Source organism: Cyprinodon tularosa, unplaced genomic scaffold, assembly GCF_016077235.1.
Source record: "Cyprinodon tularosa strain WSP-4 unplaced genomic scaffold, ASM1607723v1 ctg172, whole genome shotgun sequence".
Lineage (NCBI taxonomy): Eukaryota > Metazoa > Chordata > Actinopteri > Cyprinodontiformes > Cyprinodontidae > Cyprinodon > Cyprinodon tularosa.
In genome coordinates this window covers 162,528-293,741 of record NW_024038551.1, presented here as the reverse complement: position 1 = coordinate 293,741, position 131,214 = coordinate 162,528, and the positions used below count along the sequence as shown (strand labels likewise).

Below are 131,214 nucleotides of genomic sequence, written 5' to 3'. Positions count from 1 at the left end.
GAGGTCTGCCTCAGTGCTGCCATCTTCGGGTTGAACAGCAGGTTGAACTTTCCCTTTGGTTCAAAAGGTTTTTGCTAGTACGGGCTTTAACCGTCTTGGCCCCGCCTTCGGGTATAAATACAGCTCGCTCCTACATACGCCTTTGTAGTGAGTCTTTGTTGATGATAAGATGGCATCCAATGCCATGCTGTTCCTGGTTTTTGTTGATGCCCAACGTGAGAAAAAAACTGCACTGTTAATGAAGGGAGGAAAGAGACAAAAAGTCTGAAAATGGTGGACAGCTACTTCAATCTGTCCATAATGTCGGCTTCAAAGGAAATAAACCAATAAGTCCTAATCAGTCTGATTATATTTATGTTTAATAACCTGATGTGAGGAACATGTAAACCCACACACTACTTACCTTTGCTGAAATTAGAGGTTCTCCAGCTTCTTTGGTCCATCCTCCATTTTCCAGGTTCCTTAGTGTCCCTCATCAAGTAAGAGGTAGGCTGCCTTCACTTAATGTAATTTCATGTAATAACATCAATTATCATTATGAAAATAATAATTTAGATATAATTGTCAGTATTGTTTGTGTTAGAATTATCATAGGTTTTTCTGTATTTTCCATCAAAATAATCAAAACGTGCATCTGAATGAGAGTTTCTTTCTACTTCAGGCAGCCCTAATAGTTGCCAATCAAAATAGCTAAAAATGTATTTTTATACTTTCATTATGAGAACAATTTGCCAATCAGAAACAGCTTATAATCTATTGCATTCTGATATGAGACAACAAGCAATCAGAAATGCCAAATGATAATTCATTCTGATAAAGATTGGATCTGTGTCCCGCCACTGTTTTTCCTCTGTTAGTTTTTTTTTCTGTAATATGGGCTGCAATGAGGGTAGTGTTAGCCATTATGAACCTGAAACTACCAAACCCAAGTGACTGTGGTACTCGAATTGTAAGGACCAGTCTGAATCCCTGCACTGCCAGATGAAAGAATGAAGAAGTTGTTGTCAATCTGTCTCTTCCTCCTCACTGCTAAAGCTTTATCCTGTCCCTCTACATGAACCACAATTGACATTAGCTCTGTTAGCAACTACCATCGGTAATGATAAATATCATAGGTTTGACCGGCAGAAGCTAAAACTCAAATACAGTATTCAAAACATAACGAATGTGCTGAACACAAACACCATCCCATATGTTACTGGAGTCTCTGAAAAACTCAAGAGGATTTTCTCCAAACACAAAATCCCTGTACAATTTAAACCTAAAAAGCCCCTTAAACAGAGACTAGTGCATCCTAAGGACAAAACCCCCCAAACAAAATATGAGCGGATTGGGGTATACAGTGCAGTGCAGTAAGGAATGCTCTGATCTCTATATTGGAGAAACCAGACAACCTCTCCACAGACACATGGCCCGACACAGAAGACTCAGGTTTCAGCTTTCAAAAACCTTCAATGTAGCAACTGAGTTAATCCAAAGGTGTAACTTTGTGATGAAAGTTGGTGGCGACACTTGGGTGGTGGGTGATGGACCAACAGTTACTCAACCCGAACGCTTTCATAACGAATAACAGCTGATTCCGATGCTAAAATCGATATATCATGCATCCCTAGAAATACTATTTCAATTCCATCCATCCAGAAAAATATGGATATGCTGCATTTTAAATATAGTATAGCATATTTTTTTCTTGTAAACTTTCTGGTAAACTTGGAGATATATTTTATTGCATGTGGTATATCCCAGTTAATCTGCAGCTCTCCCTGCTTCTCTCTGCTCTGTTTAAAAAGATTTATGAACCTTTTAAGTAATTCAATGATGCCAGAAAGTAAATTTCAAGATATGTAGAAGCTCTGCAGTCCGATTCTCTCTGTACGATAAGAAAACATTTTAACCTGTAACTGGGAGTCATGATCCTCTGAGAAGCCAAGATATTTTTTAACTATTGCGTACATTTACATTCTGTTGCCATTTTAGGACCTTGTCTTTTCAGCCAGGCCAACAATTTCCTTTAACGTTTTGCAGACTAACAAAAGAAGTTAAATGACCCCCATTCCAAAGGGGTGGACCCCTTCGTCTGTTCCAATTTGCATGTTTTAAAAACAAAAACAAGGCTTTGTTGGGCTACTGTATTAAACTTAGAACTCAACACTATTCATAACATTTTGAATTGAAAAAGCTTCCTGGATAGGAAGAGAAATGTCTTCAAACTTGGAAACAAAGTCCAGGGGAATGTTTTTGATTTTCTTTTTTTGGAATGACTATGACCTGGATGACTGAGAAACTTCGCCAGCACAAAAGCACAAAGTTGTGTGTTTTTTTTACAAATAGGCCTTTTATCTTTTTAACTTTCTAATAAATTTCAACCTAAGATCACTTAGTCCGGGAACGGACATGTTTGCCAAAATATAGAAACACCTCACTCCTGTTATCGTCCGACAATGACGTCACGGTGCGGTAAGCCTAGCACCATTCTCCCCGCTTTACAAGCAAAATCAATGGGAACTACTAGATACATCTACAATCAACCACAATTATTCAAGATTTCCTGAGGACTTCACCATTGAAATTGGATTGGATAATTGGATTGCAAACTTGAAGAGAGAGGATTTGCCATTGAACTTCTGGTCAGGGAAAAAACATGTCAACAATCAATTACTCTCTGCTTCCCATAGTGCTCTGGTCGTCGCCATCATGGATAATAGTGCATTGTGACAAACACCAGATACAGAACTGGGACTTGCTAAACAGCTGATACCGCACCACAATTTGGTAGGTGGCAGTAGTGCTCTCAAACAACTGTGGATTTCTGCACATTGAAATGAAATTACTCTTAATTAAATACATTCATCAGTTAGGCAAAGTGTGTAATAATTTCATACTTAAAGTACTTTTTCCTTTAAAGATATGAAAAATCTGATCCTTTATGGATAAGATTACAGAAAGAATGGTCACAGAAATATGGACCTTAGAATAACGTATAAGAATAACATAATGTTGAAGAGTTAAAATATAAACAAAAAAATTCTGTCTTGTCTTTATCCAAATATGTTGCCGCCTTTTCTTTTTAGGGCTTTCAGCACAAAATAGCACAAATTGCCAATGCAGGGTGTTTCACTCTAGTGAACTTCATATTACTTTTTTACGGAGTGACATAAAAAGAGCGAAGATCCCGGTGAAAAAAGGGTCCCAGCATTCTTGAGCACCGTTTTCTTCTAGCTGGTCCAGCTTCACGAGTCATTTTCCACAATGGCGGTCATTCAAACAAAACAAGCCAGTAAGGTACCAAACACGAAATACTCATAGTGTATAGCAGATGTAGATTTGACCAATCAGATGCCTCCTGTCTGCGGTCACCTACAGTTTTGGAGAGGTGCACCAGAATGTCTGCAGAAGGGGCGGGGGACATCTGTGTGAACTGTAAAACACATGCAGACGACCTGGTTTCTGTGTATAAATCAGCCTTTAGTGCTGGCATCCAGTAGATCCAGTGACTCAAAGTAACATTTTAGCCCCAAACCAGAAAATCTAGACATATTTGTCCATTTACTGGTTTTGGCTGGGTTTGGAGAAATGTATATCTACTTCACAAGTTTCATATTAAAACTAGAAGAAAGCTTTTTGAAAAAAAAGAATAATTGTATCTAGAGTTATATCTTGTGTTCAGAATAGGGAACAGCAGTGCAACACTTAATGCGAAGGTATAAAGATCTCCAGACAAATTCACGCTGCTGGTTGGTAAAAGTGAAAAAAAGAATTGCCAAGTTTGCTTTAACTCAGATATTTCTAGACTGGCCCAAATGAGCTCATCAAGTTGCAGGAGTTCTTTGTACCATCCTCCTCCAGCTAAATATTTTGGGGTGCCAGTGGTGTACGATGCAGTAGTTCATCTTGCTGCCAGAGAGATGCTGGCTCAACTCCCAGTTCCTGTCTCTTTAGACAAGACACTTTAATTGCATTGCCTACTAATGGTAGTCAGAAGGCCCAGTGGCGCGCAATGTGTAGCCCACTTCTATCAGTGTGCCCCAAGGCAGCTGTGGCTGCAGTGTAACATCCCCACTGAGAACTGAATGTGGTGTGAAGCTCTTTGGAGTCAGTTGACTGAAAAGGCACTCACCATAGTTCAAATACCTTATGGTTCTTCAACTGTGCAACAAACTTTTTTTTTTTTTTTTTGGTACGAGGTCCAGAAGGTGATTAGGAAAGGTAGCTTTGGACAGATAGGCCCAACTGGAACCGGTTCCACAGCAGGGTTTAGGTTTATCCGTCTCCTCCTTGCAAATTTTTCTAAAGTCCACATAAAAGATCAAATCAGGAAAATGTATCTATGCTGGGTTTATAGGGAAAAACCTCTGTTTTAGTTATGATTTAGTTATACAACAAACAAATACATGATAAAACATACATTGAGTTATAATTCTGCAGCTCAGAGTCGAATAATATTCCAACATCTGACGCTGGTTGTCATCCTATATGTTGTTAAACTGCAGACAGGTAATGTTTATTCAGTCTGATTCATAACAGGGAAATCCTCGTGCTGCCAAAGCACAACAGAGATATCATCATGTTTATCTAATCCTCCCCAAAGCTCAAAATGTTTCTGGTCTGCCTGTTGACATTTGAAAACCAACAGAAAGTTTCCCTCTTTGGACTTTTGGAATCTCCCACATTTGCATGTTTTTATTTTTATTTCTTGATTTAGTTTTTTTGTCACATTTAAAAGTTTACATTTCTTTTTTTTTTTAACAATCCTAATTTATGATTGAATTGAATTCAAATCATCAGATAAAGGCACACTTAATCACAAGACACAAAGTTAGATGTGCTTTTCTTGTGCTGAGGTTTTTTTATATCTCAAACTGTGCTCTGTCAAGGATAAAGTGTGAAATATGCTTTTTTTTCCCCTCTCTTCTCCAATGTGAAGCACGTGACACTTGCATCTGTGTATCTCCCCTGAGAGCAGGTTAAAGCTGCGTTCTCCTCGGTCTAGTTGCGAGCGATCTTCCATTTCCCATGACAACCGATGGTAAATATTTTTTCCTTTGCTTCATTCTCCCACCCCTGCAGCCTCTCCGTTTCCACATTTTGCAGGGATGTCTGGTCTTGCAGCGTGTTGTGGAGCATGCCTCCTGTGCATAGCATCACGTAGTCCTATTAGCTGCTCCGGTGTGCAACCAATGAGTTTGGAGTCGTGATTTGATTCTCCCTTTGCAGAATCAAATAGTGCTGAAAGTAGGAGAAAGCTCAGCACTATAGTCTCACAAGTTGACTTAATCTGTGATCATACTTTCAGAATATCTTATACTTACCCCTTACAAATCCCTTTCCCTAACACCTAAACCCAAATAAACAGTAGTATACATGTAACCATAAACTCCTAAAGCTACCAAAGTAACTTTTTAGGCTAAATTTCAAAAAATAATTTTGTTGTAAGTCATGTGTTACACTGTCCGCAACCTGTCATTTACATGTTGCATCAAATATTGATGTGTTGAACTGTGATGTGGCTTCTAGACACTCACTAGGTCTTGGCGTGACCAGATGCAGCATGAAAGAGGCCAGACTCCAGGACGAGGCACCTGCCTCACTGTACATGACACCTTATCCCTCGATGACATTGTCTACATGTAGGCTTCTGGACCTCTCCTTGTTTGACCCATCAGGCTTGGCCATTGGTTCTGCACACATAAAACCTTCGAAATGCACATAGGGTGTAGTTTACCTGGGTGCTTATTAAATAAAATTGCTTGTATAAGTACTTATTCTCTCGGTGGATGCTTTATCCTGCCAACAAATCCCTACAGTCTAAAGCAAGTCAATTACTTGGTGAAATCTGCTGGATTTCCTTGGTTTGAGAATGTTTTTAACAATTTAATTAACAAACTCAACTTTACTGCATTGTTTGGTATCTAGGAGCTTATGTGATGGATGTACACGACTTGGAATCTGTCTGAATGGATTAAACAGATTCTCTAAAGCAATGGTTCCCAGACCTTTCTTGCTGGACTTCCCTTTGATTTGCATTGATTTATGCTTTCTCAGGTTTTGTCTAAAACTGTGTTAAAGAGTTCCACCCTTTAGGAATTATGATCCTGTTTAAACACTTCAATGCGGGTTTCTGTTGTTTTCTTTTGATGAAAGAGGATGTATAAATAACTGGATTTTATTAAGTTCTTTTCCAGACACTGACATTAGGAATGACATAACATGCAGGGTTTCACTGTGTAATTTGCTACAAAAATGATGCTATAAAAAGCTGAAACTTAAAACCTTGATTTATTTCAGAACCCAGAAAAAGATGGTATAAAAAATACAATCAGACAAAACCCAGTACCAGAGATGCTGTACAGACCCAACAGGATCTGAACTTCGCAGTTTTTCTGTCTCTTATCTTCTCTTGAAGGTCAGATTTAAAGTAAAGTAATTTCTAAATGTGATGACTGAGGAGCAGGAGAAGGTTGCTTGGTGCTAAATTAAATGGCAACGCTGTTTTCGATGCTTGAAGGACAAAGGTATGTATATGGTAGCTCCAGGTGCCTGTTGCGCTCTGTGATATCATCATTAATGGCCTTGAGTTCTGCCTGGACCTTCTCCACCAGCCTGTGGTGGGCGTCAACTCTGAAGATGGTCTCCCTATAGTGAGACAGAGGAATCTGTAGAGGGAGACACATTGCTAAAGTTTAAAACAGAGAACAGTTTCGTATTATGGTATTTAAATGCATTATTTGACATTTTTAAAAGATAAGAGTGTTTTAAAATATTCCCAGTCTGATTCCTGCAGAGCAAATGAAAATTGTTCTGAGGTGTGTATGTTCTTCTCCAATGGAGAGTGCAGTTGGGAGACTCACAAAGTCAACCCCGGGCTGTGACAACATGGTCAGCGCCATCAGGACTCGATGGGCGGAGTTAATATCCGGCAGAAAGGACAGGATATCCTGCTCTGTGATGGCGCCTTTAACCTGTGGAGGAGGACGCATCATGGAGGCTGGACAGTTGGGGATCCAGAGAGCAAAGTCCAGCTGCAGAGGCAGAGATCACAGAGCGTCTCTAAAGCTATAACATTTGTTTACAGTGGAAAAAAAAATAAAAGTTTAACTCTACAAAGATAAGAAAAACATTCTTTTATTTCCTTTTTTCTCAATCAAAATATTTTAAAGCCATTTTTTATGATTAGTCAGCAGAAAAGCTGTTTTGATATCCATTCAAGTTTATATCTGCTTATCTTGCTAGCTCAGAGATAATTAGCGTCACACACATCCCCAAAGCAAGCTAAAGCTTGGTTTATACTCGTGGCTTCAAACAGGGCGCGAGGGTGCGCGGCCAAAAGTGACACTGTTATGCCATTCCCACACCATGTGCGGGCCACTTGTGCAGCCTCTGGGTTAGGTCTGCGCAAAACTTTGCAGCCCTTATTGGGTCACCAAGCTGCACTAAAAGGGTCACTGTGCTGCCATTTGGTATGATTGATTTAATTTAGGATTCTGCCAAAAGTCCACATGCAATAAATTCTCCTAAGAGCAGCTTTACTTCATATAGACACTCATAAACTACTACTCACATTCATTTTTTACATGTTCTAAATTCAAATAGGGTACCACGGGACTCAATATATCGACCATATGAGTGCTTGTTCCTTCTCTGTGCGCGTAAGGTTTGATTTCCATAGGCATGAGGCCTCCTTTTCCTCCCTCAGCAACACTATGGACCTGTTTCTGCTGGTTTCAGGCAACTTTTGTTACTTTGAAGGCGTTACCCACCAGAGAAATCATCCTGCCTGTGATTGGCTACTTTTCAAGAACTCACGCCTCTTAAGGCTGTACTCTTCTTCTTACTAGCAAAGCAACTTCAGGCTCAACACTTCTCTTCAAGAGTTGAAAGTTCGAAAGTAAATTTATCATTAGATATAACTTGTTCTTGATGAATACTGGATTCCGATTGGCTGTAGGGTGTCCGTTAAAGAGTTATTGTCATGATCTTGGCACTGATGGCCGGATTATACGTTAATTTCTTCCACCTGCCTAGCTCCGCCCAGTTTTAATTTTCACTCATCAGATCCACCTGTTACAGTTCCTACTTAAACTGCTGTTCCCAGCCATCAGTGCCAGATTATTCGAGCCATGTGTGAGAGTTCTCTAGCGTACCCAGTATGTTTCGGATTAACTGATCCTGTCTAGTTTCCTCTCCTGGACTTCTGAGTGTTGCTTGCCTCTGTTCTGATCTGTTTTTTTTTTTTTTTTGTTCTGATCTGTTTTGCCTGACCTTACTTCAGATTGCTCTTTGGATTCTTCCTGCAAACGACCCTGTATCTGTCTCTTGACCCTATTTTGGATTTCTCTTCAGTACCTCTTCGGGTATCTGATCTTCTGGCTTGGACATCTGCTCCTGCATTGACACTGACTTTGGATTTTCCCTCCGGATACTTCTGCTCTTCTACGTCTGCTGGCTTCTGCTTGTCAGTGTGCTCTGCTTTTCTCCTAGAACTTCTTGGTGGCTCCCACCACATGCTGTGAAGAAATCATCTGGCTGGGTTCCTCTCCTTCCTCTGGGCTCTGAGTGAACTTAAAAACCAGGTTAGTGACTCACATGCTTGCTATTGTTCCCCGTCAGAGTTTCGTGGTCACCATGGGCGTAGGTTTGCATAGGGACCATAGGGACATGTCCCTACCAAAATTTTGAACCGACCTAATTGTCCCTACCAATAATTGGATGTGAGCAACATGTTTATAATTTACAGCAGTAGTTGTTGCAGCAGTGGCTTCTTTTCCCCTCGCAGCTCCTCTGCCTGGTCTCTCCTCTCCCTTTCATGTAGCAGCGCATGGAACTGTGCTGCGCTGTTTAACTCAACTCTCATTGGTTGTTCTGCCTTAAGTTCCGCCTTCTCTCTCTCTGATAGGCTGTTTTCTAGTCCGCGTGTGCTTGGAGCACAACATTGAAAATTTATTCACACTAGAATGCAGCGGTTACTACAATTAATATTAGGCTACAAAACTAGTCCCAATAAAAAAAAAATGAATATCATGTACACTAAAAAACAAAAACCTTATTTTCTCTTTTATAAAACGAAATATTCTGAGTCAGCCAGGAGTTCTGAAGACTGCTGGAAAAATGGGCAAATAAAGGCTGTAAGCCATCAACATTTCTGATTCTTAGCCACAGCCAACTAAAAAAGAAAATGTGAGGGTTTCCTTTTTACCGATATTTAGTTGATATTACTGTTTTCATTTTTTTGTTTTTAATTTTACAATTTTGATATAATAACTGATCTAAGTGGGTTGCTCTGTGGGGAAAGGCATATTTTACATTTATATTACTGTATGTTTTAAAGTCTCTATACTCCAGTTAATGATGAATCACTTACTAAATTTGTTGACGATTATTGAAATAATCAATTAATATGATTCATTTTTTCAGCCCCAGATGAAATACATGAAATGGGCTACACAGAGTAACTACAGCCCAGATGTTCCACTTTTATAGTGAAGTTAATATTTTAATGAATGTATTATTTTGCTTGATACAGAGAGAGAATAGTAGGTACAAATATTAGAGTGAGGTTTAACTCTGCACAATTCTATATCTTCAGAAGAAAATACTGTATTTACCTTCTCTCTTAGTCGTTCAAATCAAACCATTTTCAAAGTGGAAAACAGTCCTAATTCCACATTCATCAGAGCCGGTGATACTTCAAACATTGATAAACAGCATCTAATGATTGTAGTGCTTATAACATTTTTATTAATGTAGCAAAATTATGCTTTTCTCTTTTAACAATTAATTGCTCTTATCAGTACGGATGCTCACATCGAGCATAAAAAAGGGCACGCATATTGCATAGAACCAATGACACCCGACCAATATTGTCCCTACCAAAGTTCAAATCAAACCTACGCCCTTGGTGGTCACTAACCTTAATTTCTAACTCTAAAGAGATTCCAGTCCCAGTGATGGATTACTGAGCAGTAAATAAACATTTTTTATGTCACTTCTGTTCTGTCTGCCTGAATTCTGGGCCTTAAATTCTGAGTGTTTACAGTTATAGAACATCTAAAAAATGTTAGGAATCCAGTTTGTGTGGGTTGGGTTTTTGTGTTTTTCTCTCCCTCCACCACCAGGTGGTGCCCTGTTCTCGTTGGTCCTCCCACACACCTGCAGCTGGTTGGCTCATTACTGAGGACTATTTGAGCGATGGACTGTCACTACCTCGACGCCAGTGTTTGCCAGTTTTGGGTACTCTAGCCAAGCTGAGATTAGCTGAGTCTAACCCAACCAAGTCTAAACCTGTCCACCCTCCAACGAGCACCTTCCTCTGGATAAACCCACACTGACTGGATCCTGGGAAGAAAGTTTTCTCCACTAACGTGAGTCCCATTTTCTATGTTTCTCCAAGTCATCATTCAAAGTTCTTACGGACCCTGAACTAACCGCTGATACTTCCCTTCCCTCTTCCAGTTCCGGATCACCAGTATACTGAGTTTCCTGAATCCAACCCCCGTTCACCTCCTCAATGAACGTGTTAAACTTTTACCCTGGATCTCTGAGTGGTTTACTGCATGTGGGTCAAATATCTTAAGAAAATCATGACACAAAAAGTTCAGGTCAAATAGCCAGATAGTTTCTACAAGCTGAAATGTTAGGAAAGCGCTAGGTAATCAAACCACACGCGTGCAGAGAAGGAACAAGCACTTGTGTGTCGTCTATTGGGGCCCCATGGGACTCTATGTAGACATGTAACATGTCAAAATGCACGTTAGGAATAGTTGGTATGAGCGTTGGTTTCAAGTAAAGCTGCTCATAGGAGTTTTTATGGACTTTTGGCAGAATCATTACATCATATTAATTGATCAGCAGACAAACATTTGACAGAATAAAATGTAACTTAAGTTGTTGAAGTCCAGCTGAACCTCTATCTTGAGCAGATTCTAGGACATTTAATATACGGTAAAAACAACTTTTCATCTAACTTAGTTGAGCTGGTTTACGATGGTGCCTCCTACCCACCTGACCTCTGGTGATAGGCACAGGTCCATTCTGACTCACCTGGGAGAAGTTCACAGCAGCATGCAGTGCAGAACAGGAGTAGATGAACATGGTTAGAAACTTGGACACTTCTGCTTTGGTTTGAAACCACTGAGGGAAATCTGGAATATGACAGCCGCATATGTAAAACACATAGAAAAGAATCAGCATCTTATTATATTGCCCCGCTCCTGATGTTACCACTGCATTCTCTCATGAAATTATAGGATGTTGACTATGAACTGGACTCTTCAGAACTTCATAAGGAGCTAACCAGGCAATGTATTCCTTTAAAGCATGACTGTGAGCATCCAGGGGGTGTTAAAGGACCCACCTGAGTTCTGAGTGAAGCTGTGTGTCTTGATGTCCATTATCCAGTTCTGGAGCTCAGAGTCATTCAGGACGTCTGCGTCTCCTCTGTAGTACAAGTTGATCCATCCGAGCACAAACCTGACATCAGAACAAACACAAAAATCTTAGAGAAGCAGAGAGGTCAAAGTTCCTCACTCAGCCAAGGTGCGTTTGTATACCTGTGCAGTGTGTCCCAGATCCTCAGCGCATCCTGGGCGTAGAAGCTGTGAGGGAGTTGGTCCACGCCACGGTCAGACAGCTCATCGGGAACGCACATGGATCGATACCGAGTTGTGGCAGTTGCTCTTCTGAGGAGCTCTGGGATTGTCTTCAAACCAGAACCCACCGCCTGCAGGAACCAGAACCAAACTAAATGTGTTGGTTCTGATTGTTACAGTTGTACCCATGGTGAATAAATACCTCAACTAAAGAGCTCCAAAAATTAATAAAATAAAATTAACAAAACATACATTTAAAACTCTTTTAAAGGCTCTCTGAATCCTTCATGATCCTTGTTGCTTAGATAAGCGGGTTCTGACAACTCCAATGGGGAATATGTCAAAGAACGATGGTGACGCAAATGGTTGAAATTAGCCGCTCCGGTTAGCATTGCCCTCGACATTAGAGGTCAAACTATTGGATGCATTTCCAACCTAACCTGCTTTGTCTTCCGTTGGTGCAACTCTGTTATCTTCATGGCGCTGGTTCTGTTGCATGTTACCTCCTGCTTTGGTTGTGGTAGACCTACTTCTGTAGTGCTGGTCAGGCTATCTCTTTTTGAGCTGAATTATAATCTTTGTGATATCTCTGTTACTCTTACTGAACAGAAACCCTTAAACATTTATTCCACTTATGCACTTCTATTTTGGGCAATTGTCATGTTCATTTGGTTTTTACTTCTGGTGTTAAGGGATAGCTAGACTAACAATAGCTTAGCACTGCCATGGCTTCTCTCTCTCTCCCCTGACTTTTCTCTGACTCTCACTAAATCTCCCTCTCCTCTCTGCTGCTCTCTGTGCAAGATGTACAGTTATTCCTCTGCCTACTTTAGCAATAATGGCTTAGTGACGAAGTACGAAGAAAGCGCAGTACTCGTTACTTTCCTTGCTTAGCAACATATTAAATATTAAAGAATACTGACCAAGCTCTGGCTCCGGTCCATATTGTTCTCCAGTTTTTACTTCCCTGAATTCTGTCACACTGTCAACATCATTATTGCTCACCCAGCGTGATGCTGTCATCAGACAAACAGTGGTGGGATATTGTGCAGCCGGCCAGCAGCCGGCCAGCTTTTTAGTCAAATTGGAAAACAGCCAGAACCCAATTGTTAGCAGGTCAACCTAGTTTTCAAAAACCCGGGTTTTCAGTGGGAAAGTGCTACCCACTGCGACACTGAGCAGCCCTCACTGTCTACAATTATATTTAATTACAAGTATATACTTTTTCCTGTACTCTCAGCTAAAACACTGTTCAACAGAGAGGCTTGAGCTAAAATTTGACTCTGGAGGTGGTGAAGGGTTCTCAATGGGGCATTTACATGAGAAAAGGGATTAGTAAGTTGTGAAAGAGGGTTGGGTGGGACTAGAGCCTGATTAGAATTCTCATATCTGGGGGAAATGCAGTTTGAATTTAAATGGTTTGTCTCAAGAAGGTGAAGTAGCATCTCAGGCAGCTATAGAACCTGAACTGGATTTTGATTTATGTTTTCTAATACCTGTTTCTGAAAGGGAAATTCAAATGACCAATCTGCAATGACCGCTTTCTGTAAGTAAAGATCAAATGTATTATATGACAATTTAGACTTTACGGTAAGTCCACTTCTCAGAAAAGACACGATAAAAACTTAAATAAAGAGCCAGTTTTCCTTTTTTTTTTTTTCATTTACTTTCAGTGCAAAAAATTGGGAAAATTTCAGAATATGTTTTATCTGCTTCTTTTGGATCTAACTGTAAATTATTTGGTGTTTTTTTGTGTTTGGTTTTAATGAATAAACAAACTGCCTGTATGTAGACTGACTCTTATTACACACATCATATAGCACCATTGCAAGTCAAGGTTACCTGATCAAACACTCCATTGGCAGCCAGCAGCGATGCCCTGGCCTGTATATTTATTTGCAGAGATGTTCTAATGTGAGGCATCAGTAGCTGGAGGGAAATCAGAGAGAAAAACAAGAGTATTTGAGAAAAAAAAATCATAGTTTCCATAAAGTGCCATTAATGCCAGAACCCAAATTCAGATTATCATTATTATCTAACCCTATTTTTTACTGTTATTTGGTTCAGATATTCTTCAGAACCAGTATTGCTCCACTCAGCAGGAAGATCATTTTTTGGAGGAATCAATTCTTCAGGTATGTTTGCTTGTTTCTACCTGGTGCAGTGGATGATTCTCCGGAAGCTGCCGCAGGGTGGCCACACAGCACAGTTCCGCCATCATATGGGTCCGCATATAATGGGAGATCAGCTGGTGACACTGGAAGTCTGCGCTATGGACCCACATCTTCGCCAGCACCCAATCACAGCTGGAGTCAGAGGGCAGGAAGACTGGATTCAGAGGACCAGGTTTTTGCTGGAGCTGAAGGAGAAGAATATTATAGATGTCATGTCAGTATTAGTCACAATGGCAGGGTTTCCAACTTGTGCAAGATCTCACCTGGATGGCGATGGGCACCATCTGTCCCTTTGGGTTAAGGTGGAGGAGGCACAGTGGGGCAGAAAGGTATGTCTGCTTTCCATTGATCCTGTTACCTTCAAGCCCGTCCAAAACTTTATAGTCCAACAGATAAATGTTTCCTTTCTGTCACATCAGAAGCATAAAGTTAAAATAATATCCCACAAGAGCCACAAATCAGAGAACTGCAAAGTTACCTGAAGCTCCACCTCAAGGGAGGAGCCTGCAGGTAGGAATGGCCGGAGCATGTCAGAGTTGACGGCCAGGTTCGGAGGAATGAGGTGTGTGCGATGCAGAAGCAGAGGGTTACAGCCATTCAGACACTGATAGCCAAAATACCAGTCCTCCTTCCAGTGATTCTTCACGAACCCTGACAATAATAAGACTTCCATTAGGCCTGCAGGAGACCGCTGGGCTGGATCCCAGAGCTTCAGTTACAGAGATGGACAGAAGAAAAAGAAGAAAAATACAAAAACAGATACAAACACAACACCTAGCACTGATATAAAAGCTTTGATGACTCCAGAGAAATTAGAAATAATTACTCAGTTTAAATGTTCACTTGTCCATCTTCACTGACTGAGAAGAGCCCGACTGACCTCCTGATCTTAGTCCACGGAGTTTAACATGATATTGGTCCAACCTTAGCAGTTACAATTATTTTAGCTGGTCTGGATGAGTCTTCCACAAAATTAGGAGTTCAAGCTGTTCTGTAAAGTCAGACACTGATGGTGGATGTAGAGGCCTGTCTCACAGTGTCCCCTGTAATTCAATCCAAAAGTGTTGTAACAGGGGTCAGGGTCAAGTTCTCCAGCACCAAACAGGAAGGGATTATCCATCCCCAATCTGTAAAAAGTTGTGAGCTTGAAATATCCAACTGTTGTTGGTACTTTGCTAGGAACAAAGGACTGAACTACAGTACACCATGACCCCCCACCCCCCCCACCCCAAAAACACGATAATTTATGTAGTGCAGTCAGAGAAGGGCTGTTCTAGGACCAGGACTCTCCCATTTCATCAGACTAAGAAGGTAGATTCAGTCTAGAACTTTCCTCTTCAGTTCAGATTTCAATGGAAATGACTACATGGCTGACACTCCCATTTGGTTCAGACCTAGTTACTATCAAACTGACAGCCGGTGATGAATATTTGGTAGTGAGGACATTTCATGGTCAATGGTCAGATGGCCTCCAATCATAGTACCAGAGTGGGATTTACTGACCCGTTTTTCCATTAACGCCTCCAGCAATAGTCTGCATAACCTAGTGATGGAGTTTACTTGTCTGTTGTCATGGTAGAAGTTGGATCATCTGAATTATAGGGCTTGGATGAACAACCCAATGGTTTAGGCAACGTTAACAGCTTCAAAGAAACAAAAAGCTACAAAACCGCAAAGACACATCAAAACCCCTGAAGCAAACAGCCTAAGACACATTTGTCTACCAACAGACACAGTTGAACTGGAAACATGTCAAACAGTTTTAACAACGTTATGAGTTAGTTTGTTGGCTTAACTGACTAAACCAAGACAGTTATGGTTGTGGTTCTTACTAGCGACATTGTTCTGATGTCCACTGTGGGCAAAGACAGTCTCCAGCTCAGAGAAACTGGTCCAGGGCTCGGCTCGGCTTGCGAAGCCTTTCAGGTAGTGCATGTTGATGGTCGGACTGTGGACCAGGGTCAAGACATAGTAAGACAATTATCGACTGGTTTTGGACCGGCAAGAAGCACATTTTATGATGAGAAAAACTGCGTTTCACCTTTTGAATGAGTAGCTGAGGTTCGGCCCAAGTTCAGACACACTTTTGAGGTCAACACACTGAGGAGCACCTTCAACAAACTGGCCCCACCTGTCAATACCACGCCATATAGAGCAAGAAGATAGTTCAGCTGAGATAGTTTGGTTCTGGTCAAAACACAGTTCTAGACAAAGCCTGGTTATCATACAAGATAAGATAATATGTATTCTTCTCAACGTGTCTTCGATACCTTTTAGGTCTAGGCTTCATTTTGTCACATTTCCTACTTTTGGAGCCAGAACATTGTTCTGTTGTTGTCTTTATCTTATCTGAGTTCAGTTTTCATGTTTGAACAATATATGTCAAACCAAACAGAAAACAGAGGAAATGATCAGGATTACCTCAGTGTCTCCTTTACCTGATGAGCTCCCGATAATGCTGCAGCTGTCTGCGTCGGTGTTCCTTCAGCTGCTCTTCAGTTTCTTCTGCCAACAAACACACTGAAGGAATGCCAGCATAAAGTACCAGAAGTTCAAGAGTCAGTTCTTTTTGTTTCTGAGGTATGACTTGATTGTGTAAATATCGAATAGGGGGCACCATCAGGTCTATTATTATGAAAATAACCTCACATTTTCCGCTGCGCAGCTCCACGTCACCATCTGCTGTTCGCAGCCATTTGTCGCACAGGAACACCAGAGGTTCCTCAGACACTGGTTCCTTGATCTTGGTTCGCTGGCGGACCTCAACTCTATTGCAATGCCAGTCTATATTGGGGAATCCATTCTGAGCCTCTAGTCGGAGCCGAACCAGAACCACCTTATCAAGTTGACCACTGGACTGAACCAGGACCAAACACGTCTAAGAGGAAAACAAGAACAGTAGGATAAACCTTAAAAGTGCTGCTGCTTTTTAGACAGTCAGAGAGAAAGGGACTTTAGAGAAAATGATTTTGCCCATCAGTAAATGATCTCTTGATCACTGACGAAACTCACAGATCCAGGCAGCAGATGATGGTCGTTGTTCACTATAATGGGCGGAGTCTCGACTTGTGAACCAATCAGGCTGAGATATAGCCGGCTGTAGGTTCCGCAGGTGGGACCAGGTGATGTGTAAACAGTCACTTCAAACTCCTGACAGGAATCCATCCTGTCGAACATTATGGACACTGAGTTTCTAAAGACAGCGGATGATCAGGACATTCCCGACAACATTTCAGAGATCTTCTAAAAACTGTGGAACACACCCAGAGGCAATTTATTGAAGAGTTGCAAAGCAATCAGAAACATAAATGATTTATGAAGGTAAACCAGAGTATCATCAACAAACTATCTGATGTGTCAAAACTATTTTATGGTTTAACCCCTTAAGCCCAGAGGCTGTGAGGAGCAAATCCCACCTGAAATTAAATATGTGAATTAAAGCAAGTACACCTGCAATAAATTTGAAATACAACTGTTTGTATTTTTATGACATAAAGGCATTAAGGAATATTTTTCAGGTGGAACCACTATTTTAAATGTCACCATGTCTGATTTATAGGTGATTAAACAAAGAAAAAATGAAAAATATTTAGCCTCACCAAGTTTTTTTTTTTTTTGAAAACTGCAAAACACCATGAAATCCCATTTAAAACTCTAGACGAAACCTCAGACTTTATAGATCCACATCTTGACAATAACTCAAGCAATTTTGGGCTGAATAAGTTGAAGCATGTTTGTTCCGCAAAGGTTTGGTGGGCAGTGTGGAAGGCAGAAATGCGATTTTGACACAATGCCAAAAGTTCAAAAATGCATTTTTTCACTCATAAGATGGAATCTGGTCAGACAAATATGCTGATATGCAGTAAGCTTATGTAACCCCATTCTTGTTACATCACCTGAAATGGTCAGTCAATTACCTCCGACCCCTCCTTGGAAAGGTCTAAGCCTTTAGTTTCCAATGATGTGTGGCTAAAAATGAATACCTGCTGTTGCATTACTCCCGCAGTGTCACACATGTCAGTTGGAATGATCTCATGTTATTTGTTTACACAGCTATAAAACTAAAAGTACTTGTGAAAAAATAATTTTGAAACAGGTTTTAGAAACTCAAATGCCCCAATTAAAAGGCTGGATGAAACACAATATGACTGTGTTTTGGCCATTTCTATAAATAGATAAATATAAGCGGGTGTCAGTTGATCACTGTACCAGGCCTGCCGGGCTCAACGGGTTAAAGGGTGTGGTTAGAAAATGTATCTAGGCAATGTCTGTACATCAGCTGGTGGATTTGGGTAACAGGGCACCAACTGTTTTATCTAGTGCCCTAAAACAGGTTTGCTTTTCATGAAAAGTAGATTTTTGTTTGCAATATCAGCCTGTAGGTGCCTGAAAGCCTGTTTCTTTAATTTAATTATTCTATTTCTTATCAGTGGCAGATTCAATATATGATTGGCCTGTTCAACTAGTATCTGATTACTCAAGGACTGTTTTGTCTCTTTGTTTAAGCAAACTGTTCCGAATGATACCTTTAGCCGTAAAGGAGCCTTAATAGTTAGTAACATCTCTGGGTTCCTGTCTCCTCAACTTCTCCGTCTCAGCAAGGCTGTTGGTTCTTTGCACCTGGAGCTGTCTAATCTTATCCTATTAGCAAAGGTAGAGTTTATTTGATTGAGGAGTGTTGGGGCAGTTTGTAGCACAGTTACCTTCATTACCTAAGAAGGTCTTGGGTTTGAGTCCTGGCCTACGGTCTTTCTGCATGGATTTTGTATGTTTTCCCAATAATGCATGGATTATTTCCTTGTACCCTGGCCTGCTCCCATAGTCCAAAAATATGACTGTTAAATAATTGCTGTGTTGTTGTTGTTGTTGCTCCGTGTTGCCCTGCAACAGACTGGCGACCTGCATGTGGTTTACCCCGCCTTTGATCAGTAGACGGCTGGAGATGGGGACCTAGCCCCACTCCGACCCTGACAAAAAAGTGGAAGAAGATGGATGGATGGGGTCAGAGGTCAGCCACTTGCTGCAGAGTCAGCAGGAACTGACCTAGTTTATATAGCCTTCAAATTAGCTCAGTGTTGCACAGGTGGCATCCAGTCATGGCACCCTGCTGTAGTTCTCCTCCGCAGAGGGATACCTTCCACTTTGGCCATTTTTACCTCCAATTGATGAGCTGAATGTGATCTATTTCGGTTCTTATATTTAAACAGATGAAAATAAATCTTTCGGCTGTTTTGAAACTGATCCAGAGCTTTTATTTATTTGCCATCTGACCTTATAGGGTTCCTGCTGCCTCTGATAAGCCTTCTTTTGTTTACCTCACTGATATTTGAATTGGAAATGAGCAACAGTTAATGTGGGTGTTCAGCAGATGCATTCAGAGAAACAGAAAACACTGAACTCATTATAGTTTGTGGACACTTCCTCCTTGATATCATACCTAAATGTGAAGTTTCCAGCACCTTATGTGCAAATCACACACCAGGTTGACCCTCTGCTAGGGAGGATGATACAGTTTTCTGCTTAGATTCACTTCATATAACAACAACATCTCTGGAACAAATAGACCAAAACAATATAAGGTGGTCTTCCTCCTTAGCATCAGGTAATGATTACATCCCACTCAGTGCTTGCAGGGTGTTTGAATAAATGAATCCAAATTAAATAAGTTTAAATAAAAATACTTAAATAATAAATGTTGAATCTGAACATTAAACATTGTGGACATTCATGGTCTTCATTTTAAGAGTAGTATACATGAACATAGAAAAGACAACTAATTGAAAATGTTCTTGAATGCAATATAGAGTGACAACCAGGTGAACATACCTCAGAGCCCTAGCTTCGCCGTTCTTCACTCTGGTTTGCTGATGAGGTGTTTGGCACCTTCAACCACAAGCTGGTTTCTAGTGATTTCATACTCCGCCCACACCACCTACACATCATAGCAGAGAACAAAGGATCATAGCTCATGGTCATATCAGGCCATTTGATGGATATATTGGGGGTACCTTTATGTATACCACCTCCCCAAATGTTTGCAGAGTAAATTCACTCAAGGCAAGAAAATGTTCATAGATCTGAAGTAAGCCTTCAATACAAATTGATCAAATGGCAATAGGAAAACTTGTGAAAATGGCATGCAAGGAGCTTCACTGAACTGGTTCTAAAAGGGAACAGTATATACAGCTCTGGAAATTCTCACCATGAACACGGTACATCAGTTGGTGTGCCCCAAGGATCAATTTTGAACCCTAAAAAGTTTTCATTATATTGGAAAAACGTTTGTCATTGCTCAGCAAAATTTGAGACACTACAATAGTCTGCTTAGTTAAAAATCTACAGCTTCTGATGACTGAAAACTTAACAGAATTAAACTAGTTGACAATAATGGATTATCAATTAACAGTTCTTTAATTAAAATGATGATTTTTGGCAAATAACCTAAAGACTCTCAATTTAATGTTAAAATTAATACTATTAATATTGAGATAGTTAATGAGCATTTCTCGGGGTGAATTTAGGTCCTGATGTAAGCTGGAAATCAAGAGATAGCAAATGTTCAGGTCAGGGTTCTTTAACGTTTTCTAGGCCAAGGACCCCTAAACTGATGGTGAGACGGAGCTGGGACCCTCTAATTATATATTTTGTATGAAATTGTGTTATATCAAAGTGGTCCAATAGTTACTCTATTACAGATGGAGTAATGTAAAGAAAACAATTCGCCCTGGGATTATAAAAGTATTTCTGATTCCTGGTTGATGGGACAGGTGTTGTGAATGAAACGGTGCCCAGCTTGAAAGAGCTCCTGTGTGTCGCTGAATGTGTGCATTGATGACTGAAAGACATCTAATGTCTCTATTTATCTGTTTACTACTGTGTGTTGAATTCATGTTAATGTGGATTTAAAGACATTTCAATTAGTGGAAAAAATTGCAAGGGGGGGGTAGATATTATAAATAAGTAATCTGGACCATATGGCAACACGTTGTTCCGTAACTACCACGTGCAAATTCAGACCCATGGTTCCATAGTGTAGCGGTTATCACGTCTGCTTTACACGCAGAAGGTCCTGGGTTCGAGCCCCAGTGGAACCAACTTTCTTTCTTCTATCATTCACTGTTTTCTTTTTTTACCATCTAACAGAAGAATAGACATGAAAAAAAAACTACCCTAGAGTTGTCCTGTTGTTGTATTTCAAAAACAGAAAATGAAACAGCAAAACGAAATGGAGATGCCGGGGATTGAACCCGGGACCTCATACATGCGAAGCATGCGCTCTACCACTGAGCTACATCCCCACCATACTCCGTTAGGCGGGAAGTATGTATTTTTAAATGACACTCAGTAATTTTGATGTGATCATTCAACGTTGATAGTGTAGGACAACGTAACTTATACAATTAAGTAGATACCAAAAACCTGTGGGAAACGCTATGTAAAGCCACACGTGACGCGCGTGTTTCGTAAAAAAATCATGAAATAAACGCCGTTTCACAACACCGTAAAATACGTAAAAATCAAATTACTACTGAATTACACCGCAAAACTCCCCCCAAAACGATCGGGTTAAACCCTGATCTCTTTAGATTCTCCTCACACGTTAACTATGGAAAATATGTTAAAGGTCAAATCAGAAACAATTAATATCTGTCCTGGATTCCTTACATGTGTTGAACGAACATCTCTAAAACAGTGGTGTCCGAATTCAGTTATAAGGCCTGCTGTCTTCCATGTTGAAATTTAATTTAAAGAAAGAAAAAAAGCAACAGTAGAGTACACAGTTTAGCTGTGCCAAAAGTTGGTATTTTTATTTTGGGTCAAATTATGAACATGGATCATTTAGAAAGGTTTTCTGTAGACCAGCTAATGTGCGAGTGCCATCTGGTGGAGGAATAATGTATTACAAATGGGCATGCTTGCCAACTCTCCTGATTTTACTGTTATCTCACGCTGAGTCAGTAATTCCTCCCCGATTGTTCAGTAAAGGAATAAGTAAGATTGTGGAGGATATATACATGGACATAATGGACACAGTGTCGACCAAATGTACCAGGGGCCAGGAGGGGGCCAGCGTGTTTTCATGAGGGCACAGAAAAGCATGAAATAAAAAATAGGGCAAAGGATTCAAATAAGATAGCTGCATGAAGTGAAATTTCTATTCAATTAGGTTTAATTAAAATTATAGGTCTTATTAGGTCAACATACAATCATAATTTAAGATTTTTGCATATTTTCAATTAATTTAGGTTAAAATAACAGTTTTTATAAAATCTGAATTAGCACTCAAGAAAAACTGTTAAATTCAGCTGTAAACATTAGAGGCTTTTTTTATTTGTTTTGGAAAAAACAAAACATTTAGCAGATGAAAAGTGGGATCCTATCTCAATACCACTGAAGCTATCACCCTATTGTATTAGTAAAACAGAGTTTGTAAAGGAAAAAAATGAAATAGATCCAAAGGACCAATCAGTAAACATGTCTGTTCCAGCACTTATAATCATTATAATTTCTTTCAATATTAATGTCTTCAGTACAGGGGCCAAAAAAGGGGTCTACAGGGGCACTGGCCCCCATTGGCCCCTGTCTAGAACCGCCCATGCTGTCTCCCGACCTTTTTCCGCAGTGACAAAGGCTAAAGCCTTTATTAATATGTAATATCTTCTTTTTCTGAGCTCCGATGAACGCATCATGTTCATACACACTCTAACCTAGAAGCTGGACAGCTGAACGTGAGCATTAGGAAGTCTACCAAACCAGCAGCATCGAGCCAAAAACTTTGCTGTTTTTTTCCAAACTGTCTAAGTTGTGTAACGTTGTTTGCAAATTAGATGTATAAGTTAAATGATAACAAGGTCAAATATGCCAAAAATATCACTGCATTAAGCTAGTTAACTGCAAACTTGCTAGTTTGCTTATTTTTTTATATATAAACCCAAGTATCTTTAATTTCTTGACAGAGCATTTAATTTATTTTATCATTTAAAAAACATCTGAGTTGTATTTGCACCAGCAGTATTATTTGCGTATTAGACTGTAGTTTATTCATGATCAGATCCTAAAACAAAGTGGTGGAATTAAACATATTTGGGAAGATGATTAAAGGGACAGAATCGGTCCATGTTCACATAAAATAAATAAATTAAGGACATTAGAAAATGCATCAAATTAGTCGGTTGATTAGTGATTTGTTATAATGATTTTGCTGTGAGCTGTTAGAATCTTACTTCTAGCTGAGATAAAAAGTTGAGAGCCCTGGTCATAATGTTCTAAATGATTTTTAATGCCTTGTTGGCCATTTCAAGACCTATTTTCGCAGATCACAGGATAAGTCTGGTCATATTCAGAATTTAAACTTCTGAAATTATTTTAAATATGAAATGATTACATACTTTTCAATAAATTATAAGTTTTTCTGAATTCAGAGTAATTTTCATTTAAATGTGCTTTACTGAAAGCATCCATGTTTGTCAAAGAACACTAGTGCCACCCACAGGTTTGTGACGTCATGGTGCAGTATTGGTATTAAGTTATGACGAAAAATATTTATTTTAATCTTTTCTACAGAAAATAGAAATAATTTCTAATTTTATGAGAATTAGTGCGAATACACATATGTCCACTAGGTGGCAGTCTTGGTCTGTGTATTTTTACCTCTCACCGTACATGTAAACTCAAACAGCTTTGTTCCGTTTTAAATCGACCAGGTTCTTTTTACTTTTGAAAACCTTGAAGCCAGTTAAAGCATTGTCAAGCTTCATTTAAATCACAGGCAAAATTAGCAGTCAACTAACTTGGAAAATGTTGCCAACTTTTTACTTTTTGACCTTGTTAGGAATGTGTTCGGACCTTGTTCGGACCACGTTTGAAGTGGTTCGGACTTGTTCGGATCTTCGTGTGAAGCTTTTGTAATGTGGCTAGGCTCTTTTTACTTTTGAAAACATTGAAGCCAGTTAAAGCATTGTCAAGCCTCATTTAAATCATAGGGAAAATTAGCAGTCAACTAACTTGGAAAATGTTGCCAACTTTTTACTTTTTGACCTTGTTAGGAATGTGTTCGGACCTTGTTCGGACCACGTTTGAAGTGGTTCGGACTTGTTCGGATCTTCGTGTGAAGCTTTTGTAATGTGGCTAGGCTCTTTTTACTTTTGAAAACATTGAAGCCAGTTAAAGCATTGTCAAGCCTCATTTAAATCATAGGCAAAATTAGCAGTCAACTAACTTGGAAAATGTTGCCAACTTTTTACTTTTTGACCTTGTTAGGAATGTGTTCGGACCTTGTTCGGACCACGTTTGAAGTGGTTCGGACTTGTTCGGATCTTCGTGTGAAGCTTTTGTAATGTGGCTAGGCTCTTTTTACTTTTGAAAACCTTGAAGCCAGTTAAAGCATTGTCAAGCCTCATTTAAATCATAGGCAAAATTAGCAGTCAACGTACTTGAGAAATGGTGCCAACTTTTTACTTTTTGACCTTTTTTAGGAATGTGTTCGGACCTTGTTCGGACCAAGTTTGAAGTGGTTCGGACTTGTTCGGAACTTCGTTCGAAGCTTTTGTAGTGTTAGGACTTCAGAGGCCGTCCAATCGGGCGACGTTTGAAGCTGGTTCGGATTTTTTTGTAATATGTTAGGGCGTCAGAGGTCGTCTAGTTACTATCGGATAAAAATTTCAATTGAATGTACGTGTCGCGGCTGTGAGGTAGTGGAATTTAGTGTTAATTGTTGAACAATTCTATAGAGCTGCGATGGCCGAGTGGTTAAGGCGTTGGACTTGAAATCCAATGGGGTCTCCCCGCGCAGGTTCGAACCCTGCTCGCAGCGGTGTGATGAAATTTTTTTTTTGTGCTTGTTCCAAGTGTTGGATATAATCTTGTCAATTACTCACGATGGTGGTGAGAGGGTTACAACTATAAATGCAAGGAACATATGGAGTGAATGTTCTGCCAAAAAGTTGCATCACATCTTATAGTCTGGTGGTAACTAGTGTGAACTGATAGGAATGACTGGGATGTTATGGTGAGTGTTAGGAACTGTTAGGAATTCATAAATCTTTGTTGTAATTTTTTACCTTTTGTAACCTTTTGATGTGTCTACTTTCATGTTTTTATGGTTTATTAGGTTTGCAATCACATCCCTTAATTTTCTGCTGTGAAACCCATAAAGTTATATTCTGCTCTACCCCAGGAATTACTAAGAACTGTTAGTTTACATGAACCTTTCTTGAACTGAGAAAATAAATATATAAAATAAAATTTATACAAGATTTAAAACTGAAGAGTATCATTTACATTCAATGTCAATGTAATTTTTATTGTAAAATTTCTACAAAGGAAAATTATCAGAACATGAAAAAGTTAAATATACAGCAACTTTAAACTTTACATTTACATCCTATCTAAATGACAACAGTTTAATTAAAAACAATCAAATATATGTATCAATGTACACATGAATAGAAAATAGGTTTAGGATTGTGAAAATATATTTCTACGTATAAGATTTCACTATAACTTTATTAAAGGACACTTTATTTTTAAGCTGGCCCTGACAACTTTTTTTTTATTTTATTTTTTTTATTAATCTGTACGTACAGTGTCCTGTCTGGCAATGTGGCAATAAGAATAATTGTCTTGATGCCAAAAAAGAGCCCAACAGATTTTACTTTCAAAAGTGAAGTAGTGCGGCTATCACCATAGCGTTCCCCTTTATTTATGCATATAAATAACTTTATTATGATTATGCAGGGAGTATATCTAATTATATGGACACTGCAATGTAAGTAGAACAGGAAAAGAAAACAAGAAAAAGGAGAAAAGATGAAAGAAAGAGATAAAAGGGAGACAATGATAAAACGTCTTCTGTCTGCTTCATCGCCTGTAAAGACATGTAATAAGAACAGCACAACAACAGACATGGTACAAGATATACAATAAAGTAGTACCTTGATACTATCGATGAAGTATAAGCAGTATCATTTAATCTGACATGTATACTGTGGCAGCCGAAGATAAGAATATGGGCTTTCTGTATGGAAGTGAATCTCTTAAGTACCTGGAACCAAGCACCTGTAGATGTTTGTGAGAGTGCACTTGTGCATGTAAAGTTTATCCCAAGGTAAAATGCTAAATAGTGGTTGTGAAGAGCCAAAGACCCGCCCCCCCTGAGATAGGTCAGATAGCTATCTTATCTTTTTTTGAAAAAAACAAGAGGAAAAACAGTATTGGATGCTTCTCTCCTCTTTCTTCTTTCTTTCCACTCCTTTTTGAAACCCAGACTTATTTACACATTTTCTTGTTAATTTGTTTCTTTTGTTATCACTATGTCAAATTACATGCACATGGCATTTAAAGGTCCATCAATTACTGCGCTGTAACTTCCCTTGGGGTTGAACCAAGTTTGATATGATGTAAACACGTGGCCTTTATTCCCAAAAACCAAATGTTCTGGATCCTTTATGGAACAAGCCCATTTGCTCCTAAGTTCTGCCGGCAAACACCTCTATACCTTTGTTCTGTTTGTGTACGAGGTTTCACTGAATTGCTGAGTGGATTCTCTGTCCTGGGTCTCAGCTGCCATCCAATTCTGTCCTGCAGCAGAGACACTATTTATTACTTTCCCAGGAATAACACTGAGATCTTCAAGCAGAGGGTGTAAATGTGCTCGCCTAGAGCTCCAGGCCATCAGCAGCTGTTTAGATTGGTACCAGTCATTAAAGAGCTGATAAAAAAGATGGTCTAAGGAGGTATGGTGAAGATGTTTTACTCTGTTTCTAAATGAAATGGTAATTTTAAAGCAGGAAGCTGTCATAGCTCTCCCCTTTTGGGACTCTGAATTTTTACTTTTCAGCTATCGTTTATTCTGGTTTGTTGATCTTTGGTTTATTTTCCAATTATATTCAAGCAGTCTTTGGTTACTCTCTGCTGCCCCCTTGTGCTTGTTTCCTTTCCCCTTGGCTTCCTTCCAGTTGGTTCCACTCACACCCGCTCCTTATTCAAATCCGATTTTTTTCTGTTGCCGTTCACATTTCCAAATATATGCGACATGACTGTGATCTCCTTTGTGAACTGCATTCATAAAACCTAAGTGTCCCGCATGCGCAGTAGATGATGCAATGACGTCACAAGCAAGTGCGCTGTGTGTTTACAGAAGTAAACATGGATGGTAGTGCTGGAGAACATCTAGCGATCTTCCCCAACCATAAAAACTCTATCTTTCCAAGATGGTTAAACATAAATACTACTCTCCGCATTATCGTCCACCATTTTTGTTGTTTTTCTTGCCAATCCACTGTCAGGTATTAATGACATTCAGGTCGGATGAATGGGACCTGGCTGTTCAGACACAGGTCGCATTTGAAAAGATCAGATTCATATCGGATTCAGGACCACATAACCAAGCGGCCTGGGTCGCATTGGAAAAAATCGAATCTGTGTTGTTCAGACTGCCATGAAAAGATCAGATCCAGGTCGTGTATACGCAAAAAAAAAAAATCAGATTTGGGTCCCTTCAGGCTGCAGTTTGAACGTAGCCTAAGTCCTGGTTCCTTGTTTGCTGTTTCCTCATCTCTATGTCAATTGCTCACTAACAAATGAGTCTCATTGTGTGGGAAATTATTTAAAAGCACATTAAAGTTGTTATTTAAGCTCTATCCTTCATCTGGGTTTCCACGTTCTACAGCAACAATGCTTAAAAAAACTCAAATAAAAACAAACAGCCACACAGGAATGAAGTTCCAATACAGTGGAAAATCTGAAATGTGGCTTCAAGGGAAGCAGGAACCAAAGACTGAGAGATCAGACTATGGCTTATAGTCTGTGGGGGAGTCAGCAGCCAGACCATGGAAGTAGGTTGTATGGTTTGCTGTCAGTGAGATCTGCCGATGCGTGTGGTTACATTCATTTATCAAAGAATTGACTTGTTTCTTTACCCTTTATTTACTTTGGAAAGTGCTGTTAATTCCCCCTATAGACACATTGTTCTATCTTCTTAGCAGAAAGGAGAACATTGAGAACCAAATTGACAGCAGCTAACACTTGACTCTTTGCAGATCTTTTTTTCTACCCCAGAGTTGATAATTAGATGTAAATGTATTCATCTGCAGGTAGGTGAAACCCCAGAGGTCCACGTTAAGGAACGCTGCTTCTTCACACTCTAACAGTCAGTTGTCCTTTCAAGCTGATGGATGTTTTCCGTGGAAACTTGTTTTTGTTTCCATTTGCAGAAATGTTCCTTCTCAGACTGTCTCTATGACACATTAACCTTCTTTACTGAAACTTTTAACTGATTTGCTTCAGTGCAGCTTACATTTTAGCAGAACATTTAGAAATCCTCAGGTCACAAGTCCAAACCTAAAAGAAACTTCTCTACTGAAAAAAGAGAAGTTTCTTTTATATATATATATATATATATCTTTTATTTTTTAAATTGTATTTTTTATTTAGTTTCAGAAACTACCTTCCGGCAGTGGGCTCTACCAGTAAAGCTGAGAGCTGCGGTCCCTCAATAACTGGACCGCTAAAGTTCTTTTTTTATATATATATACGGTATATAAAGAGGGGAGGATGATAAGATTACCTGCATGTTTTTGTTTTTTCCTGAGACTTAAAGACATTTATCTTCTTTTCTGTCCTCTTGTACTCCTATCATGGGTAAATAATTCTTTTTTTATTGCTTGATTGATTGTTTTTGCACAAGACTGTCCCACTTGATATATATTTGATGTGTGACTCCAACCCTGATTATTTCCCTGTGCAATTAACAGATTTTATTTCATATTTTCCCTCAAATGTGTTTCACTTTGTCACTGCGCCTCCTTCCATGAAATTGGGGCCAAATCGCTGCATAGTCCGACTAAAATAGAACTGGGGTCTATCTCAGTTGGAGCTACGCAAGCTGCCTTGCAGAAAGTCCTGTCGGGTGTTTTTTAACCCCACAGATTCTTCAAGAGCACTAAAGACCACAACCTGGTCAATACGATTTTCTGTCTAAATCAAAGACGATTGTTCAGGGCTTTAAGTGGCTGCACAGCAGGGTAACTCTACTAGCTACTAGCTGACTTCTGATGCTCTTTTTAAGGATGACTTTAGTTCCTCAGTTTGTGAATCAGAGTTTCTTTTTATAAGAGAACCTATGTTAAAAAGAAGTGTAAGAAGATGGTCACAGGCAGCTAAAGAAGCCCTGTTTAGAGGGCACAGACTGGGATGGACACATGTAAAGGACATAAAATCAATGACTGACAATTATTATTGAGAAGTATAGAGAATAAACTTAAGGTCAATATATGAGAAAGCAGAGAAGCATACGGGAAGGGGTTGGAGAGCAAGCTCCAGCAGAACAATATCAGAGATGTTATAATTACAAAAAATAAAAACAAATGTGTGGTCCAAGATGAAGAAGATCAAAGGCTTCAATTAGAAGAAGGGTAAGATGGAAGTCCTGACATAGCCAATGAACTGAATACATTTTTCAACAGGTTCAGTTCAAGAAGAAGATCAGCATCCTTCTCTCCTGCCCACAGTCACATGGACATCCTACATTCTTTGACCGAAAGCTTCCCTCTCAAACCCCAATTTCTTCTTTTTCTACCTCTGCTATTGAGTCTCCTGCTTCTTTTAGTTTTTCTCAGCCAAATTAGAACATTGTGCTGCTCCCTTCATCTTTCATTTGTCTGTTGTATCTTTAGAAGTAAAATAAAGAGGCAACTGGAGAGACTTAATTGTAAGAAGGAAAGATGGTGTCAGCCCCGGAGTTCTGAAGGCCTGTGCAGAGCAGCTCTGTGGGATTCTACAGCACCTTGTTGTGCCATATGCTATGATCATCCTTTTTGGACAGCGGGAACCAGTGTCCATATTTTATCTTGACATGATGATGTGGAATCTCTGCAACAACCCCCGTTTCAGCCAAGGCCTCCACAGGCAAGTCACAGAGGTGTGACCAACAACCATCCCCCTCTGTGTGAGGACAGACAAAACCACAGAGCACACAGAATTCTTTCTCTTTTGCTTCCTCCTCTCTTAACCTTCTGCGATCCTTGCCTCCTCTCCCTTGCCCAGGAAGCTGGGGTCCGCTTTGGCTGGTTCTCCACCACAGTGGAGATGGAGGCCCTAGGGGAACCAGATCTCCAGAACCATCAAGGATAAGTCAGAACCTTTCAGAACCAAACTGCTGCAAACAGACCTTTTGCAACACATTTCTCTTGAATTTCAGAAGTAATAGAGCCAGACTGGAGAGAAGGACTGCCTGATGAACGACTGAGACAAAGAACACCTGGTCTCTACCCTGACTGCCGAGCACCTGAGTGAACTTGGCCCCCCCACCTTCTTCAAATCAGACAAAATTAGTATCAAACGTTTGTGCTCCGTTTTTGCTGGTTTGTGCAGCAAAAATTTTCATTTGTGCCGTTATAATTTTTTTAAAAGTTTAAAACTATATAATCATAGGTTAGCAACTTATATTTTTAGTTATATTTTTATGAAATTCAGAGTCAGAATTAACAAATGTTCACCGACCTTTGATGATTATGATTCTACAATTATTAATATCATTAAAATGATAGCAGTACAAAACATATATATATAATTTAAAATATGCTTTTAAAATTTTTAATACATTTATTTTAAATATTTTATATTTAAAAATGATTTTAAAATGTTATATTTATGTACGGCAAAGATTTTCATTTGTACTACTATGATTTTAATGATATCAATAATATTTTGTAGAGGTCATCAAAGGTCAGTTAACATTTGTTTTTGCTGCACAAACCAGCACAAACGTAGCATTAACGTTTGACATGTTCTAACACAGTTAGTAGGACTGTGTGTCATAAACAATATATAACAGCTGAAATAATATCTGATTAAATAAGATATTTTACCATCCTACCGGGGAGGGCAATATACATCTTAAAGTATCAGAAATATGAATTCCCAGCTGGCTGGGAATAGAAATGAACATAAAATCACAACAACCTCTTCAACCTTTGTCTGACTCAGGAGACAGTCCCAGTGATGTGGAAGACCTCCTTGTTCCAGTGACAAAGAAGACTCAGCCAACAGTCATTAGTGACTCACCTGTTGCCCTGACATCCCACATTAATAAGGTCCCAGATAGACTTCTGTTGGTTCACCTCAGCAAGCAAACAACCGGCTATCAGGAACCCCTGCAGTTTGCTTATCCCCGTGGAGTTGGATTTGATGATGCCATCATACACCTGCTTCAACAAACCCACTGTCATTCAGACAAGGCAGATGGCACTGTGAGGATCCTTTTCTTTGGTTTCTCCAGAACATTTAACATGATTCAGTCTGACAGTAACGTCAGTTGTCAGAGCCGGGAAGTCAGAGATCCAGTGATCTGCTGAAGGAGAATCCAAGACAGAGTCAGGTCATAGTTCCAGATACCGTACACAGTGGGGCTAACAGGCTAGATGAGGGCAGGCAGACTCAGTGCTTGGGAAATGGTTCCAGTCGGTACACAAGCAGGCAGAGATCAGGCAGGAGTCAGAAAACAGGTCAGGCGAACAGATCAGATGGGAACAGGCAGGCTCAGAGGTCGAGAGGCAGAACAGGTCAAGATCAGGTAGTCAGAACACAAGTAGGCTAGAATAATTCTTAACCACGGCTCGAATAATCTGGCCCTGACAACTGGTCTGAAGGCTGGTTAAATAATGCAGTCAATAATGAGACTAATACAGGTGGATAAGATGAGCGGCAATGACAACTGGGCAGAGCTAAGTAGGTGTGTGAAATTAGTAATAAGACAAGGCATCAGTGCTGAGATCATGACACACTCTATGGTACGGTGTGGAAACAATCATCTGATCTTGAATGTCAACAAAACAAGGACTATGACTGTATATTTCAGAAGAAAGAGGAACAAGTTGAATCCTGTTAAACATCTTTAGAGAAAAAGTGGATGTGGTGGAGGAGTAGAAATAGCTTGGCATTCACCTGGACAACAAACTAGACCGGAGAAACATCTTTGAAGCCGTATACAAGAAGGAACAGAACTGATTGGAGGAAGCTTAGGTCGTTCAATGTTCGCAGAAAGATGCTGTAGATCTTCCATCACTCTGTTGTGGAGAGTCAGGAGAGTATGTCACCAGACTGTTAAACAACAAAGTGTCTTCAGTCAGAGGCTTATCCAGACCTGCTAGAAGACAGACTACTACAGAACATGCTTCCTGCCTACGGCTTTCCACATCCACAACAAGTCATGCTCTCAAAAATGCAATGAGATACTTTTAACATTCATTAAGCCTTTGGGATGTATAACATATCTTTGAATAGTATTGATTAAATAAACTAACTTACCTTTCAAGTTAAACAGGACTTTCTGGGAAATCAGTGCAAGAAGTCCCAGTTACTGATCCAGCTGATGTTTCCTTTGAATACTTTGGAATAAAACTTGGGACGATGTCTCTACCTCCAAGTGACTTTTACGTATGTTTGATTATGGAGAGTCTATGCATACTTGGTCGATACCAGTTAACACATCATCATAAAGGAAATACGCTTCAGCGCCCATAGGTGCAGTGGATCCAGTTTGGATAAATCTGACCTTAATAATCAAGATGGTCCAAAGTATCCTCATGATTATTAGGTTTACAAAAATCTGTGTTTAAGCATCGGTCTGGGATGTCAAATTCCACTCCTCAAGGCTCGGTTTCCTTTAACCATCATATGTTCCCCTGATCAGAACTACTGAATCAAATGTCAAGTTCTGCTGAGCCCTCATGGACTGGAGTTTGACACATATGGTAGAACTTTAAATCCTTTCTTCGCCAAGTCCACAGTTTTCATCCAGAACCAGAAACCATCTGAACCAAACTGTATTACAAGGTCACAGCAACAAGTTTTCTGTCAAAACTTTTTTTTTATTTTCAAAAATAAGACATCTACTAAAAATTTAGAGTGATGCAGAATAGACATACCATTATACTGAAGAAAAGGGAATGTCAATAATTTTTTTATTAATTAATTTAGTGTCAGACGGTTATTGTTTTTTTTTCTGGACCTTAAATACTAATGCCGTAACATTAGAAAACCTTTAACTGTCAAATAGTACAGAATGGCAGCACCTCTTAGGGGAAGCAAGGAGTTGAACTTGTAGTATCACTTTTAGGCCTGGGAAATGATGCCTTCTTTAGCAGCTGCTTACCCAAAGAATTCCAGCACCTCCAGGACTGGAAAATAGATTCTACAATGGAAACTGTTTTAATAACACACATCTAGTTATGGTTTAATAATCCTAAACAATGGAAAATATATATATGCCTATAAATAAAGAAAAAATTAATAATTTTGATCCTTTGTGATCCCAAAGTGGAGGACTTCTGGTGTTTTCAGCTGCTAGGTGAAGGTTTACAACGGAAGAAAAAAAAAACAACTATTTACAAGGAAAATAGAAAATATGTTCACTTAACTGCAGAGATGTAAAGACGCCACCTGCAGTCAAAAAGAAACTCCACTGTTCATCGTAACTGATTGCACACAAGTGATGTTATGAGTTATTTTTGCTTTTACTAATTGCTATCTGTTTCTGGAAGCACCAGGGGTCTTCTCTGCATCACAACAGTAGAAGTTAATTGTTCAGCCTGCTGTGAGTGGCTCAGATGTTTTCTACTCCAAACATGGACATATTGCTTGTTTCGGTTCTGTGATGAGCTCAGAAAGACAAGAAGCAAGAAACTCGTTCTAAAAGTTGCCTGAAGCGGGTTATCGCCCTCACTGAGCCACTGATTTTCCTAATCTTTCCTTTTGTGTTCTTTGCATACCCTAAAGTCTCTGGAGGCTCCCTGCTGATCAGAACATTGCTAACCCTCCTAGCCCCACACATAGGGGGGCTGATAAACGCATCAGAAAGTATCTGTTCAGCAAGCAGAACCTCACATGTTCTGATTTGTGACGTTGTCTTAAGAGTTGAGGCTGCACTCAGAGTTATGTAACAAATCATCTAGTAGTCTGATGTGTTTTTTCCTTTCATCTCCATCCATTATGGATAAGTTTCAGCCTTGCTCTCCATCAGGGCTGATGCACTTCCCCCCTCCAGCTCTGTTTCTGTGTGTGCTGTCAACTGGAGTGTGAGATGGAGAGGAGGAAGAGAGGAAAACATTAACGGCAGGAGGAGATTCAGAGGAAGGAATCATAGGATCGTCTGGCCAGGATGAGAGTATTTATAGGAGGAGAGATGAGGAGGTAGAACAGCAGCGAGGAGAGCAGCAGAGACTGAGAGGGAGGAGGATCCTGACACAATAAGCCAAACAGGGAGACAAAGGAACGGGAGCAGGAGGAGGAGAGGGAACCATGCTGCGGAGGAAGAGGAGCGTTTCCTTTGGAGGCTTTGGATGGTGAGAGGGCTTGTTTCATTGTTCTATAGAGACCGCGATCTTCTACATTCACACTTTCAATGCTTTTCAGTCTGATTGCCTCATCTGCATCAAAGTGACATCACTGTGACATCACAGTTTCCTCAGCTCCTCAGGTCAATGGGTTTAAATCCATCCAGGAGTATTTTTGTTCTTCTTGAGACCGACTGTCTTAACTACAGGGATTGTTCTCTGCCAGCCTGGGACACATTTCTGCTCGGCTGCAGCCTGACAGGAAAACGTTAAACGGCTGCAGTTAATGAGCAACTTTCTGTGTTCTCAGGAATTTAAACTAGGTTGAGGGAGAGTCAGGGAGAGGCAGGGAGAGTCTCTGTGTGTTTATGTTTGTGTGTGTGCTGGGGGGGCGGTGTTTCTAAAACCTTTATTTATTAAGCACAGCAGACAATTCGAAATGTTTACATTAACAAAACATAATAGGAAAACACCTAGAAATGAATGTTATACATCCTACAGTAGGAGAGACAATATTAGGCAATATTTTGAAAAACTGAAGTGAAAAAATTATTAATGGAAACAATAGAAATGTGACCATACAGGTAAGACAAGCTAAGTGTATTTAGATAATAATTCATTTTTTTTAATGGAAGATATCTGCTACAATAAATAGCCAGGACCTGGTCAGGACTTTTTAGGACCTTACAATGACCATCCCATAATTATTAACGAAATGAATCAGAGCATGTTAAAGGTATAGAGGAAGATCTTTTATTTCTGGGTGGATCATCTAAATAAGTGAATATATGTTTACATAAGGCTGTCATACATGCTCATTTCCAGTTAACAACGCAGAATGTGTGGTGAAATACAGTTTCAATTAGTAATTTAAGCTCACCTTTTTAACCACGGTTCTTTAATAATGGCCAAGGGTCGTAAGAGAAAAAGTGTCTACCATATAGTTCCCGCTCTATATACCGATTGGGGAATTTAGGGGTTAGGGCAGACCTTTGGACACAGTAATATTGTATGAGCTATGAAAACAGCAACTTTTCTTCTTCTTCGGATTGGTGCTGTGGGACCGGTGTCGGGGGGGAGTCGTTCGGGGGCCGGGGTCGGGGTGGGGGTGCTGGCGCCGGTGCCGGGGGTTTTTGGGCATTGCCCGGCCCTACTGCGGGGTGGGTCTGGGGTGGCTCCTTGGGTCCGGGATCCCTGGGGCGCATTGCCCTTGGGCGGGGTCCCCGGTGGGGGTTCGGGGGTTCGGGTTCTGTGGGGAGTGCTGCTTGGGTTCTGGGCCGGTGTACGCCCGGCTATCTGTCCCTGCTGCCACGGCCTCTGGTGTGCCGGGGTGCCTCGGGGCCTGCTGGGCTGGGGGGGGCATGGACATTAACACCTATGGCAAGTGCTTACCCCCTCACGGGTTTGCACTCTGTAAGTGGGGGAAGGGGAGGGAGGGGGAGTAGGTATGATCTCGGCCTGGATGTCTTCTGTCGCTTGTGTGGTGAGTAGCTTGATTGTTATTGTAGGGGAGGGATTACATCTCCGGAGGGGGGGTGGGGGGTGGTGATAGAGGGAAGAAGATCTTTGAAGGGCTTTCGGTCTGGCTTCCTGTCTTGGTCCTGGTCCGTGCTGCCCCCTGGTGGGGCTTCGTCCGGGGTGGGGGCTCTGCGTGTTGCGCGTTGGCTGGCCGGCTGGGGTTGTCCCTCCCCTTATTCATTTATTTATTTATTATTATTTTTTTTTTTTTCTTCCTTTTATATTTTTTTTTTTTTTTTTTTTTATTATTATTTTTTTTTTTTTTTTTTTTAATTTATTTATTTAGTTTTTTTAATTTTATTTATTTATCTACTTATTTATTTTTTTTATTATTATTATTTTTCTGGATGGACAGGACGGGGGGAGGGTGGTGGTGTCGGCTCCGTGCCCGGCTGGCTGGTGGGTCCTGCTGCCGGTCCCGTGCCCCCGGGCTATGGTGGTGAAACTGGTGGGGCCCCCTTCTCTGGGGGGGCTCTCGGGGAACGGGGGTGCCTATTGGAGTCAGCGGGGGAGCTGGCTCCCTGGGAGTGCAGCAAGCACCCCAGTCCTTTGCTCCCCATCCCCGAAATCCTCCCTCTGCCTGCTCCATCACTCGGCCACACATGTAGGTTTTTGGGGAGGGGGTCGTTACTGGAGGGCCACACCTTCTGATGACGTCCCCCACCCCAATTTTATTTTGCATTTTAGACACTTCCATCTACATCATTTTCACAACACACATCTATGTAGGGCATTTTCGGGGGGTGGGGGTCAGGGCCACCGGGGGGGGGGTGCTTATTTTATGGGCCTCACCACGGTCGGCCTCCTCCATCCCCTCTCGCATCTAGACATTGAGGGTTGAGGGTTGTCGAAGGGGGGGGGTGTGCTGGCACCGTCTATCTCCTGGAGGGGGGGTGGAGTGTGCCGGACACCCCCTCTTGGTACTCCCAGTTTTAATTGCATCTGAGAGCAACACGCAACAACACCACATTCGAGCGGGCGCAGTGAGGATCGGGGTCTTCTCACACCCCTGTTCTCCGGCTGCCGCCTGGAGTCTGGGGCCTGGAGGAAGAGCGGGCCACCTGGTCCGTGGTTTTGGCTGGGGCTGGCTGCGGGGCCTAGGTGGCCTGCCGGTGGCGGGGCTGTCACCTCTGCTCTCCCCAAAGAAGGTTGGATGGAGGGGCATGAAGTGCCTGGTTGAAGGTTTTTTTTTTTTTTTTCTCTTTCTTTTCGGGGGGGGGGGCGGTTAGGGTTGGGTGGCCGGCGCGGGATGGGTGGGCCCCGGTCCCGGGGGGGGCTCTTGCTGGGGGTGGTCCGGTCCGTGTGCGGGGTGGGGGGCCGGGCTTGAAGCAGGAAAGAGATGGGTTGGTGTGGCGGTGTCGCCGCTCCCCTCCCCTCACATCCGGATTTTAGGTTCACTTATGGGGTCATCCGATAGTCCCGGGACCGACCACCGGTGTCACCGGGTTTTTGGTCCTGGTATTATAGGATGTGAGTGTTATGTGTGAATGTGTGTCCGCGTTGTTATTTTCTTTATTTATTATTATTATTATTTTATTCAATTTTTTTTTTTTTTTTTTTTTTTTTTTTTTTTTTTTCCCGTGGTACGAGTGGGGGCACTAGGGAGGGAAGGCATGATTGAGATGGTGTTTTTTTTTTTTTTTTTCCAGGTTGGGGTCTCAACCGCACCCTCTCCCAAATACATCTCAAGTCTCCGCTAAGTGCGGAGCCCATTCCCCCCGTCCTGCTTTCCCTCCGCTGGCTGGCGTCGGGGCTCACCGGTGCACTGGTGGAGCTGGGGGTGGATGCCCGGGGGACTGCTGGCTCATTCCTGGCGGCCTCTCCGCTGGCCCCGGCCGGCCGGGGCTTTGCTGGGGCTCCTGTCTGGGGATGGGGTGCCCTTGGGGCCTCGGATCCCTGGGGCCTGGGACTGGATCCGCTTCGGGGTGGGGCTGGGTGTTGTTCGGGGATTTTCGGGGTCGGTGCCGGTGCCTTCGCTACGATGCCGGTTCCTGGGCGGTGTTTCTTTCCTATGCCGGTTCTGTGGTATCGGTTCGGGGGGGGGGGGAGCTGCGCGGCATGGTGGGGTGCGGGTCTTGGGTCCTGTTTTGGGCTCTGGTTTTTCCGCTCGCACTTCTCTTGCCTATTTATTTTAATTGTAATTATTAATTAATTTATTTACATATTTATTTAGGTTTTTTTTTTTTTTTTTTTTTTTTTTTTTTTTTTTTCTCTTCCTCGGTGGGGGGGAGCGGTTGCGGGCGGGTCGGTGTCTGGTGTCCGCTGTCGCATTGTGGGGGCTCCTTTTTTTTTTTTTTTTTTTTTTTCTTTTTTTCTTTGGGGGGTTTGGCATGTCTGTTTTCTCGGGGGCGGGCGGGCCTGCTGGGTGGGGGGCCTGCTGGCGGCGCGCCGCTGGTGTGTGGGGGTCCGGGCGGCTCCGGCGGGGGTAGTGTTGGGGGGCCGGTCTGGGCGGGCTGGCTGCGCTGGCTGGGTATTCGGGTGGGTTTTCCCTCCTGGAGGCATGGCGGGGCTGCTCTGTTCCCGCTGATCGCGGCGGGTGGGGCTATGGGGCGGGTGGGGGCCTGGAGTGGCTATGGCCGGCGCGTGGTGGGGGGGCCGGGGCGGCGGAGCTGCTCGGGCCGCGTGTCAGGGCCTGGTGCGGGCTGCGGGGGGGGGGCGGCGGACGTGGCTGGGCTGCTTTGGCTTCGTCCGGTGGGGGGGGCGGCGCGGTTCGCTCCGCTCTGGCTTTGTGCTGCCCCTCGGGCTGCTGGAGGGGGTGGTTGCGCCGGCTGCGGTCTGCTCTTCTTGCGGTATTGCGCCGGGCGGCTTTTCTGCTCTCGGGCTGATTCTGTGCGCGGTGTGTTTCGTTGCGCGCTGTTGGCATCGGTCTTGGTGGGGTGGGGCTGCGCTTTTGGCTGGGGGGGCGTTTTGGGGGGGGTCCCGCGGCGCTCGTGGCCGGTTCGCGGCGGATGCGCATGGGCCCCGGCCGGGGGCGGGGCCGCCTGAGTGTTTTCCTGGGCGGTGCGGTCGCGGTGGGTGTTGCGGCCGGTCGCCGGGGCTTGGTGCGGGGGGGCGGGGCGTGTTTCGGTGCTCTGTGGGGCTGGGGCGTTTCGGTCGGCGCCGTGGGGGGGCTGGTGTTCGGTGCCCGGCCCTACTTCGGGGTGGCCGGCTGCCGGCGGGGCCCGCGGACTCGTCCCCGCGGCTCCCCGGGGCGCCGGCATGGCGGTGGCTGGGGGGCTTCTTCGTGGCTGTCTCTCCTCCTCCCTTGGTGGGGGTCTGATTTCCGGGGCTGGCCCCGCCTTGGTGCCTTCGCTTCTGGGGTCCCCTTGGGCGCCTGGGGCTTTGGGTCTCCCGGCGCTGGACTCAGTGCTCTGGGGGGTGTGCCTCTCCGGCTCTCCACAACCACTATTGAGCATTTTTTTCTATGGTTAAAACTTTACATGCACAAGTTCACCCTCACAAACAACTACAGGTGCTAGGCTTCAGGTACTTAGAGATTCACTTCCAAACAGAAACCCCACATTCATATCTTCAGGTAACAATAATATTACTTTAGCGATAGTTTCAAGGTGTTTGCTTTATTGTATATCTCGTACCATGTTTTTTGGTTGTGCTGTTCTTTTTTCTTTTTTTTTTTTTTTTCTCTCCATCTCATTACAGGTGTTGAAGCAGACTGAAAATGTTTTGTCATTGTCTCCTTCCTATCTCCTCTTTCTTTCATCTTTTGTCCTGTTTTTTTTTCTTTTTCTTTTTCCTTCTTCTTCCTCTGTTTTTCTGCTCTACTTACATTGCAGTGTCCATATGAACTGTAAAACTCCCTGCATAATTATAATAAAGCAATTTATATACATGAAACAAGTGGAGCGGTATGGCAATTGCGATACCGCTACACTTGTGAAAGTAAAATCTGTTGGGCTCCTTTTGGCATCAAGACAATTATTCTTATTGCCACCTTGCCAGACAGGACACTGTTAAAAAAAAAAAAAAAAACAGCAACTTTTAAACAGAGCGTGCACGAGGAGAAATTAGCTTGTGCACGCTCTCGCACGCGTTTAATAGGCTGTCCCTCTCCGGAGCGGGTACAGGGTTATGCATGTTTACTTTTTTTTTTACTTGGTTGTTTTAAAAAATTCATGAAAATCCTCCACTCTACCTTTAAGCTGTTTGTTTTAGTTTCTTGTATCCCACATGCTGAGGTGAGTGAAAACTCAATCTGTGGGGATACTGAAATGCAGTCTGAAATTAATTTAAAGACTTAGTCATTGCTGAGGTGTTGGAAATTATGCAGTATTGTGCTGCATGTACAGCATAGATGGCATGTCAGTGTTCTGGCTTCCATGAACCAGAACATTTGTTCAAATGTCACAAACATGGGGATGCTCTTAAATTTCACATTATGGGCTGCTCAGTGGTGCAGTTGGTAGCACTGCTGCTTTGCAGCAAGAAGGTTCCGGGTTCCATTCTTGGCCTGGCGTCTTTCTGCATGGAGATTGCACGTTTTCCCTGAGCATGCGTGGGTTCTTTACAAAAACATGACTGTTAGGCAGACATGGGCAATGTGGAGTCAACAAGTCATCTCCATGTCATGTATTGGTTCTACCCAGCCACTGCAGCAGGTGAGTCCAATCTTCACCGTGAATTAACCTGTGCAGATTGGACTCACCTGGTTAATTGGCTGGGTAGATTAAATACATGAAATGGAGATGACTTGTTGACTCCACATTGCCCATGTCTGCTGTTAGGTTTATTGGTTTCTCCTTAGGTGTGAGTGTGTGTGCGTGAATGGTTGTTTGCCTCTGTGTTGCCCTGCAATCGAGTGCTGACCTGTCCAAGGTGTACCCCACCCCTCACCCATAGACAGCTGGAGATAGGCACCAGCACCCCCATGACCTGCTTGGGATAAGCGTGAAAGTAAAATGGATGAAATTTTCACATGTACCGTACTTAATTTCTGGTGGTAAGGAGTAGTTTTGTTAATGGTGAACTCATTGTAGTAGATTAGCACTACAATGACGTCCTTCTCTGTCTTGCTTGATGCTTTCCCAACTCTCCTCTGCCTCCTTTGTCAATAATGGTACTTGTAATAAGTGTATATTTTTAACTTTGGAGGCGAGGGTGGTATTAGTCCTATATTTTCCCCGCTAGTCTCCAACCCATCCATGTTTCTAACATTTATTTCCCCGTTCAGCAACACATCAGCTGAGAAGCCGACCCTGGCAATTTTTATAGTGAGAAACATGGCCTTAGAGACACCAGGGGCCATAGCCAAATACTTGCTGGGGGCCAGAATGGACATCAAATCCTAACTGAAGCTGCTGGGTAAGGATAAGGTTAAGTTTAGTAAGATAGTTATTCATGCTGTCAGAAATGAATTATGTCACATTACGCCCATCGCAGGTTACTAAAATGAGAGTTGCTTCCCACTGGATGCTTGCCAAAACAATTTTGGACTCTGTAATTTTTCTCTGACTCCCTCCCTGATCTGACCAGTGATGACAAGTTTAGCCGCATGTCATCATTCAACTGCTCATTGTCTAGGTGGTGTCCTGAGAATCGGCTACATTGATAATTGGCCAACTTTTGCGAAAAGCTGGTCTGATTCGGAAAGCTGGCATCCATCCCACTTTGGTTCTTCCTTCAAAACCCCAACATGCCAGGGTGCAGACCAGGAAGCAGAGTCATAGTTAAACACACCTGTGTGCAACTTCTCTACCGCTACCCACCCATTACCCATCTACTCAGTACCTTACACACAGCCAAAATCAAATACATTAGGAAAAAATCCTACAGGATTAAATCTTAACAATCTTATTAAAATTAATGAGTGCAATTTATAAAAAAGTTGAAATAATTTAATATAGTTAATAAAATATAAGACTCTTCTCTTCGAAAAGGTTATTGAACAATGATTTGTGATAAGTTTTATTTATGTTGTCTTACAGAAACTTGGCTGAAGCAAGAGTATTATGTTAGCCTAAATGAGGCAACTCCCTCTACTTATGTAAATTTCCACATACCCTGAAGTTCTAGGCGAAGAGGAGTAGCCACAATCTTTCAGTTTGACTTACTGATTACTCCAAAGCCAGTTAATAATTACAACTATTTGAACATTTAACCCTAACTTTCCCTTAGCCAAATTGCAAAGTAACAAAACCTTTTCTTTTTGTAACTTTGTATAATAGCTTTATCTCATTTGTTCTTGTTTAGCTCTAAAATTATCCTGCAGAGGAATGTCAGCCGGGTTGCTGCCATCAACACCTTTTAGTATAGATGATAGACCTGGAACTGTTTTCATTGTTTAGTCCTTTTTGCTTTTCTCAACATAGCTATGCTCTAGGCTTTTACTGTGACTGACTGTGCTGTTTTTATTTCTTTTAGCATAAAAAAACAAGCTCAGAGCTCATCTGCTTAACTCTTTCTTTGAAAACCATTCTACCACGGAACGTATTTATAGATCAGTGCTTCTATGTTTGTGTGCTTCTCTTTCTTTCTGTTAAAATCGATTTTTTTCTTTACACTCTCACTGCATGCTTGGTGTGAGGGATTGCTTTAGAATCAAATAAACAATGCAAGTAAATGTCTACTGTCTCTATGTGAATCTGAGAGAGAATCCTGCAAAATCAATCGGCCTCATGCAAACATCTGTTCAAACAAATTAATTCCTAAATTGTTTGTACGATTGATGTAGGAGAAAATGTCCTAGTGCCAATTTTTCTCCTTTTTCTAATCTTCTCTTGGGTTTTCTTTGCATTTGGAAACAAATTTTCCGAATGTTCCAGACGGACGTAGGAGTCTTGTTCAATCAGTCAGCTGTTATCCAAACCTAGTTTTTCACTGAATCACCAGGTTTGTTGTTACTTAAAAATATTTTCCTTTTTATTAGGTTACATCATTATATATTATGCAGCTCTGCAATTACAAATTACATATTAATTGGCTGATTACAGAACTATGGGTCACTACACCTGCAGCCGGCATGTTGATTTTCAGGGGACTCTGGTTTAATTTGCTGTTATTTCATTAAAAGAAAAAATAGTCAGTGATTCTCTGTGAGATCAAGCTACTATTGAAATAACACCTGGAACAAAAAATGGTTAAAATATCAGCAAAGCTCTTCTAACAGTCAGACTTTCATTCATTTCCCTCCATGGCAGCTCCTTGGCTTTGTTATTACACTAAATGTGGATGTTTGGGTCTGAATTCATCAGAGTTTCACCATTAAAATTTTGATGTTTATGTCAGAGAGATGGAGAATGGATGAAGGGATGACAGACATGGTCTGGAGATGTGCAGCACAGGAGTGCGTGAATTAAAAGGACATTTAGCAGAATGTTGTCCTGTTGGTTGATGGTGAACTCATATTAAATTTACATCACATGTTCCGCCTCTTGCCTTTATCAGTAGTTTTTGGCTGTTTTCAGATCTAATGATTTTTCTTTTTATTTCTTATTTTATTTTCACTTCTGCAATGTTGCAGAAAGATGTTTTACAGCTCTTGTGATTTATTTCAACTGCTTGGATTTATTGGTGCTTTAATTCTGCTGTTCAGCTCGAAGTCAGCAGATTCTCAATCTCCAAACTGGAAAAGTATCTCTTTGCTAGAAGGGAGAAGATGAAAATAAAGTCATTTTATAAAAAAAAAAAGTATTCAGACATTTCATAATATAATTTGTTAATAGTTTTTATGTTTTCATTGCTTTGGTTTAGGAGAATTAGCTATCTAAACTAGATGTGACGATTTTCGCTTTACAGCAATGCATATTTAAAAATCAAAAGCATCCACTTAGATGGTCAATGTAGAATCTATGTCCCAATTTAAAATTTGAAATGTAATTAATCACGATAACCAATACATACTATAACAGAAGATAGAAACATGAATTACAGGCAATTTGTTTTTATTGAATTATTCTTCTTTAAACTTTGGTAACTGTTGGGTAAGTGGGCCATTTAATACATTTTCAGCGAGTATTATTGAGCGTCAATCTTGCTAAATGTGGTTCTTCTTCTATACAATGGCCTTATTAATAATAATCAAATTGAAAAAGTTTGCCTGAAAGATTAATGATTAAACTATACATTTATTATATGTGATAAATATTTCTATTTCTTTTTGGAAGTTTGGGATAGTGGAATAAATTAAAACAAGGTGACCTGGATTAGTTTAATTTAAGGGCTGAAGTATGGGTTTGAATATTTAATTATATCCAAGTTTATGTTTATTTAAATATTCTAAAAAAAAATCAGCATTAACATCTGATAAATCTTTTCAGAACCTATTCCATTACACACCACTCTCTAATAAAAATTCTATTTTGGTTGCAAATTGTTTCCTCAATATCAATTTCAATCAAGAAAAAGAACTACCTGTGTGTGATTTGTGGATGATTTACAGCGAAGTTTATGTTTATCAAAATCAAACAGGTGTGTATACTAATGAATCACTTTATTTTAGTAAATTATCCACATTAAACACAGGAAACATCAAAATAAAAATAAAAATTATAACAACAAAAAACAACTATAAAGAAACCCCCCAAATTTACCAAAAAAAAGAATAGGCTGAAGCAAAGCTTATTCTTACCTAGCCTGTTTTTATTAGTGTTGTACCGATACCGATACCAGTATTGGACGGCGCCCCGATACTGCCCTAAAATGGTGGTATCTGTATCGGCGAGTACCAACAAATTGGGCACCGATACCATTTTGAGAGCCATAAGTTTATTCAACTATTGTCACCCATTCCTGGTAGGCAATAAAAAGTTCTACTGGATTCACTTTGTATTAGATTTTTTCCTGATCTTTTTATGCAAGCCTTTAACATTTATTAAATCTTTTATTTTAAACAATATTTCAATATCTTTTGCAACTTTATTTCTGATATATTCTATGTGATGCTTCTCACTAAGTTTATTGTCTATAATAATCCCTAAAAATTTTGTCTCATGTACTCAATTTATGCATAGCTCTACATTATCATAGATCCAATTACCAGAGAAAACCATGAATTTAGTTTTAGTTTACTTTTTCTTATTTTTTTTAGCTTTTCCTCCATTTAATGACAACATATTGCCAAAACATATTTTTAATTCAGCCAACTCTTTTTCTACTATTTTTATCCATATTTTTTCCAGAACATGAGGTGATTTCTAAAAGTTACACAGTTCTTTAAAATTAGAAAGAAATGTAGCGATGTCACAAAATTTTATTTGCATTTTTTAAAACTGAAATATTTTCAAAAGTGAGTACTTCAAACTGTAACTTGAGTAGATGTTTGACCCAGTGCATTTTAAGTAAGATTTTACCATAATTATCAATACTTTCACTCAAGTTAAACTGTTAAGTACTTTATCAACCAGTGGTCTATTCATAAATTAAATCAAGCCTAAATCACTTTAATTTGTATTCTGTACAAGTTGAAGAACCATTCTAAAGCGTTTTCTGGTTACTCACCTGTAAGCTTAAAAAAAGTTTGGCAGGTTAAAAACAGGCTTGTGGCAACAAAAAGCCCTGAATTGGAATACTTAATAAAACAGTAAAGCATAACAATCATGTGTTTGGGTAAAGGTCATTTATAGTTTAAAAAAATTTAACTCAAAATTAGTTCATTTTCTACCTGCATTCATGTAACTTTTTATCTCCATTAAGAACCGGCTTGATCTTTTTGTTTAATTTAATCATGTCTGTCTCTTTACTACTTTTATTTATCAAAGTTATTCTTTTGGAGCCAATAAATTCTAAACCAAACAAATAAACTGCATACTAGATTATTTTATTAGTAGTAACACAAACTGATGAGGGAACAATAGGTTATCAGCAGGTGTTTGTTTAGGGCCCCATGGAGGCGGGGGCCCTGATATACAGACTGAGGTGCTCTCTCCAACATTAACAGCATGTTTGAGTTTCTTAATGCTCTTTTTCGTTTCCCCCGTTGCCCTGTAGCTGCGTGTCACCTCCTCCTGTTGCAATGTAGCTCACTCTGTTCTGCCGTTTCTTGTGTCACGTCAGGCTGACATGTTTTTTGTCGGGTTGTGGATGACTGGATAGGAGGAAGGGAAGGGATGAATTTAAAGCAGCTCTCACTGAATCTGTGTGAGATGAATACTCAACAGAGTCTGCAGATTCCTTTTCAGTGTGAGACATTTTTTTTAGCTCCACTGACCTTCTTTCTTCTCCCCTCCTTCTGTTTCGTCTTGGTCATTTCCTCATTTTATCATCTTCACTTTGCTCAGTCCTTCTCTAAATCCTCATTGCCTCCTTTCCTTCCTTCGTGTCCCTCCTATAATCTTCAGCTCCTCCAATTAACCTTGTTTTTCCAGTTTCCTTGTCATCCCTCCTTCATCCCAGAGTTTAGACTAAAAGAGTTGATGTCTTTAATAATGCAGGAGGAGCCAGAGGGCAGACAAGGGTACATCTTATATTAAACCCCCTGCCCCACCATTAGATGCTGCTGCCTCCTGCAGCAATGCTTCTCCTTTAAATTTGATCAGAAACGTGGACTCAGCTCAGATAAAGCTCTACATGTGGAGTGAAAAACGGAAAACTAAACTTCAGAAGATCATATTTCCTAAATGTCTGTTCTGATAAGTCTTGCAGACTAATGCCTCTGGATTAGAAAACCGGGAAGGAAAGGATAATAAAAGCTAATGTGAACATTTACAAGTGGGTCTTTTGAGACATTCAGCTGTGAGCAAATATAATTACAGCATCACCTGTTAACTCCCAATGTAGGTCAAGTAAAGTGATCCTGTTACACCGAGCTGCCTGAAGGACCAAGGAAGGAGGATGAAGGCTGGTCCTGATTTACTGCTGGATTGATAGTTTTGTCATGGAGCTGTTGGGTTTCTTTCCACCGCCTTCACCAGAGACAGATGGTTCTGTGGAGGAGGCCAGCAGCCGGAGTCAAATCGGTTTGAATCACTGGCTCTAGAGGTTCCTGAGGCCATTGATGCAACCAAGATGCCTGAAGAACCCGACCAAAGAGGAGGGACAGATGGCTATTGGTTGGTGATAGCATTTTGGAGTTTTCTCCAGGGGGGCTTTAAATTGAAAATAGACGTATACCAACAACCAATGAAACGTATACTGAGTTTTCACACCAGTATATTTATATGAGTACCAACAACAACAAAAAAATGGAAAAAAAAAAGAAAACTTAATCTAAAACAAAACATAATTTCATGTACATGTTTACTTTTTGTATATAAATGTTGCCCTTCTGAGGCTTTGTGAAGATAAATCTGTGTTTTGCATGGTCCAGTATTGTGTCACAAACCTAAAAAATAATGTTCCAGTTTAATAATGGAGAAGCTATTAGTCAGCTTTATACTTTTTGATATATAAAAACTATTTGTTTCAGAGAATGTGTTTAGTTAAAAGCAGCTATGCAAATTAACAAACATCTAGAAAAAATACACTATATTCTATTATTTTCCATGTAAATCCCAGATTGTTCATTCTTCTTTGGCTTTTCTAAAAAAAAAGTATAAAAGTGCTTTAAATCAGTCCTGTTTGTCTTTATCCATGCTGGTTCAGATCCTGATGTTTGAAAAAATGGGCAGGCAGTCAAGACAGCAGAATAAAGCCTTAGCCTCGCTGCATGCAGTTTACCAAGCCTGGTAGCTAAACCAGGAAAAAACAGAGTGTACCGTCTCCAAATGTCTTTTGGACCGCTGATTAATTTTGTTGTTCGGCTGATCAGGTCCAAAAATGTTCACCTCCAGCTTCTCTTTGTAAGTTTTCTTCCCTCCCACAACCTGGCCTGTCAATCACCCGCATAACAACTGTGAGGACAGTTTCTGTCACCTCAAGGTGCACCAGAGCTGCACCCTGAGTTCTCCTACACCTTTTAATTGCAGAGGAGCTACTGCCCATCTAGAACTTTTAACGAGAAACCAAGAGCAAACATTTTTGCTCCCTAGGATGGAAATATGTCACCAATCTGATGAAAAATGAATGAATGATGCTTTAGTCTTCATTAAAGATTAAATATTTATCTTGCAGATAGAAAAAATATATATAAATATATTTCGAAAAATTTTTATCTGTTTTTAATCAAGGTCATTGGGCTGGTGGGTCGGTACCCTAGCGCCCTCTATTGGCCAGCCGCCACTGTTATGTTTATGTTTGGGTATTTAGCAGATGCTTTTATCCGAAGCGACTTACAAAGTATACACAATGTTACAATGACGTAGGCATTAGCATCAAGGATCGTGCCTAAGGACCCACACTGGCAGCTCATCCCTCCCAGTGGGAATTCGCCTCCTGTGTGCAAGTCAGGTGACTCACCACCTGAGGTAGCCAGCCGCTAAACTTAGACTCAATCCAACAGAGACAAAGTATGTTTTAACCCACAACTAGAGCTAATGTCAGGTTTTCTGCTTGACATCACTATAACTGTAGAGCCAATACTGATTTGGATCAGATGCTGTAGACCTGTTAACCCTTTATAGGGCACTCAGTGAAATACATGCAACTTGCCCGAACATATTAAGATAAATAACAAAAGTGCTTCTATAAGACATTCTTGGGGAAAAAAAACTCAGTTTTTTTTTGTTTTGTTTGGTACAACATAACCTTAGAGGCATTAATGCTGATACAGTTACTTACATTTTTTAGTTTATAAACCTAAAAATAATTGTTAACTAGGCTTATTAACTTTTAAACTTAAATTTTTTTACTTTTATTTAGCTTTTTACCTTTTTTTTCTTAACTTGTTAACTTTTTTTTTCCAACTTAATTTACAGTAGGTAATAAATAATTGAAGGGCTCATCTAATTGGTCAAATGCCAAAATAAGATGTACCGCCACGTAGCAGTATCTTTGCTGAATGGCTATAGATGGATATAGATCTTGTGCTTCTAGACCTCACTGAGGAAGGGGGGGCGACTCCATTTGTAAGGGCTATGCAAGGGATCAAGGGTTAAACCTCAGGAGGGCACCAAACAGACGGCTTTAGACACAAAAGCAGGCCTCTTTTGGGGTTATAAAGCTGCCGAGAGGCACACAGGCAGACAGGTGGCGGCTGGTCCTCTGATTCCCATCAATAGGGCTTCTGGTGAAGTGTTTAACCTGACTATTAAGTGTTTAAACCAAGGGCACTGAGAAAGAGCGAGTCGAACGTCTGCACCCTATTTCATTATTCAAAAATCTGCTGTTTCTATCTCAATATTTAAATGTTGGAATTCTTGGTTAGAGTCGCTACTTTGCAGCCTTTGCAGCTGATCGCAGAAACTCCAGTCATACAGGTTCCAGGAGCTCAGAAGCACTCCAGTTGCACTGGCGCTGACTGCTTCTCTAATATACGCAACTGTTCAATTTTTACCGACTCCATGTCAGTCTGGGGCAGAGCAGATCGTTCATGAAGAAGGTCAGTTGATGAAAAGCAAAGTGCGGTTTACAAGCAAGAGGCTAAATTTGCAGTCTGTAGACTGAAAACTAATAAATATTTAAACTCTGATCCATGATAGATCTAGATAAATAGATCTAAAGAAAACACAGTGAACCAATTCTATGAATAGCTGGCTTTATTGTTCTATTTATGCTTAAAATAGCTCAGTCACCCATTTCTCGCTCAGTTCAACTCCAACAGGGAACCAGGCAGAAAGCACTGCACAGTTCTTTATTTCTACACTCAGTGAAATTGAGGGATGATTCAAATTCAAATTTATTTGCAAACAATGGGCGTTTCAGGGATGAGTCGTGCTTTAAGTTTACATTTAGGATTATACTGGTAATGTTTGGGGTTAGGATTGGTCATAAATGCACTAGTGTTGGCCTAGTGGTTAGAGCAGTACGCTCTGAGAAGGTTGCAAGAACCCCGTTCCACCCCCACAGCCTCCAATCTGGGTCCCTGAGCGAGACCTTTAACCCCACACTGCTCCATGGGTGCCGCACAATGGCAGCCTACTGGGAGCAGTAGGAGCAGTAGAGAATTAATTTCCCCTTTTTGTGGGGCAAATAAAGGGATTTATATTACATAAATGAATTATAATACAAAGGCCTTTTATGACTCCTTATATTACTTTTTATATCATTTGGTTCAGAACATGCAGCTGTAAATATTGAGGACTTCCTCCTATGTGTTAAATGATAGCTGACATACTGGTGGAACACTGAGGTTTTTTCCTGATCAAGCCGGTCACTGGAGGATCCACATCGCTCATTTCATTTCCTTGTGCTTTATGATGTCTTCCTCCTTCAGTTCAGAAGCACATGTGTGATGTATGGTAGCGGCAGCGCTTTAATAAACGTGTTTTTATTGCTATGAAGCGCTGAGATCACACCTTCCTCCATCACACCCTTCCAGGTTACTAAGGTTAATAAAGAGCGCAGCTGTAAATCCCCTACTGCTCCTCAGTGATGTTCTGTTCTCTTCTGCCTGTTATCAGAACCAGTGGAGAGCAGCATCCATTAACATCATGTTCTCTCTCTGTCTCTCTGCAGGATTGATAAGTCTACAGTCAGCTCCCTTAGAGCCCGGTGAGTACTTCCTGCAGTGGAGAGCAACTTATGGCAAAGCAGCAGAAATGCATTTTCTCAAAAAGAAGACATGACAATAAACATCTCCTGGTGCCTGGACAACAGTCATTAGCTCTGCACACATGTTACTTTTGGTTCCGTTCTCATATTACTGACGCTGGCATAGAAGACAGTCACATCCACTCACCTTTTTATCCGGCATTCCCCAAGGCTCTGTTTGAGGGTCCCTTTATGTTCTTGGTCCTTGGATTTTGTCATTTACTTTAAGATTGACCCTGGAAGACTCTGCAACTCTGGGTTGACAGTCTGGGTTTACTGCTACATATGTGTCCCAACAATCTCCCCCCATTCTGAGAAAAGGTTCATCATCCATCCATCATCCATCCATTATCTATACATCTATACATCCATCCATGCATCATCCATCCATCATCCATCCACTCATCCATCCACTCATCCATCCATCCATCCATGCATCATCCATCCATCATCCATCCACTCATCCATCCATCCATCCATCCATGCATCATCCATCCATCATCCATCCACTCATCCATCCATCCATCCATCCATGCATCATCCATCCATCATCCATCCACTCATCCATCCATCATCCATCCACTCATCCATCCATCCACTAATCCATCCACTCATCCATCCATCCATCCATGCATCATCCATCCATCATCCATCCACTCATCCATCCATCCATCAATCCAACCGTCATCCACCCACCCACCCATCCATCCTCTATACAACTATACATCGATCCATGCATCATCCATGGATTCCTAACACGTCCATCATCCATCGAGGCATCATTCATCAACCCATCAATCCATCATCCATATATGCATAAAGGTGTTTGTACACTTGAATGTGGTAATGTTATTTAATATATAATCAAATACATTTCTGACTGTTGTTTTTGAACCCAGCTGGCTGTGTGCTAGGACAACAGATATAATTGAGATTTAAGGTCAAATCTTGGTCAAACATTTAACTTTGCACACATATGTAATAAGATTTTTTTTTAAAAAGGCAAATGAAAATGTTTGAAAACCATTATCAGTAGGATTGAGAACCAGAGATTATCTTAAAAAAAATTTGGAATAAAGCAAATTGGAATAAAGCTATGTTCAGACAAACAAGGTAATGGGGAACAGACAAGAGGGAACCCATTTCACTTTAGCGGTCAAATGTAAAGATTGGCTCAGAAAACACATAAATCTTCATGTAAAATTTAAGTTTAAGCCCTTACTGAGTGTTACAGGTGTTACAGTTAGTGTCTGGATTGACTGGCATTGGTATTGGCATGCGATAGGGTAGCATGTGATCACCAAAAAGGAGGACCATAAGGCATCATATCAATAAATTACTAAGGTGTATATAAGAAAGTGTCATTTGGACCCCTTGGTCTGTTCCAATTAGCAAGTTTTCAAAACAAAACAAGGCTTTGTTGAGCTGCTGTATAAAACCTTGAAGTCAACGCTATTCCTGATATTTTGAATTGAAAAAGCTTTCAGGATGAGAAGCAAAGCGTCTTTACTTTTTTAACCAATGTCAAGCAGATATTTATCTGACACGGCCCCCCTCTTAGCCAATCATCTGTTAGACCAAGTAGTCGATGCATATTTTAACATTATATTGTTGGTTATTGGGCTGCATCAGCAAAAATGGGCTGGATGCGGCGCCGCACGCTGGACAATGCAATGAAAATCCAGACTGTCGGGCCTAGAGCCAAACATCTTGGCCACCCTAGCATGGGATCACTTATTAGCTCTAACACTTTTCCTGTCACTGCCAGACCTGGTAGGCCTACATATCTTGATCTCTGTAGTGAGAAAGTTGAGATGCGTCAAATGGTCAGCAAAAGCTTAGGATGTCAATGGATGATAGTCTAGCCAGGAGACGGACAGCGGTTGTATTTGTAAAAGCTGTCCAGGCCTCACCTTCAAAACTCAGAGGAATGTGCAGATAGCTTGTTCTGAGCCGACTGTGGGGGTTTGAAAGCATAATATCGGATCTCAGGGGGCCCAGAATGTCCTTTAACTCTTCTCCTCTGGTAGTGAGTGCCAGTTTACAATCTGTAAGCACTTTTTACCAATCCTACATCCTGGTCCAACCAATGTTCAATATTCCGTCCATTCAATTATTAATCTCATGGTTGTGCGGCTCAAAAAGGGTGATGTTGGCAGGTTATTCAGAACTGGGCCCAGTGTCTGTTTGAACCTGCTCATTTCCTGTCCTCTGGTTTCAGACAATGCAGAGCCTAAATGTGTGAACCCAGAGCCTCCCAGTTTCTCAGTAAGGTCGCTGTCTGATTTGTACGGAGCCCCTCTGATGACATGGTCAAAACAAATTTTTAATTGTGGCCACGAAGTAGTATTTTGTGCGCACGAAGTAGTATTTCGTGGCCACGCAATAAGTATAACGTGCGCACGAAATACTTATTAATAATATTAATATCATTCCTGGACAACTGGGTAAGCAAATCGAGCGTGCCTTCTCTAAGGTCTAAGGCGCGCTCGATTTGCTTACCCAGTCGGTCTCCGCCAGTCACGTGACATTTGTTGCTAAGACGCTTTTAGGTGGAAAAGGCGTAGTGTAAACAACCGCAGCATAGCTAAACGAAGGACTAAAGGCCCGTTTACATAGCAGCCTGTCCAAGATAAGTCATTACAGTTAACATAAGCCTGAAAACAGGGGCGGATTTATTGATATTATTAATAAGTATTTCGTGCGCACGTTAAACTTATTGCGTGGCCACGAAATAGTATTTCGTGCGCACGTTAAACTTATTGCGTGGCCGCGAAATACTACTTCGTGGCCACGCAATAAGTTTAACGTGCGCACAAAATGCTATTTCGTGGCCACAATTAAACATTTTTTTTGACCATGTCATCAGAGGGGCTCCGTAGATTTGACCTCATGGCTTAAGCCAATAGTTCTTTTTATCTGTTTTATTTTCAGCTTGTCGTCTGATTATTTTGCTGCTGCCTTTTTGACATTATTTTCTTTTTGTTGCACAATGAATTCTCAAAGTGATGCTGCAGTTATGAAAAATCTCTGATACATATAATAAAAACATCCTTATTAGAGGGGGAGAAGTCGTGAAGCAGAGCATTTCTGACCCCCTCTGGACTCTGAACTTGCAGTTATGCTTCATGTGGAGCTTTGATAGCAAAGAGGACATGTGACACGTCTGCTGGGAAGGTCACTGTCTGCTAACACCACATCCAGCTCGCCTCCCTGCAGCTGTTTCTCCTCTGAATCACATTTTATTAAATGTCAATCAGGCAGATTCTGAACCAGAACCAGGTGTGAGCTATTTTGGCCCAGTAATGGTTTGGATCTTTAAGATATTAAATCTCCAAATTATCAGTCTTGCCTTTTCCTTACCAGAACCAAAAAGAGCATAAAGAAGGGCTGCTTAGAGTCCAGATCTTCATTTTAATCTTTAATGAAACATAATTATCATAGATTTAATTAATAAAAAGCGGAATAACAGAGGATTCAGGGCCACAAGCTCCCACTAGTTTATTTGACATTTTTATGTGACCCTGAAGAAAAAAATGATTAATGGATTTAAAAATTCTTAAAGATTTTGTTTTGTTTTTTTAATGAGAAATACTCAATTAGAATGTTGGGTTAGAATTATTTAGAATTAGAGAAACAAAGCTGTGAAGGAAAAAAATAACCATGTGTAAATATTTGCAACGAAAAGGAAACAGTTACAGAGCAAACAAATTAATTAAGACATCTCTTGAATAACAACAACAAAAAATAAAAGGTTACAAAAATTCATAGATTTATATTTTAGAGGGAAAAAAAACAGTTCAGCAGATTTATCCAAACAGATTCATACTAAACAGTTTTTGTTATAAACAGAGAAAAAAGGAAATTCAAAATACTTGTTAACTTAAATATCTCTAATACCTAACGTTTTCTGAAAGTCCAGGTTTAAAAATAAAATCCCAGTTCTTATGGGTCCAAAATGTCCTCAGATTTAGATGATCTATTTGCTCCCAGTTGTTCTATAAAGTTCAGGGACTCGCTGTCTTAAAGTTGATCATTCCTACAAATGTTAGCTGAGTGCCTGGTTGTGCCTGGTTCTTCTGGAAGATGGACCTCCAGCTCAATCTCAGACTGTAAGTTTAGCTCCACCCGTCATGATGCTGCCACCACCATGCTAGAGCATGGGAATGCTGAATTAGGGTGATGTTTGGTCTCCTTTGCTCAGAAACTATAGTCAGGCAAATCGTTGCAATTGAATATAATTATAATTTAACTAAAAAAATCTTCAAATTTTGGAGTCACTCAGTTTGGTCATGTTTCATTTAACCGGAATAAGACATTCACGTTCTCACTCCTGAACTTAAAGTGGCAGCAACACACTCAAAGTGGATTTTTTCTTTCACACAGAAGACAGAGAGAGGCTGAATCTCAAACCGCTCCCCAGAGATGGCAAAAGTACTCACTTTCCATACTTGAGTAAAAGTACAGATACTTGTGTTAAAAAATACTCTGGTAAAAGTGGAAGTACTGATTAAACTTCTTTACTCAAGTAAAAGTAACAAAGTACAGGCTTGTAAATTTACCTAAAGTATAAAAGTAAAAGTAGAAACCACTTTTTTCATGCCGTTGCCTACATTTTAAATGGATGTCTTCCAATAGGACTAGATCTCCGTTGTGTTCATTTTCAATCATCTTGTCGTCCATGCTACTATGCTAACGCCACTGCCACCAAGCTGCAATGATTTGCCGCAAATGAATACCGCCGAATCTGTCGATTCATCTTGTAGCGGTGCGTCAAATGCAACGTAGATTCCCATCCAATTAGATTGAATTTGGTATTGATGACGTGAAAAATAATAACAGTAACTCCATTGAAATGATTCAAAACTAAAGTAATGAGCCAATTTTTTAAAATGTAAGGAGTAGAAAGTACAGATATTTGTGTAAAAATGTAAGGAGTAGAAGTAAAAAGTCGCCATAAAAATAAGTAGTAAAGTAAAAATATCAGAAAAATATACTTGAGTACAGTAACAAAGTATTTGTACTTCGTTACTTACCATCTCTGCCACTACCTAAACACTAAAACTTAACTACGTAGTGTCACTTCCAATGAAGTCTCACTCGCATGTGTGGAAGGAACCTTAAATAAAGGTGTGTGTGTGTGTGTGTGTGTGTGTGTGTGTGTGTGTGTGTGTGTGTGTGTGTGTGTGTGTGTGTGTGTGTGTGTGTGTGTGTGGTGGTGTGCGGGGTGGGTTAAACGAGAATAGGGCGGCCTCTCTCCCCAGGGAAAAAGAAGGCAGTTGTTGCTAAGGCAACACAGTGACTGTAGGTCTGTGGCTCAGGGTGACATAAAATCTCCCATTTGCCCCTTTCTTAAAACAAATGTATACGACAGTGTTATGAAGATGCAGCAAACCAGTGGAACTTTTAAATGCACGTGTTTCCCCTGTCATCAGGCCGCTGTTACACCTGCTACCGATTTGCACTGATGCAGACTCGCTATTTAAGGGCTGAACATTTGACTCGCCCTTTTCACTACGTGGTTTGCGATGGCCCTTAATGTACCTCGGTGAGAACATGCGAACTTAGGGTTAGTGCTCAGGGTTCGGTTTGGGTGTGGGCTTGAGTTACAACAAGTAGATCCACGCATTAGAGCAGAAGTAAAAACTTCTCCACACAACATTAACAGTAAAGTTCTCGAAAATAGACTCTGGACAAAGCAAAAACAGAAACATTGAAAGGAAACAGCTCCATGTTTGCTGTTAGTGCAGAAAAAAAATCTTAATATTGGTTGAAAAATATTGCAATTCAAATTTTTTGGGCTAAATCTTTCAGCCGTATTAGAACCGCAAATCAAATAACGCAGTTATCAGCAGAACTCTGCAGAACTTGATCGGTTTATTGATTTCTGCCTCTGGGCAAGGCACTAAACTTCATCTTACTTCCTGACCTGCATAGTTTATGAAGGTTCACATGTTTGAAAGAGCAGCTGGGGGAACGTGGCCTCAGCGTGCATTTGTGGTTTGAGTTTTCATTACGGCCAAAAAAGCTTCAAAAATTTCAAACATATATATGTTTGAACATAACATATGTATATCTATTTATATGTTAAACCATTGTCCTGCCGAAACCAAACAACTGTTTGGTCTGAAATATCTGATTACTCATCATTGCATCCCTTACAAGGTAAACAAGAATCAATAAATACATTTCATCAGTTGACTTTTCTATATAAACATCACCTGAAAAAATGAAAATTTTATTTTTTTCAATTTTGCACCAGTTTGCTCGGATTATTTTTCTCTTAACCGCCAAAGATTAATATCTGCTTATTTTTTGTAATAATAAAAGATTGTTTCAGTTATTTATTATAACATTTATCTTAGAGTTAAAGACTAAATTAAAAAAGTTAATCAGTTAATACCAGTTAAAAGATAATGAAGTCATCAAATTTAAAAGGGCAAATTAATTAAACATATAAAAGCATAAACTTCATTAAAGTAATTAATGAATTAATTGACTAAATCAAGTCAATGACAAGCTAATACATTTAAAAATAAACAAATAAATGAACAAGACTTAAATTGATAATAACTGTTAAAAGATAATTAATAAATTAATCAAATCAGGGTAGGAAGTAAGACAAGGACATTAATTAGTGAGCGGAGCATCCTCCTCCTGCTCCTCCTCCTCTCCTTCATCACTCTCGACAGCTTTCCATTTTTCTCCATCTGCCTTCCTCTAAGTGATTAAGGCTCCGTAATCCTGCTGTATGACATAACAGCAGAGAGGAGGAGGAGGAGGAGGAGGAGCAGTGCCTCTCTGTTAGAGCTCAGTAAGATGCTCAGTTACCGACGGCAACACTACGATGCCACACGACCAGTGGTGAGTCTGACATCTCCTCCTTTGTTGATATTGCTGTCATTGTGTTTATGATGTTTTCCCCAGAGGAGAGCATCAGGTTATAGATCCATTAGCAGAGAGGAAGACCTGCAGTGTGTTTATGTGTGGACATGTCCTCTGACCACCATGAGCCGACGGCGGAGAGTAAATCTGTGTGTTTGTCTGTGTGTGTGTGTGTGTGTGTGTCCAAAGGTAAACAGAGGCAGCAGTGTGAGGGAGAAGATCTCTGCAGAGCAACGTGTTCACAACTGAAAGGAAAGGAAAGAATAAATTTAGAAAATCCCAAATTAGATCAAAACCTTTGCTGAAATAAAAGAAAAGATTAATTTACACATGAAAGTGTAGAAATCTGTGTTTTTCTCTTTGCAGCTGATGATGATGGGGATGATGGAGGTCAGAGGTCGTTTCATGTTATGTTTCAGCTTTAGGGCTGTGGGACAAAAATTTAACTGAGGACATCAGTGTGCGTGTGTGTGGGGGGGAGGGGGGTGTTTAGAAGCAGCAGCGTCCTGTTTTCTTCCCGCTGTTGTTTACAACATTTTCCTTTTTTCTAGTAACAGGGATTCATTTGTTTTCTCTCACACCTAAAACAAAAACCAGCAATAAAGGAGTGAAGGTTGCAGACAAACCTGCAGGGAGGCAGAAATAGATCCACTCTCAGTTACTCACTTCTGCTCAGAAGGATAAAAACCTTCCTTACTGAAGGGATCCATTGCGCCCCCTGTGGCCACCGGGTGCATCACACCAGCCCTGTTAGTAGCTGTTCTAAAAACAACAGCTACAGGCTGACAGTGAGAGGCTGTGCTGCCATCTGCTCTGGCCGCTCCATGTCTGTGAAAATGGCTCCATCAACGCCTCCTGCTGCAACGTGCGTTCAGGTCCAGACGTCTGTTGTTGTTTTTATTAGATCATCTCTACTAGTGGGAATTAAACAACTTATAATGGCTGCTGTCTCACTGAGTAGTTTTGAGTGGTCAGTATCTTCCCTGCAGCAGCCTGGCTGACCTCAGATTGGAGAATCATGGAGAAAGTCTCATGGAGGATCTAATGGCTCCAGAAACCGGGCACTCTGAACCAAATCTGGGAGCGTTCAGGGAACGCTGCAACGTTCTCCAATCAGACGTCTGTGTGACATGATGCAGGGTGGAAAAACATCCTGCCATGGTTCCCCGTTGGCTCCCAGCTCTGGTTCTAAGCGGTCTCTGCCCTCCATGTTCCCGCCTGATTCGAGGATTGCATCATCTGATCAGAGGCTTGTTATTCACACATCCATGTGCAGCAGCAGGTGAAGGATCCTGAGGGCTCTGACAGAAAGCAGGTGTTTTCCTTTTAATGTCTGCATGTTCTCGGAGATGCTGTAAACTGTCAGAGTCATTAGGCATCGCCGCAGGTACCTCACAGCCAGACGTCCCTGTAGATCCTTCTTTTTTCATCACTTTTTTTTGTTTCTGATGCTACTGCGTGGAGATGAGACGGCTGCTGCTGCTCCACAGACAGAAACAACAGGAGGTCTTAGATTTAAACATCCCAAACCTTCCAGTACCTCCAATACCATCCGGTTTGCAGTCTTAGGGTCTTTGTTCTGTTTCTCTGTCCTCACTGTTTGTTCTTCCTGAACAGATTAAGGTTTTCCAGCATTGATTCAATTTGACTTTTTACTTGAACAGATACAGTAAGCTTGTTAACGGTGAAAACTTGAATTCTTCCATTTCCATTATTAATTCCCTTCATCAGTTTAAAGGAAAAGTCCGGTCATATTCAGAATTCAAACTTCTGAAAGTACTTTAAATATAAAATTATTCCATACTGTTCAATAAATGATCAGTGTTTTTAATTAATAGTAATTGTCATTTGAATGTGCTTTACTGGAGGCATCCATGTTTGTCCAAGAACACTACTGCCACCTACTGGATTGTGACGTCACAGTGCGGTATCGGCTGTTGATCAAGTCCCAGTGCTGTATCTGGTGTTTGTCACAACGTGCTATTATCCAAGTCATCTTGAAAACATTCTTCTTCCAAATGTTGGCTACATATTACGTGTTTTTTCTCTGACCAGAAGTTTGATGGCAAATCCTCCCTCTGTGGAGGATCAGGAATGGGAAAGGTGAAATAACAAATAGTTTTTCACTTTTACCCGATGTATTCCAACATCCAGCTGCCATACACATGGGCATTGTCTGTTTAACTATAGCTCTGTTGAATTTCAATGGTGAAGTCCTTTGGAAATCTTCAATAATAGTTGTTGATTGCAGATGTGTCTATTAGTTCCCATTGATTTTGCTTGTAGAGCGGGGAGAATGGCGCTAGGCTTACCGCACTGTGACGTCACTACCAGAAGATGTCAGGAGTGAGGTGTTACTATATTTGAGCAAAAATGGCCGCTCCCAGAATTAGTGATTGCAATGAGAATTATAAGTTTACGTTTTTTTACGGATTATTGCTAAATTCATTAAATCACCGCGAATGTATAAGTTTAGGTATAAATAATGATCCATTGGTTATTCCTTGCTGACCGGACTTTACCTTCAAAACTTGCTGATTTCAATGAGGTCGTTGGACTTGATTATCTAAAGCCGGGCTTACACTGTGCGATTCATTTTGGACTTTTCGTTATTTCAAGAATTTTGCAATTGGTCCGACTTTCAGCCTGATCATGAGTCGTGTAGTGTACAGGGGGTAACGAGGGCAATCAGCCTCTCACGACCACCTCCCTCAGGAACCGTGAGGTCTGGAGAAAATCAAACATCTTTGATTTTCAGTCGGCCGTCGTGGGCAGTTTGCTTTGTGGGCAAACAAAGACTCTTCTTCTTCTTCCTCTCAGATGAAAACACAGAACCATGGTGGGGGTGCAAGTGATATCGAGTTCTTTCTGTAAAATTGACAGACCGTAGTAGCCATGTTTGCTCAGCCGTGTCTTTGTCCAAATATGTCGTCTCCTTCACTTTTGAGGCCTTTCAGCACAAAATTGCACAAATAGCCAAGGCAGCGCGTTTCACTCTAGTGAGCTTCTTATTCCTCTTCTACTCGTTTGGCTTCCGGATAGACGAGTCTGAGTAGCATCATCTCACTGAGGAGCTAAGAGTACATCTGAGTTTAGACGTACAGTGTGAGCAGGTGGATCGCATCAGAGTGTTGGGTCACACAGTGTGAGAACAAACACAGAGAGCTGTGAACTCACAAGGTACGATGAAACCCTGCTGTTTCATTGTACAGTGAGTTTCATCGTGTGAGCTGTAGCTGCGTGCAAAGATTCACATTCGCACTGTGCATGCCGGGCTTTAGAGTCAAACATAGGATGCAGGGATCAGACCCTTCCCTCCTCTCTGTTCACCTCTGACCTGATGAGCTGGAGCCTGGAAGGAGGCGCGCTCCTCTCTCTGGAGGAAATCCAGCATTGGATATAAAGTTTATTAAACATCTTTGATCTTTTTAGTCCTAATCTGATCTTTTTAGTCCTTCCAACTGTGGGAAGATTCAATCATTTATATATAGATTTTACATGATTTACCTGCATCTCAGCAACAGGATCAGTTTTCCTCATGTGATGGATCATAAATCTCTGCAGGCAGCTGCAAGGAAAAACCTAAAAGCTTCAAAAGCACCGATTCAGGCAGAACGTCTACTGATCCTGATCAGACTGCAGACTCCTAGAGGAGCAGAGGAGATGCAGGTTTCTGTCTGATCCTCTGGAGCAGACTGAGAGCATCAGGAGCTTGTTAGGGATGACAGACTCTGCAGGCGGGTCGGTCTGACAGAACAGCCAGCAGGAGTTTCTGATTGATGGAGATGAGATCTGCTGCGACGTGGAGACGTCAGAGAGGAGGGACAGCCAGCTGGAGCTGCAATGGAAGCTGCAGCCCCTGAGGGGCCGAACAAAACTGGAGCAGGTTTGATACCCAGAAGGACAAGAAGGCTTCTCAGATTCCTTCTGCTTGGTGAAGCGGAGACCTCCACCGACTTGTTGTGACTCTCTTTAATGCCTCACTTAAGGACCATGTGTGCATCGTGTTCTCATTGGATGTGAACGCACCTTTAGTTTGGGCTGAACCTGTGTGAGATGTTCTCTCTCTGTAGAATGACGATCTTCAGAGGTCTGGAAGATGACTCTGTGACCTTTCTCTTGTTGATGGGCTCTGAGGTCATAGCTGACATGTTGTTTTGACAGACCTGTATCAGTGGCAGCTGGTGGATAAATAAATAAATTCATAATAAAGGTATACCAAAAACAAATCAAATGTATACTAAGTTATCACACCAGTATATTTATATGAATGGCAACAACAACAAAAAAACATTACAAAAAGATTTTATAAAAACAAAACATAATTTCATGTACAGGTTTGCTTTTTATACATAAATCTTGTAAATATAGTGTCACAGACCAAAAGAATTATGTGCCACTTTAAATATGGAGAAGCTATTAGTCAGCTTTATACTTTTTTAATAATTAAAAACTATTTATTTTCTGAGAATGTGTTTATTTAAGAGTCTTATTTTTGGTTGCAAATTAACAAACATCTAGAAAAAGTAAATTATATAATATATTCCATGTGAATCCCAGATTGTTCATTCTTCTTTTTCTAAAAAGTCTTTAAATCAGTCCTACCTGTCGGAGAGGTGTTTTAACAAGTTTGTCTGTCCAGACTGTGTCCACGTCACTCTGGTCTAGGGATGGACGATATTGGGATTTTGGCTGATATCCGATATGTCGATATTTTAAAACTCATGTAGCCGATAACCGATATCGATACTGATGTTAAAGCTGGACAAAAATAAGTAGTCATTGAAAATAGCAGTTTTGTTATCCATTTCTGACACTTTGAAAAATAATATACTCAAATATATTTTCATATGCTGATATCAAATTGATTTTTAAAAACGCGGTATCGATCTATTTTACTTTCAAAATCTCGTGAAATTTCATCGTTCTGTTACAAACTCTCGTGATATTTTGCAAATTCTTGTGAGATTTTGTTAGTAAAATAGATCGATACCGCGTCAATATATCAACATATAAAAATATGGCAAAATTTCGTGAATTTTCAGGGGATTTCGTAGCATAACGATGACATATAGCAATATTTCATTAGTAAAAGAGATTGATATGATGTTTTTAAATGGCAATATATCAGCATATGAAGATATTGTGATATTTTAATGTATCAATATTTTTTCCCTCGTCTTTAGAAGTTTTTAAGTCTGTAAAAAAGACGTTTTTGAGGAAGAAGAAGTAGTATTTTTATTTTTTTAGACTTTAGAAACTCAGAAGCTGATCAAATTTCAGTTTTAAGGCCGATACAGGCCGATACGGATAGGGGGCCGATTATATCGTGCATCCCTACTCTGGTCACTTTTAAAAAGAATGCAGAGAAAACAACAAAGTGCATCAGCTGTCCCACAGGCTGTCAGCTACGACTTACGCTGGAACCAACTCCTGCTAAAAGTCCAGCTGCAGGATTCAGCTTTTTCCTCAGTTCGCTGCATTAACTCTATTTCAGGTTTGTCAGCTCCCAGCTCCTTTACATGGATTTTTTCCACCATCTTGTTTCTCGTGAACGGGTAACTCAGTGAAAATCTCACTGAACTGTGTGAAAGCTGCTCTTCAACTTCAACTGTCGTCGCCGCCATGATCTCTACCTCACGGCTAATTGATAGTCTGACTCTTTAACTGATGGTTCATATTCTTTTATTTTAGAATGGTCTTTGGAGGCAGCATATGAACTCACCATAAGAGCTATAAGAAAATAAAAGCAGAAAAAACACAATTACATTTACTTTTAATCCAATAAACAACTGTTTAAACTAAGCAGATTGCAGATAAACACACAAATTATTCTGAGCTTCTAATAAAACAAGCGAATTAGCTTAGCTATAAATAGACCGATACAAGGCTAAAACTTGCTACCGCTAACACATGTTACATCCATAAAATAATCATCAAGTAAAATCTTTATATATTATTTATGACTTTTCCCCTCCATGTCTGTGGAGAGAAGCGCCCAGCGCCCCCTATGGGCCAGCCGCCACTGACCTGTGTGCTTCAGAGCAGGAACCTTCTGATTGTAAAGGGAACTTTATGCTGATGATGAACAGCTGATGAATACGGAAGAGGTTGCACTTTTCCAGGATCATGACCTGGATTGTTTTTGTTCTTCTCCTGACTGATTTAACATTAAGTATAAATTGTGTCTGTCGGAACCAACTGGACTTCAGTGCTGGTATCAGGTCCAAATGCCACGGCGCCTCACTGAGTGACCTATTCTCTCACAGCAGGGTTTATTTCTCGCCTCCTTGTGACCTTTCGTGCTTGCTTGTGCACGCACAGATTGAGTGACGAGGACAGAAAGCTGCCGTCCAGCGAGGTTCAGAACATTCTGATCCAAATACGAGTGTTCTTCTAACGTGTTACCTTCACTCAGAGACAAGACGAGGACCGAGTAACAAACAGAAGATTATTAGGCTCAACTTCTCCTCTTTTCCTGCACAGACAGAAAAGAAAGGGAGCTCAGATGAATTGACCCTGATTAGTAATAAAGCCGGAGCAACTGACAGGGAACTGGTCTGAAGGTTGGTAAACAGTCAGTGCTGCTGAAATAAAAGCCAGAGCAGATGTTTCACCAAATCAACTCATTTAAAGATTATATTTTAGGATTTTAATAAACTGGCTGCAGAACTCTGGTTCTGATTCTACCTGCAGTCCAGATTGTTATTCAACCACCTGGTTGAAGGTATTTAACTTTGGGATCACTGCTGTCCAGATGTCTGGAACATCAGGATCTTCTTTAGTTTCAGCGTGGAAGTTCTGAACATGTCAGCTGGTTTGGGCTGGCCAGAACCACCTGGAAAAAGATTTTAATTTCAATGAGATGAAGATAAAATAGCACTAAATACTGACCCCATCCTTCCATCCCTCCATCATCATCCATCCATCCATCCATCCATCCATCCATCCATCATCATCCATCCATCATACATCCACCATCTGTCCATCCATCCATCCCTCCATCATCATCCATCAATCCATCATCATCCATCATACATCTACCATCTGTCCATCCATCCATCAATCCATCCATCCATCATACATCCACCATCTGTCCATCCATCCATCCATCCATCCATCCATCCATCAATCCATCCATCCATCATACATCCATCCATCCCTCTTTCATAAATCCAACCATCCATCTATTATACATCCAACCATCCATCAATCTCTCTATCATACATCCAACCATCCATCCATCCATCCAACCATCCAACCATCCATCCATCCATCCAACCATCCATTCATCCATCATCTATCCAACCATCAGTCCATCATCCATATATCCAACCATCCATCCATCCATCCATCCATTATTCATTCATCCATCCATCCATCCATCCAACCATCCATCCATCTCTCTATCATGCATCCACCCATCCATCCATCCAACCATCCATCCATCTATCCATCCATCCTACATCCATCCATCCATCCATCCATCTCTCTATCATCCATCCATCCATCCATCCATCCATCCATCCAACCATCCATCCATCCATCCATCATACATCCACCATCTGTCCATCCATCCATCCACCATCCATCCATCCATCCCTCTATCATACATCCAACCATCCATCCATCTCTCTATCATACATCCAACCATCCATCCATCTAACCATCCATCCATCCCTCCATCATCTATCCAACCATCAGTCCATCATCCATCCATCCAACCATCCATCCATCCATCCATTATTCATCCATCTATCTATCCATCCATCCATCCATCCATCCATCCACCCATCCATCCATCCATCCATCCATCCATCCATCATCTATCCAACCATCAGTCCATCATCCATCCATCCAACCATCCATCCATCCATTATTCATCCATCTATCTACAGTATCTATCCATCCATCCCTCCATTATCTATCCAACCATCAGTCCATCATCCATCCATCCAACCATCAGTCCATCATCCATCCATCCAACCATCCATCCATCCATCCATCCCTCCATCATCTATCCAACCATCAGTCCATCATCCATCCATCCATCCATCCATCATACCTCCAACCATCCATCCATCATACACCATACTGTGTTGGTTCAGTTGAATGGGGGACCTGGGTCAGAATCCTGGCATTCTGCTGTAACCAGTAGCCCACCACTCCTCTGTTAACATATGATCTTCCTGTTGTTTCTTGATATTCTTCATCCAACCAAAAATTAAGACCCAAGGAACCTAAGCTCCTTCCCCCACTCCTTCCTTAAAGTCTGGTTATACTCCCGCAGCAGTCTGTCGCAGTGAGCTTGTCGTAGGTATGACGCAGATATTTTTGATTTATCCTAAATATTGAAGCATGGTCTACATTATGTTATTCAACGCCGCAACACAAGAGGGACAATAATGAACTAGCTAGGGTTGTGGGTGTCTGTGTGTCGGTTTGTCAAGCTTGCTCTCCGTCTACAACCCCTCATCAAACGCCAGACGACACACAGTTCACCCTTAAAAGTTCCAGAAAGACTGGCCGTGGCACTGCAAGTTTTGGCTTCGGCTGCGAACCAACAGACCGTGGCACAGAGCTACAAACTAGCATCCTCCAAGGTTTCTGGAAAAGTGTCCAAGATGTGCCAAGCCATTGTGGACGACACTACAGCCAGAGCTTCTGCCATTAGGTACCAAACAGGAAATAACAATAGTGTGGAACAGATGTAGAACTGACCAATCAGAGGCCTCCCTTCTCTCCTCCCTGCGACGCCATCTGTGGCTTTGTCTGCGGTCACCTACAATTTTGGGGAGGTGCACCAGAATGTCTGCAGAAGTGTGTTTGTGTGTGTGTGTGTGTGTGTGTGTGTGTGTGTGTGTGTATGGGGGGGGTGCATATCTGCCTTTAGACAGAGGTTGACCTCTGACCTTAGCTCTGAACTGCTGAAGATCACGACCCTAAGACGCTAACAGAACCACATCCTCACAGACAAAGATGTTTATGGACAGACTGAGTCATCAGACATTAGATCCGTATTCAGGAGAAGCAGCAAGTTATTGAGGCAGAATCATGACTCATTGTTATCAAGGTGAAATGGGGATGATTCATCCATGTGTTGGAAAAGGGAAATCATCTGAAGCAGACGGCTCATCTCAGACTCTGCTGCCAGCTTTCTAACCTGCTGATGGAACCAGAGAGAGACCCGCCTGAGGGCCAAGGAAATGATCTTCTGGCTCATTAGCTGCTTGATGTGAGGACGGACCCAAGCAGGAGAAAGATTAAGACTCCAGATTCTGAGAAACTCATCTCTTATCTGAGATAAATTTTAAAGCACCGGGACACAAACGGTTCCGACAGCAGGTGATAAAGAGAGAGGACGGGTTCGAATGGATGCAGGGATTTAGAGGAACCTGCTTCTCGTTTTTAATGATGCAGCTTCATGATTCATGTCACTGAAGATTTCCTCTTTTGTTGCAGTAAGCAGGACCTGCTGACCATCTCTAATGTTCCTGTGGAAGAGTGTCCCCCTTCTCCCCCCCGCACAGCACCCCCCACCATGAAGGTAAGGAGCTTCACCCCCACAGCTGCCCAACAGAAATGATTGTTAAAAACTGTTATTCAAGGTAAAACCTACAGTAAACTATTTAACCGTGGCCCCTTTCTGTCTGCAGTCGGCTCATTTCTTTGACATGATGGAGAAGATGGAGGTAAGAAGTGATTCCCTCTGCAGCTGCTTGCATGTCTGGAGGATAATCTGTACTTGTTGTAATCAGAGCAGCTTTTAGTTTTCTGCTCTGATATCCAGAGTTGATCAGATTGGTCCAGAGCTCAGAAACCATCAGCAGGAGCAAAAGAGTTTGTTTGGGTTCCAGCAGATGAAAAAGAGGACTCCAAAGAAGATTTTTCTTATTCATATCTGACCTTCCTGTACCTGCAGATAACTTCATCCGTTTAATGAGTGGTTTGTTGACTGATTTCTATAAACATCTAACGTGGGCTGCTCTGTATTCAGAGAAATTAAGCTGTGATCCTGATCCTGATCCTATGGCAGCATCCAAAACAGACTGAGGTTCTGAAGAGCATACATGTTCAGAGCATCTTTAATAACGATTACTAAAAAAGACCTGCAGAGGAACACATCCTGAAACCATTCAGGGCATCTGGGAGGATTTGGAGGACTGGACAGCAGTGATTCCTCGGCCTGCACACAGGCTCTAATGGTGGAAAGGTATCATGGTATAGGCTTGGATCAATTCAATTCAATTTATTTATATAGCGCCAATTCACAATACATGTCATCTCGAGGCACTTTACAGTTCAACCATATCATACAATCTAATTTATTAAATTTTCTATCTAAGAAAAAACAGTTCACTGCATCTACTTATTTACTCAAAGGCAATCCCTCACAGTAAGCATGCTTGTAGTGACAGTGGAGAGGAAAAACTCCCTTTTAACAGGAAGAAACCTCCAGCAGAACCAGGCTCAGTGTGAGCGGCTATCTGGATCGCATCACTGTTCTGATGCAGCATGAGCACTTCTGCTGCCTCAAAGACCCAAACTCCTTCAGGGACACCCAGCATGCTTGAATATGACTATGAAAAATTACATTATAAAGGCCTGGATGTGGAAGAGGAGGGTATAGTGCCTGGGCTAGCCATTGTGAATTCAAGATCTGTTCCTAACAGAGCGTCAGAGAATTTAAGAACCAGAAAAAGGACGCCTGACATGTTTTTATGGGACAGAGACCCACTGAAGGTTTGGTGTCCACAGTGAAAGGACGGCTACACTGCAAAAAGGGAAATCTAAATAAGGCATTTTTGCTAAAATAAAGTGCATTTTTCTTGAATTGAGGAGGTAAGTGAGACACTTTGCCAATAGAAAATTTACATTTAAAATACGACAAAAAAAACCATTTGGTTTTCTTATTTCAAGTGCATATTATCTAATTATCTTATTTTAGTGGTAAAAATACTCATTCTATTGGCAAATCAACTATTTACCTACTCAAATTAAGGGTAAATACATTTAATTTAAGATTTTTTCTACCTATTTCTAGATGGGTTTCGCAGTGTGTAAGATCAGGAGGAGCAATAAGAGAACAACCAAGTGGGACAAGCTACTTGGAAAAGCAGGATGAATGTAACAAGAAATTAAGCCAAGAAAAAGAAACGAAAGTGTTTGACTTCGACTTTTAGCTTTCAGGCTTTTGCAGAAGAAAATCTGCTATTTTTTTCCTTCCATGTAAGATTTTTTTTTTCTGTAGGCAGAAATAATTGTAGAGACAGAGAGACCCTCATGTCTGTTTTCTCTCCCCGACTCCAATGCAGCAGGTGCCTGAAGCTGCTGAGATGAAGACGACCCCTCAGAGACAGAAGGCACGTCTGTCCATTCGTCTGTCCTCATATGTCCCCTAATCCTTGCTCCATTTCATTTCATGTTTATAGAAAATCTCAGGAGTGACAGGTTCTGGTTCAGCCTGAGCAGGAAGGTCTCATATCCTCCTCTCAGTATTAACTCTGACACAAAACGAGCTGCCGCCCCTGCCAGAGGAGGCTCTGATCCTCGTCTTACTCATCTGTCATCGTTTGCTACACGTCCTGCATGTTAATGTGGATCTGTTGCTTTCTGCAGTTTAACGTTCAAACATTAAAACTCACTTTGTTCTGAAATGAAACGTCTCTTGAGACTGGAAGTTACATAAAGTGAAACTAGAAACTATCTGAACTTTCATGCTGCAGAATATAAATGGTCATATGGAGGAATCAGAACAATGATGTTGGACAGTGAGAACTGTCTTCAGTGTTTAAGACGTCTCTCTGTCTCTGTTTCAGGACGACTACATTCCTTATCCAAGGATCGAGGAGGTAGGACAAAAAACATGAAAACTTGCAGGTCTTTTGGGTGACGTTTTGTTTTTTTTGTTTTTTTTTATTTTTAACTTGGTTGGATGCTGGGCAGCTTTGGATATTTTTGCCAATATTCTTTTTTAGTTTTGGACATTTGTTGTGATGCGTAACCATATCAAGTAAAGCAAGTTGGGGGTTTTTATACCGCGGGCCAGCTCACTTCATATTAAAAGCTGAAATACAACTACTTTCCCAAGTCCCAGATGAATTGAAAAGTAGGTTGCCAATGATGCAGAGCAGGAGCAAGGAGGAGAGAGAGGAGGAGAAAATTTAAGCCTTCGCTTGGATCAGTAATTCCGTGCAATGTGAAAGCTACACTCACTATTTTTTTAGGCTGAATCCAGAAGAAGCTGTTGCACTCCTTCCCATTTGGTGGTTTTAACACTCCTGAAGGTTGTTCACCAACTGCCGTTAAATAAGACTTTTAAAAACACTTTATTTACACAATTCAAACAATTATTGATGCACATTAAGGGTAGGTTAAAAATCACTATTAACGTACAAACAAGTGTCAGCTAAAAATCATTAAATGAGGAGCGTGTCACATTGTAGTTCTCCTTCATCTAACACAGCACATAAAGTGTTATTAAAACCCCACAGCTGAATAAAATCCTCCATGTTCTGTGTGGCTCTGTGGAAGTGAAACTCCAGCCCTATTCTGGCTTTAACGTTGCACCTCCACAGAGCCACGGCATCAAGGTGAGGTCCTTCCTGCAGTCTGCCTCCGCAGGACAGGTAAATGGCCATCTTTGCTTCACTGATTAACAAAAATATTTAAGTTGGGCCTTTGGCTTATTTTTTTCTGTTCTGGCAAACTCTTCCTATAAAAAGAGCATTTGTAAAAAAAAAAAAAAAAAACGTCTCAAAGAGACTAAAAACACTAATTAAAAGGCTAAAAATAGTCTTTAGTCTTGTGCATTCCATAAAAACGTGGAACACGTTTTCAGACAGACCGCAGAAAGGACACTTGTTTAAAACACTCCAATTAATGAACCGATAAAAACGTTTGTGGTGATGGCGCCCTGGAAAATCCTCCATTGGAGATCACCAGTTCGTTTTTGATTGGAGGCTTGTATAAAGTCCTCCACTGGAGGTTTTTCCCTGAAGTTTTTCAGAACAGATGCAGACTGGCCGGTTCTAAAGATGTCTTTGGTTTATTGTCCTTGTGCAGCTGTGATAAAAGGCCCATATTTGATAAAACCATTCTATGTGGGTCCATGCTGGAGAGCCTATTAAATAAGAAGAACAAGACCATAACACTATTGATGGAATTTTGTGGAACAACTTTCAAGTGCATTACTAAGACCAACTGGTAGGGAGTGTAAATTAGTTTTATTTACTTGCACTGTTGTATTGCTTCAGCATTGCAACTTTTTTGCTTGTATTTATAACTTTTAAACTTGCATTGTTACAGATGAAACATCTGTTACGTTTATGAATGAGTTAACAGGAAGAAATACAAGGTCCTAAATGTGTTCATTTTATTGAAACCAATGTATACATCTTTATTGACAGTAATCATGCCCTATATGTGGTTCTGGATGTGACAAGAAAAGCCTCCATTGATTGTTTAAAATAAAAGCACATAGGAGAAAGTTTCTTGGAAAAAGATCTCGGAGTGGCAACAGCAATTGGATTTATTTGGGTGCAGGGAAAGTTTGACTATTCTAAAAAAATATCCCGCTGATGTTCTGTTTACTGTCTCTGTTCTAAGATTGGCTGTTGATTGGCTGCAGTTATGTATCAGTCACCACCTTCACAACATGCAGCAACACAACACTTTACTGCTAAACTGGAAAAAAATTGAAATCTAGTCAAAAAAGTCATTTTTTCTTAGAATAATTGCATTTGTTCTTGGATTGAGGAGATAAAAGACATTTTCCCAATGGAACAAGACAATTAACTTTAAAATAAGAAAACACAATTGCATTGTCTTATTTCTATATTATACATGATCTTATTTTAAGAGTAGAGATGCTAATTCCATTGGCAAAATATCTCATTTACCTACTCAAATTAGGGGTAAAGACACTTAAGAAACATTTAAGAAATTTTTACTTATTTCTTGGTGGTTTTTCCAGTGTGATGTCCACATCAGAATGGAGAGAAGGAGAATGATCTAAAATAAGTAGAAATGTCTTAAATTAAGATTATTTACTCTTAATTTGAGCAGGTAAATAAGATGATTTGCCAATGGAATTTGTATTTTTACTCTTAAAATAAGATAATTAGATATTATGCACCTGAATTGGCAAAGTGTCTCACTTGCCTCCTTAATAAAAAAAAAGTACTTATTTTAAGGAAAAAAAAAAAAACTTATTGCGATAATCATTTTTTGCAGTGAAAAACCACTCCCAGCCAGCTGCCTGCCTAGGTTGACCCATGTCTCCTTAGTTTAGCTTGTGATCCCTTCAATTATTGTAGGATGTCTGAGTAACCGACAGACAGAGTGCAACATACAAAACAGGAAGTGACATCATATATCGTACCCATAATGCAGAGACTCCTCTAGAATGTTCAGGATACTTCTGATATTCTTCTACACTGGAAAACAATCTGAAAATAAGTAAAAGTTTCTTACATTAAGTGTATTTACCCTTAATTTGAGAAGATAAATGAGATGATTTGCCAATACAATGAGTATTTTTACCACTAAAATAAGATAATTAGATAATATGCACTTGAAATAAAACAATGAAATTGTCTTTTCTAATTTTAAGTGCAAATTGTCTTGTTCCATTGGCAAAATTTATCTTTTACCTCCTCAATCCAAGAACAAATGCACTTATTGTAAGAAAAAAAAGACTACGGTAGAAAAAAGATCTAGATTTTGATTTTTCCAGTGTAGTTGCGCGTTGTTGGCTTTCCAGGTTCAAAACAAACAATAAAAATTACCCACTAGCAGAAAATTACTCTTTATCTGACTCAGCTAAAGTAACAAACCCTGGTCAGAAAACCATGGAGGAGAGTTTGGACATAAAAGTCATGTTATTTGTACCAGCGGTTTTTAAACTGTTGTGAGTGCCTCAGAATTTTGGAGGGAAAATGTGAAAAACATGCAAAAAAAAGAAATAATCAAAACTATATAAACTAATCATTATTTTTGCACCAAAACTAATCTGATTCCATCTGCCAGGCCAGTGAACTGTTTTTGAACCCTTTTGCAAACACTGAAAGTGAGACTAAGGCTACATTACGCAGAAGCTCTGTCTGCGCTGATGATGGTTCGCTCTAAGCAGCATGCTAGATGCATTAAACTGAAAGTGGAACAGACAGCTCTACCTACCTTCTGATTAATTTAGCCAATAACGATCTGACCACATGAGGCCACTTGATCAGTAAACTTCCAGGCCTGGTTCATGCTGTGAGGCTGCAGGTGAGTCATGAGCAGCAGGTGGACAGAAGGTGGTCATTGGTCTAAATCAAGAGATGATAATATCTCCTTCATGTTGTCATATTTATAATGTATATATGACTCCATCAGGTGTCAAGAAGGTCTGCTGGAGTATTTTAAAATCCTCTAGGTTACATGGGGACATGTCTGCTCTGCAGGTGTTGGAGAGGGGGGCACCGTACCCTCAGGTCATCCTGCCGCAGTTTGGAGGTTATTGGATTGAAGATCCTGAAACTTCACCTCCTGCTGTGCCTCCTTCAACCTCCCAGGAGGTCAGCGGTGATGAGGTAGAAGAGGGAGGAGGAGCAGGGGTGCAGAGGAAGGAGGAAGACAGTGCTGCCCCAGGGGATTATGGGTACCAGCTGGAGGAGATCAATGAGGCTGCACGAGCGTATAGGAAGCACTTCCTGGGCAGGGTGAGGATAGAGATCCAGTTAGGATGCTCAATAGAACAAAAATATAGGTTTCATTTACAGTCTTATTTCATTTTAATTTTCTTAATCCTCGATTAAAAGACTGCAGTTCTTCTCAGAGTCCAGCTTCCAGGTTTGGATCTAACACCTCCCTGCCTTTCAGGAACATCTGAACTTCTTCTGCTCAGCCAGCAGTCTGGGAAACCTGCTGCTGTCTGTGAGACACGAAGAGGAGAAGGAACATGAATACCTCCATGTCATCATCAGGTAAACACGGTCAAACAGGTCAGCCTTCTGGTCCAAGATGGTTGGAGTCAGAAGTCCAGTTTCAGGAAGAGCTCAAGGCCCCTTTCAGAAAATATTTTGGCTTTATTTTCTTTTTATAGACATCCCTTTTTATCAGAGACACATCTTTGCAATTGAAGTTCCTTTCAGTGGGCTTAGACTCTTTTTTTTCTGACTTCTAGTGGTCGTAGTGCAGCTCCAGGTCTCTGGCAGCAGGTTGATCTTTGTTTTTCTTTCAGGTCTCGTCTGAAAAGCCTCTACCACCGACTATCGCTGGCAGAGCTGCCGGACATCCCCAGTGTGCCGGATCTAGCCAAGGTACGCCAAAGGAGCTCCAACCAGCTTCCTGTTCTTCCCCAATCTGTTCCCCGTTTCATCTGTTCTATAAACTGTGGGGAAAAGATCTGTAAGAGTACACAATCTCAATCTTTAAAGGCTCCCTGGAAATTTACATTTTGCATATAAAACTAACATGAAATAAAAGTGTCATGTGATGTGATGTCATTTGATTATTTTAGGGACGTGAAAAAAGCAAAACAAAACCATTTGGAGGTAAATTTAGTTTAAACTGGTTAGTAGATTGATATAATGACAAGATTATAGATGGTGGGATATTTTTGTATCAAGGTTTTGTTGAAGCTAATTTTTCGTCCATATTTAAAACATTTCTGACCAATCAAAATGCTAAAAAGTATGAAATCCATCATTTAAAATGAATTTTAGATACCTAAGAGCTTCAGTAGTTTGACCCCCTGTGTTGTTTTTCCTGAAGCTCCTGTGTGATGAAGCAGCCTCCCTGCGGTTCAGCCCCGTCCTCTACCCCAAGGTGAGCTCATCAGGTTCCTCCCCCTGAACACAGCCGGGGCCCCGTCAAACTGACTGCTGTCCTTTCCTGTCTCCAGGCGTCTCAGCTGATTGTGAACTATGATGAACACGAAGTGAACAGCACCTTTAAGTTCGGAGTCGTCTACCAAAGTTTCGGGCAGGTAGGAAATGTTGATTTCACAGCTGAAGGCAAAGACAGTGACTTTGGATATTAAATAATTAGAGAAAACAGCTTTAGATGAACTGTTTAATTAATCAAATATAAAATCAAAGATCATAATTGGGGAGTATTGGGCTAGTGATTAGGGCATAGTGCTTGGTATCCTGAGTGCTCGGTATCTTGGTTCTCTCCAAGGGGATGCACTGGAAAAACAATCTAGAAATAAGTAACAATTTCTTAAACTAAGTGTATTTAGCCTTAATTTGAGTAGGTACATGAGATAATTTGCTAATGGAATGAGTATTTCTACTCTTAAAATAAGATAATTAGATGAAATTCACTTGAAATAAGACAATGAAATTGTGTTTTCTTATTTTAAATGTAAATTGTCTTGTTCCATTGGCAAAATGTATCTTTTACCTCCTCAATCCAAGAACAAATGCACTTATTTTAAGAAAAATTACTTATCTAGATATTGATTTTTTTCCAGCGTGGGTTAAATGCAGAGGTAAATTTATCCAATCTGAGATCATAAAGTTAAATTATATTATTCAACAGGGTTAACCTTTAGTGTTTATGAAGCTCCGGACGGAAATGTTTTGTTTTTATCTCACAGTTTGGGTTTGTTTCCCACCCAGACACCAGGAGGCAATAAAGAGAGAGGTTGAAAGGAAATCTATTTTAAAGGGTTCTATTTTTAGTGTCTACTTGATGAGGTTTGTTTACATAGATCATTTTAGAAATGTTATTTTATTAGTCTGTGTAGGATATAGAGTTTATTTAGGCCTAACTTGCTGCAGTCATATTGTAATGTCGATCTCTACAGTCACTAGTTTGTCAGCTCTGAGCTGCCGTAGCACCAAGATGTCTGCCTCCATAAATGTGTAATTATAAACAGAAATTACTTATGTAAGGCAAACATAAAGATGGAGACTTTCAGTTCATAGATGATAATAAATAACATTTATATGGATAATGTATTACAGTTCTGTCAGTAAATATCTGTAATTATTACAAACTGCTGCTTTAACTATACATTCCTTCCTTTGTAAAGCTCCTAAAAACAACCAGGGTTCAATACGTATGATGGAGTATAACGATCATAACAGCAGTTTTCTATTATAAGATTATACTGTTATGAGAATAAAATTTGAATTATATTAAATTCATAATTTTATGAGACATAAAAGTTGTTATAATAAAACAAAACCTTGATAGATATACCTAAAATATCTCCCAAAACCTGAATACCTAAAGTACCTCAATACCTAAAATCCAGCAAACTGAGTATTTTAAATCTGGAGGAAGTCTGAGGTTTCTCCAATAGTTAATAACAAAGTATTCTACTTCTTTAATCTCACATTACGACATTATTCTGGATAAACTACAACTGTGACTTAATTATTTTTAAAACTTTATTCTGGTTCGACTTTAATCTGGTCATTTCATCTCATAGACCTAATATTAGGATTTTGTTCTTTTAATAAAAAAATAATAAAGCAAGTTAAAACAAAGAAGTTTGAAATACACCCAACAAAAATAAAAAGACAATATTAACTAAATGATTTTACAAAAACGTGTTTTAAGTAACCTTTTTAAACTCGCAGAGTGATGATGCCAGTCTGACATGATTGCAGCTGATTCCACAGCGGCTACAGAGAAAGATTTACACTTTGATTTGAGCAAACAGGTTCATATGTTTGCAGGAGATCAGAGCGGTAAGGTGGTTCCAGCTACTGAGAGATTGAAAAACAAATGAAAGAACTGATGTGCTTAGACTTCTGGCTAATACGGACCCAACCTGATTTAAAACATTTATAAATTACTGCATGTTTTCTGACGTCAGAGTCTATCATTTCATATGCGCCTCTTCTCTTGTTAATACGGTAAAGCCACCAGGCTGCATGTGATCCAAATGATCCAATGAGCTGCTGTCAGTTTGGGTTGCTGCTGCTGCTACTTTTAGACACAGCAGGCAAACCTGTGGCAAGCCGGGCGATGGGAAAGAAGGAGAAGATGATGAGAAAAAGAGAGCAGAGAAAGTGTGGACTGCTGGAAGAACTGTGGTGAACTGGTGAAAGAAAGTGAAATGGTGCTCAAAGATGACCCTGAACATTTAGAGGATGTTTGGACTCAACCTGCTGCTGTGAAGCAGGATTCTCCACCATGAACAGAATCAAAAATAAATATGGATCCAGGCTCAAAATGAGCTCCTTGATATGTGCTTTAACGATTGTTGTTCTCTACTTCAAAAAACACTTTAGATTTTAAAATGGAAAAAAAAAAAAAAAATTTATTTTTATATTTTATTTAAGATTTCAATGTATAACATGGATGCATAAAAAACTTATTTTATTTCAGAGTTAAATTCTGTTTAAAGTAACAGATTATAATTAAAAATGTCTCCAGACCTTTACTGGGTGATGATTTTCTTTATTTGGACTTTTTATTTTTAATTGGTTGCCCCTGGTTTATATAATGAAGGCCTTCGACTTGTTCAGATTAGGAATCATCTGCATTGAAAGGAAATGTTTCCTGGCATTAGCTCCAAGAGGTAATGAAAAGATGAAATAAACAGAAAAATTGCTTTTTTTCTACAACTTTTCTTCTTTAACTGTTTTAAGGTTTTAGCTCCCAGTAGTTATGTTGATTTCTGTTTATGAAGATGAAAAAAACTACAAAAGCAGCAGGAATGTAAACACTTACTGGGCTTATTGGAAGTAGTGAAGGTAAGGAAGTTTAACAGCTGCTTGGAAGAAGGATCTGTGACAATGCTCCTAAGTGCGCCTGGGTTGCCACTGAAGCAGCTCTGCAGTTCAGCTACAGTGTCACATCATTCTTTCTAAAGGGTCTGTTGTTTTCCACCAGCAGCTCTCAGTATCCTAACAGCTTTGTTCTCACTTAGAGCCTTTAAATGTGACAGTTTGACTGTTTGGGGTCTGAATGAGAGTCACCTGTCGGCAGGTGTCTGAGGAGGAGCTGTTTACCAACAACCAGGAGACGCCAGCCTTCACAGAATTCCTGCAGTTGCTGGGAGACACCGTGGAGCTGCAGGACTTCAAGGGGTGAGAAGTGCAAACATCTGCAGCCCCAAGGTGTGAAATCCTAGTCTTTCTGTCATTGCAGCTCCTCAGGGTCACTCTTGCTGGGTTCCAAAGGCAACATCTTGTTATTTTTATTAGAAAGCATCTGCTTATTCAGGCGTTCAAAGGGATTTATTGGAAATGTTGTCCTTCATACTTTGTTTCCAGCTTTGCAAACATAAAACAATTATAAACAATAAAAAACAAAATAAAATAATGAACAAAATTTGTTGCATTCTGAAATAGTATTTGGTCTGCCTGGAGCGCCACCTGTGGGACTGGGGGAAATATTTATCTTTCCACACCAGGAATAAGATCATGCGGTCCAACAGATGGATCCTGATGGGTTCTGCTCCCTCTCTGCAGGTTCCGGGGGGGTCTGGATGTGTCTCACGGTCAGACGGGTTCTCAGTCTGTCTACACCGTCCACAGAGGACAAGAGATCATGTTCCACATTTCCACCAAGCTGCCGTTCACTGAGGGAGACCCACAGCAGGTAGATGGACTTCACAGAGAGCATTATAGACCCCAGAGGTCAGATCACTGGTTCTGTTTGGTTCTGTTTACCCAGGGAAGGTTTTTGGGTTCAAGTGGAAACACCTGAAGACAAATAGTCCTGACTCTTTATCAGATGCTCACATATGATTATCTGAGTGAAAGAGAATTAACACAAAACAGGTTAAATTAAATCATCATAACGGGTTTAATCAGAAGAGCAGTAATTATTCCCCACCTGCTGCCACAATAATCACACCTACTGATGATTACAGCTATAGTTGGCTTTGATATTGGCTGTTGCCAAGAGGTTAAAAACTGCCGCTAAAAGCTGACCAATGTTGAAAAAACGTGACCTGGTGGAAAGTCTGACAGTACCAAATAACCATGGCAACAGCCTGTTAGCAATCAAAATATGGACGAGTGGATGATCAAAATTAGTGGTCCTCCTATTTGTCAATCATTCTGGTAATACGTTTACATAAGGTCGTCCTACGTACTCGTCCCCAGTTAGCTAACTTTTTCTGCACATGCACACTTTCAGGCGTATATCTGTGTTGAACTATGAAGAAGCTAAGAAAAGAAAGGCCTCAGAAGAGGCAGATATATCCCAGAATGCTTTGTGCGGAGAGCAAAGCATGATGGGATTTGCCATAGACTGCAGCAAGTAATAACAAGCAGGGGCGGATTTATGAAATTTGGGGCCCTAGGCAAAGACAGGCAGGGTGGCCTCTGATTTGAGAAGACAACACATAAAACAGACCCATTATACAGAGACAGAAATTGCAATAGAATAGACATAAATTGTTTGTTCTTTTGTCCCTCTTTTCTCGTCCCTTTTCTTGTTCTTTCCCTCTATGTTTTGTACTCAGCTGACTTTTCATGCTGTCTCAAAAGGAATGACAGATTTTTTTCCAAGCACTAAGCTCACTTAGCTGATTGCTCCTTCCTGTGTTTCCAGAAAGGCAACAGCAAAAGTAAATAACCCAGTCCTTATTTTCACTGTAGACAAGCCATGATCTGCTTCTCTGTTCTCCATTTTTCATTTGGATGAAATAATAGCTGCATGAATCATGACAGCAGAGAAGATAGAGGAGAGCAGAAGGCGGGGTTACCACTCCAAACCAGTTCGATGCTTTTATATGTTTTCACCAAAGTCTCCAGTAGCAGAAAAAAGTCTTTAGATGTGGCGCTAGACGCTTTTTTGAAATAAAACTGCTTGAGGAGTCTGAAAAGTCGCTATATATAGTGACAAATGTGCTAAGTTGGGAAAAAACTGCTCTTCTCACCATTTGTTTTCAAATGGTTTGCTGCTGTCTGTTTGTAACAAAGATGGCGCAGGCACCGCTTGGAGGAGGAGGAGTTACGTGACCAATGGGGAGCAAAAAGTAGTGATCATCTGTCTGAACAGTAATTTAACTGAGTTTACTGTAAAGTCCACTATATAGTCCGCGCTCTATATAGTGACTGAGGGATTTAGGATTTACGGCAGATGTTCTGACACAGTAAGCTTGTTTGAGATAAGAGAACAGCAACTTTCAAACAGGGTGCACAAGGGGAAATGGGCTCGTTCATGCTCTCGCACGCAATTAATAGGCGTTCCCTCTTGAAGTGGGTACAGGGTTGTGCGCGTGTATTTTTTTTTTAAGTTTAGAGGGTGGATCTTTTCAAAAACTCGCAAAAACCTCCATTACACCTTTAACCGCAGTGGCAGAACCGTGTCATCAGCTGAACACCAAATGCACGTGATTAGAAGCCTAAACATCTGTGGACAATTAGTTCTGTTTAACGAACAGGAAGTCATTCAGTCTGATTGGTGGAACAGGAACATCTCATCTCTGACCTTCTAGAAGGTGACCTGAATTCCTACTTGTTGTAAAACTAGAGCATCTATTGAAGGCCAGATAGAAGTTTAACTCCATTTTTTAGGGAATGTTCTGGTTTCTGCCAGTCGGCACATTTCAGATCTGATATTCTAATTTAAATCTGTTTCTATGGATGGTTTCTTTCAGCTGCAGAGGAAACGCCACATAGGAAATGACATTGTGACCCTGGTGTTCCAAGAAGAGGCCACGCCCTTCGTTCCCGACATGATCGCCTCCAACTTCCTGCACGCCTTCGTCTTGGTGCAGGTGGAGGAGCCCTGCTCGGACAACACCACCTACAAGGTACGGAGGAGGTATCCCTCATGAATAAGCTGCTGAATGTCGAACAGCCATCAGTGTTTAAATAGCCAAATCTCGGACAGGTATCTGTCACAGCTCGAGAAGATGTTCCCTCATTTGGGCCACCACTGCCTAATCCCGCCGTCTTCAGAAAGGTGAGGATAGATTTTGGAGCAAATCTGACCAACCTTTAAACTTCAGCTCCACTGAAGTCACACCAGTGTTTCCTTTCTGCAGGGTCCAGAGTTCAGACAGTTTCTCCTCACCAAACTCATCAACGCAGAGCTGGCCTCCTACAAGAGCGAACGCTTTGCCCGACTGGAGGTAACCTCGCCAGCAGGGGGAGCTGCTTCCTCTCAGCTTGTAGGATGTGTGGAGAACATATGGCTCCCATGTAGGGTTGAAAAAAATAATCCAAATAATCATGATTTATTGATTATTAAATTGTCAAATTTAGTAATCAATAAGTTTAGTAATCAATTAATCATTAACTGGAGTATAGAGACTGTAATATATGCCTCTGGCTGACAGAGAAAACCACTTTAAGCAGCAGTTATACCATCATCATCAAAGAAAAAAATTGTAAACATTTTTTTTCTGTCAATATGCTCTATCCAGAACTTGTCAAGTCGAAAAGTTTAAGTTTCACCTGATTACATTCGCAAAAAATATTCCTTACGGAACCTTTCACTATTCGGATCTTAATCGATTAATCGAAAAAATAATCAACAGATTAATCAATTACCAAAATAGTTGTTAGTTGCAGCCCTATGGTTCAGTCATTACATCTAATCTGGGTTTCTGACCTAGGAAAATGTTTCATCAGCTTTCCAACCCTGACAGATAAGGAGCTTCTGAGATGTCAGGAGGCTGTCGGGTCTCTGAAACGTTTTGGTCTTTCTTTGCTTGTGTTTAGGAACGGACGCGATCGGCCCTGCTGGACAGCCTCCTGGATGAGCTGCAGAGACGCTCGCAATGCATGCTGGGATTGAGCTCAGGGGCAGAGGAGGAGGGAAGGGGTGAGAACGGCCATGCCCATGGAGGTCTGCTGGAGTCCATCAAGGTTAGTCTGAGGGTTCCCACCTCTATTAGGAACTCAATCTCTTCACTCCTGATTTCTCTCAGCTAAACACAACAGGTGCAGCAAACAATCTCGTTTTCTCAGAGTTTACTAATTCAGGGAAAATCATACAGTAGTTTACCGGAACTGGTCATAATTTGCCGATCTGGTGTCGGCAATGTTACAGACATTCTCCATTATTTCCCTCCTGTATCGTCTTGGTTATTTATGGGTTCTCGGTCCTTGGATTCAGTTAATCGCCTCTGGTTGGCGTTGTAGCGCATAGGTAAATAAAGCCTGGCTGTTTTCTTTCAGAGAGCGATGAAGGGACGGAGCGTATCCATGGAAACCATGTCACGCGGTGGGGCGGGACTACCCACCAGTCTAAGTGGGGGTGGTCTGGTCCACCTGAGCATTGAGGTAAGTGGAACCAGCGGCTTGTTCCAGTTGGGAAATGATCCCAGCAGCTGTTAGGAGCAGTTTGTTTCTGTTCCCAGAGCAACGTAAAGTCTCCAGTGAAGAGGCGCTCAGGCCTGTTCCCTCGCCTGCTGAGTGTCGACAGCCAGACCGACAAACAAAGCCACAGGAGGTAACTCCAACCTGTTCTTAGCAGTTATTAATGCTTTAAAGAAAAAAGACAGCTCCTATATATTGGTGAACTGATAGATCAGAATATCATCGCATCGTCTGCATAATAGTCGATTTTAAAAAGATCTGCAGGCTAAAAAACAACAAAGAATAAAACAAAACCGAGCCATGAGGAACTCCATCTGTAAACAAGGCTACAATGTCTGCACTCAACACTTAACCTTGGTTATTTCTCTGTCGGGTTTACCTTGGGATCCATCAGCCTCCTTAACGAACAGCGCAGCTTCGACTGCTGCCACCCGACGCTGGAGGTGAAGTCAGAGCTGCCGTCCAATCCCAGCTCTCCAGAGGCAGGACAACGGGACAGGTGAGCTTAACTCTCGCTTTTTGTTTTAATGTGAACAATGAAGCAGCAGTAGCAGGAACGTTTCTGTGTTTGCAGGATTCACCCCAAGAAGGAGAGCAATAAGATTTCCAGATCCACGTCCAGCACCTGCAGCTTTAGCGTCCCCACTGATGACGTACACCTGGTGAGGGACAGACCCCCAAAACCTTTAAACCGATGGGCTTTTTCCACACTCCCTGGGGAAGTTAGAGCTGTGGTTTACAGTGTGGCCTTTTGGTGGCACCAGAGCAGAGAACCTTTTTCAGTCAGATACAAGGGAGGGCCTTCATTGTTGGTCATTGGGTTGGTTTGAGGAACCTTCAGGGGTTTATTAGATTTAGAATACTTAATTTGGATGCAGATTTAGGATGAGAAATAGTTTAGGACTTGGATCTGATCTGTAATCCTGAAACTTCCCTCCGTCTGTCTCAGACATCCACGCCCGAGGCTTCCTGTCCCCTGATCATCTGCCGCAGCCCCACAGGTTCAGTAAACCGTTCCCCCCTTCATCATGTCCCATCATGGTTCCTGCCTCCCTCTGGGTAATATGGATTATTTTCCTCTTTCAGAGCTGAAAAACAAGAACTCTCCCAGATCCAACCTGAAGTTTCGTTTCGACAAGCTGACTCACTCTGCTGCTGTACGTTGGTTTGTCAGCCGCTGTCTAAAGTTCACTGGGAATGTTCTGACCTCTGGGTGTACAGCTCTTTAGGAACCATCTGAACCCACCCTCCTTACTGTGTTCCAGGCTAACCTGTAATCTTCTGAGTTGGTCCTTCTAGTTCTCAGTGTCTCCTGAGGACAGTCTTTGGATTTTGACTAAATTTTTCACAGCTTCAAACCTGGTTCTGATTCTGGTGATTCAGTTTACTTAGGAGAAATATTTTTTCCAGTCACTTAAAAATAGAATTACAATAGATAGATGAGGAGAAGAAAGGAATACCTCTAGAAAGCCCATAGAACTGAGGACTTGGACCTCAACAGGGAGACTGGATCACATGAGGAGAAGTTCTGTGTGGTTGAAGTTGCTACGGTTTCTGACGGTACTCTCTCTCCTCTCTCAGCAGGGAAACTGAACACTGAGGAGGTTTTTTTTGAGGTACGTATGTCTGCTTCAGATCAGATTTTTAGCCCCTTAGATGGACAGCAGGACTTTATCCTACCTGATAGATGCTGAGGCTGCACTCAGTAAGGTCCAGATTCAGGGTTAGCCTCAGGTCTTTGTCCATTTATGAGAATGTTTAGCTTTAGCAGATTTGTTCAGCTCCAGCTTTAATGTTGTCTGTTCTCCAGAGAACCGCTCAGAGGTGCAGCTTACACATCCAGGACCAGGATTACAGACCCAACCACATCCCCAACATCTTTCCAAGTTCCTGAGGTTCTCTGGGTTCTGACTGGTGTCACGGCAACCTGTGGAAATCCTAAAGAACCACATTTACAGCCGCAGAGACATCCTGTGGTTCTATGCATCATCTGTTTTCTAAACACTTTTTCTTGTTTATGTTGGGAGTGAAGATGTGAATCCTGGAGAATTCAGTTCCCAGGAATTCCAGGAAGGTGCAGGTGAATTTGAACCAGCAGTGTTCTACTCGGATCGATGATTTGGTTCTGATTCAGTCCAACAGATCCTGGTTCTGTTTTGTCCTTCCAGCTGTTTGATCTTCTCCACCCTCCTCTTCATCAGGGCCTTCCTCATCTTTCCAACATCCTGAAGCAGGTTGCAATGTGAAACCAGAGCTCAGGATGGCCCACATTCCCCACAGGTTGAGGCTCTGATCATCATCAGGCCTTCAGGGTAGATGTTCGATTTTAGACAAACCAGAGTTCACATATAGAAAACTGGAGAAAATAAACAAGGAGGAAGAATGATAGGGCATGAGAGGGTGACTGAGGACCTCTGGTGGCCAAAGTCAGGAACAATCAACACTAAACAACCATAAATATGATCATAATAAATTGGACTCAGCCACTGCAGCAATCCCTCCCCATGAGCATGTGGAGAAAAACAGGAAGCAACTCTCTAGAAAAACAGAACCAGACTCTCTAAAAGCAGCCACCCTGGACCAGCTGGTGGGGGAGAGGACAGAGCAGCCATTAAGCCAGTTGTACTTTCTATGTCACAGAGAAATCGAAAGCAATACGAATAATTCCTTGATTTTTATAGAAAAAAATAAATATAGTGATGTGAAGAACTAAATAGATGGAATACGGTGTGACATCACACACTGTTTTTGTGTGTTGTCAGTTTTATGTTTACAAGCCGTACATAGCAGTATGGCTTAGCCCCTCCATGTACAGGCAGACACAAGTATCATAGGAGCTAAATGGCGAACAGCCCCAGAAAAACAGAATTATATGAAACAGTCACACAACTGGTTGGTGTACAGGCAGTGCTCAACAGCCCCGCCTAGTGGTGAACTATTGTGTTATGCTTCTTTAAAGGCAGCAATGGCTCGGTGTCAGTTGGACATAGAACAACTGAGCCAGGGATACTTTCAGCCGAGAGAAAAGAAATTGGAGGACAAAAAATTAAAACAACAACCAGTCAGATAATCCCGGACAAGCCCCCAACTTTGAAACCTGAGTCAGAGGTTACAAAAAAAGGGAGACAGACAAGGTTTAATGGGGTTCAAAGTAGCTTTATTTTATCCTTGTAAAAGTAGAGCATAATAATAACATCAGTCACCCACCCACTAATACATCCACCCCACATGGACACAAAGAAGGATACATGCTACCGAACAGTGATCAGTCAGGTCAAAAGAAAGCAGGGACTTCACTGGCTGCAGAGGAACCTTTTAACTCCTCTCTGTTGTAGTGATTGTGCTAACCCCTGCAAGAAAAAAGGAAATAATACAAAATAGAACAACCAGTGGAAAAAAGAAAATGTTTTCTCCAACAAGCAGTAAATGCATCTACAGATAAAGGTGGAGGAGCTAAAGGATTCTGCTCTCAGCTGGAGGGACAGAACACTGCTAGTCTCCAGGTTCACGTGTGGAGAATACTGCCAGGCATTGCTACCAACCTATGCACATGACAATCACATGTGGAGGAAGCATTTCACATGTGATTCACATATTAAACCAGATGTAGCATGCGTGCAGAACATGTTCCATGTGTGGTTTTAGCTTGTTAAACATCCACATGTGCTCACAAGCCTAAACTTTGTTTCTCTGTAAGCTTTTCTCTGTTAGCGTGAACAGATCAGTGGAGGAGACATAATTGGACCTCTGGTAGGGTTTGTCCTCATGGAGACACATAGAAGCTCAACATTTCCCACAAGTTCCTACACATAGAAACCTGCAGGATGTCCTTCAGACCAGCAGGTTCTCAGAGCAGATGTCATTTCAGCCAATTTGCATCAGATGTTTGTGGACCGGCCCAGAACTGCTAGTGCAGCTTATAAGGTCAGAACCATTTTGCAGAACCAGGCAGATCCAGCAGCTCAGATCTTTATTGAAACATCTGGTTGAATGTTCATGTGAGGAGATGGAGATGTTCATTATCCAGATGACTTCAAGATCATAAACCAGCATGTAAGGCTGTTCTGCATGTTGGTTTCTTTCTTTCTTTGACAGAAAAGTGTTTCTACACACATAATGAGACTAAATTATTATTGTGACTTCAGTGGGAGTCAGTTCTCCTCCAACATTCTGAAATCTGCTTCAGTCTTTTATTCTGCAAGCTTTGAGTTTTATGTGAGGAGAAAAAACAGAGATTCTCCATCTGTGGTCATTCTTCTCAGTACATTATCAGTGAAGTTCAGTGATATTTCTTCCACACCTGTCCATCTCGTGTGACTTTTAACTTTCAGTGTTGAGTTCAGGGAAACAGCAGAAATCTGTTGTTTATCTTCATGTCTTTTGGTGGATGTTTCATTTCTGAATCTGACGGAAGGAATCAGAAAATGACAATAAACCTTCACTGCCATTTGAAGCAAAGGCGGATGTTTTGCACTCATGTCCTTCATCTCTGTGGTCGTCCTCTCTGTCTGATCGCTGTATGAAGAGCTAACATTTACTGGCTGGATGCCATTATAATACATATTTGCACTAAAACTCTTTCCTCGTTGTATCAAGTCTTTTGGCTGGTTTTCTTATTAAGACTTTGTTTTTGTTTTTTTAGCGAGGGACCAGCTGCCGATGCTAAAACACTAAGATGTCAGTCAGCTGTGTTTGCGTCTTTCAGCATGAAGGAAAACTGTGACATGTAAAATCTGATGCTATAAACTTTCTGGATCCTTTGCACTCTGTTTCCAACTTATTTCATTTGTTTTGTGTGCGATTATTTTTCTGCTGCTCTCTGATCCATGTTTTTCAGGGTTGTTTTAAAGTTTTATCAGAGCTTCATGGATGTTGCCCTGAAGCAGACGTTTCCAAACGGCAGCACTCAGCATCAGCTTCTGGAGGGGAAAAACTATCAGACAAAGCTAAATTATATATAGAGAAAGAGAACTTTTTGGATGTTTTTTCCTTATTTGTAATTACTGTTATGTTAAATTACCTTTACATATATTTAGCATAAGAACATTTTTTTCTAAGCTGTATCATTTTTCTGATTGAATTCCAAAGTTTTCAACAAAAATAACAGAAGCCATAAATCTTCTAAAGTGTCTGTGTAGTGGGTGGGCGGGGCTTGATGTCTGTCTGTGTCATAGGCAGCTCTATGCCCAGGTGGTATCACACTTTGTGTTGTAACTTGAGCTGCTTTATATTTAAAAAGCCAGAGTGACACAGGAAGGCTGATTTATTGTAAATGCCCCCACTTTAAAAACCACTGCTGTGAAATGTCTAAAGGGAACAACATTCAGTTCTTCAGAATAGAATAGAATAGAATAGAATAGAATAGAATAGAATAGAATAGAATAGAATAGAATAGAACAGATTTAGCCCTTACTGACCCACAGTGGGGGAACTCAGTTCTGTCTGTTTTTGCACTAATGTGCTAGCCTGATAAACCAGACTAAACGTGAGATTAAATGTGTATTTTAGTCTGGCCCCGATCAATGAGAGATTGGAAGATTGTTAATGAGAACAACGCGTTGTCTTTCAAACCATGTCTGTGCCTATTGGCCAAAGATCTGACCAATGTGCGCAACTGACTGTGACGTAGTAAATGCGACAGAAAGCTGGTGGGGGAGTGTAAACAAACAGCCTGTCGGTAAAATGGCGAATAAGTCCTTCTTAAATATGAATGAGCATTGAGCCTCTTCCTGCTCACGTTTCAACGAAAACTCCAAGTCTAATCCTTCCAAGACTGATTCCAAAGCTGAGTCAAACTGTTGAATAGTCATTGCCATCTTCCTTGTTGTGCTTTCTCCAGCGTCGTGCACCTTTGTTGTCACGCCCTCAAAATCCCGCCCGCTTTGGATCCAGAAATTACAAAACACATCTCTGCGTTGTAATCTGGCCCGCCAGTTCTAGGGCCTGGGGCATTGATCGAGGCTAGACCAAACTCACAGGCTAAAATGATTTTGGCCACTGGCAGGTGGGGCTAGTTTACTAGGCTATTAATGTGCAGCTAAATCGGCAAATCAAACGTTAAAGAGTAAAATAACTTAAAATCAACTTTCTGTCAGATAAACCGGATGCCATATTTATGTTTAAATGAAAGTCTAAACATTTTTATGTAAGCATGTTTAATTCCCCAAAATTTGACAGCTCTAGTGCTGCCCTCTAGGGGCTGAAATATGTTTACTGCAGTTGAATGTTCCCATTTAAACTGGTTCATGTAGCCTGGTATACGTCTACATCACAGCCACTCTCTCTCAGGTAAAACTTTGTATTTAATTTACCCCAGAACCTGGAACTCAGCAGTCAGAATGCTAGAATATCTGAGCTGACAGCCTTCAGGTTTCCTGCCGTCAGATGCTGGTACTCAAATCGTCATATACTTTGCCCAGAGGTCAGCATAGTACCCAAAAACTGCACTCAAATAGGAACAACACACCATATTTGTACTGAATTAAGAGGATAATGTAGCACTCCAACAAGTTACTCAAGTACCGGTAACAATAAAAAGTATTTTTTTTAAAGGCTCAAGTGCTTATTCTTTTTAAGATTTTATTTTACAACTTTTCAAAATAACACACAGCAAGAACATATTTCACTTTACCCTATCTGGGCCAAAGAGATAAAAGTAATTAAAAAAAAAAGAACGAAGCCAGAAGGTTAATTGAAATATCAACCGTTAACAATGGAAAATGTTTATTTGCACTAGAAATGGATCATTTGGAACAAAGTTCCGACCTTGGAGGAAGAAATTGGACAATTTTCCTTTAAATATCATGGATTCAAAGTCTGATTTTCACTTGAAAACCACACTTTCATTTTGTTTGAAAGAACTAAGCAACCTTCCGTACTCAGATTGTCTGAGTCAAGCTCGCATACGCCGAACGTGAATTCTGCTATCTATGTAAAAGAGCGGATCTGGAGCGCAGCAAATTGGAGCTAACCCGAGTGAGGCAAAGTTGGCGAAATTAGGGAGGTGAACCGCACGATTTTTTGCAAAGTTAGCGACATTTGATCGCCACCTCACCGGCTAATAAAGTTTAAAAAATCTGAACTCTTGTTTACATTCGCGTGGCAAAATCCAGTCAGGGACTGGATTTGGCTGCTAGCTACAGAGGCGGAGACAAGCTTATTAAAAATGGAAATAGAGAAAATACTGTTGACAAAGGGTGAAGTGAGAATGCTCTTAAAGCTTTTTAAAAAGCCGTATTTATTTAGCCCTTGATGGACCGTTTCTTCGTCTTACCTCCAGTGCAGACAGTCAAGGCCTTCTCTCCTTAACTTGCCACTGTCTGTCTGTCTGTCCCGGTTCAGTTTTTTCTCTGCCAGTTTTTTTCTCTCACTCCTTTCCAGCTGCTCCTGTCTCAGTTTCACCTAACCCTCTGATTACCGGGTGATTCATCCCCCCAAAGAAGGACAGCAGGGCCCCAAACTGAGTCGTGGAACGGTGGAAATGCCGTGGAAACCGGCTGTGATCTAGACCTAGCCTCTGTTTCAGTGGTGGTATCCCCCTATACTGGTTCCCATAAGCGTCGTTAGACCTATTTAAGGGTGGCTTCAGTCACCCTTTCTTTGGCATTAGCCACCCTATAATTATTTTGCGATTTTAAAAAAAATATTTTTTTTTTCTGTATTTATTTTTTCCTCATATTTTCCCAAAACAAATGCAGTAAAGCACCGAATAAAAGCCATAAAGAAGACAAGTTAATCTGAACAATCATAGGCGTAACTTCCTTAAGGACTGGTCTGGATTTTGTACACGTATTTTGCTTTGTGCTGTGTATATCTGTTGCCATAGAAACAGACAACAGCGCCAATATATCAGAATTATACTAAAACACACGCAAATAATTTCCCACATAAAAAACAGGACTTTCAGTCCATTACAGTTTTCCGTTTTTAGAGGGTTGTTTATTTTGCGTTTATTAAGTGATGGCTGTGGTATATTAGCTTTCACTGCTATAAGCTTTCGCAGCAGTGATTGATTAATTTAAACACCTGCTCTACTGATGGTCTATCGGAGTTGGTGTTTAGGTTGAACATAAAGAACACCTTTTATTTGAAGCTTCTTGTAGCTACTGTTTTAATCCCGGCTTCACTTAAAACCTTTTCCTGACCTTGATAGTGTTGCCATTCAGTAGCAAGCACTGCGCCCCTTTTTCTTTTATATGTACAAGTACATTTAAGATTTAGCGTGTTATGTTGACAACTCATGAGCAAGCTGCTTTTTGCAATCTAGCAGGAAGGTAAGAAAAGGATCTTGCAGGTGTGACGCCACTCTGCAGGGGGTCCAAAGATAAAAGATTTAAACAATTTTGGCATTGGAATTTCAGATTTAAGGGAGTTAGAAAGTTCACTTAGTAAAAGTGCAAATAATAAATCTGATTACAGATTACTTTTAAGCTGGTTGAACATACTGCGACTGGTGACCTGTCCAGGGTGATCCCACCTCTCACCCAGAACGTGGCTAGAGATATGCACCAGCACCTCCTGATCCCACTGAGGGATAAGGTTAAAGAAAATGGATGGTTGAACATAGTCCGCTCTCCCAGATTCTATCAAATCAGTATTGATACCCTCAGGGGCGGATTTAGGAAATTTGGGGCCCTAGGCAAAGACAGGCAGGGGGCCCCCTGAGAAGAAAACCCATAAAACAGACCCATTCTACAGATAGAGAAATGTTAATAGAATAGACATCCATTATTTGTTCTAGGTTTTGTCCCTCTCTTCTTGTCCCTTTTTCCTCTCTATTTATCAGCGTTCTGATGGCATTTTAGCCAAAGGATTTTTATCAAAAACATAATTAATGTGCACAAATAAGGATTAGTTGTATTAACCATACATGGAAACAGAGTTTTATGGGGCCCCCAGGAACTTGGGGCCCTGGGCAACTGCCTAGTATTGCCTAATGGTAAATCCCCCCCTGGATACCCTGCTAGTGGATGTTCTTGACAGAAAGACGGAGTTGCTTAATTATATTCTGCTTAAGGCCCCATAAGATCTTGTCCGAGTCCTGGTTTAAAAGTAAATTAATTTTAAAAAGTGACCCAAAATTGACTGTCAATAAATGTTCTACAAAATTGATATATTTATTTGATTTCTTTGATTTGTACTGTCTGTTTAGATTTATGTGATATTTTTTGCACAAAATATATAAGTGAATATTGTAACAGTTATGTTTTCAACTGTAAGCATTAAATTGATAAATGTTATTCGCATTTTTTTGGCTTTATCCTTTCCAACAAAAAAAAAAAGGCGTCGAGCAGGTAGCTCCCTTTCCTTATGAGCCGTCCCCACCAACTTTCAACACAAAGTTACACCCTTGTCTTAGACAACGCCTTAGCAGGTGCACTGAAAAAATTCGGCGCGCGCGTAGCGCAAATTATCTTCTAGGGGCTGAGCCACCCTTGTTTCTTAAACCTAGAGACGCCCCTGCTGGTTCTGTCTCTGGGAATCTGGTGAACCTGGGAAACTCCAACAGCTTTGTTCTGCTTTCAAAATAAATAAAAAAACACTGCCAATCGCCATGTCGACCCATGTCCACCATGATGAGGTGAAACCAACGACCATCTATGGCGTCACATCTATTTCAAAATGCCAGTGAGCAAAATAAACAGACTCGCATATATGTTGCACTACTTCTGAGCATGGTTTATCTACCACCACACAACAAAGCCACACGTGTGAGAAACTGGCGCTGCAAGAGGAGAAAATTGCTCTCCTTCTGACTGGACCTTGCAGACACAAACACATGAGAAGTAGTGTCAGGAAGCCTTTGACTGACAGCTCATCAACCATAAGTGAAGAGGACAGTGGCAGAGGCTTTTCCAATGTTTGCGTTACGTTGGATAAGTGATACATGTCAGTCAAAGGCTTCCTGTTCGTGTTGCTGGCCAGGCGAATTTCAAGGTGAGCAAAAGCAGACAAACTTTGCAGTTTTTGTGTTCAGTGTGAACGCACCTTAAGAAGATCTGCAGTTTTCTAACAATTTTTCTAAATTGTGTAACAAAATGAGTTGTTTCGCATTTTACCTATGTTAATTGGAACTGATTTAAACTGTATATCTACAACTGAACTAAAATAATTTTCAATTCAATTCAGTTTATTTCTATAGCGCCAATTCACAGCATGTCATCTCAAGGCACTTTACAGTTCAACCAGATCATACAGTCAAATTGATTCAAAGTTTTCTATCTAAGAAAAACCAGTTTATTGCATCGACTCATTGACTCGAATGCAATCCCTCACACTAAGCATGCTTGTAGCGACAGTGGAGAGGAAAAACTCCCTTTTAACTGGATGAAACCTCCAGCAGAACCAGGCTCAGTGTGAGCGGCCATCTGCTGAGGCCGACTGGGGTTCAAAGAGACAGAAGCAGAGATAGAAAAAGCAGCTGTAAAAGGCGGCCCCGTCCAGGAAACACACAGCCAGGCAGACGAGCTCTGAGCCAGCTCCTATGTCAGAGGATGAAGAGAGCACATCCAGTTAGTCACAGTCAGAGAATCAGGGCTACAATGGAAAAGAGGCCGATCGCCAACATCTATAAACAAGGGTGTTGTGTTGATGGAAGCAGCACAGCTGATATTTCTCTCCAGGAGAAATATCGCCGCGGACCCAGGCTCCAGGATGGTTTTCCTGGTACTCGTTTTTTTCATAGAATATAGAATAAAAAAATGACCTTTTAACTTTTTTAATTGGTTTGTTTTTCTAAAATAGAGACGAGCAAAAATAAAATAAAATATGCATATTAGTGATGAATCCGGCAACTCCAATTTGGCGGTGCATGTGTCGAGCTCTAGCAGCAAAATCCTGTGTCGGTGCGCATATCGTTTCAAGAAAGTCATATGGCGGATACGCAAGCTGTTATATGGCAAGCCAAGAGTGCCACTGTTTGCATCTAATTATCACGTTAGCATTAAAATTCACCCACTAAAAGCGCCCGTTTTCCAAAATTTCACCGCTTTTTTTGCCATCTTTTACTTACATGCGGCGCTTTTTACATCCGTCATGATGTTACCGCAAGACCCGCGTCCAAGACACGTGTAGTGACATGTCAAAACAGACATTCCTGATTCGGGGCTTGTCATCATGACGGACGTAAAAAGCGGTGCTTGCTGGTAAAAGACGTGAAAAAAAAATCGCAAAATGGGCGCATTTAGCTGGTGAGTTTCAATCTCAGTGTGATAATTAGACGCAAACAGTGGCACTCTTGGCTTGCCATAGTTTCAGACTGACTGATGCCCTAAACTGTCTTTATAAGTGCATCTGTTAATACAACAAATCTGCCAAAAAGAAAAACACCTGCTGGATCATCCTCAAGGAAAAAGAAAGGTTTTAGGGGAGCAGGATCATTCTGATCTCATATTGGATTTAATATTCTTGCTGTGTCATCCTGTTCCTCTTAGTTATCCCTCAACTTATCTGAATTCTTAGTTTGCTGTTAATAGTGTAGTAATCTTAAATAAATAAATAAATCCTAGTCCCACATGCTCACTTAAAGTTTACTGTTTTCTGTTCAAATTGATGGATTGTCTAAAAATTTATCTGAAAAGCAAACAATGGTTTTAAACATGAATTTAATATAGGACATCAAATTATCGTATCAAAACAAAAATCAATACAGTTTGCCAATGTGTCGAAACGCTTTGTGGACCCATCACTAATACATATGTGTATGAATAAAAAATATCCAAGGTATAAACTTATTATAAATATACATTTAACTTTGAATATCATATCGTTATTAAACTGTATGGACAAAAAAACCCAACTCCATCAATAAAGCAAATCGAACGCTAGGGGGCGACACAGAAAAACACAGAAGAAGAAGAAGATAATAAATGGTGACGGAGCCCAGTAGCAGTTAGCATCATGGCGGCGGTGCGCAGCTTGCAAGTCTCGGTGAAATCCGACAGCGGCTCGGAGCGCTCAGAGTCGGACTCTGACTCCGAGTCTGACAGAGATGGTCGGGAGGCCGAACCGATGGAGGTGGAGGAGGGAGAGCTGGAGCCGGAGGATGTGTCGGTTAACCGCTCCCTGAAGGAGCTGCTACCGGTGAGTGTCCGCCTGTAGGCCGCAGGCAGACCGGGGACTGGATTAGGATACAGCCGGCTGGGCGGTGTGAGGAAGCAGCATGCGGGGACACGGAGCACCGGCTCCTTCCGGGAGTTAGTCAGGCGCTGGTTAACTGGATTTAACTGCAGCACATTATAAAAGAGTTTGTCTATTATTCCTTTGCTCGTTAAAAACATAAAGAAAATAAAATAAAACGGTCAGCATGTAGAAAAGAGCTCAGCAGTTTAGTTTCTAATCCATGGCGTGGGTTGATCTCCTGCTGGGTTCCTCCACCAGGTTAGCTTAGAGATGTTTCTTGTTAAAAACAAACACGCTTGTTTGGCATTGACTCCATCCTGGAGAGAAATATCAGCTGTGCTGCTGCCATCAACACCTTTGTTTATAGATGTTGGAGATCAGCCTGTTTTTCCAGTGTAGTCCTGTTTCTCTGTCTGTGACTAACTGGATGTGCTCTCTTCATCCTCTGGCATGGGAGCTGGCTGGGAGTTCGTCTGCCTGGCTGTGTGTTTTCTGGATGGGGCGCCTCTTACAGCTACTTTTTGTGTCTCTGCTTTGTTTCCTTGAACCCCAGTCTGCCTCAGCAGATGGCCACTCACACTGAGCCTGGTTCTGCTGGAGGTTTCTTCCTGTTAAAAGGGAGTTTTTCCTCTCCACTGTCGCTACAAGCATGCTTAGTGTGAGGGATTGTATTCGAGTCAATGAGTCGATGCAATCAACTGGATTTCCTTAGATACAAAACTTTGAATCAATTTGACTGGATGATCTGGTGAACTGTAAAGTGCCTTGAGATGAGATCTGTTGTTAATTGGTGCTATAGAAATAAACTGAATTGAATTAAAACTTCTGCTGCATCCTGTCTGATTTGCAGGACACCAGCCGAAGGTATGAGAACAAAGCTGGAGCCTTCATCACTGGGATCGATGTGAACTCGAAGGTAAACCCAAACATCCGTCATCTAACCAAACCCTAGGAAGGACAGGATGAGTGCAGCACCTCTGGAGCTCCGCTCATTAGACGGAGAGGATAACTGAGGCCCCGTCCACACGAAGTCAAAACGAACACGAAACGCTGATATTTTCCAAAACGTTTGTCGTAAAGACGGAGACGTAAAATAAATGTGATGGTCCACACGAATGCATGAAAACGCTGCAAAATGTATGCCAGGCCTGTAAGTGGCGCTGTGGTGCCAAAGCAAAAATAGGCAACGAAATGTTGGGCATGCGCACTAATATTTATACATGGTTGCCCTGCGGGTCCATATTCGTGGTTTAGTCAAATTCAGGTGCTGAACTATGTCGTCGATATTGCTCTGTTCTTCCTGGAGATATTCCAGAAGAAGAAGATTCTGTTGTAAGCCCGACAGCAGGGTGAGTAGCATGAGCAGCAACCATTCAACACAGTACGGCGCCAATGTTGTTGTGATACTGTGTCGCGCATGCGTGTTTAGAGGCGACGCTATGACGAATGCGTGTAAAAAAAAAAAATGCGGTTAGAGCTTAAAGATGGATACGCGAAAACGGCGTTTCAAAATCTTCCCACTCTGAAGGCTGAATAAAAAAAGACCGTTTACAGACCCCCGAAACGCCGGCTTCGTGTGGATGAGAGGCTGGTTTGGTGAAAAATTTGTGCGTTTAGGCCAGGGTTCGGCTTCGTGTGGACGGGGCCTGACTCTGGGCTTCTTAGGGCTCTAAGAGGGGTCGTTAGGGGCTTGTCATTATCCTCATAATGTGATCCCTGAGGAATATAAAGTGTATTTTGCACATGTAATAGAGGTATATTAATTTAGGAAATGAATTTGTTGTTTTTCTCTCCAATGTTTTTAAACATTGTTTTATTGTTTTTTTTTTTTGTTTTTCTCTTGCATGTTCGAAAAAAAAAAGAAAAAAAAGTTAATTCAAAGTACTTCCCTTTGTATTTGTAGATAATATAAATTTAAGTTACTAGATGTATATTTTTGGCTCGCAAGCTGAAATAATTTAGGAACATCTGCTTCAAATGTGTTAAATTTCAGAGAAAAAAAACTGCTCTGGAAATGTAAACAAACTTCCTGAAGCTCAGGGTGGTGGGAACTCTGAGGAACGATCCCTCCTACTGAAGCTCAGTGGCTCTAGTTCATTTCCTCCAGACTGTTAACTAAATAATGAAGCGATCCTGAAGTTGGTTTGAGATAAATGGCTAAGAAAGGATCAAAGTAAACTCAGACAAACTGGGTGTTTAAATAAGGACAGATTGGAGTATTAAATGTTGATCATGTCTGAAAGCAGCCCGTCTGCTCTAACCTCATAAGATGTTCCTCTCTTGTTAGTGCTAAGTCTGCTCACCAAAAGCTGAGTTTTTTCAGCAATAATCATTTTGGTGTCCAAGTAAAGCTAACAGCTGCTGTCGATTTACACTGCAAAAATTATAATCTCAATAAGTCATTATTTTCTTAAAATAAGTGCTTTTTTTTCTTGAATTAAGGAGGTGAGACACTTTGCCAATGGAGCAAGACAGTTTACATTTAATAAAAAAAAAAAATGGTTTTCTTATTTCAAGTGTATATTAGCTAAATATCTTGTTTTAGGAGTAAAAATACTCATTCCATTGGCAAAGCATCTTATTTACCTGCTTAAATTAATGGTAAATGCACTTCATTAAATACATTTTTACTCATTTTTAGATAGTTTTTTGCAATGTAGAAAATAAAATTAAAAACAATAGATCCACTCGTTAAGTGTACCTCTATAGACTGGTGGAGCAGAGATGAGCTGAAGCAGATATTCAGATGTTTCTGTAAAGTAAAGTAGTTCCTTGTTTTTGTTTTTTTTCTATTTTCAAGGTTAATTAACTTTAAGATTGTTCATATAAAATCCAGATATTTCGTTTCTACCTGGTTTCAGCTAAACAGACAAACTGAATTCCACCCTTATTAAGGACAATGATTTACATTAAGATTCCATTTTTTTAGCGTTTTTGTTGTTTGTAGATATAAATAATAAGTTCTGACGTTTCTCTTATTGCCTTTCTGTGTTAAACTTTGAGAGAACTAATGGGAATGAACCTAAAAAGGGAAACGGGACCAGGCTTCAGGCTCCAGAGGTTCATTTAACCTGACATCATCATCACATGACCAAACAAACCACTGCTTAATGTTCTGTGCGACCCTTTTTGCGCTGCAGGAAGCCATTGAGAGGAAGGAGAAGCGGGCCAGACGCTTCCATTTCCGCTGTGAGGAGACGGTGGCTCAGAGGAACGTCTTCCTGGATAAAGAGGCGATGAAGAAAGGTGCGAGGCGGCGCCCTGTCTGCTCATGCTCGCCGACAGGGAGCTGCCGCCGTTCTAACCTTTGGTCTTCTTCTGTGGTGCCCAGCCATCCCCAGGCTGCGGATGGAGGCGATCCACGTGACGGGCGTGGACGACATGAGCACCCAGGACGTCTTCGGCTACTTTAAGGAGTATCCTCCAGCGCACATCGAGTGGATCAACGACACCGCCTGTGAGTCCAGAACACGGTCAGAACCAGGCGGGTTGTGGGCTCAGAATCACGGCTGCCAGTTGGTCCCAGCTGGGACCAGAACCGCTGACTGGCATAACTGGGTCAGATCAGTGGTTCTTCACCAAGAAGCTTTCAGCAGAACATTTTAGCAGAACATTTGGACCCAGAATTGAAAGAGTCCATTTAGCTGGCTGGTTCCATGCTCGGAACCGAACCAGAACCTGGTTTTTCACCTGCTCCGATCCGTAGAAACCCTTCCAGGAGTTTCTCATCGGGGAGTAGAGATGAACATCTATCTGAGTTGGGTCAGAACCTCATGTTCTTGTTGTCAAACAGGCTGACAGCATGATGCTGCCACCGCCGTGCTTCACGGCTGGTTTCCCCTCTGCTGCCTGCCCAGTGGTCTCTGATGGTCCATGTCAGGTGTTGGTTCTGGTGCTGGAGCTTCAGTCTGGGTTCAGTTCACAGCAGCCCTGACCCGATGGTCAGGGTGGCTTGTTCTGCAAGCTGCTCCATCATATTCCTGTTCTGAAAACTTCAGCTCCACCTGCTGGCAGGTCCAGGTTCTGGGTTTATCATTTGGGCCCGATTGGACCAGAGAAAATCCTTCATAGTTTATACTTCCTGTTTTATAAAGGTTCTGGTTCTGATGAATCCCTGAAACCAGAAATAATAGCGATTGACTTGAACCTGCTGTCCTGGACCAGAACTCGAGCTCGCTCCTAATTCCCAGTCTAACCGTTTCCTAGGTAACGTGGTTTGGCTGGACGATGACACGTGCATCAGAGCTCTGATCAACGCCAGCAGGATGCCTGACCCTGAGGCTGTTGCCACGGAGACTGAGTCCAGAACACATCCCGACGACCCGGGCAAAGGTCAGTTCGAACCAGAGGCTGTTTCTCAATGTGTGTACTTGTGCGTTCTCGTGAAACGTCATCACCCTCAGCCTGAGTTCCAATTCACAACAACAAGAAGACCGAGAACGAACAAAATCCCTGGATGTTGTTCTCAGCCCTCTGTATTTAGATTCACAGCTGTCCCAGCATGCACTGCGGTGGCAGCAGCTTCCAGTGGAGCGCTCACAGAGCTCAGAGTATTATGTTAAAAGTTCTCTCTTTTTTTTTTTTTTTTGCCATTCAATAAAGTACTTTTTAAGATTATTTGAGGCAAGAACAATATACTTTTAAGCGTCACTATATGGCCCATTTACTAATTTAGTGCGTAATTTAACAAAAAAAAAAGGTTCCAATGTTGAGTGGACCATGGCAGCCAGCAGACCTCCGAGGCTAGCAGCAGCCCGTCTGCAGCAGCGCGTCTGCAGCAGCGCGTCTGCAGCAGCGCGTCTGCAGCAGCCCGTCTGCAGCAGCCCGTCTGCAGCAGCCCTCTCTTGGCATAGCTGTGTGTGAAGGATGGCTGGCTATGACGGTGATCTTTTTTGTTTTATTTGGCAAAATGTAAATTTGATTTGTGTTTATGTGACTCTGTTCATTATTATTCTCCCACTAAATGGAAAAAGTAAGAATGTATTATCTTGAGAATGCGGTGACATCACGAGTGCGCTTCTGTTCCAATTGTCCCATATTTATTCTGCGGCTCCCGTTTTCTATGAGTCCAAACCTTCCTGTTTTCTTGTCAATAACACACTTGGGTTGGTTATCCTTCCCCAGCCGTGTATCGCAGCGAGCTGGTCGCAGATATTTTTGATTTATGCCCAATATTGAAGCGTGGCCTGCGCTGTTATTCCACGCCACAACGCAAGAGGGACGATCTCGAACTAGCAGTGGGTCTAGTTACAGCCGAGGCGGTGAGGAAGTGGGGGCAAGTTTGTGCGACATCGGAGGGACATGAGGGTGAAAAAGAGCGGCGATCCAGGTGGGAAAAGGGTCCCAGCGTTCTTTCACATCTCGCTCTTCTAGCTAATACATCTTCACGAATCGTTTTCCACAATGGCGATCATACAAACAAAACAAGCCGGTAAGGCACCAAACAGGAAGTACCCATAGTGTAGAGAGGATGTAGATCTGACCAATCAGAGACCTCCTGTCTGCGATCACCTACAATTTTGGAGAGGGGCAGCAGAGTGTCTACTGAAGGGGCGGGACATATCTACGTTAACTACAACGCACACGCAGACAGCCTGGTTTCTAAGCATAAATCACCTTTAGTGAGGAAATGAGTCCGTGGTCACGTTCTTGTGAATTGAGAAAGGGCCTGAGTCTGTTCCGGCTAATGCTGCAGTGCATTCTGGGTAACTGTGTGCTGTTTGAACGGTGCAGCTCCTCAGGCCCAAGGATCCGAAGACGAGGATGAGGAGGAGAAGGGTGAGGTGGATGAAGAGGAGGAGGAAGAGGTGAAGAAGAGTGTGGACAATGAGGGGACGAAGGTGGAGGCTGGACAGGTAAGGAGAAGCTGATCTGTGAGGGCAGGCGGCCGGTTTGACCGAGCTGATGAACACCTGCTGGTAGCTGAAGGTTTAATGAGAGAGAAAAATGTTAGAGATGAAGAACTCTGGTCAGAAAAACACGTCTGATTACTCAAGATATTATTGAACAGACACACAGACTGAGAGAAAAATCCACCCGTTTCTTTAGATATCCAGCAACGTTTCCGTTGCTCGCTGCTCCTCAGTTACCAGGCTGTCATGCTGGAGGAAACGCAATTAAACCTTTTGTCATCCAGACTATTTTTGGCTGATCTTGGCTTAAATTTATCAATTTCAGTCGATTAATTCATGTGGTGGAGCTCATGCATCACCCCTTCCACCATCTGCAGACAATTGTTAACATCTTGATTTGTCAATAAAGGTTTTTGTATTGTTCAGAAACCTCTGTAACATTTATCATCCCGTCGTTTTTAATCATTCAAAAGCAGGAAAAGCAGCATCAACCTAGGGCTGGGCGATATGAGGAAATTCTAATATCGCAATATATTTGGGCGATAAGGCAATACACAATATATTTCACTATATGTTTAAATGAGCTTCAAAAACAATAATGCATACACTGATATACTCATTCAAACCTTTGGTTTCAAATAAAACATTTTATTTTAACCAGATCAAAGCGTTTCACTAATAATGCTGCCACATGATGTATTTCTGTTACAGTATCACAGCTTTAACAAGATCCCAACAACCAAACAGCAAATAAAGCAAAACATGCAATACTAAATAAACTGCAGAATAAACAACAGCACTTTGTGCATAATAAAAAAAAAGCAGAATGAAAAAAGAAATTGACCTCAAATTACAAAGACAAAAGTGGAAGTTCTGTCCAAAAATATGAGCATTATTAGAGCATCTCAAAACTTTGCATTTATCGTTCTGTGTTGGGAATTTTAAAGAAGCTCGATAAACAAATTATCGGCTTCACAGCTGATTTATTTAACATTTTAATTGGTGAGCAGGGAGACGCTGACATGCAGGGTTTACAACATTCATTTTGCTGCGCATCACTTTTTAGTCGATGGAATAAATTTGTACTCATACCTTTTGCAGCAATAGTTTTTGAGGCACGTCCTTCAAATGACCACCTTTTGTTCAACGTCCTCGCCGTAAAATCCAAACTACTGCCATATATTGCTCAGCTGAAACACCTGCTGTCGCCATATTTTGTTTGTTTGAGAAAATAATCCTGTTTAGAGGAGGGGTTTATGATGCGTTCGAAGTGTGTGGGGAAAAATAAAACTCTTAGTGAAATAGATGCAGATGACTTAATGTTGTCATGCGACTTCGTACTCGATGGATGGGATAGTCATTTTAACTAATGGCGTAGGATAACTTGAGATACGAGTATATTTGATATATCCCCCACCCCCACATCAACGTACACAATCGACCCCAAACATCAGCAGCAGATCTGAGGGATTCCCTTAAACTGATAAAAAATTTACTTTAACAAACTATTATCTCTTGATGTCTAGTAAAGAGGAAGACATGAGAGGAAAAGCCATGCAGGTGTAAACTGCTGAACTCACTTTAATCTATCATGCGCTAAATGGCCTAATCCAGAGGTCTTCAACAGGGGGTCCGCGACCCGTAAGGGGTCCACAGAGGTACTGCATGGGGATTGCGAATATTTTCATTGATCAGACTTTTTTATATATTCCCCCCTGCATTTTTTTCCACTAATTGAAATGTCTTTAAATCCACATTAACATGAATTCAACACACTGTAGTAAACAGATAAATGGAGGCAGAAGATGTCTTTCAGTCATTAATGCACACATTCAGCGACACACAGGAGCTCTTTCAAGCTGGGCACCGTTTCATTCACAACACCTGTCCCATCAACCAGGAATCGGAATCAGAAATACTTTAATAATCCCAGGGCGAAATTACTTTCATTAAATGACTCCGTCTGTAATAGAGTGACTATAGGACCAGTATGATATAACAGTTTCATACAATATATATAATTAGGGGGTCCCTGCTGCATCTCACCATCAGTTTGGAGGTCCATGGCCTGGAACATGTTTGATGGCATAAAGGATTGAAGGAAGTCATGCATTTCAAAGGATTGTGTGTGTCTCAGGTGGAGGACCTGTCCCGCGCTGAGAGGGAGTCTCTGCTGAGGAACGAGCTCAGACCGGCCATCAAACCGTTCAAAGGAAACAAGCTGTTCCTGCGCTTCGCCACTCAGGGTAAATAAAACACTTCCTGTCACTGCTCACCTGATGCATCTGAACACTTTTACGCTTTGCAGAACCTTGCATGCATTAAGCCGGGCATACAAAGTATGATTTTACATTTTTTTTGTGCAAGAATTTATCAATCAGGCTGAATTTCAGCCTGATCGTGACTCGTGTGGTGTACAGCGGGTAACGAGGGGAGATCAGCCTCTCATGACCACCTCCTGATCAGGAATCGTGAGGTTGGAAGAAAATCAAACATGTTTGATTTTCAGTCAGTCGTCATGGGGATATCGCTCTGCGTGTGAACAAGTTTATGTCCGGCTTTAGAAGTAATGCAGCGGTTTGGGTCAGATGTTCTGTAGCAGAAACATCCAGAATCCTGGGGTCCACGGTTTAGAACCGCTGGTTGACCTGAACCATTAAGGCTGACAGAAATAAAACGAAAAAAGTGAGCAGATAAAATGGACCAGTTCTCCACTCTCCCAGTGTTAACATCAGACTGGTTTTCCTTGTATGGAAACCTTTGGACCTTTAATCTGACTATATGATCTGGTTGAATTGTCTCTACAGTCATGGCCAAACGTTTTGAGATTTGATTCAAATGTTAATATTTACAAAGTCTAATGCTTATAACGGCAATTTGCATATGCTCCAGACTGTTCTAAAGAGTGATCAGCATAACAGCAATTAATTACAAAGTCAATATTTGCCTAGAAAATGAACTTTATCCCCAAAAACACATTTCAACGTCATTGCAGCCCTTCATTGAAAGGACCAGCTAACATTGTTTCAGTGATTGCTCCATTAACACAGGTGTGGGTGGTGATGAGGACAGGGCTGGAGATAAATCTCTCATGATTAAGTAAGAATGACACCACTGGACACTTTAAAAAGAGGCTGGTGCTTGGCATCATTGTTTCTCTTCTGTGAACCATGGTTATCTCTAAAGAAACACGTTCATTCATCATTGCACTGCACAAAAATGGCCGAACAGGAAAGAGAATCGCAGCTAGAAAGATTGTACCGCAGTCAACAATCAAGGAGGTTGCATTATTGCCAAAAAGGCTCCAGGGCGCCCAAGAAAGACCAGCAAGCTCTAGGACCGTCTCTTAAAAGTGTTTCAGCTGCGAGATCGGGCTACCAGCAGTGCAGAGCTTGCTCAGGAATGACAGCAGGCAGGTGTCAGTGCATCTGCACGCATTGTGAGGCGGAGACTCTTGGAGCAAGGCCTGGTCTCAAGGAGGGCAGCAAAGAAGCCACTTCTCTCCAGGAAAAACATCAGCGACAGACTGATATTCTCCAAAAGGTACAGGGAGTGGACTGCTGAGGACTGGGGTAAAGTCACTTTCTCTGATGAATCCCCTTTCCCATTGTTTGGGACATCTGGAATACAGCTTGTTCGGAGAAGACGAGGTGAGAGCTACCACCAGTCTTGTCTCATGCCAACTGTAAAGCATCCTGAAACCATTCATGTGTGGGGTTGCTTTGCAGCAAAGGGAGTCGGCTCTCTCACAGTCTTACCTAAAAACACAGCCATGAATAAAGAATGGTACCAGAATGTCCTCCGAGAGCAACTTCTCCCAACCGTCCAGTTTGGTGATGAACAATGCCTTTTTTCAGCATGATGGAGCACCTTGCCATAAAGCAAAGGTGATATCTAACTGACTCAGGGAACAAAACTGAGATTTTAGGTCCATGGCCTGGAAACTCCCCTGATCTTAATCCCATTGAAAACTTGTGGTCAATCATCAAGAGACGGGTGGACAAACGAAGACCTAGGAATTCTGACAAAATGCAAGCATTGATTATGCAAGAATGGACTCCTATCAGTCAGGATTTGGTCCAGAAGTTGATTGAGAGCATGCCAGGGAGAATTGCAGAGGGCCTGAAGTACAGGGGTCAACACTGCAAATATTGACTTGCTGCATTAACTCATTCTGTCATTAAAAGCTTTTGTTACTCATAATATAATTGCAATTGTATTTCTGCATGCAATGACAACATCTGACATACACACATGAAAACCAGAGGGAAGCAGATCATGTGAAAATGTAATATTTGTGTCATTCTCAATACTTTTGGCCATGATTGTTTAAATTGTCTTAAGATGACATGTGAATTGGTCCCATAGAAATAAACTGACTTGAATTGGGTCAGCTCAGTCAGAGATCTGGTTCTGGTTTGAATGCAGTGGACCCGGTTTCTCATTTCTCTTTTTCCCGCTCAGACGACAAGAAGGAGCTGGGAGCGGCTCGCCGCAGCAGATACTACATGAAGTATGGGAACCCCAACTATGGAGGCATCAAGGGAATCCTCAGCAACTCCTGGTGAGGCCACACGCTGTTCAGCCATTGGCTGCTCTTATGTTTCCGTGGAAACCTAAACACCCTTTTTTCTCTGTGGAACAAAATATCAACATAACCTCTGTATCCCATAATGCTTAAAGTTTGACAGGTGGCCTAGAAGAACCAGAATCAGTGGTTTCCCTCAGAGTAGTTCCTCCTGTTAGAACTGAAGCAACACAGGGTAACCTTTGACCCTGAGATTAGCCTACTCTGAAATAGATTAAATGATCCATCTTCATCATCTGACTCAGAGCACTGCTTTCCGTCAGTCTGAGCTCTCCTTGAACAACACAGCTAACTAAGCTAACAGCTGTTAGCTCTGACCCTCAGCTGATCAGACATGTTTCTGGTTCTTTGATGGAGGATTTCATCCAGAGGGTGAATATTTCCTCGTCAGGAACTCCAGGACTGCTGGAGCTGGCCAAACTGGTCCGATACCAGAACCAGGACACAAACTGGTTCATAAACAGACGGGTGCAGTGGTCAGGCGCTCCCCCTGGTGGTTAGAAGTTGAGGTGTAGCTTTAAAGGTCCAGTCAGCAAGAATAATCCATCGATCATTATCTATACCTAAAACTAATATGTTTTCTGTGATTTAATGAATTTAGCATTAATCAGTGAAAAAATAAAATAAATTTTCGTTGCGATCACCGAGTCTGGGAGTGGCCATTTTTGCTCAAATATAGTAACACGTCACACCTGACATCTTCCAGCAGTGACGTCGCGGTGCGGTTAGCCTAGCGCCATTCTCCGCGGTTTACAAGCAAAATCTGTTGATATGCAATCAACAACAATTATTGAAGATTTCCAGAGGACTTCACCATTGAAATTCACCAGAGCTATAGTTAAACTGACAATGCCCACATGCATGGCAGCTGGATGTTGGAATACATCCTACGGACAGGTTCGTCGTTGGATTGCCAACTTGAAGAGGGAGGATTTGCCATCGAACTTCTAGCCAGAGAAAAAACACGTATGTATGTAGCCAACATTTGGAAGAAGAACGTTTTCAAGATGACTTGGATAATAGCGCGTTGTGACAAACACCAGATACAGCACTGGGACTTGATCAACAGCCGATACCGCGCCGTCACAAACCAGTAGGTGGCAGTAGTGATCTTGGACAAACATGGATGCCTCCAGTCAAGCTATGAAAATCATTTATTGAACAGTATGTAATAATTTTATATTGAAAATACTTTCAGAAGTTTCAATTCTGAATATAACCGAACTTCTCCTTTCAAAAAGAACAGCGGCCCAGCACAGGATCATGAACTGTTACTACGAGACATAAATACCAAATCTACTTTTTGATCAAAAGTTTTTGTTCAGTATTGGTTTTTCTTCCTGAACTGACTTGATAAAATTATAAATTATCCAAGAGACTTCATTTAAACAAGAAATAAATGTTTATTAAAACCAAAACTTTATAAATAAAAGATGGAGGAAGCAGCAAGGCCTGAGCTTCAATCCACTGATCTGCCGGTGAACATGTGACGTAGCGACCAGTAAAAGGAAAAAAAACAAAAGCTAATTCAGTCTATCTCAAATTTTACTGCATTTCTTATTTAATATGTTGTTTTCCCCATTAGTATAATTATATAATGAAAATATATAATCAATGATAATGTTTGTAACAGAGATCAGCTGCAGTTCAGTTGTTAACCTCAGGTTAGACGCTAACAGTTGAGACATGCAGCAGAAATCAGGAAGTTTCCAGATAGTCCATTGGATTCTAATCAGATTAAATCACTGTTTATGTCTGGAAGTTTGTTTCTACATCTGATTGGGGCGGTCCATAGGGTCCAGGACAGGCTAAAGGGAAGCCGCTCCACCTGCTGGGTTTCCCAACTGAATTTTTTGTAATGTTACCGTCGGGTTGTGGAACCCCTGCAGGGATTCTGATTGGCCCTTCGGCCTCCAACTGTTTCCTGTCTGTCTGATCAGGAAGAGGCGCTACCACAACCGCCGCATCCAGCGGGACGTCATTAAGAGCAAGAAGCCTCTGATTGGGGACAGCATGGGACACACCCCGCCGTACACCCACCGACACTCCGGTAAGACGCCTTCCCTGACGCCCAGCGGCCCATTAAAGGTTGGCTCTGTTACCCAGAATCCTCTGCTTTGTCCTCAGCTGACCTGGTCAACCTGCCTGAGGAGCCCATCAAAGAGGAGGAGGAGGAAGATGAAGAGGACGACGACCAGGGTGACGAAGACATGGACTCTGACGACAGGGTGGTGGAGTACAAGGAAAGAGGAGACGGATCTCGCCCGCTGGGGGCGGGGATTCGGAGTCGGGTGGAGCGTTCTCCTTCTCCGTGGTCAGAGTCTGACGAGATGGACTATGACCTGGAGCTGAAGATGATCTCCACACCGTCGCCCAAAAAGAGTAAGAAGATGACGATGTACGCAGACGAGATCGAAGGTCACCTGAAGAACATCCGGTGAGACCCCCACCCCACCCGTTCATGCATGTTCGTCTTTTTCCGCCGTTTACAGCGGTGCAGCTCTTTCCAGGCTGCATCTGCAGCTGTGGTTACAGTGAAGCGTCTCCTGACTCCATAAAGCGCTCCACTAGTTCAGAACATTCATAAACTGGTGAATTGGCTTTGTCCCAATCATTCAGAACCTCACCTTATCCGGGTTTACTGGACACGCCAGAACCACATTAAAAAATGAAAACTTCAGATCTTTCTAGAGCTCCAGCCACACAGAGGAGCCTCAGCAGAAAAGTCCGGTCAGAGGATTAACCAGAACCCTGTTCCCCTGAAATAGGAACCGGATTGGAGGGTCAGGATCACAGAACCGGGTCAAGGCCTCTTCACCCCCTAAGGTGACCGACGTCCGGCAGCTTCTGGAGGAGAAGAGACAGGGGAGCTCTCAGCACAGACGGCGCTCCCCTGTGGCCAGCAGCGGGAGGACAGGTGAGCTGGTAGATCTGGGTGTCCCAGGCGTGGGTCCGGGTGTCCCGGGCGTGGGTCCGGGTGTCCCTCATATTTATCCTTATAAGGAAACCTACCTTTTGTCTCTGCAGACGTCAGACAGCGGCTCGGAAAGAGACGCTTCTCCCCAGACAGACGGCGCTCTCCGTCCCCAGTCTCTCCTAGAGACACGCCCCCAGCCAGGGAGCCAATCAGAGACGTGCACCGTCGGCTGGGCGTGGCCAGCCAGGACAGCAGAGGAACCTACACCAACGCCTCTAAAGACAGGAAGTCGAGTATGGATTCTATCTGATTTTGTTGCTCCAGTAAATGTTCTGAGCGGGAATCTGTTAAAACTTTAATCTACCATCAGATAGAACGTCCTGATTTAAACCTGGAAGAGTCTGGAATTGGACTCTAGAGCTTTCCAGGTCTGGATCAGTTAGAAGTTAACCACCTCCTTCCTACCCTGCTTCCTCCTCTGTGTCCTTTCTTTCCCTCCATATTGATTTTGTCCTCCCCTCCTTCCGTGTGTCCGTCCTTCTTTCATTCCGTGTGTTCTTCCTTTCCATGTATCTCTGTCTAGGAATGATCTTTACGCTCCTTGTGTCCTTCAGTATCAGGGCTAGAAAATGAGTGGGAGGAACTGAGAACTCTGTAGAACCTGGAGGAACCAGTTCACCAGGTTCAGACGTTCTGGACAGGGAAATAATCCTCTTTTGGTTCCTTTATTCTGCCTCAGAGATTTGCTCTCCAGGCGAATGTGTTGATTGAAGTTCACTTCCTGATGTCACGGCTTTGAAACCGTTTCCGTTTGGTCCTCTGACCCCTGCTTGTTTCTGCAGGCGCTGTGTGGAGCAGACTCGGTTCTGGCAGTAAAGATGACGGCAGCACCGGCCATCGCAGCCGCCGGGAGGGGGGGCGCTCAGACCGGCAGGATGGCAGCAGCAGGAGGCGGGACGACGGAGAAGGAGAAGAGGAGGAGGAGCGGGAGGAGGAAGACGACTCAACGCTGCAGAAGGTGTGGGGCGCCATGATCAAACAGAAACAGGAGCGCCGGAGCCACAAGATCAAGAAGAGCCGACTGGACAACCTTCCGTCGCTGCAGATCGAGATCAGCCGCGACAGCAGCGAGGAGTCGGACGCCTGATCCCGTGAGGCGGCGTCGAACACCATCATTGATCATTCCTGTTACCGTTGAGGAGCTGAACTCTGAGGAGGAGCTTCCTCCCTGCAGGGAACGCCACGGTGCTTCCCATCAGGACCAGGACAGAGCGACGGGTCGCATCAGAACAGCAGAACTGAAGCCGACAGCCTCCTCCAAAAATTTTTTTTCCAGTTTTGTTTTTTGTTTTCTTTCTGTATGTAAATGATTGGCTTCAGTTACTCTGCTGGTTACCGGAACATTGCTGGTATCAGGAAACAGAAGGCTCTCCTGCTTTAACCACGTGGGTCCACGGCCGCCATGTCCAGACATTAACATGAACTGATGGTTCCTCTGTGCTGATCCAGTTTAAACCGATGGACCTCCTGAGCCCTGCAGCCGCCCAGCGCCGCTCACTGGGCTCAGCTGTTCCTAAACAAAACGTTTCAACCACAGAATCGGTCAGAACTTTCACTCCACCTGGTTTCCTTTTGATCCTTCATTTCATACCAGCAGATCCGTTTTCATTGGTTCCAGTTTTTCTTCCTCCTCCTGCCGCAGTCCAACCCAGCAGAGGAGATCTGAGGGCTTATTTACACCACCTCCATTTACAAACCGCCGTGATCCGTTAAAAAATCAGACTGCGGTGTCGTCTGAGCCGTTCGTACGCAGGGATTGGAGACAGCTGGGAACCGAAGTTACCTGCATCCAGACGGCATCATTATTCCTCAGACATTTAATATAACTCATATGAAACTGTAGATCAACTTCACTGAATCTGAAACTGCAGCGTGTTTTATATGCTGGCACTACTGAGCCGACCCGTTACAGAAATAAAAATGTTTAATAAAGCAGCTTAAACTGTAAGTCTGCACCATATTTAAATGTTTTCTGTCCCTGATTTCTTCAGACTGAGTCGTTCCACAGATCAATACATTAATGGAGCACGGAGTGAGGAGGAGGTCACCACTGCTGGAAACATTGAAAACTCCTTTAAACACCAGTAGTGCTTGATGGATGGGACTGCTGGAGACTATAAATGGGAGAAAACATGTTTCTAGAAATAGACCAATTACCTGGACCATGATGGGCTTTAATTAATAAGGCTGATTTATACTTTGAAACCGGGTCGTCTGCGTGTGTGTAGCAGTTAATGCAGATATGCTCCTCCCCTTCCGCAGACACTCTGCTGCACCTCTCAAGAATTGTATGTGACTGCAGACAGGAGGCCTCTGATTGGTCGAATCTTCATCCGCTCTACACTATGCGTATTTTTTGTTTGGAACCTTACCGGCTTGTGATGTTTGTATGACCGCCACTGTGGAAAACGACTCGTGAAGATGGACCAGCCAGAAGCGAGAGAACACTGGGACCGTTTTTCCACCTGGATCGCCGCTCTTTTTTGCCCTCATGTCCCTCCATTGTCGCAAAAACTTGCCCCCATTTCCTCAGCGCCTCGGCCTTACCTAGACCCACAGCTAGTTCCTGATTCTCCCAGACCTTTAGAGTCCTTGGAGCAGCAGCCCTGCCCATCATAGGAGGTAAAGGTAAAGTGGAGAATGTTCTGTTTCCAGGTGGATCAAAATAAGTGGTCCTACTAATTGTCAATCATTGGGTCTAGATATGGCTGAGGCGGTGAGGAAGTGGGGGCAAGTTTGTACGAGGGACATAAGGGTGAAAAACAGCAGGGATCTAGGTGGAAAAAGGGTCCCATCGTTCTCACGCACCTCGCTCTTCTAGCTGGTCCCTCTTCATGAGTCGTTTTCCACAATGACAGTCATACAAACAAAACAAGCCGGTAAGGCACCAAACAGGAAATAAGAATAGTGTAGAGCAGATGTAGAGTTGACCAATCAGAGGCCTCCTATCTGCGGTCACCTACAATTTTGGGAGACGTGCACCAGAGTGTCTACGGAGGGCCGGGGGTACGTTTGCGTTCACTGCGACACACGCAGACGACCTGGTTTGTGAGTATAAATAAGTCTTATGACCATCCTACATGTTCATCCACATTTTCACTTACCACTGATAAGTCTGACATAGTGGAAAAATTGCGAATCTTCTTTTGGAAGATAAACTTTTAATGAGATATAAACAGCAACCTTTAAACAGAGCGTGCACAAGTTTGGGCATTTCCTCTCGAGAGCAGGGACAGGGTTGTGCATGTGTTTTTTTTAAGTGGGGAGGGTGGGTTTTTTCAAAAATGTGCAAAAAATTCTCCACTATACCTTTAAGTGAAGATCTCCATAACACTTCTATAAATAACTGATATAGAATTTAAAATGTACTGCCAAAAAAATAAAGGAAGACTCACAAAACACATCCTAGATGTAAATGAGGAATATATTCTCATTGAATACTTAAAGTTGAATGTGCTGACAACAAGATCACCCAAAAATCATCAATGGAAATCAGATTAAGCAATGGAGGCCTGGATTTGGAGTCTCACACAAAATGAAAGAGGAAAAACACTACAGACTGATCCAGCTTTGATGTAATGTCCTTCAAACGGGCCAGAATGAGGCTCAGTATGGTGGGTGACCTCGCTCCCTTCAATGCCTGGGCATACTCCTGGTTTTATACCTGTTATTAAATCGGATGCATATCTGATTTAATACCACAGATCTAGTGTCAGGTCTACGGGTCGTTTGATTTTCCCCAGTCCTCCGATGTTTCCCTTCCCTCTGGTTCTGTTCAGAGGATTTAATCCCTTTCCTGTAGTTCTGTGGTCCACCTGTTACATTTCAGATTATTTTTCATCGATTTCCTAGTGCAGAAGACCCAGCAGCTTAGAAAATGTAAATATTACACTAATAAATCTGATATGTTTTGTTCTGAATTGGCGCTATAAACATAATTGAACGGAAATTTATTCTCCATGTGTTGATGTTAGTTGAAGACTCCATTAAGGCCTCCGTAATCAAGGCAAGGATACAAATTAGCTGTCTTCACACTCATTTTCTTAAAGTTGAGTGGAAGGGAAAAGTTTTGTGAGAAAAGACTCTCCAGCAGCAAGGTGACCCCGGCCATGACAGGATTGTGGAGCTAAATCCACGAGTCTTGAGGAGCTTCACAATCTGTAGACTGGGGGTATCGGGATTCACAGCGCACAGAAATACCCGCACTTGGACAAAAAAACACAGAACCAGGCTGTCCTCCTTTCAGAGGAAAGTTACGTTTCATTTAGAAATCATGGTCTGAAGCAGTGGTTCCCAAAGTCTGGGGCGCGCCCCCTAGGGGGGGGGCGCAATGCCATTGCAGGGGGGGGGGGGGGGGGGGGGGGGGGGGGCGCGGGAAGCGGTATGGATGAATGAAGAAAAAAAAAAAAAAACAGTGCTTGCTTGACTGAGCATAATGGACAGTTGTGACACTGCAACCCAGATTTGAGAAGATCTACAGCAAAAAGCAGGCTCACTACAACCACTAAAAAGATGGGAGGATTAAAGTACAAAGAAAAAACTCTCAGGGAGCTGTTCAATGTTTTCACTCCATTTTGCACAGAGGCTTTTTTTAATGTATAGATTATAGCAAAGTTAAATATTGTTACAAATAAAAAAAAAGAAATATGTTTAAAATAACACAGACAACAAAGAATCCTCTTCTAATCTACATTATAGAACTATGAAAAAAATACAGTTACACCACAGTGTTCCACTGTAAAGATGGTGTAGTTTGTTTTGTTGCAACCTGAAGTGTGAAATAAATTTTATTGTAATCTAGGGTGACCACCTGCTAATAAGCCCAAGGGGGGACCAGGGGTATGTTTCTGGGGGACAAAGTGGGACACTGCTTGGTGCAATGGTGCCCCCACCTAACGGGCAGACTCACTGATAGAGGTTTACACATTTCTAGCACATATCACCTTACATGGTATATTAATAATGTCCTATTCCCATAAACATGTGTAATTGCTGATGTATGCTCATGAATAGGCCAACCAATGTGTATTTCTTTCTAAATAAAGATTCATAATACTTTGAACATTCAATGAACAGATGCACTTCCAATTTCGATTTAATTTAGCTATTCAATTTTATTTATTTTTTATTACAATTTATTCACTTTAAATAAATTATAATTTGAAATTAAAGGATTAACAGGAATTGTAGTTGCTCTACACCACAGGAACTGTAAAAAAAAAAAAAAAAAAAGGCTTAACTCACGACTCCAGAGGTTCACGGAACGAGAAGGGGGAGGAAGGATGGTGAACTTGGATGTTGTTTAAAGCAGGAACAGGAAAAAAAAAAAAACTGTTCAGTGTTCTGGGGACACCTTTACCATTGCTGGTGGAGATGCCTCACACTCAGTCTCTTTCTCCATCTTCTAATTGGAAAGCGCGCCTCTAAAAGTTTCTTCCCAGTTAATGCGCAGTTCCAACTGATATTTTACGCGAGCGCGCTTTTTTTTACGTCACCGCGCGTTCTGGCTGCATTCTTGAAAAATGTGTAGACCGGCCACTGATGATTCAAATCACAAAAAAAGTGGTAGACAGACGTTTAAAAATTGACTTCAAACATTTTATCTCATGAATTTGGGCTTTCACTGCCATCTACTGTCATATGAGAGTAAGCACAACTTGACGACCATAAGCTTTTTCATATTTCATATTGATTATGCGTGACACGGTCTCAATTTGCGGGACGAATGAATTGGGCTTCAAACGCTGTGCGCGCACGCGCTACGCGGGACGGGTGGTCACCCTATTGTAATCCAAAGGGGGGCCCAGAAGAAAATCTTTGGGAACCACTGGTCTGAAGGAAGAGTGGAGAGGTCCAGAATCCAGACGGTGATGATCTAAGGCTCCATGACATCTACTGGTTCTGGTCCATTCACTGCCAATTGTCCATGAACCAAAGAAATTAAAGTTAAAACCAAATATCTGTATTCAGAATTGACGTTTGGAGTCGTGATAGATATTCTTTCCCTCTTTATTAAATTATATACCTTCAGGACCCAGTTCAGAACCAGAATCTCCTTCTTTGTACATTTCTAAGCATTGACAACGGGTAGATTATAATTACCTAGGTGTTGATCTGAATAACAAACTGCACTGGACTCACAACACTGAGGCTCTGTATAAGAAAGGTCAGAGCAGAATATTCCTGCTGAGGAGACTGAGGTCTTTAGGAGTGGAGGGGGTGCTAATAAAGACCCTTTATGCCTCTGCTGTGGCATCAGCTATCTTCTATGGAGCTGTCTGTTGGAGCAGTGGCTTATCTGTAGCTGAGAGAAAGCAGTTGGGTAAGCTGATCAGGAAGGCCAGCTCTGTGATTGGATGTCCTCTGGACTCAGTGCAGGAGGTGGGAAACAAAAGCAACCTAACTAAATCAACATCTCTGTTGGCTAATGTCTCCCACCCCATGCATGAAGCTGTTGCAGAACTGGAGAGCTCCTTCAGTGACAGACTGCTGCACCCTAAATGCACCATGGAGCGTTATCACAGATCCTTCTTCCCAGCAGCTGGAAGACTTTATAACTATAACTGTTTCAAACAACCTCAATAACTGTTAGATTAATGCTGATTTTTGCACAGTTGCTAGCTTAGTCAGTTAAATAACATGCTGCTGTCATTTTGCACATCCCTGATGTTGCTGCTATTTTCAAATATCAAGTACAGTGCAGATGTCCATAGTTGTATATTGGTTATTTATTCTCCAGATGCAGTTTGATACTGTTAAACAAAAAACTTTACAGTCCAGTATTTTATTGTTAGCTTTTTATTGTTAGTATTGTATTGTTATTGTTGTATTCAAAGGGATTTTATATTCTATTCTAGATTAGTGCCGGTGTTGCACCATATTCTGTTGCCCATCATATATTGTGACCCAGTATTACTTCGCTCTGATTGGCTACATGTATTTTACCATACATTCCTTTATGTTCAGGTATGAATCCATTGACGTTAGCATTAGTAGATAGCAGGCTGGTAAGGGGAATCCCCCACAGCACGTGCTTTAATCTAAATATTTGATGTGTCACAGAATATGATGTAACACCGGTGTGAACAACCGAGGCCAATAGAAAGTATATCATCCTGGTCATAATGGGCAGACGCTTGCCTAGTTGGAATCAACAACAGTTTTACAACCAGTAGAAGGTGGCTCTGATGAGATCGCATCAAAGCGCTGCCTGACGAATGGTTAATAATAATTAAACTTTATTGATCTCACATTGGATTAATTTATCTCTGCATTTAACCCATCCCCTTGGGAAGCAGTGGGCTGCCATTGTGAGGCGCCCAGGGAGCAGCGTGGCGTTAAAGGTGTTGCTCAGGGACCCAAATTGAAGGCTGTGGGAATCGAACCGGGGTACTTGCAATCTTCTCAGAGCACAAGCGCACTTACTTCTGGTTGCTTTTTAAACTGGATTCCTGCTCAGAATCCTGATCTGAACCCTCTAGAACCCCTCTGGAATGAACCAGGATCAGAGAGGAGGAGCAGTTGTGGTTTTCTCATCCAACACACTCTTACACCTTATGGAGGATGTTTACAGTATAGTTTAAGATGCTTTCTGTTATAGTAGGCTGTATTTCTGTTGTTGAAAATATAAAATGAATTTTTCTGAATTTTTTTTTTTTACAGTTTCTGTATTTTTATTATTTTAAGTCCATTTAATTTTATGTATTACATTTAAAATGCTTTCAAGATTAAAAAAATACATCTAATAATTTTTTTTTTTTTTTTTTACATCTTTCATGTTTATTTTTAGTGTATTTTTATAAAGATTATTTCAGTTTAACATTGTGCCTGCCTGCGCCCCATGCGCATGTATTGTGTTGGCTAATCACTTTTCTTTCGTAACTGTCAAACCAAGCTTCTTCCCTCTGATTGGCTGCTTTGAGTGACTGCTATTCATCCCCACCAATCAAACTCCAAAGCCCGGGAAGCAGTGCTCGTTTCTAGCCAATAAGGTACACCTGACGTCACCTCAACTAGTATCAACTCCATGTGAGGTAGGGAGCCCCTAGCTGCAGTCGCCATTTTCTTCTCATCGAAAACGAACCAAGAAAACCGACCAACAGCGGAGGAACTAATCCCGAACCGGACCGTGTTTATTTTCGTGGTTCTGGGCCCAACAGTTCTCTTCGTGAATTAATGGACTGTGTGTTGCTACGTGGCGATGGTTTCAGTCCGGCTGCTATAGGTTTGTCCGGGCCTCTGAGCTGGAAGATGGAGGAGAAGGCGGCCCGAGAAGACGCCTGCAGGGAGTACCAGTCCTCTCTGGAAGACCTGACGTTCAACAGCAAACCGCACATCAACATGCTCACCATCCTGGCCGAAGAGAACATCCAGTTCGCCAAGGATATCGTGGCTATTATTGAAGCTCAAATCAGCAAGGTTTTTATGATCATAGAATACTTTACCTTCAGTTTGTGTATGTGTGTTAAAGATGGCGGCGTTCTGGTTAGGAGGCCCCGCAGTAACTCCTCTCTGTATGAACAAGTCAGGCTGTTATTAAAGCATTAGCGTAGGAGCTAGCTTGATGTGGTCCTGCTTCAACAGAAAATCACTCTTTTATTAAAAATTATGAACCTTTACGGTTAAAACCAAAACAGCCGTTGGTGTAGAAGGGAGTCTTGTCGCTGACTGGGATGGTTTATAAACGGTTAGAAGGTAAACGTCAGTGTTTTATTTTTAAATGTTCAGTTTTAACTTGAATTAAGAGTCCATCAGACTGTAAGAACTGTCAGCTCGGTCTAAACGGGCCTAAAAGCGGAAGTGATTTACTGCGGACCATGTGGCAACAGCGACCGACAAAAACAGGTCGGAGGCGACCGGAAACGGCTGCAAATGTGGTCACATCATCACCGACCGACCCGCTTCCTGTCACATATGATCTAAAACAGGCCTCTGTAGAAACCAGCCGTGGTTTGGAAGCTTATAAAAAACTGTTTTACATAAACAAACTACAAGAATTTCTATGAGTTATGAAGCTCATGCAAACACCTGGGTGTGACTCAGCTGCTACAGCGTGACTAAATCCAGGATTTAAGCCAATGAGGATAATCTAATCGAAATAATAATAAAAAGAGACTAAAGTCTTAGCTATATTTAGCGATATTGACTGTCGGTCTGTCATTTTTGTATAGTGTGGATAAAAGTAGGTGGTAAAATGCAAATAAAGCTACTGTTTTGATTAAAAGTTAGTTTTTTTTTTAAACCCTTTAAAGGGCAAGTTCCCATTTTTGATCACTTTCATACCCCTTACTAATGGAATCCCCACCCCCATCCCTCAGTGAGTTCTGGATGCACAAGATCTATATCCAGCTATTCAGCAAACATACTGCTACATGGCTGTCCATCTTATTTTGGTATTTAACCAATTAGATGAGCCTTTGAATAATATATATATATATATATCTGCTGTTAATTAAGTAGGGGAAAAAGGTTAACAAGTCAAGAAAAAAGTTAAAAAGTAAAGTAAAACAAAAACCCAATTATATTTAGGTTTATAAACTAAAAAATGTAAATGCCAGTATCAGCATTAATGCTTCTAAGATTATGTTGGACCAAAAAAAATTATTTTTCTCACTCAGTGTTTTTCATTAATTTCTCATAGAAGCACTTTTGTTATTTTTCTTATTATATTTGGGCTAGTTGGTGTTTTTCAAAGTATTTCACTGAGTGCCCTATAAAGTGTTAAGCTTATGAGGATAATCTAATTGAAATATTAAAAACAAAGGAAAAGAAGTGGTTCAGACTAAAGTCTTTGCTGTATTTAGGGGATATTGACTATTGATCTGTCATTTTTTTGTGTGGTTTGGATTAAAAATGGATGGTAAAGTACAATTAAAGCTTCTTTTTTAAATTCAAATTTAAAGTTCTTTTTTTAAAGAATAATGAATAAAGTTTGAGGTGGTTGTGGTTGGTTTTCCTCATCCAGGTGTCCCTCCAATTGTCCTGTTTTGCTGAGTAAGCAGCTCAATAGTTCAGTCCACAGGTCCAACAACCCAGCAGAGCAAACGGTTCACTCAGCCGTCAGCTTAACCCCACGTCATGTTAGAGGATTTAACCATGTGAAAAAAAACAGTTTATTTTGGTTTTACGTTAACTAAACTTCTGCCCTTAGGATCCATCTTAAAACCTGTGTTTAAGTTTTCAGGCTGATTTAAAAACGACGCGATCGTCGTCGCTGCGAACCAACCGTAGATCAGAGTGAAATCGGCTCCATTCATGGATTGTAGAAGGGGCGGTTCTGATTGAAGCTGGACCACATCGCTGTCTGTGTTACTGAATGGATTGTTGGGGCCAGCAGAGGGGCCCCGGGGCCCTCAGTGTTTGCATGTTGAAGCTCTGGTCACATGACGCCTGAGCGCGTCTCTGCATGAATTCACTCTACGTCCTGATTCCTTTATTTTTCCTGAAATGTGACTGACTGGTTAAACATGTTAATAATAAAAAATGTGAAATGTGCTTTTTGTCATTTTTTATTTCCTGGGTATGACTCTGGTTTCACTGCTCGCTCACTGAACTTTTAAAAGCAACCAGTGTGTGTGTTTAATAACCAACGGGTTTAAGCTTCTAAAGCACCACTAAAGAGTAAAGGCTGAATGAAAGCTGAAGAACCGTCTGGGTAACGTACAAAGAGGGTGAGGCGCCCTCTTTGGAGGTAAACCTTCCTGAGGACTGGTTCCTGCAGATCATGGACTCTGGATTTCCCCCTCCTCTCCTTGAGGATGGATCTCAGTTTTTGTTTTTTTCCCTGCTCCAGATTAAAGAGCAGAACCTGTCGAAGCTCTTTTGGACCTGTGGAGCTTTCCTCTAAGGCTGAAGAAACAAACTGGATGCTCTTTTTCCTCCTAAATTTTCCAGATTATTTTTTATTTTTGGGGGCGATGTTTTTCCCATGATGCCGGTTTTGTTTAGCAAACTTGCGCTTTTTTTTTGTTTTTGTTTTTTTCTCATTTGTTCTGAAATGTTGCTTTTAACCCCTGTTGTTTTCTAAACTTGTTGAGTTCTCTTATTGCTCCAGGCGCCGACCGCAGAGAAGCTTCCTGTTTTGTACTTAGTGGATTCCATAGTGAAGAATGTTGGAGGAGAATACCTCGCAGTGTTTGCTAAAAACCTAATCGCTTCATTTATTTGTGTCTTTGAAAAGGTAAAGTTGTCTTTGCTGCCGTTTGTCTTTCATATCAGCCCACTTCACCCCCCCACCCCCTGTTGAATATTTTCCTGTTCAGACACAGCCTGCTAACCATTATTGGGATGGAGGGGTGTTGAAGTGTGGGCCGAGCACCAAGTCCTGTGTTCTGTTTGTAGGTGGATGAAAACACTAGAAAGAGTCTGTTCAAGCTGCGCTCCACCTGGGATGAAGTCTTCCCGCTCAAGAAGCTGTATGCGCTGGACGTCAGGGTCAACTCGCTGGACCCGGCGTGGCCCATCAAGCCGCTGCCGCCAAACATCAACTCCAGCATCCACGTCAACCCCAGGTTCCTGAAGCAGGTGTGTGTGGCTAGCGCAGCGCGGGTCCCCCGGCCCGGTGGAGGGCGGCGCTGATATGTTGGTGTGATGGTTAAACCGGCTTCAGCATAGAGTAGGGGGAAGAATCTCTGCTGGAGGTGTTCTGGATGGGACTGGTTGTGCTAAATGATGGGGAGTGGATCAGTGTTCTGTTCAGGCAAAGCTGCACAGCTTCCTGTTGGAACAGCGCCCAGCGGGTGGTGGCCTCACCTGCTGTCAGAGGAAAACTGATCCACGTGTTCTTATGGGCCAGATTTTGGTTTTTCTTGGATATTCTGAAGGTTCCTCCTCTGTTTTAATCTCAATCGGTCCCATTTTTAGCCTTCAGCTTAAAATCATTTCCTCTCATATTTAAAAGTTGTGGAAAAAGTGTTTTTGATGGGATTTTATCTGAAGCAAAAGAAAGCAAAGTTGGGAGAATAAAACCAAATGAACATCTGATCGGTGATTAAACTACAGTTTCATGTTTATTGGGGGTGATGCTCCTGATAGATCAGCTCCAATCATTAATTTATTTTGTTGATGGTAAGAAATTGCCTGAATCCAGAACAATGATCAGGTGAGAACCGCTGACCCATTTAGCAGGAACCTCTGGGTCACAGAAACGATGGGAGGCTCTGTCTGCAGGTTGATATTGGACCGGTTTCTGATTCCACTGAATCGGTTCTGTTCTCACAGCAGCAGGAGTGGTTGTGTTTTATAGTTTTTTTTTTTTTTTTTTGTGTGTGGAAGTAAACCCCAAACTGTGGCGTTCCAGAACCTGCAGCAACCCCTGGTATCTCTGTCATCTGAAAAGTGCAGCTCAGTGGCCCCCTTGGGAGCCTGTTTCTGAGTGGTAGGACCACAAGACCAGAACTTTAAAACTTTAAACATGTTTATTTTTTATTTTTTTTATTTAAGATGAAAATCAGCTGAAATAAATAATTTTAGTAAATGAAATGCCCAGAAAGTTCTGGCTCTGTTGGTCCCTTGGAACCACATCGTAGGTTTGGGGAACTGCATTCCTTGGTTGTTTCGTTAAGTCATCACTGGTCTAACCGATTCAGAGCGGGTCTCAACTGTTCGACCAACTGGAACTGAGATGGAGGCCATTTGGATCCGTTTGTATAAAACCTCTTTATTTTTTCCTGTTTTCAGTCTGAGGAGAAGGTCTCTCCACAACCGGCCCCCTCCAAGCCCGTAGCCTTACCCGTGGCCCCCCAGGCGAGTCCAGCGGCGCCGCCGTCCAGCCTGACCCAGGAGCAGCTGATCCGCCAGCAGCTTCTGGCCAAACAGAAGCAGCTGCTGGAGCTGCAGCAGAAGAAGATTGAGCTGGAGCTGGAGCAGACCAAAGCGCAGCTGGTAGGACGCCGCAGGTTCCCATCCGCTCTGCTTACTGCTGTGTTCTAGAAGCAGACTCAGTCCGATCTGATGAATGGTTCTGTCTCCAGGGAGGACTGGCTCTGCCGCCGTCGTCTACAGTGGCCCCCCAACCAGAGTCTGGCACCACTCAGAGACCCGCCAACCCCATTCGACCCTGGATCCCCCCCCCAGCCTCAACCTGACCCCAAGGCGTCCAGTAGAGACCCCCGTCTGAACCGTGGCGGGCCCCCAGCTGGGCCCACACTCAAAGAACAACCCCCCACCAAGAGGGAGAGCCCACACCCTCCAGGGGGGCCCGGCGCCGCCATGTCGAGGAGGCCGCCAGAGAAATCCCCCCGGCCTGAGAAAGCCCGGCCCCCCAGGAAGGAGACACCAGAAGACAAGTTAAAGCCCAAATCTCCGTCCCCTCTGGCCAAAGGGCCCCAGGGCCGCATCAGGCCGGCAGAGCCTGAGGGCCCCAAGAAGGACCCCAGGACCAAGAAACGAGTACTGGAGAAGAGCGCTGAGCCCCGGGACGACGAGAAGAAGCGCTGCAGCGACAAGAAGGAGCGGGAGGAGGTGCCAAGGAGACCAGAGCCCCCTAGGTCCAAAATGCCCAATCTGGTCAACGGCCTGGGGGCCAAAACTGACCAAGCAGAGCCCGGAGACAAGGCTGACCCGAAGCCCGGAGGCACAGCTCGCAGGAAACGCACCCGCTCACGGTCCCGCTCCCCCACCACCTCCCCTAAGAGGAAGGAACGCCGCTCCCCCAAAAGCCACGGCCGCAGCAGCTCCCCGTCACCCCCCCACAAACCCGGGAAACCCCGGAGGCCCCGTGGAGACGACCCACAGAACGGAAAGCCGGGCCGAGACGACCGACCCGGCCCCAAGAAGACCCAGTCAGATGGCAGGAGGCCCAAAAGGCCGCTGGACGAGCGGCACTCTGAGTCCAGGGACCCCCACAGGGGCCATGATGGTGCTGGGAAGGACCCCAAGGATGCGCCACACCGCTGGAGAAGCGGCTGGGAGGAGAACAAACAGTGAGTCCAGTTACCAGTCTGTCTTCTTAAAACCACTTTTAAATCTGTGTTCAGGAAACAACTAAGAGAGCTTTAGTTCTACTGGTTCTGGTTCCTATGGATCAGTGTTAAGCCGGGATTAAACTGTACAATTGCCCTGTTAGAACGTGAAATGAGAACCTAACCTCACCTTTAGACTGAAACCTAACCAGATTAGGGAGTTCACAAACACCAGAATTCATTTAGTCCTGGTCCAGCTTTAAGTCTGACCACAATATTGGAGCTTTTTCATAAACCTTCTCAAACCAGATTAATAATCCATCAGTATCTGCTGCTGATAAATATTCATCCCAAAATTTAATCAGACTTTTTGGCGGTTAGACGAACACCGAAGCTCTGATTCTTCTTCTCTGGTATTTCTCAGCTGCTCCTTCCAAGCAGCGGAGTCAACATCAAAAATCAAAATTAAAATTTGAATGAGGTTAGAACCGGTTCCAGGCGGTTCTCGATGCACAGCCTCAGGAACTAAAAACCTTTATATTTAAAGTGGAAATGATTTGAAATGAGCAATAATTAAATACTTTATTGCAATCCTGAAATAGGGTTAAATCACCTCCATGGTTCTGGTTTAATCCCAGTTAAAAGTATCTAAAGGAACTGATTGGAGGGAAAGGTCCAAACAGTTCTGAAGCTCCATGTGACGTTCAGGTTTCCTTGTTTCAGCATGAAGCTTCCAGAGGACTCCCACAACAAGCCCACCCCCCCCAGACACAAGCCACATGGCACCCCGACCCGCCCCAGCACACCCAGGAACCAGAAGATCCGGCTCAGCGTGGACGCTAACCTGCAGATCCCCGAGGTTCTGAACTCCGCCTCCAAGAAGGACCTTCTGAGGCGGGTAGGTCCAGAACAGCCCTGACCCAGGTTCCCTGCTATCCTCCGTTGTTCTAACGAAACACTTCCACGTCTCCGTCTCTCCACAGGCCAGCAAACGTCTGGAAAGGGGGGAAATTTCTCGGGAAGACTTCCTGAACATGGTGCACCAGATCAACCATTTCTTCCAGTACCAGGAGGAGAAGCAGCAGAGCTCCGGGAACTGGGACGACACCAGAAGGTTCTCCGCCAAGAAGCAGTCTCTGCTGAGCGGGGCCCGTCCTCAGGAAGCCATGGACCCCGCCCAGCTGTCGTACTTTGAGCACAAGTCCAAGCTGAGGAAGACGCAGGTCAACCACAGGGCGACGGGTGACGAAGGCCAGGAGGTGTCAGAGGAGGGCGAGAAGCTGGTGTCGAGGAGTGGGGGGCCCTACGGTCGACCATCGCAGGACCAAGCGGGTGAGCCGAGGAACAGCTTAGGCTGCCCTAACAGGTCGTTTCAAGCTGGTCTCTGACTGACCTTTGACCTGCAGGTGAGCGAGACGAGCCGCAGCCGCCACTCGCCCCCATGGTGGAGGAGTACAACCACGGCAAGGAGTTCCCCAAACTCAAGTCTCTGCCAGGACTCCGCTTCAGGAGGAGAGCCGACCCCGCAGAGTCCAGTAAGTCTTGCAGCAGTAGCACGGTTCTGGATGTGACGCTTGGTCGGCGTGGCGTTTGAGGCTCTGCAGCTCTGTAGGATTCCCCAGCGTCTCCTGTCTGTCTTTCAGGTGAGCGGGAGTGGACGTCGCCGCTGACGGAGCGCCAGCTCTATGACGAGCGGGAGGAGCACAAGAGTAGTTACGATGCCCCGCGAAGGTTCGGGCCGGCCGACCCACGCCGGCAGGATGGGCCCCTTCCCTCTGTAGGGGCCCACCGCAACTCCCTGGGCCCTGCTGGGCCGGATGCTCCGCCCCCTCGCTTTGAACGCTCCCGTCTGTCTCCTCTGCATCAGAAAGATGCGGCTGACGTGAGCCCGGTCCCTTGCTTTGAAAGTCCAAACAGCGAGCACTCAGATGAGGGGCCCCTGGAGGCCCCCCCTCCTCCTCCTCAGGGCTCCAAACCAAACATGAAGGGGCTCCCCCGTGGGGGGCCTCTGTCTGTTCGGCAGCACAGTGACTCCCCAGGACACACACCCCCACACGAAGGACACCCTCCTTCTATGTATGGGGGCCCCGGGCACATGGGCCCCTCCAGACCACACCGCCATGGCTGGAGCCGGTTCGAGGATCCCCAGTTTGATGGCCCCCACCACCCGGGGCCCGGCAGATTCGAAGGTGGGGGGCCAGCACATCATAACCTGCCAGAGAGAACTGAGGGCCCCCCGCCCTGTGAGGGGCCCCGCATAGCAATGAGAGGAGAAGGGTTGGGGGCCTTTGACGGGCCCCCACAGGGGCCCAGCAGGTTTGGTGGTCCCATGGGACAACAGCAGTTTGAAGGGCCCATGGGGGGCCCTGGTCTGTCGGAGGGCCCCATGCAGCATTTTGAGGGGCCCAGCCACTTCGGCAACATGGGGCCTGGTCCAATGGGCTTCCAGCAGCAGCTGCCCCCCCGCTTTGAGGTTCCCAACAATCAGATGGGTCCAATGAGGTTCGAGGTCCCCGCACCGGGCCCCAGGTTTGACCTGCCAGGGGGGCCCCATCAAGTGGGCCCCCAACAGCCGGGACCTCCTCGCTACGATTACCCTCCTGGCCAGCAAGGTCCCCCTAGGTTCCCCCCCCAACACAACCTCCAGCTCCCTATGCAGCCCATGGCCCCCCCCATCTACGATGGCCCCGCCCCACCGCAGCAGAACTTTGGTATGGGCCCCCAGCGGTTCCAGGAGCCCATGAACCCTCAGTTCCCACCGGGGCAGAACCTGCTGCCGGCGGGAAACTTCAACATGCAGCCAACGCCGTTCAACCAACCGGGCCCCGGGCCCTTCTACAACCCGCCGGCACCTGTTGCCCCCATGCAGCAGCCGGTAAGTCCACACCGGCCCGGTCCGGTTCTGGTTCTGGTCCTCAGTGGTTCTAAAGCTGCTCTCCTTCCAGGTGAACATGATGGGGAACGTGAACCAGCCCTACCTGCCTCAGAACCCGGTGCCTTTCGGACCACAGAGTACGTATCAGACGCCACGGTACCGGGCCTCAGCAGGAAGTGATGTCATCAGAAACTCTAACCTGTGTGTTTGCAGCTCCTCAGGTGGCTCCTCCAGAGAACCACTTCGGTCAGGTAGACGTCAACGACCTTCTGTCCAAACTCATCTTCAACGGCATCATCAAGCCGCCATCGCAGACCGACTCGTCACAGACGGCCAGTGGTGAGTGAGCCCCCCCACAGAACCAGAGCATGTTCTAGATGTCTGATCATCCCATTGCTGAGGAAAGATCTAAGGCTGTGTCCTTCCTAACCTCTCCATCACTACACTTAGACAGCTTTATTCTGTCATTTGGTTTACACATGTGTAAACAAACACTACACAGTGAACTCTGTAAACTGACCGTTCCCCGTTGGTGACGCGCTCCCTGCACGTTGCCTACGCCATCATTGTTCTCTCTCACCGCCAAAACAAATCCCATGAACTGCAAAGCATTCTGGAATATATCTGCTGGTCTATTGACAGTAGATGATCATTACTTTTCAAGGTGCATTGTGGGAAATTGAGTCCACTACTTTTTCATCCATTAAACATTTGGACACTTGTTTAAAACGGCATAACTCGTACAGTGTTCTCGTTAGGGCGGACACAGCCTAAGAGGTGCTGGACGGGGCTGAAGACTTATGGTCTGAGATGAAGAAGGCTTCCTGTTTTTTCACTTTCAGAGGCGTCTTCCTCAGCTGCCGCTCCCGCCGCACCTGTGGAGGAGGAGGAAGAGGAGGAGCCTGAGGTGGAGGTGGAGGAGGAGGATGATCTGCCGGACCTGACCAGCTTCAGCATCGAGATCATGAAGCAGTGAGTCCATCTGCTGGGCAATTTTTTTTAAACAATCATGCTCCGTTCAGACCGTGCGCAGCAAAAGCAGCATGCTGGTTCATTTTTAATCCTTGTACAAGTTTAGTTCTGACGCGTGGCTGAAGCATCTCTGTTGCTCCCGCTATGCGGTGGAAAAGTGGTTCTGATGCGTGTTGGGCGGAGCTACCCTATCCTTTCTTTGCTTCTAAACTAGCTGCTCCTGCTGCCTTTGCTGCTTTAGGTGTGAACGCACAGAGCTTAAAAAGGTCGGGGGAAGTTAGACTTTCATGCTAGCATTGCCATAGCCGTTAGCAGAGCATGGCTGGAGAAAATGATATCTAGATTACTCTATTGGTCTTAAATAATGTTAAACAAAATGATAGCATCTATAAACTCACAGCTGAAAATGAATTAAACCAGATCCAGATCAGAACAGAGAAATAGAACATGGAGGAAATGCTCTCGGTCACTGAATTAATTTTGGGGGAAAATGTATCCTATTCCACGGATCTGGATAGCAGTAGCTACAGTAAGAGAGAGCTCCCTGATCAAACGAAAGTTCCTATATGGTCTCTGAATGCAGCACAGGGGTTGGTAAACATCACTGATGCTTCAGTCAAGCCTCTAATCGCTCTAACTGTATAAATGTTGTTGAAATGACTCCTTAGATTGGTGCGTACTGTTCGGTGCCGTCGGACCTCCTGGTTCTGACTCTCTGTCCCCCCCTGCAGGCGGTACGAGGGCTTGGTAACAAAGCTGTACTCAGGAAACCAGTGCTGCCTCTGCAGCATGCGCTTCACGGCGGCTCAGACAGACATGTACGCCGACCATCTGGACTGGCACTTTAGGCAGAACCATGCGGGCAAGGTAGCCAGCAAGAAGGTGACGCATCGGCGGTGGTACTACAGCCTGACGGTGAGGTCACACACAGAGCGCCGCCTCCTGAGAGTCCATGGAGGCAGCCTGTGAACATTCTGTCCTTTGCCTCTGTCCATCAGGACTGGATCGAGTTTGAGGAGATCGCCGACCTGGAGGAGCGGGCCAAGAGTCAGTTCTTTGAGAAGGAGAATGAGGAGGAGGTCCAGAAGAACCAGGCAGCGGCCAAAGAGAAGGAGTTCCAGAGCGTCAGAGCTACCAAGGACCAAGTAGGAGAGGTGAGCGGCCATGAGAGCTCCTGATTGGTCCACAGATCATCTGTTATCCTCTGAACATTCCACCAGCAAATGGTTCTGATGTTTCCATGGAAACATCCTTAAAACCCAGCCTCAGCTGCTGATTGGCTGCTCCTTAGGTCCTCCACCCACAGAGCTGCCCTGTGGTTCTGCTAGACCTGGACTGGGTCAGACATCAGGCTGTGTTCCATCAGGTTTTCAGGGGAGAGGGTTCAGATCAGAACCTTCTGTGGGTTTCTGGGTGGTTTACTGGGTCCGGTTCTGACCTGATGAACAGACAGGAACGCTGCTTCTGTTTTTCTGTTTCCCTGATATCATGGGAACCCAGCAGAGTGGTTCTGATGGGTCTGTTCTTCTTTGCAGTCCTGTGAAATATGCCAGGAGCCATTTGAGACTTATTGGGTCGAGGAAGAGGAAGACTGGTTCCTGAAGAACGCTGTCCGGGTCGACGACAAGGTGAGGCTCCGCCTACTTTACATCATCAGCCTGTAGATCCGGGTTCTTGAGCTGGGCTCAGGTTGGATATGATCTTTGACTTTGACAAACCGGAACCATCCGGTCCAAATCGGACATCTGGGCCCGGTTTGATTTAGTTAGATGTTCGGGACCCAAACGGCAAAAGAAAAACCAGCCAGAACATTTCAGAGGATTCGGCTTTGAGAGGAACCAGTAGAACCTGACCCGTTTGTTTTGTCTCTACAGAATTTCCACCCCGCCTGCTTCGAGGATTATAAAAATGTAAGCGTCCTTCATTACTGAGCTGTTTGGCCTTTCTGTGCCGCTCTTCCTCACCTTCTGTCTCCTCTTCCTCGTCCCCTCAGACATCGTCCTACTTGGACGTGACGCCGTCGCCCAGCAGGCTGCTGACCGAGCACCCGCTGGGAGCCTTCATCAAGACCGAGGAGGAGGAGGAGGAGGTGGAGACTTCCTGCGAGATCAAACAGGAAGCTAAGAGTGCGTGCAGTGGTCCTCCACCACAGGAGCCCGTTTCCACAGCCCAGGAGGCTCCGATGGACTCGGTTAAGTCCGAGGACAAGGCTTGACTCGGCGCCGCTCCTCTTCGTCCCGTTGGGTCGAAGGTTTTTTACGACTTGAATACATTTTGGTATTTGGATTGTTATGCGGCCATTTCAGGGCTGCGGTTCTGTTTGCTTCGGCTGTAAATGATTTAATTTATACATTAAAGTATTTTTGGTAACTCTGGTCTACTGCTGCTGTTTGCTACCTGTACATAGTCTCAGCTGATTGGTCAGCTGCTTTGTTGAGTCATCACAGGTGTTGAAGGTAAGCATCATCTGATTGGACGACCGGAAGCGACTCGGAGGATCCCGTCTGCTCTGTCGTTTGGTTTCCCTTCAATAAACGAGTCTGAAAAGTTGATTTGTGTGAATTCTGATTGATCCAACTCACATTGTCATTTTAGGTTAAATCATAAAAAAATAAAGTTTCATTGGATTTGAAATTCCTGTTCTCCTGTTTTTTATTCTCTACATGATCCGTTTTAAAATCAACCTCATCTTTCGTTTCTGCAGATTATGTCCATATTTTTGACACAATGTTAAGCAAATGATCTGAAACCCTGGACACAGTTTTGGACTTTTTTCACCTCATTGTACCTTGGGAAAGCTCACTGAAGGACTCAGTTCAAGGGACACATTTAATTGTAAAAAGGTAATCGCCAAACGCTGGCTGTAGTCAAGTCCGCCTACCTTGAGGCTCTTCATAAACATACAATGGAAACTTTGACCTTCTCCCTCTGTCTCCAGAAGGAGAAAGAAGAGAGACTGGGGGAAAATGCAAAAAACACATAACATGTTTGTGAATTGGGAAAATATATCTGTCTCTTTTGACTGTTGTGTACCCTGATCCCAAGTTGTGGTATATATGTTATTTTTATTGTGATTCAGACCAGTAATGCAGAGTAAAATACACCGCTCAATATACTGTATGGGTGCTCTAGCCCTCACTTGTGTTTGCCTTTGTTCAATAACTAAAAATAAAGTTATAAAAAAATCAACCTAATCTACTTGAAATTATCACTTTTGTCTGACCAGCCTAAATTATGCTTTTATTTGCGTGAAACAAATTTCCATTAAGTGACTTTAAAGCAACAGAGCAGGTTTTTTGACCAAACTATCAGCTCAATGGGAGCTTAATCTCTGATCCTTCACCATCATCGATGCTCCATCTCTAATCTCTTCTATGAGACAAGAACGTTGGGCTCAATGGCTTTGGAAAAAAATGTAATCCACAAAAACTGAAAAAGTAACTGCTGTGTTTTTGTTTTTCTTTTTAGACACTTTTTCATATTTTATCCAAAAAACGTATTTTATGTATTAAAATTTAAAGTTTTAACATTTTTTTAATGAATGCCATTTGCTTCACTTTAAGTTCAGTCTTGATCCATAAAAATGTTGCTAAAATCCAGCAGACCAATAGAAATGCTACTTTGCTTCCATTCAAGAAGGCAGCCTGCCCCCAAAGGAGAAATGCAGTTTGTAAAAAGAAATCATCCTAAAAAACTGAAATTGATCAAGTTTAAAGTATGTAAAAAAAATTCAGAAAAAAAGTTTAAATAAGTTACTCCCAAAACATTTTACTTTTTCAAAATGTATTTTCTGGATTGTTGTTTTTCTTTTATATCAGTTCACCAACGCATTCTTTGGAACAAAGTTCAATCCATATTGTTGAGATTCTCTGTTGTTTAATCAGAAATGACTAAAGAACTGCCGGTAGATAGTTAAACTTTAGTCCACCCTGTTACTCGTTATTTTACAGCACAGTGGCCACCTTAAATGGTCGACTTGTGGCATGTTAGTTCACTGCTGGTAACACCAGAAGAATGGTAACTTGGTGTGAGACAAAGATCATAGTTTTTATGGTGATGCTTCAAAGATGTAGGATGCCACAAAGGTGAGGATTGTAAAAGTAATTTTTACTTAAAATAGGTGCATTTTTTAATGAATTGTAGAGGTAAGTGAGACACATTGCCAATGGAATAAGACGATTTGAATTTAAAATAAGAAAAAAACAATTGCATTGTCTTATATCAAGTTTATATTATCTAATTATATTATTTTCAGAGTAAAAATATTAATTCCATTAGCAAATCATCTTATGTACCTACTCAAATTAAGGGTAAATACATTTAATTTATGAATAGTTGACTTATTTCTACCGTATTTTCACGACCATAAGGCGCACCGTACTAGAAGGCGCAGTCTCAGTTATGTGTGCCATTACTGTATTTAACACACACACAAGGCGCACCGGATTATAGGGCGCGGGTTTTATATACCGGTACATGTCCTCTACTACATTTAAATACCTCTACTGCATATTTAAAAATAGAGCGGGAGCAAAACTGAGTATGTTCGTGCTTTATTCATTTATTTATTACAAAGTATTAATCAAACCTGGGAGCTGGCCGTGAGACAGACACATCACTGATGATACAGAGCGCTGTGATCACTCCTCTGAAACAGTTTATTGACGCATAAATTAACTTAAAATGCAGAAATCTGCCGGCAGAATATGTTCGCTTTTATTATCCTGGTGCCTGCAGTTTAGATTATTTAGATGAAAAACACATACCAGCCGCCGCGGTGAACCGCGAGGAGGCGACCCGGCCAGAGGCTGCTGTTGAATGGGATTCCTACTGACAGCGCAATTTCTCACTTAAAAACATATTAAAACTACTTTATTCCTATGATCACAGCAAATATAGCTGCAAGGTAAAGAAAGGATAGTGAAGCTCCGCCCAACGCGCGTCAGACACACTTTTGCACCGTGCAGCCAGAGCAGCAAAGCTGCTTCAGCCACGCGTCAGAACTAACTGGTACAAGCAGCAAAAAAAAACAAAAAACACCTGGTCTCCTTACATACACCTCCCTCAGCCACTCTTTCATCATCTCCTCAATGAGGAGATGAGGAGTTCTGCATAAAGCACATACCTGTTCTTTTATACACAATCCACACCACTCTTCCCCCTTTAACGTTCTCATGGTGGTCTCAACAACGTCCGCAGTAACAACACACATAGGGCGCACCGCACATTTTGAGGGGAAAAAAAGACTTTTATATGCGCCTTGTAGTCTCGAAAATACGGTAGATCTTTTTTACAGTGTGGTGCCCACTGAGAAACACGGTGGTGGCAGTGTCCACATCTGGGGTTGCCATGAACTCCCAGATTGACTGAAAGGGAGGTGGCTACCATCGCTGCTAACTTAGATCAACAATCATTTTTGCAAAAGCTGCTGCCTGGTGGATTCTACAGCTGCAGCTGATCCAGAAAGCTGCAGCCTGCGTCCTCACTGGAACTAGGAACGTGGAGAACATCATTCCAGTTTTAAAGTCCTCCCACTGGCTCCCTGTATCTCTGAGAGCCTTTAAAATCCTTCTTAGTCTAGTAATTACCGAATGGCTTCACTTCAAAATACATTAGAGGCTGGTTGGCAGTGGATCAACAGCCAAACCTCTCAGCTCTACTGGATCAGAACCAGAACCAAACACTGAGGAGCAGATTCTAGTTCTACTGCTTCTCTAGTCTGAAATAAACTCTCAAAAGAGAGTAGAAGAGTTTAAATGAATCCAGATTAAGAATGTATCTGTTTATATTGGCCCTTGGCTGAGAGATCTACAGGAGCAGCCATTCAAAATGGCCGCTACCAGTCAAACGGCAGTGGAATGGCAGCCCACTTCCCTGTGACTACCGGCCACTGGCCTTCTCCTGCAGCATTTTTGGTCTCCCATATGCATGCCCAATGGGTATAAAAAAACGGATGTGGGATGACGCTTCTTTTTCATTCTTAATGTCCACAAATCATGACAGAAAGAATATTTTAGTACAAAGACTGATGTTTAAAAAGGAATTGTAGGCGACCAGCCATGGGCCCATCAGGGAAAGTAGGGACATTTTGACTGGCTACTACTTTAATTACATTAGTAGTTATGTTTTCAGTCCAACTTTCCTTCACTTTAATTTTTTCTTTTTTTATAATAGTCATTTTGGTCATATATATTAGAATTCCCTTTTGTGTTTTTTTTTTCCATCTACAGCACTTTGTCTTGTCACTGAAATATCCTCTACATAAGCATTTACTGAAATAGTGACTTAAATCCTAACTTTTCAAAGGGGACGTGTTTATTTATGGTGAACAGACTTAGTTCTGAAGTGAAGCGGTTCCGTTCAATCCAGTGTCTGATGTTTTCACATCCAATAAGCTCAGATATGATTAATAAATCCCCTTTTTGGTAAAAAACAAACAAAACAAAAACAAAAAACGTTCAGGTTGGTCATAGAAAGAACCTCAAATCTGATCAACGACGCCCATCAGAACCAGAACCCAGTTTATGATGACCATTAATCTGGGATCATGTGCTGTTTGATCTGAATCTGAGCACATGACTGGGCTGTAAGATATTCAGCTCAGAACCAGGCCTCTCTCCCTGTCTGTGACCCAAACATCCTATTTCTACAAAAGTTGCTGCTTCTGTTTTTCATGTCAGACATGTAATATGGATATGGATGGCA

General features: G+C 42.2%; 4 protein-coding genes and 3 non-coding genes across 14 annotated transcripts; 5 read left to right on the top strand and 2 right to left on the bottom strand.

Annotated features, from left to right (window-relative positions):
- Positions 1-6,257: 6,257 nt before the first annotated feature.
- On the bottom strand, positions 6,258-19,693 carry zgc:152891 (uncharacterized protein LOC767741 homolog). Its single transcript, XM_038281609.1, has 15 exons — positions 19,586-19,693; positions 16,772-16,925; positions 16,409-16,637; positions 16,198-16,279; positions 15,801-15,890; positions 15,592-15,707; positions 14,238-14,410; positions 14,023-14,166; positions 13,741-13,944; positions 13,428-13,514; positions 11,547-11,716; positions 11,351-11,466; positions 11,038-11,138; positions 6,849-7,019; positions 6,258-6,653 (listed from the first exon to the last, which is right to left on the bottom strand). Exons 2-15 carry the CDS (start codon positions 16,922-16,924, stop codon positions 6,474-6,476), a joined length of 2,016 nt encoding a protein of 671 aa, XP_038137537.1. The 5' UTR covers position 16,925; positions 19,586-19,693; the 3' UTR covers positions 6,258-6,473.
- A 1,087-nt stretch (positions 19,694-20,780) lies between these two features.
- On the top strand, positions 20,781-20,853 carry trnav-uac. The gene has a single exon. It is a non-coding gene; the product is annotated as a tRNA-Val (tRNA).
- Positions 20,854-20,985: 132 nt separating this feature from the next.
- On the bottom strand, positions 20,986-21,057 carry trnaa-cgc. Its single transcript has one exon. It is a non-coding gene; the product is annotated as a tRNA-Ala (tRNA).
- A 3,433-nt stretch (positions 21,058-24,490) lies between these two features.
- trnas-uga lies at positions 24,491-24,572 on the top strand. The gene has a single exon. It is a non-coding gene; the product is annotated as a tRNA-Ser (tRNA).
- Positions 24,573-33,755: 9,183 nt separating this feature from the next.
- LOC119781177 (rap1 GTPase-activating protein 2-like) lies at positions 33,756-82,840 on the top strand. Of its 7 annotated transcripts, none has more exons than XM_038281567.1 (24): positions 33,756-34,101; positions 50,035-50,070; positions 66,457-66,541; positions 66,651-66,686; positions 68,310-68,357; positions 68,814-68,846; positions 72,441-72,698; positions 72,859-72,962; positions 73,220-73,298; positions 73,753-73,806; positions 73,883-73,966; positions 76,930-77,030; positions 77,415-77,544; positions 79,556-79,711; positions 79,792-79,863; positions 79,946-80,032; positions 80,625-80,771; positions 81,084-81,188; positions 81,266-81,357; positions 81,619-81,723; positions 81,799-81,886; positions 82,174-82,225; positions 82,311-82,381; positions 82,809-82,834. In XM_038281567.1, the coding sequence occupies exons 1-24, from the start codon at positions 34,058-34,060 to the stop codon at positions 82,815-82,817; spliced, it is 2,076 nt and encodes a 691-aa protein (XP_038137495.1). In that variant the 5' UTR covers positions 33,756-34,057; the 3' UTR covers positions 82,818-82,834. The 7 variants fall into 7 exon arrangements, with proteins under 7 accessions (XP_038137495.1, XP_038137496.1, XP_038137499.1 ...); XM_038281566.1 differs by having other exon boundaries at positions 33,757-34,101; positions 82,806-82,840; XM_038281568.1 differs by lacking the exon at positions 68,310-68,357 and having other exon boundaries at positions 82,806-82,840.
- A 10,235-nt stretch (positions 82,841-93,075) lies between these two features.
- ncbp3 (nuclear cap binding subunit 3) lies at positions 93,076-108,723 on the top strand. Of its 2 annotated transcripts, none has more exons than XM_038281574.1 (13): positions 93,076-93,305; positions 94,195-94,260; positions 96,485-96,590; positions 96,676-96,801; positions 97,551-97,676; positions 99,078-99,199; positions 101,334-101,442; positions 103,661-103,760; positions 105,656-105,834; positions 105,912-106,221; positions 106,553-106,701; positions 106,812-106,994; positions 107,544-108,723. In XM_038281574.1, the coding sequence occupies exons 1-13, from the start codon at positions 93,123-93,125 to the stop codon at positions 107,846-107,848; spliced, it is 2,064 nt and encodes a 687-aa protein (XP_038137502.1). In that variant the 5' UTR covers positions 93,076-93,122; the 3' UTR covers positions 107,849-108,723. The 2 variants fall into 2 exon arrangements, with proteins under 2 accessions (XP_038137502.1, XP_038137503.1); XM_038281575.1 differs by having other exon boundaries at positions 93,077-93,305; positions 105,725-105,834.
- A 6,065-nt stretch (positions 108,724-114,788) lies between these two features.
- Positions 114,789-127,143, top strand: pcf11 (PCF11 cleavage and polyadenylation factor subunit). The gene is given in 18 exon segments (XM_038281558.1): positions 114,789-115,179; positions 117,815-117,940; positions 118,102-118,284; positions 119,440-119,648; positions 119,729-119,825; positions 119,827-120,683; positions 121,386-121,560; positions 121,646-121,994; positions 122,069-122,197; positions 122,306-123,537; positions 123,608-123,674; positions 123,751-123,876; positions 124,380-124,509; positions 125,241-125,424; positions 125,508-125,663; positions 126,045-126,137; positions 126,384-126,419; positions 126,503-127,143. Coding segments are annotated over 18 exon segments (4,614 nt in total). The 5' UTR covers positions 114,789-114,936; the 3' UTR covers positions 126,725-127,143.
- The last annotated feature ends 4,071 nt before the right edge of the window (positions 127,144-131,214 follow it).

What these genes read in the sequence shown, in the direction of transcription:
- zgc:152891 (XM_038281609.1), bottom strand. Translation starts at nt 16,924, where the DNA reads ATGGATTCCTGTCAGGAGTTTGAAGTGACTGTTTACACATCACCTGGT. An exon ending in ATCATCTGCTGCCTGGATCT is followed by an intron (nt 16,638 to 16,771) that starts GTGAGTTTCGTC and finishes TTTTCCTCTTAG; the next exon opens with ACGTGTTTGGTCCTGGTTCA. An exon ending in CACAGCCCGGGGTTGACTTT is followed by an intron (nt 6,654 to 6,848) that starts GTGAGTCTCCCA and finishes CTCCCTCTACAG; the next exon opens with ATTCCTCTGTCTCACTATAG.
- LOC119781177 (XM_038281566.1), top strand. Translation starts at nt 34,058, where the DNA reads ATGCTGCGGAGGAAGAGGAGCGTTTCCTTTGGAGGCTTTGGATG. An exon ending in CGACCCCTCAGAGACAGAAG is followed by an intron (nt 68,358 to 68,813) that starts GCACGTCTGTCC and finishes TCTCTGTTTCAG; the next exon opens with GACGACTACATTCCTTATCC. An exon ending in CTGAGGGAGACCCACAGCAG is followed by an intron (nt 77,545 to 79,555) that starts GTAGATGGACTT and finishes GGTTTCTTTCAG; the next exon opens with CTGCAGAGGAAACGCCACAT.
- ncbp3 (XM_038281574.1), top strand. Translation starts at nt 93,123, where the DNA reads ATGGCGGCGGTGCGCAGCTTGCAAGTCTCGGTGAAATCCGACAGCGGC. An exon ending in TAAAGAGGCGATGAAGAAAG is followed by an intron (nt 96,591 to 96,675) that starts GTGCGAGGCGGC and finishes TGTGGTGCCCAG; the next exon opens with CCATCCCCAGGCTGCGGATG. An exon ending in CGAAGGTGGAGGCTGGACAG is followed by an intron (nt 99,200 to 101,333) that starts GTAAGGAGAAGC and finishes TGTGTGTCTCAG; the next exon opens with GTGGAGGACCTGTCCCGCGC.